Source organism: Cupressus sempervirens, chromosome 3 (genome assembly GCF_028749045.1).
Source record: "Cupressus sempervirens isolate cs-2001-9-10 chromosome 3, ASM2874904v1, whole genome shotgun sequence".
Lineage (NCBI taxonomy): Eukaryota > Viridiplantae > Streptophyta > Pinopsida > Cupressales > Cupressaceae > Cupressus > Cupressus sempervirens.
In genome coordinates, this window is record NC_143120.1 from 541671046 (window position 1) to 541815224 (window position 144179).

At 34.7% G+C, this 144179-nt stretch overlaps 1 protein-coding gene across 1 annotated transcript; it reads right to left on the bottom strand.

Annotated features, from left to right (window-relative positions):
- Positions 1–31170: 31170 nt before the first annotated feature.
- Positions 31171–99481, bottom strand: OVA6 (Class II aaRS and biotin synthetases superfamily protein). The gene is made up of 11 exons (XM_089820771.1): positions 99155–99481; positions 98989–99045; positions 97719–97829; positions 97461–97547; positions 97263–97376; positions 96956–97162; positions 75378–75515; positions 40194–40355; positions 39781–39980; positions 31796–31879; positions 31171–31627 (listed from the first exon to the last, which is right to left on the bottom strand). Exons 1-11 carry the CDS (start codon positions 99440–99442, stop codon positions 31486–31488), a joined length of 1590 nt encoding a protein of 529 aa, XP_089676897.1. The 5' UTR covers positions 99443–99481; the 3' UTR covers positions 31171–31485.
- Between the last annotated feature and the right edge of the window lie 44698 nt (positions 99482–144179).

Here is a 144179-nt window from a genome sequence, read left to right on the forward strand (position 1 = left end):
AATAATATTCATTAACAATATTCATTAACACAATATTCATTAACAATATTTAAGAGTAAGTCATTCATGAATAATCATATCTTTTTTTCTTTCTTGTCGTTTCTTTTTTTCATAAAATTTCTAACAGGAATATCAATGTCCTTGTCATCCCCCTCCTCTACTGGTTCTAGCACATGTCTCCTCCTCATCCGTTCAGGAACATCATGAGGTCGTTGCACCAAAGGGGGGTCCACTGCAATAACAAGTACTCCATGAGTTAAATTAGCACCATTTTATATTAGTGAATTATGAGTTTTTATTTAAGTAAAAGAACTATAAATCAAAAAATTAATTTAAAAGAACAAAACATAGATTTTCTTTACCTGAATGTGCAACATGATCTACCTAATGATCAGTCTGAACATCCTTCGGCACTCGTTCAGTATGACATGATTCTATATCCTCAACACAAAAAAGTTACACCAAGTTCAATTAAAGATGTTAAATTGTATTAATAATTATATAATTAGTTTTAAATAACAAATGAGCACCTCCATTGATACTACAATGCACATCAGGGGCTTCATGATGCTGTGTATGATTTGTGTCACGATTAACAGGCTGCATTGCAATGTCATGCACATTGTTATCAAATAAATTGTTGCTCAAGTATTCAATTTCTAATATATATGTTGGCATATTTACCTGTGCACATGATGCAGGAGACTGTTCGGTTGGGGCAATGGAAGTTTGCCGTAGGCATTCAGCCACCGTTGCATAGCCTTGCTTGAAGGCAATTTTTTTGTGTTCTTCTGTGGCTTCCAGATTAAAATCAGTGCCCTACATTTTTTTATTAATTAACAAAATTATTTGCATTTTATAAATAGTTTTTCTTTGCAATTCATTTATTTCTACTTACAATGTGTGCTTTGATTTTCAAATATCCCCTAGAGCCAAGTCTGTGTTGCCCAACCTTTTCCAGCCTCACCTTTGTTGCTTTTGATGTGTCCTACAACCTATGAAAAGTTTGAAATATGTTAGATGATATAGATATAAATATCAGTACTAAATAGTGGATTATTATATATTGGTATGAAGGTTTTACCATAAAGTAGCATGTTCCACCAAAAATATGAAAAAAGGGAAGAAATTATAGCATCATACCTTTAATTGACATGTGTAATCATGCTATTTATCCATGGAGTTCATGGTAAGTATTTATTCATATTCTGACATGCCTCTCCATAAAATTACACATCAATTTCGACAGTTTATATTATCCATTGTCACACAAAGTAAACGATAAGCTAAAAGTTCAAATAGCTAGTAGATTTTATAGATTAATTTTTGTTTCCATCAAAGATAAGTCAATTTAGTTGAATGGGATGTGAACATATTTGGTAAATTGGGGGGGGGCGGGCGGGCTTCATGGAGGAACCACTAGTTCAAACTACAGTTTAGATTCTATACACTTAGTGGAAAGGCATGAGTTTGGTAGCATTACCTTGGTATCATTATCTGCTAGTTCTTGATGTCCTACAAAGTATCCATAGGTTCCACACTCAAAGTTTTTTTATCCCCAAGGTTGCAACAAGTATAAACTTGAGGGTGAATGTCAGATTTCATATTGTTTTAGTAGCATTCCTTTTTACCCGTAACTAAAAAGTAAGTTTTTTTTGTTTTCAATTTAAAAGGCATCACCTTTGTGCATCAAGTGCTTCTTTAGCCTCCACACTGCATGGAACTGATTTTATAAATGGTGGTTGTAACTGAAACCAAATCCCCACTGATTTGCTAAGATAACTAGCAACTAATAGGAACTACCTAGCATTGTTCCAGCAGAAGACTTGCGACTTAAGACTTGTCTTAATCTATGTTTATTTTGATTGCTTCTAGCAGTGGAGCACCATTCGGAATGTTTGAGAAGATTAGAAATGTTACATCATAGTTTGGAGGATGTTTCATATAGTCTACATCCACAACAAATGATTTCAACGCTGACAGTTGGATAGAAAACTATTTAGATAAGCTTCAACTATTCTTAAAAGTCACACAATAAAAGAAGAATTAAGGATAGAAAAAAATAAAAAGTCAACTTTAACACTTTTACTGTAGAAATTAAGAAAATTATTATGTGATCCTGCTTAAACCATTCACTTTAATAATGCCACATAATTTTGATCCTATAAATAAGGTATAAGAGTTTAAGAAACAATAAATTTCATAGAATGGAAATAAATAGCAAAAATTATCAGCATTATTTATAAGAATGAAATTTGGGTTAGAGTTTTTCAAAAAAAAATTCATAACTTTAAATGCTTGCAAACAAATGCTTTCATGCAGATTAAAATAACATAAATGCTTACACTTGTAGGGGACACGACCAATAATGGAGAATGCATGCACAACTCCTTCAAATAAGGAAAGCATTTTAGAACTTTGACATTGGCAAAATCTTCATCATTAGAACAGGTGATTTTCCTGATCGGTTTCACTTTTGCAAAATGTTCCAGAAGTTGAGTGTCAGTTTCCAAATACAGACATTTAGGTAAATAGAAGCTCACCATTATCTTACTAGGCAAACTGCAATCAATAATTCTAATGCTTTCTAAAAGTGGACAATTCACATCCAGTGTCATATATATATATATATATATATATATATATATATATATATATATATATCATTGACATGTTAGAGGGGTGATACAATCAAAAGATCAAAACTAAGTGCTAATTAGAGCACTATCAATATCTCAAGTCTCAAAATGATACATCAAATATACAATGAATCTCATGATCAATATAAAGATACAAAAAGGAAAAAAAGATAGCATGGACTTAACTATAGTCTTCCCCCCTCATCACTAAGAGGAGGAGAGGGAGTAGCATCTGCACATGCAGGAGGCACTACACCATCAAAATCTCAAGCATAATCAAAGAACCTTGAGACATGTTGAGCTAGAGATACTGCATTTTCATATACTACATAATAATGAGCAGCCTGAGAGGTTTGATGACAGGTCTCATCTTGCTCTAACTCTATCTATCTCTTTAGCTCTATGATCTCAGACCATAGATCTACTATCTCATAGTTCCCCTCTTCTAGCTAGTCATCCATCTCTCACTATAACTTGCACCTATAACTTTCCCACCTACCTCTGAGAAGTCCTCAATCTCTACCTCACATATCATAGAGAATCTTGAGTCTGTGCTAATACATCTCCTATGGGTGAAACCTGTGGAGGCTAATTTGGCATGTCATCATCCCCTCCTCCACCCACATCCTATTGTGGTGGCTCCTCTACCCTATGTCTCCTAGAATCACCTCCTACTACACCCATGGTGCTCATCTCTCTGTGAGTTCTCACATGAGTAGGCCTATGTACCTATTCATTGTTGCTCGATCTAAGATCTAATCTAATAGTATAAGAAGGAATTGTAACAAGAACTACTAGTGGCCATTATAATGGTCTCTCCTCCCTCAAAGGATGTTCTTGTGGTTGCTGAACATCAGGGTGTGGTGCTTGAATAACTACCCCTATAGGATTAGTTATATGAGGAAATGAATGTGTGGCCAAATGCTCTATGTATTAGGGAGTGACACCATCATTCACTACATCTAGAAAGTAGTCCCACCTATAAATGGTAATGCCACTAACATCTTACATACATCTAATTGGGTCCAATCTAGGAGAACAACCTTTCTTTACCTCCTTGATGAAGCAGGTGTAACTACAGTACTCCTGTGATATACTGTATTGATAGTCGAACTATCTCTAGATATGGGTTAGCAGAAATCTCTCTATCTTCAATGAAGAATGGCCATTCAATGGCTAAGATACCAACATGAATTCTAGCTAGGAGAAGACATCATCTTATGGCTCTATGCCTAGCCATGGTCTATAGGTAACATACATCATATCATCCAAATGAAGTCTCAAATAGTTTGTCTTACCTAGTGTAGGTTGGATCATCTCTCCACAATACCAATAAATATAAATCTACAAGGGTTGTTGTCAGTCCTTAAAGATAGGAACGTGATTGTTGTCATTAACTTGTGTTTCTAGCATTGAACGTGATGCTTATTACTTTTAGGAGACTGACCATTAGTACAATTCTTGCAAAGTTTTTCAAAAAAATTGTACTTTTCATTACAATTATTGAATATCATTTATCACCTATACTGCTAACACATACAACTATGGTACATGTAGTTGAGCATTACTATATTTTCAAGACATAATATAGCTATATGTGAAGTTATAAGCGCACTATTTATATCTTATGTAGGATTTATGCCCAAATTGAGATATATATAGTTGTGTCAGCATTGAGATTGAGATTTATAAGCAATTGTGTCAGCATATGAATTTAGGATTTATAAGCAGTTGTGTCAGTTATATCTTATGTAGGATTTATGTCCAAATTGAGATTGAGATTTATAAGCAATTGTGTTAGCATATGAATTACATACCTTTCATCAATAGATAGATTAAATCGAGCTAGTTGATATTGTTGATACTAAAGTTGAACCCTAAATTTGCTCATTAATGTACTAGTAGTTAATAATATTGCATACCTTTTCAAATTTTTTGGTGTACTTTCTTTTGGATGTTCCCTTTTCTCCTTTGCATCCAAAATGAACTCATTCCAATCCCTCACTGAAACAAAGAAGGACGCTCGTACTTCAGGTTTAGGATGAGGTTCTTTCTATATGTGTCCCTCACAACCTTAAGATGTCTAGAAGCTTTTTGTAACAATTTCTTATGATAAAAAATTTTACTACCAAACTTATGCTCTATATCTTTGATGAGCTCATCTTTTAATTTTTGATCTTGGTAGTTCCACCTTTTAAGAAAAAATTAGAAAATTGTTAGATATAGCTACTATAAGAAAAGACCCGAATGAAAGGAAAAATGTTGCACCAATTAATGATATGACAAAAAATAGTGGGATAAAATTAGTTCAATTATGATGTTCCACCTTTTACATATGGTGGGCCCGAATCTTTGCAGCGTGAGGTCATAAAGCCTCCTATAAAATGTATCGTTTCCTACAAAAAATGTCATGGGATAATTAATAGTAAGAACCATTAAAATGAATCATGTGAAGAATACTTTTCATAGTGAATAAAAAATACATAAAATGAGATACATTTCATCTTTTTAGTGATCTATTTCAGGGTTGGAGGATCAACTTGACCAAAATTGACCAAAAAAGAAGTTTGGAAAAAAATTTAAAATGTCTAAAACCAGTCAAACTCTACCAAGGTTCTGTTGTTGATGTTCTGAAACTTTAAAATGTACTGTGACTATATTAATCAGTATACCTTGAAAAAAAATATAGTGCATAATACATATAACTTTCCATGACCTTCATTTTTTGTCATTCTTAATTGATGTTGTCACTGATCATACCTAAGATATTATGGAAACAAATATTGCTAAAATAGACAGTGAATCTGAAAGTAAGCACTCTAAAACTCTAACAGGCAATAGTAATGATGTGGGAAATTATTGAAAGCTGAAAATTGAATATGAAAGAAGACTCTCACTTTTGGTTCTCTATATAAAAATTGTTAGTATCTTCTACTGAAAGCATGAAATTGCAATGTACCGAATTACTAAACTAGAGAATTACTAGTATAGACAAAAGGTCATTGATAATTCAGATGATCCTACCAAACCCCTAATAAAAAGAAATTATAGAATAATTAAACAACTTGCACAATACGACATACTGAAGAAGGTCATGAGGCATCACTCCACATCAAAAGCCCTAGCATTCACCACTTCCTATCATGTTTACATCTTGCAAAAAAATCCTTATTACAATATAAAACAATATTATTTAAAGTACCTGGAATCTTAGGACATTTCAAAGGCATTAATTCATTATCATCAATCAACAACGATGTATGCATAGCTCCCGTGCTAGAAATACGGGTAGCTCCAAGAAATGACAGTGAATTATCACCAATACATGCACTATGATCCGCATTTGGCAGCGTACCAGATGGTGCATCTCCTACCACACAAAAAATAATACACTATCTGATGCACCCAAGATTAAAGTACATATTATCAACTCATAATTAACACAAAACCAAATATAGCAAAACAAGGATTTACCAGCTAGACTTCCCCTTGTTGCCGACATTGCAGTTGGCAATCTCGTACGGGCGTCCATCAACCTCTTAGGAGTCTTCTGCACTGGATGACTCGAACAATATATTGTTAGCAAAGACATTCTAAAATAATAAAAGTAAGAGTTAAGAAGTTTTGAATTTTCGAAATAAAAAATTCCTTCTAACTTGTCAACTAAAATATTATTTTACCAGTGGCAGTCAGAGCTCTGCTACTACTGGCCTCACCGCATTGTCCTTGACCAAGTTGTGGATCAGTTGCCAAAAATTCTTGTATAACAAGAATTTAGTAGTTAAAGTTTCTTACAACTCTTTAAAAAAATTGCATCAATAAAGTATTTTTGCACATATTACATATTTTACTTCACAACATAAAAGATTATAAAATATAAATCTTTATTGAACTTTTCTTATAACTAAATATTCATTGGAGCTTACTTCATAACGACAAGCTTGCGCTCTTGAATCTGATAGCCTCTTCATCATCTCCTCGGATTCCATATTTGCCTCATCCAAAATTTTCATTGCTTCTAAATTAATTTTTTTAAATTTTTTCTTCCACATTTTTATGAAATTGGGAGTTTCAGCAATATCCTCATTAGAATGCGTAGCTAGTGGCTCGGCACTTACTGATGTTGCTTTACCCTTATCCTAAACATCAAATTGTGAGAGGAATATTAGTAAAACTATCATAAAAACTAAAAAACTGTAAACAAAATAACGTAATAATATAACATTTTTCAACTATCTAATTTGTACAATTTCAAAAAGGTTTACCCTCGCTGAAGAAGTGGTGGGAGTAGCATCCTGGTGACCTCTATCATCCGATGGATCCATATCGTCCTGTCACAAAGATTAAACATAAAAAATTCAGCTAACTGAAAGCAATAGATAGCAAAAAAAAAATTATTAACAAAATGGTAAATAGTACTTACACTGTAAATAAAATAACGTAATAATATAACATTTTTCAACTATCTAATTTGTACAATTTCAAAAAGGTTTACCCTCGCTGAAGAAGGGGTGGGAGTAGCATCCTGGTGACCTCTATCATCTGTTGGATCCATATCGTCCTATCACAAAGATTAAACATAAAAAATTTAGCTAACTAAAAGCAATAGACAACAAAAAAAAAACTTATTAACAAAATGGTAAATAGTACTTACAGCCCTCATGATAGTAAATTTGTTTGTATCTATGTGATTTAAATGGTAATCGATTAGCAGTTCTTCCCTTGCACTTATTGATTTTATTGCACAAACAAAAACTTCATTCCCCTCACGCACCTCAAATATGCAATTGGGTTGCTTACTAGTTGAAGAAGGTCCTATACTATTTATAAAACCTGCAATATTACCTATTGTTTTTGGTCTCCCATCAATGTACATAGAAAATCTTTTACTTTGATCATTTTCTTTCTATTGTATATAATTAGCCGATACCCCATACCTATGCATATTTTTTTTATATCAAACAATCTGCATCCAATCATTGTAATTGTAACATGGACCGACATATTTGAACAATTCGACAACTTTTTTGTAACATACCTTTATCCCATCCATGGAAAATAGGCCCAAAACATGTAATGAGGATGGAGCAATGCAATATATCCTCTCATTAACACAAAAAATTTTGTTAATTGGAGGTAGCTCATTGGGTACCCATTCTTTCTTAATGTGTGAGTACCAAAAGGGCACCTTGATGTCGCCTTTGGTCTCATCATCATAAGAACATGACCCCCCATTAGCAAGGAAAAATTGCATGCATTTATCAAAATGTTTTCTATTCTTTTGACCTCTAGTTGATCTCCCTATTTTAGTCGTACTACATGTAGAGCTTTCATCTACCAGTTCCTCATTTCCCTCATTCAATGTAGATAGATCTGACAAGTACCTATTTGGTGGGTCTTGCAATCCATCAAATGGAAAGTGAAAGTGACAAATATAAAATGTAGTAAGTTGAAAGTGATTATACAATTATATTTCTATACGGACCTTCTTTGTCTATATATACGTTATATGATTATATAATATGTCTATTTATAACATACGTGCTCAATGATAAACAAGAAGAATATAAGAAAATTATGTCCATTTATTGACTTATACTTGCTGATCCATGTCACTGTGCACAATCCACGCCAAACGGGTCAAATTTCTTGTAGTCAATTGACTGTTTAAAAAAGGGTGACAATCAGACACAATATAAACATTGGTAATTATAAATAACATATGTTGTAATCATTAGAAATGAACACAATAAATATGTAATCAAATTTTTTGAATATGTTAATCATTTACTTTAAGTTAGCTAAAAATTACATGATACACGTTTGCTACAAATAACTTAAAAGACAACATGAACAATAGGCAACATCACAAACATGAACAAATTTCCCTTATATATGGAATGCAAGATCATCAACAGAAGGGGTGACGATTTACCTATAGTCAATTGACTGTTTGCAAAAAGGGTCATTATTAGACAAAACATAAACATTGGTAACTATAAATAACATATGTTGTAATCATTAGAAATGAACACAATAAATATACAATCAAATTTCCTGCATATGTTAATCATTTATCTTAAGCTAGCTAAAAATTTACATGATACATTTATGCTACAAATAACTTAGAAGACAACATGAACAATATGCAACATCATAAACATGAACAAATTTACCTTATATATGGAATGCAAGATCATCAATAGAAGGGGTGACGATGTTTGTAGTCATTGATTATCTTCATCATCATCATCATCATCATCACCATCATCATCGCCATCATCATCGCCATCATCACCATCATCATCGCCATCATCATCGCCATCATCACCATCATCATCGTCATCATCATCACCATCATCACCATCATCATCACCATCATCACCATCACCATCATCATCATCATCATCACCATCATCATCATCATCATCATCACCAACACCATCATCATCATCCTCATCATCTTGATCTTCATCATCTGCTTCTTCATCATCTTCAATATCTTCTTCTTCCATAACATTATACTTTATTGGCCTTCCTCTTGGATCATGTCTAACAACAAATGAACAACCCTATTTATGTGGAACCTCTGAGTAAAAAACTTGCTCACATTGTCTTGGAAGAACATAGGGCTCATCTCCAATTGGCTTAAATGACCTTGTATTGATCATTGTAAATCCATTATCATGCTGAATAACCATTCTATCTAGATCATTTTGATTTAGTCGTAACCTGTACCATTTGATGATGAATAGAACTACTTTGAAGATATTAAATTCACACTCAATTATATCATCCAAGATGCCATAGTATTGATTTTGAGATTGTTGAGGATGTATGTCATTTCTAGATGATATATTGGTGACCTCGAAAACTGTAGTTATCCCAAAATCACAAGTTTTCTTTGTGTCATCCAACCTTTTTATGCAAAATTTGTGGCCATGATAGTACATAGCTTTGTGGTGCTTGACCTACAATTTTTGAAGTGTGTGTAAATTATTTACAACGTGAGTTGATACGAAAATATGTCAAGTTATGATCATTAATAAATTTCTACGTACCTCTCCACCTCTTAAACCCTTTATTAGATCAACTACCATAGGCATAACATTGGAACCTCCATTATGATGAGCTTCTGTAACCGATGAAGCAACACCTTCCCATGTTAATGAACAACCATTTTGTTGACATCGTTCAATCCATTCCATTATCTAATCAAGATTGTTCACAATATACAAGTGTTTTGCATCCCACTCTCGACCACCTGTTTCAAAAAAATACACCAATTAAAAATAACTTATATTGAAGATTTATAAGAATTAATTAACTACAATAACATCTTAGATTTACCTCTCACTTTCCTCGATATACCTTTGCCCATCAAGTACTCCCCTTCGAATTTGTTAATTGAGTTGGGATCCCAAATATGATCTACATGGATCTTTGCTACAAACTTAGGAAGATATTCACTAATGTACACCATGGTCTGGTATACCATATATCTCTCCACCATAGAACCCTTGGGATGTGCTCTCTATCGAACCAAGTCTTTCAAAAATTTCAAGTGCCTCTCAACCATCCACATTAACCTAGTTGGTACATGTCCACACAATTCAATCTCCTCAACTTGATGTATGAGGTAGTGTTCTTGTGCATTGAAAAAACTTGGAGGTAGACACTTTTTCATTTCACACATCAGAAGAGGAATTTTTCTCTTCCAATATTTTATATCTTCTTTATTGATTTCTTTAGATGACAACCACCTCATGTATTTTTCAAGATCACATATAACCTATTTGACATTGTTGGTGAAGTGGCGTGGGAGAGATAGAGGTAGAACGTACTGCAATATTTGTAAAATGATCTTGTCAATATGTTATAAAAGAATGCAATTGAAACTACATGCAGTATATAAATATATAGTGAATACAAAATAACATGAATTACCTTAATAAATGTATGCCAATCGTGTGTTTTCAACCCTAGCCCAAATTCACTTTTATTTGATATGACATTGTTTATGTTCGCAACAAATCCTGTGGGAAATCATATTTTTTTATGACTTTTTTTATAGCATTTCTCTGTTGCTCTAATGATAACCAACTAAGGGCACTTGTATCAATCTGGTCTCCATTGTTATTTGATCGAATGCCATTTTTCATTGCATGGTTGGATTCTTCAATGTCACTACAAGTTTTGACAATTTGATCTTTGTCACGTCTTCCATCCAAGATTTTCCATAATGTCTTTGCTACATTCTTTCCAATATGCATACGATCAAACAAATGCACAATTAGGAGTTGCTCGTAGTATGGCAACCTAGTAAATTGCATAGGATAAATTTTTAATCCTTGTGGAATTTGGTCATTGATGTCTTAACGACCTTCATAAGCATCAATCACATCATCAGTAAACAAAACACAATATCGAAATATAAATTTGAAACAAAAACCATCAAATGGAATGACATTACCATGACGATTTATTTTATTGTATGCCAACTTCCATAGGCAAGGTGTCATTCTCTGTGGCTTTGATGTAGTCTCTTCTAGACCATTGAAAAGATGTTTTTCGAAAATTCGGTACTTATGATTTTTGTGCAAAAAGTGTCTATTCTCATCAAACACCTGCTTTCTTAAACGTTTTGGATGACGAGATTTCGTCTTTGGACCACAAACTAGACATGCAAATTTACCCTTTGTCTGAAGACCTACAAGATCGTGTATAATTGGATTAAATGTGTTAACTTTGACATACCAAAAAAGAGGTGTCAAGAAGAGAACATACCACAAAAATGGGTTAGCCCAAGGGCATCATGTATTGTCCATACAAGCATTGCATGAAAATGAAATTGTCTTTGTCCTATTGGTCTACAAATATCATACATAGTAACCTCATTCCATAACACCACCAACTCGTTGATAAGGGGTTCAATATATATGTTGATATCTTTAACTTGGTACTTACCTAGTTGAATGAGCAAAAACATTACATAATTATTTTGACCATTTGATGGATTAGTAATAATAAATTAATTTAGATGACCACTAAATAAAAAAATACCTGGAACAATTAGTGTCAACATTATGTGCTCTCTCTTTATGGACAACCAAAGAGGTATGTTATTGTTGATAACAAAAATAGGCCACACCGAGTAAGTAGATCTCATCTCTCCATAAGGATTGACACCATCTGCTGTCAATGAAAGCTTGAGATTATGAGGTTCTTCTTTAAAGTGTGCCATTTTTTCTCTATATTCTTAAATGCCGAACCATTTGTAGGCATTCGCATAATGTCATCTTGACTTCTATTGCGTGCATGGTAATCCATAAATTGTGCCAAGCTATTGCACTTGAATAATCATTGCAGACGTGGAATAATGTGAATATGCCAAAGAACCTTGTGAGACACCTTTTTTGTTAATCGATCTTATTGATATCTATTGATATGACAAGTAGGGCATTGTGTTGCAAATTTATGTTGTTTATGATATATAATATGATCGTTCGGACATGCATGTATTGTTTGATACTCCATTCCATTATCTTTCATAATGGCAGATAATTCTCGATACGAGCGAGGTAGAATGTTTGATGGTGGTAAAAAACACTCACCTATCAACCTACGACCAAAAATATAATTTCTTAATTTAAAAAATATTAATTGCTACATGAACCCAATGTTAATTGTAAGGGAACTACAAGTAAAATAATGAAAGAAGATGGCATACCTTAACATACATGTCATTGCTACATTGGATAAACCATTCATAACCTTCAAGTTCACCAATAGCAATACAGCGGCAAGAAGAGTTGTTTTGGAGCCTTCATATAGGGACTGGTGTGCCTTCTCAAGTAAAGGTACATCAAGCTCTACATCATCATCATCGTCATCATCATCTTGATCATCATGATCATTTTGATCATCATGATCTTCATCATCCTGGTCTTCTTCCATGGTATCATTACCTTCTACTTCAATATTCACACCTCTATGTTCCCTCGTTTGGAAATTTGCATTCTCCAAATTGTCATGGTCCATAACATGAAATTCAAGGATGTTGACCTATATGAAAATGATGACCTTATATTAACCATGACCTCATCATCAAATCATGTCTTATGTAATTTATAAACTATGAAAATAAATACCAATGGGCGATGCTCGTTTCCCCCTTCAATGTGACCATGTTGCCTACAATGTTGCTCAGTTGTTGTGATTAGATATCTTCGAGTCTTTAAGCCCTTACACATTTTGCAAGGACAATAACATTTTCCATCACCTTTTCTTTTTAAGTTAGACCACAGTCTAGCAATTGTCTCCCTATTTCTTTGTGCATTGATATCGTCAAACATGGTCTTTCTTGAATGGAATGACTCGTTGGTGGAAAAAGGATGATTTGTTTGCAACTTGCAGATGGAGTAGTAAGAGGAAGACACGTATAAAAAGGAGTTAGGTCTCTAAACTAAGTAGGAGTTAGGACATGCTGGAGTGGGGTTAGCCCAAGATATTTTGGAATCTTGAAGAACCTGGTAAAGGGTATTTGGAAAGGTAAAAATAAACAAGTATTTTTATAGCTACAAAGGAGGAATCAAGAGCATTATAAATAATGAAGAAGAAACTTAAATCCATACAAGTTCACCTCTATTTACAATTTGACCTTTCTGCAAGTGAAATATGACAATATACAAAATTTTCAATCACATTTTCACTTTAAAAAGAACACCAAATATACCTTTGCTACAATATCTTCTTCAAATTCTTCGCTATTAGATTCTTCAGAACTACAAGCTCCTATGCAAAAAAAAGATGAGATGTACTAAGTAATTTTTGATGGGCAATATTTAAACAAATCAACCATCAAAAAAATAATTTATGAAATTTAGTTGCTTTATTATGTACTAAAGACTTGGCAAGATGTTCCCAAGTCTATCTATAGAATGCCTATCTACATGGTTGTTTGCAAATAGTCCAGTATGGTGCCACTTTTGAACAACAACAAATGTCACTGGGGCTGGTAATTTGGCTCAAGAGATGCACAAGCCTATTGACACCACAGAACTTTTAGTTCATATAGCATTCAGCTATCTTCTTTAACAAAATCCAAAGAGAATACAAACAAACTAATGAGCCATGTCTATCTCAATTGAATAGCAAGTACTATAGTGAGTATTAGGAAACTGACCTTGTGAATAGCATCTAGTTCATAAAGTATTAGGAAACTAACCTTGCTGATTAGTTTAACATAGATTGGTGAATAGAAAATTCGTAATAAAAATTTGATTTTTTTCCACACTTGTTCAAACCGTATAATGAAATGACAAAAAATGAATTGTATACGAGTCACTCCAAATCCTTAGCTTTTAATATGCTTCATAGATGAGATTGCATTATATGATTTGAACAAGATGTGGAAAAAAATAAAATAACATAGATATAAGCATTCTCACACCATGAGTGAAGCAACAATTGCATAAAGCTTTATTGCAAAAAAAATTGTCAATATTATTTACATTGTACATACTTGTTTATATAATGCTTCAATTCCTAAACTAAGAAACTATAGCTAGTGTTCTAACTATGCATAAAAATAAAATTGCAATGCAGATGTATGAAATTATATGCATAACTACTCCTATACTAGTTTATAATACTAGATTATAATACAAAAAATCCTCATCTGAGATTTAGAATACTACTTTGATGATAAGCCCGAGGCTTTTGTGACCTAGACCAACACACAAGATGATGGAATAAGATGGTCACATAATAAGGAGAAGAAAGAGGATCAAAAGTTCAGAGTTACTAACTCAAAAAACTTTAAAATGATCCTCTTGAGGTCTTGTATGAGAGACTCTCATGCACATTAAAAGCTACACATGCACCCATATAGGTAAAACTTCAAAAGATGAAAATAAAAAGCCTGCATGCAATTTGGCAGGCACTCCATGTGGGAACTGTTAGTTAAATGGCACAATTCCCATCAAAACATGAAAAATTACCTACTAATTATTAAGAAGCAACACTTTGAAAACAAAACTCAAGGGGCATATGGGAAAGTGATGAGAGGATTGCCATTACTAAGGGAAGCCGACTCTTTTTTCTCATCCATATTGGATGTAGCGGATGTGATCCAACTTTAGGATATGTCTTAAGGATTTATACTTCTCATCCACTAAAGAAAAGTATGTCTAATAGTAACAACATATGTCATTTGGTAAGCCAATAGAATTGCTAGAAGTCTTCATAATCTACTCCTTCCATGCTACAAGGCTTTTGAATGATCTCTTTCAATGCCTTATCAATGGATTCTCTTGCCTATTTGCCCTTGGATAGTTAAAAGCCTGATGGTGAGTGGAAGATAGAAAACTCTACTATTGCTACTCTAATAACAAGGTTAAGAAATGATGCCCACAACCATTTGTTTTCTATTTCATAATCCTAAATATAATTAAAATTGGTTCATACAAACTTCCATTGTATTTATCTATTTTCAATGGTCCAATTTTGAAAAAGTTGCTCTTGGTTCGATTGAGAAGTTCAAGAGGGCATAAAGTGTTTTAAGCACTTTCTAACTCTCCAGCACACATCACAACCTGTCAGGCACTATTTGACACCGTACTATACTAATGCCCACCAAGATCTTGCTTGCAATACTTTATGTTGCATCATGTCTATATATATTCCATCTACACATATTGAAATATAAAAACAAAAACAATGACAATGAAAATAATTAGATGACACATAGCAGAAAAAGGCCTAATTTGGGGAAGACTCTCTGACAGTAGACAACTGAATACAATAGGGCTTTATTAGCTCCTGCCCAACCAAGGAAGAATGCCTTATAAATAGTCTATACAAAAGCATGAGCAGAGAGTTAAAGAAGATTTTCTAGGCAAGCAAAACAACATCCTTCCATTTTAAGATGATATATAAAAGCATTCTTCTAGAGAAGGGCCAACTCGATTCATTTTGAGTTTGCTAGGTTTAACCCATAGGCATTACTACACCAAACTAGATCTCAAATAACCTTTATATCAGACCCAAATCCAAGGACTATGAGTGCCAAACTGATAACTTAGCTTTTTGTACAATCAAATCAACATATTAAAGACATAAAGCTATTTGTACAAGGGTGATATTTCCTCAAGTTTTCTTTGTTGCCAAATTCCTTTAGATAAAGATAGCTACTGTAAATAAGTGGATAGATTCACCCAAGAATATCTCCTGTAAATGGAATTCTTCTCAATTTTGGAAGGATAATTTCAAAAATATTGTAATGTAAACTTCTAAAATTAGTTCATCCAAACACAAAACCAACAAATGTCTGCCAAATCTTATGAGAGAGAGAAAAAAAAATGATCAAGAAATTGAAGTGGGTTATAGGATCAGACATTTCACATACATTTCCATGTAATTATTGGTCTAAAAGTTTGAGCCCTATCTTCCTTATGGGAGTAGTTTTGGTTTGGATAATAGTTTATAGAGCAAAAAAGCTATGTTGTGGACTGAATCCTTTGGTAGATACATATCCGAATTGGAGAAGATTATAGTGTGAGGTTTTATTATAAATGTTTTTTTTGTCATTTAACTTCCATATCCTTGAATCTTGATCTTAATGTTTTGTTTTAATTTGTATTTTGATTATGTAGATATAATGGGAGAGAATTGGGTTATGTATAATTTCTTTTGTTCCTTGTAAAATTGAGCTTCAAATGAGGTTCAGGGGTGGACCCAATATCCATTTGCATTTGATTTTTTGTAAGGTTTACAATTTTGGTAGGTTCAAATTGCATTTTGAAAGGGTGTCATGGGTGGTGGCGGCATTGCTCTATTCCAGCATTGCTTCAAAAATCTAAAGGTGAGTCATTTTATCCAATTAGATTGGATTTGCTGAAAGTTTTTAACATTCTAGCTGATTGGAAAATTATTTTATTCTTTTAGTTGTCATCTTTTCTTAGTTTTCAATCTTATCCTTATTAGACATGGTTTGTTACTCTTGTTAATTGAGACTTCACTCCTTTATTAATATTGAATCTCTAGGTAATCATTTTGTGTGTCATTACATTTTGCAATACCCTTCTCCCTGAGATGTTTTGGATATCCAGGCATTATATCAATCCTAGCCATGCATCCACATGGAATTTCATTTTAAGCCACTAAAATCTATATATTCAATGATATACTCCTCTCTAATTAGTTTCTGAGAAAATAGATACTAACAATATAATTACACCGTGGGATTTATCCTTCTATGAAATACATAAATTCTGAAATCTTTGAACTTAGGAAAATTTGACATATCTATCTATGAAGTCTTCAAAGATAACTGAAACTATCATGACTTTATTTTTGATGCCTTCATAGATCACACAAAGTGAATTTTTTTTTGAAGCCCTTGAAGATTACTGAAAATATTGTAAATTAATCTATGAATCCTTCAAAGATCAGTCAAAAATAATTGTAAATTTTGATATATGAAGCCTCCAAACATGATCGGGATCTCAATGTCGAAGAACAATGTGGCTGCATCACAGATCATCTGTTGTAAAGAAAAAAACATGTTAACAAGGTTATAGTAGTATATTAGTTCATATTAAGGGTTCCAATATCTATCTTCATAAGTCACACAATATGATCATAACCCCCTTATTTAATTAATTTTCCATATCCATTAGGAATGATTTTTGAATTTTTATGTGCATTGATGAATTTTTGTGTGCATTGACTCTTTTCTAACAAAATGAATATGTTGAGAAATCTTTTCTAACAGTGCCTTATCAACCATGAACATGGTTGTGAGGTAATATGTTTGGTGTCCAACCTCAACAAAAATTGGTTCCATAGAATAAGAGCATAGCATAATTTCATAAGCTATGTCAACTTCTTCCCCTGCATGCTCCAAGAGGCTTGAAAATTATATTTGGAAAATAAATGTTGATGACAGTCCTCGTTAATTATAATCCACCTTTTCCTATTCTATTTAGAATAATATTTACTCTGTTAGATCTAATCTATTAGTATATCAAATAAGATTTGGGGACATTACATTGTGACAGAGGAGTGAATCTAAGTAAGCAAAAGACTAAAACTACACTAGCAACCAAAGTAGGTCATTGAGTTACAAGCTCAATCACAATCACAATCACAAGAAATAGCTCATGGATAGATGAATGAAAGGGGGTATATTTTTTGGATGATAATAGCTCACAGAGACCGCAAATTAGACTTCACAGTCCATCAAGCTTGAGTTCCCTTCTAACATCTCAAATTATCATACCTTGAATACATAGGATTAGCAACACATAGATCAGCAAAATGGCGCAATTCCAATTAACAGATGAATAAGTTTAAGTTCATTTCCATTATCTTGTTGTATTAGACCCTTGATGTACAACATTATCAACTCATTGATCATGACATATGCTTGCAGTTTTGCGAATTGACTATTTAATATTTATTCAATATTTTTAGGCGTCTATCCCAATTGATTTTTTAGTTCCAATATCTCTATTCTTCTGCATTACTATTTTCTATCTTATTTTTCATTCTATGATTTGTTTCAATACATACATAGACTATTGTCTTAAGATTTCTTCCTTTTGTCTATTTCTTACAGGTAGCCCAGAAGTGGGTATTATAATGGGCTCAAATTTTAATCTGCCAGTCATGATAGCTGTTGCAGAAATTTTCAAATCATTTAGTGTCTCATTTGAGGTTGGTTTGTGAAGCCTATTTGAATTGCACACAATTTCCTAAAGAATAATTTTAAGAAATGCTTAAGTGAATGGAATGCAACAATATTTGGTACCGCACATTTTGATAAGATATTTGAATTCTGGTTGTGTTGTAGATAACCATTGAATCTTCTCATTGAACACCTAATGGAATGGCAGAATATGCTAAAGAGGCCCATGGAAAAGGAATCAAAGTCATAAAAGCAAGTGCAGGTGGAGCATCACCCCTGCCTAGTGAGTGAACCTCTAATGAATGAAATAATAATGTATAAAGTCATTTGTGGTTCACATCTCTAAAAAGAAAAAAAATGTTTGATAGGTTCTTGAATCTTTATTAATGAAACAATTAAGTTATAACACAGGTATGATAGCTTCGATGACTAAACTTACTGTTCTTGGTGTCCCAATTAAAGGTTCATCACTCGATGAAATGGACTCCCTACTATCAATATTTTAGGTGTTTGAAATGCTAATTCATCTTTCATGTACCCAATTTTTTAATTTCATTATTTCTTTAAAAACTTCATATTCATTGAGTTGATGCTATGGAGCCTAAGTAGTGCTAAAGCAAAACATAGCAAAAAGATTTAACTTTTGAAATTTGAGTTTTTGGATTTAACAGTGTACAAAAATTAATCTTTACAGTAGAATAGTGTACCCACCTAAGAATTGAACACTACAAACATAATCATCAAATCTAGCTATTTCCATTCATGCAATGCATCAACAATCAAAGCATTGATGCCAAGGAGGCTCGTTGTTGGATGGAATAGACTCCTTGCCATCAATTGTTTAGGCGTTTGAAATGCCATTTCATTTTTCATGTAACAAATTTTCTATTTTAAAAATTTCTCATAATATTTCATATTCATTGAGTTGATGCTATGTGGCCTATGTGGCGCTAAAGCAAAACATACCTAAAAGATTTGATACAAGAGTTTCTGGACTTAGTTGTATAGGGAAACTCATCCCTTCACTTGAATAGTTTATTCCATCTAACAATTAAATACTGAAAACATAACCTTCAAATATAACTACTATCATGTGTTCCATATATCAACTATCAAAATATTAATGCCCAATGGCGTCTCAATTGTTCAGGCCAGAAACCCAAATGATTGAAAAAGTGACTCGATGGGTTTCAAACCTTTCCTTTTTAGCTAGAATCAGTGCCCATTCATAGAAATATCTAGGAAACAAAAGGATTTATGTGTTTTATGAAGAATTTTGTAGATACTGTAGTCATGACTCCAAGACTCCATAAATGTCCAAAATGATATAGGAGATATTTTTGTTCTTCTCAACCATACATGAGGCTAGAAGAGTTAGCAAAGTTTATGCAGCAGGTTGATTAAGCGAGTTGGGTGCTCATACATAGGAAAGCATCAATTGGCAATGAAGCGTGATATACATGTGGCAAAAATTGCTAAAGAGATTGCAGAGAAAAACTTTGTTCAAAATGACCTAATGGGTGTCATGGCTAAGATTGAGCAAAAAATGGCAGAAAAATGTGATAAGCACCTTGATTCCTTGCCTCTTCCTCGATTTCTGCCTCTTCTCCTAAATTGCTTGTGCAGCTCCCCTGTTCACGCTCCATAGAATCTTTGAAACCAGCAGAGATGAGAAAGATTTGGTTGACCTCGTTGCCCAAGTGTATTCACATCCAAATCAAGATGCACATGCCCTACAAGTGATATACCTCCCACCCTCTGCGCTAATCTACCGCCTCTCAATTTAACAAAACAATGAAATGGGCAGGCAAAACCCTTATTTAACAAAACAATAAAATGGGCGGGCGCAACCCTTTTTCATTTTGACATGTTCAACTAAGTGTTGGTCAAAATTTTGACCAACACGGGCATGGATTTTTAAAAAAAGACATTTTTCCTTCCATATTTTGACCAATCTAAAACATTTTAATAGATGGTTGCAAATTTTGGTCGAAAAATGACCTCAAATGTACTAGTGATATATCTCATATTATACTTCTCCCTAATACTGTAATTCATATATACGATCATCTTATATTATACTTCTCCCCTTTTTGACATAAATGCCAAAGGTGTATACTACAAGTTAATGCCAAAATGTGACAAGAAATCAAAATGTACCTTTAAAATCAATGCCATTGTCTTGTCCCAATTTTCATGTAGCACCTTGCTTGCATGTAATGCAATCTGCACTTCTGCTCATAACTCCATCATGTGATCATCTATGGAGATGTTAAAATCATGGATGAGTGTCTTGGCACGTGCAATGTGTTTCTACAATGGATCCATGTTTGGAAGAATCATGCCTTGGATGTCTATAAGTGTGGCCCTAATCCTGACTTCTTCCCTTAATAATTATGCTTGCAAATTTGTCAGAAATCTAATCTTTGAATAGTGAGCAAAGTTATAGTTTGGGTCAAGTGACAACTAGTGTGCACTTTCCTTGAAGTCTTCATCTATCTTAGATAATTTTTCCTTGATTCCTTGGGTGAAGATAGATGTATTACACAACTTACTAAATAATGAAGACATTATTTGCAATTGTTTTCAATGAACTAAGAATAGTAGACAATTCTACTTGATTTATTGCAATTTTTTGTCCCACTTGTTCCAATACCTTGTTTTCAAATTTTCTCTCTACTCTTTGTAGCAACTTTTCTTGTCCATTTAGATCTTCATTGAATTTCTAGACAACTTCTGCTAATTGATTCAAAACAAGTTGTGTACTATCAAACTCAATACTTAGTGCACTTACAAATATGTCCTTTTCATCTTCTAGTACTTGGGTTTCCTTCTTTTTCTGATCTCTAAGCATCTGTTGCTTAGCTCTCTTTTGTAATAATTTCCCTAGGATGTTCATCTTATCAGTAGTGACGGTAGTGATATCCTAGTTTGGAATAACAATATCCTCATCTAAATATATTTCCTCTTCTTCATATTTTGCTTTCAAAATAGGAGAAACAATTTTCTTATCCTTGTCTGATACTTCAGTACTCTGTTAAGACTAGTTCTCAATTGTCATTGTACTTGCTATTAACATATTTGGAATTGTAATAATTGTAGAAATTGAGGGGCTAGCAACAAAAGTAGATATGTTACTAACAGTAGAAATACCTTGTTGCTACATTGTCAAATATAATGATGATGGAGGCACTTGTTGCTCAATAGATGAAGTGTTGATCACTTCAGTCAATGTAGTACTCAGTTGAACAGAAGCAAAGATTAGTTGGGTGCTTGGTGTTGCAATTGTTGCCACAACCAACTTGGCAGAAGCTTTCTCAAAGCTTGATGTCATTAATGCTTTGCTTGGAGAGTGAGAAAATGAGGTCATTGTTATTTCTACAATCTTTTCAGGGTCAATTTCCTCAGTACTCTAAATCTCAGGGAGATTCTCCTCTATAGCTTCATGTTCATTCTCCTTATCATCAAGATTTACATTGCCGGTTTCCACATTTTTTTCATCATCATTGTCATCATCTTCCTTGTCATCTTCATCATCTTTGTCACTAACATGAATAAAAACATTACTCGGTTGATGCAGGTTGTAAATGTTTTTCCATGTATTTGTGATTTCCTTTACTACATATTCAATATGTGTTATCAATATCATGCATGTGCTGAATTTAAGAGTGAGCTTTTCTTCATTTGTCTTCAAAGATTCTTTCACCTCTTTTTCACTCAGACTCAACATGAGTTGCCTCAAAGTCTATTCAAATATATCTTTTGTAGTTTGTTTTGCATTCTCCCATCTAGGTTTGATTACTTACATAAGCTCATTAGGAATTTGTTGTACAAGTTGATCAGGTGAGTATTTCCATTTTCCCAATTTTGTCATTATCATGTCCTCAATCTATTTTTTCTCATATGTATTCCTAGTTTCATATCTAAGAGATTTGAAAGTTTCCATTCCAACTCCTCCTTCTATTTCCTTTAATTTTTCTTGAAATGTAGGTGGAGGATTTTTGAGAATAATTTGCTCGGCATCCTCTTCAGCTAACTTCAATTTCTTCTTGGATTTTGATGCTCTTCTTGTGAACACAGCAATGGATGAATTGGTAGGTTTGGTTATGATAACCTTACATTTCTTCCTTATAGGTTCTTCTTCCTCAAACTTAGTTTATTCTGTTTCATCCTCTGCTTCATCTTCTGCCACATTATACATTTTCCCTCTATTAGCAAGAGAGTAGAACTTTCTTGCTTCAATTTTGCTATCCTCTTTCTTCCTTTGTTAACTGCTTGAGGAAGCTTAATTTCGAGTTCTATCCTCGCTTTGGCTTCTTTATAAGTTCCAAAGTATGGTGCCTTGGGATCCATAGGCTCATTCAATAGAGCCTCAATGATATCTTTTGTATCATCAATTTTAACCTCATATTCAAGAGGCTCAACACTTGCACCCTCAATTTGACTACCTTAATGTACACTCTATCACAATCTACCATGAAATAGATATCATCTTTGTAGTCTTCTACAAATTTCTTTGGTATCCTATATCTATTATTCATCTTTTCCTTGAATGTATCAAGTAGTTATCCATTATACTGTCAAAATTTTCACCCATCTCTGCTATGTATTCATTAATGTGATATAAAATAGGTAAATCTTTTCTCCATACAATTGTGCCTTTAGAAGGGAAGAACTTTTATACAAAAAAAAAAACAAGTTATTAGTGAAACAAAATTGCATGGATTGTTCTTGGAACCTTTAATGTTTTCCATGTTATTATTGAACTAATTCAATAACAACTTGACAAGGTCAAGTGACATGTTGTTCTTCACTACCTTGAGAGCCAAATCTACTACCTCACATGACACACAGTTGCAACGACTAGAGCTATAGATTTTGTTTGCAATCACATGAATCCCAAATTTCAATTCTATGTCTATGATTCCACTTATCTTCATTCCTCTGCCATCCCACTCAGCAAGAGTCTTCTTCGCTAGTTCAGCTCGACCTAGGGTTTTGGTTACCTTTGCTTTGTTTAACATCAAAAGACAAGTGATTATGTAGATCATTTTCCTTGTGATCAAAATGGGTTGGTCCAACCATAACTTCCCATTGTGAACTTGGCTCAATATGAATCTTATCCATTTTTCCTAAAAATCCCTTGGCATATGTGAAATATGTGTCGAGCCTTTTTCTTTCAAATGTCAATGCTCAGGTTTTAAAGTGCCATTCACACTTAACTCATTCAATGTCTCATGCATTTCTTGTGTTCCTAGCTCTTGAAATACCTTGGAAGGAATTTGAGATCATGCACCTGTAGGGTCCAATGATTCGGCAATTGTTGGACTGATTTTGAATGCTGGAAGCTCGCATTTTGCTCCTCGAATCAACATTTCTGATCTTTTCTTCACTTTGTTGCTAGAAGAAGCCATGCTTGGTAGGGTCTTGAAGGGTTTTGAAATACTTCAAGAATTCTTCCAACAACAAACACATAGATCGCTTGGAAGCATAGAAATTGTTCTTCGAAAATAGCTCTCAAAAATTCACAGTGAAAAATGAATTCAATTTTCTCCCTTTTAACAAATTTTCACTTTTCAATTGCCATAAATGCTTTGGTATGACCACTCTCTCGATGACAAAACATCTTCCACTTGGCAAACATTAGTAGCTCAGTAGTCTCAACATTACTCGATAGAGTCTTCACCAAATTGATGTCCACACACAATACTTCAGTGTAACCCAACCTTGCTCGGCAGGGTATTGCAACCCAACTTATGTTGATAAAGGTCTTGAATTTTACAACCACTCGGTGATCCTTGTGCATCTTGGATGCTGATATGGATTTTCATTCTTACTGGCTGGAACTGATGAGAGATGTTTGCTTCAGAGTCTCAGTTCTAGATATTCCTATGGGAATTCAAGTTGAGATGTTTAAGTCACCCAATTCTTGGGTGACATTTGCTTCATGACTCAGACTTGCATTCTCAGAAGATTTTGGTATCCATTGCTGCTATAATAGCTTTCTGATATTGTCAGCTTTAACTTTCTTTTTATCTTCAATTATTCCAGTGTTCATACAGTTCTTGGCAAGGTGTCCAAGTTCTATACAAATCAAACATCTTCTAGTGGTGTCTCTCATCCTCGTGATGTTTCACACAATTTGCTCCAATGTGCCCAAATTCTCCAAAGCAATTGCATCTACACCATGTGTTGTAATCTCATCCAAATATTGCTTTCACAAATTATTCTGCTGGATTCAATATCTTGGTTTTGCATTCAGAAGATTTGTGTCCTTATTTCTTGCAATTGTGGCATTTACCTTCAAATTTAAGTTTCTCCTTGCATGCATTTTCTTTATGACCATGCTTATTGCAATTGTAACACTTTCCATTGAATTTTGCTTTACCATTACTCCAACATTTGTTTGAAGTATGACCTAACTTACCACAATGATTGCAAGTAGGCCTTTGATTCTTTTGACCTCTTTGCTTGGATGATTCACCTTCTTCTGTGTATCATATTCCAACTTTGCTTTGTGTCTGTACTGACTTTTCTCATTCAACTTATTCATGTTTTCTTGAGTTTTCAACATTCTTTCATTGGTTTGTTTTTCAGTGCTTAAATCATTCTATAGTCTTTCATTCTCTGATCTTAGATTCATGAGTTCTTCATTTGCATTAGTGAGATGATCAATGAAGTCTACTTGTTGAAGGGATAGATGGTGAATTTCATTATTATTTTCTTCTATCTCTTCTCTGTCTTTGTCTTTTTCTTCCATGACTTCACATAATCTTACTGATTGGATTTCTTATTATCTTTTCAGCTTTCTAACTTCTTCTTGAAGATTGGAATTCTTTTCTAATAGGTCTTTGATTGCTTCATCAGCTTCATCTAGGTTTCTTTCCCGACAGATATCTTCAATTCTTTCTTCAGTGTACAAATTATCACTCATTTGTACTGCAAGATCTTTTCTTCTTTTCAATGATTGAGAGAGTTGCTCATTTGCTTTTTGGAGATGCCCAATAGCCAATTCAAGATTCAAATTTTCAATGTCAATTGCCTTATCTAGCATATATACCTCCATTGCCTTTGATCTTTGCTTAAGCTACTAAACTTCTTCTTTGAGAACCACAAACCTCTGATACCAATTGTTGGAAATATGAGGTAGGCAAAGGTTACTGAGAGGGGAGGGTTGAATCAGGAACCAATAAAACTTTAATCTTATTCCACCAATTAATCTTTCATTAATATTATGATCTAATTGCATGCAAGAAAGAATGAAAGCAAATAAACATTCATAGCAATTTGACACAAGATATGGTGTCTTAGAAACCTTCCAAATAGAAAGTAAAATTGAGGTGGGGATGATATCCACAAGCTTTAGTACCGCAGTATAAAGTTGGCCTGTTAAGGCTTATAATTGATCACTTCTGATGATCTACCTTGTTAGGACCAATATGGATTGCTAGGTCGACCTTGTGAAAGGATTTACAAAACATACAATGAAGTATGCACCTAGTAAAGAGATTTGTCAATGATTTTTATGTCTACCCTATTAAAGGATTTAACTGATACACCTATTAGGACGAACCAGTGGTTGATCTCTGATCTGCAACTTTGATTTGCTGGTTAAGATTCCTTTGAAATGTAAAGATCACCTTGTTGTGATAGAGAAATCTTTGTTGCACCTTATACTACATGTAACCTTCTTAATTCACACTTCTTGTCTTTATAATCGCTTCATACTTACTTATTTGGATATGATACAATTCGTTATATATATATATATATATATATATATATATATATACCAATCCAAATCATAATTCAACAAAGTCGGCTACAACATAGGTTTCCATTAAGATCAAAAAGTTGGCCCAACTACTAACACTCGGGTTCAAAAGACAAACTCGGTGACATTCTAATACTCAGCAACCATAGTCAACACTCAACATTGTCATGCACTTGGAAGACATAGAAGCTCGGTTCGTACTAATCACTTCCAAGTAACCTAAACTCGGTTAGCACTTGTGACTCGGTGAACACTACGAAACTCAACATATAAACTGAATCACTTGGTTAACACTGCATGGCTCAGTCAACACTAACACTACGAGCTTGGTATAAACTAAATCATTTGGTTGACACTTCTTGGCTCAGTCGACACTACATTCTCATCACTAATATTGCAAGCTCGGTAGACACTGGAGACTATGGTTGACACTGTGCAACTCAGTTAATATTGTGAAGCTCGGTTAGCATTGTCACTGAACAGCTCAATAGATACTACTCGTCATGAATTGTATAGGGATTCTAAAACTCGGTAGCAACTATAGAACTCCATAATAACTATATTACTCGGTAGTAACTGGAACACTTGGTTAACACTACAAATTGAAAGATAAGCTCGGTAGCAGCTTTAAGCAATTGAGCTAAGTGTGAGTCACTAATAAGAAAACTTTGACCTTAATGTCAACAGTTGATAACATGTACCATCCCCACCCTCTATAAGAAAAGTATGGCCTCTCCATTATTAAATCACTCCAATGGTCGTTTGTGGACAAAATGTTATATAAAATGAAGATTTTAACTTCTATAGTGCCTTGGTTTGAAACTTAATAATATATGGCATTTTCTTTTTTAAATACATGATAGAGCCTTAGATTCATGGAATCTTAGCATTGAAATTAAGATCAATCTCTTCCCTTGTGGTAGGGGTTTCTTCAACATGTCATTTGACTAATCAAAGGACAAGGATTTGGTGCTTTACAACAATTTATAGATGTGTAGAGAATGGTCTCTTAATCAAGCAGTGTGTTACTTCCTTCAATCCCCTTCTTGAATCGCTCAATGGCATGTATGTTTGGGTTCACTTTCTAAATCTCCCCCCAAACTCCCTTCCACCTCCACCCCCCCCCCCCCCAACCATTCGAAGAATATTCTTGCAATGGGGCCATAAACAATTCTACTCACCATTTTTTAAATCTCTATGTATGCGCGCGCGCGTGTAAGGGTGTGACAACACAATGGAACCAAATATCTAGGTCTTTGACAATCTAACAAGGGTTGCAAGGCTCTCTCTGTGTGTGCGCGCGCGCGCGTGCGTGTGCGTGTGCATGTGCACATGCGCGTGTGTGTGCATGTGTGTGTGCGCGCGTGTGTGTGTGAGACAGTGGAACCAAATATCTAGGCCTTTGACACTCTAACTAGGGCTTCCCCTCAAGAAGTTGTGTGTCCTTAACATGATGGATGTGTGTGTGTGGGTAGGTGGGTGTGTGTAGATGTGTGTGTGCATGTGTGCGTGGTTGCGTGTGTGCGCATGTGTGTGTGTGTGTGTGCGCGCGTGCTTGTGCGTGTGTGTATGTATCTGTGTGTGTGTGCATGTGTGTTTGACACTCTAACTATTGCTTCCCCTCAAGAAGTTATGTGCCCTTAACATGATGGATGTCACACAATCGATGCAACTCTAGTAGGTCTTGCACCTGCTCCATTATCTCCTATTTGTGTTCCAACCTCTCACTTCTTTAGTTTTCAACATACAATTCCCATTGACTTAGATTTTCTTCAACCTACTCTTAAGGTGGTCATTAACTGTTTAGATTCTCCAGCTCAAGATTCATCTACTATTATAGATGGGCTCTTAGTGGAGGAATCCACCCCCACTTTTTGTAAGGATTTGGAAAATGATATTTTCTAGATGGTAGAAGAAAGGTCTTGCAAATCTCATACTAGAATGAAGGGTGTGAATTGAGCAAGTTTGGACGTGACATTGTCCAGTTTGAATCCCTAGTTTCCCAATTGTCTTTTTGGTTTTGGTTGGGTTTGCTAATTGAGTTGTAGTTCTGCCTCCACTTTCCTTTAATGGGTTATTTGGTTTGTCTCGTACGATACTCATTCCATTCGCTTGTTGGTTTCTTTGTTGTACAAGGGTTCAACTCTTTCAAAACTCATTTTTATATATTGGAAAAAAAACTATCAAGTATAATATGTAAACTCAAAAACAATTAAAAAGGTAAACATGAGAAAATAAAGATGAACACATAAAGAAATCATAACAATGACTACACATAGTTACTCTAGAGAAAGCCTAAAAGGGAGAAAAATTTGACAGGAGTGAGTGCAAACCTTTCATTTCTACTATACGTCAATCATTTTTACATTGTTGCAGATGGCAATATGCTAGAACCAAGCTTTCAACATACTGCTAAGCTTATAGAAACTATAAGAAATCTTATAACCCCTAGCTCAATGTTAAATCCTTAGAAGTTATTAGGAACATTAAGGAACCAAGAAGCCAACAATTTTGCAACATCAACAACAATGTAGCATTGATCTCCCAAGTCGTAAAGGTGCCAAATACACTTACATGCTTGGAAGCACATTCTTTGACCAGTCTTTATTATAGCAACTTTGTCACATCTTCTGAGAGGCATTTATACTTGTGCCAAGTGGCAATTATTTTGTCGCATTCATAAAAAATAATAGTTAATCATGTTTTGTCATGCTGATGCCAAATTCATCATAGTCGTAAGACTTCCATTGCAATCAATGACACTTTTGTCAATTTTGGAGTAGTGCAAATGCCAAAAAGGAAAAAACAATCTACTCTAATGCTTGTGCTCCTATCCTTTAAGGGATGATCAAAACCATCCCTAGCCCATAGCTTGCTTGTACACAAGCTCCTTAATCTCTAAAGCCAATGGAAATTAGTCCCATGTAAAGGTGAGTTTTGAAATGTTTTTCTCCTACTAATGTCATATAATTTATTTCTTAATCATGAACATGGCAATTTCTAATAGTTCACAGGGCCTAAAATGACAAAGTGTAACAAGGAGAGATTGTCTTTTTAAGATCTAGATCTCCTGGCTCCTCGTAAAGATCAATGCAAATGTTATACACCTAAGTCCCAGATCCATTCAATGGAGATCTAGGCACCAACAAAATTGATCAAAGACCTAGCAATCCTCACTATTTATGCCATTATCTAGCAAAAAGAAACATCAAGAGTAAAATCATTTATAATGCAATACTTGTAACCATCAATTTTACCTAGCCTTTGGAATGATCTACCATCTTGATCATATGATGTGTGGAACTTGAATCAATAACAAATTTACATTTGGATGCCAACATAAAAAGTATGATGAGTATTAGTCACTCTTCCCATATTTATAACATTTATTTGAGTTCGTATACCTCTACTTTTTTTTCATAAGGGCTATGGAAGGAGGAGTAATGGGGTTGGGTCTTGTGTCTATCCATAGTAGGTGGTTGCCTTCCCTAGGTTGACATCGATGCAATAGCTAACCTTTCCTTCAATCGATGCTCCTGAGGGCTCCAGGTCGTTTAAGCTTGTAGGATCCCCAGTGCGTGCAGAGGTGGGGCTAGGGAGAGTGGCTTGGGTTTCCTGCGATAGGCCCTATCCATAGTTTCAACTTACCACCAAAAGTAGATTCCTTATGTTATTCCTATCCTTATGACTTCCACCAAAAGTAGAATCCTTATCTTTTTTCTTGTTCTGTTGACTTCCCTTAAACAAACTCTAGAAAAACATATCTATACCCATTATCAATGTCTAGTGGGTCTACACTCAATTGTACATTTTTTGTTGGATCACCTTAAAGCAACACAAGTGCACACATTTTGGTAATCTTCCCTTGTTTATAGAATCAATAAGGAACACAACCCAATATTTAATCTTTCCTTCCCCATAATAACTGTAGCAAAGAAAATTGATATTTAATCTTTCCTTCCCCATAATAACTGTAGCAAAGAAAATTGATATTTAATCTTTCCTTCCCCATAATAACTGTAGCAAAGAAAATTGAGAAGATAAACAAATCGTACAAAACAAAGCCCTCAAGTACAATACCAAGGATTTCAATATCCTTCTTGGTATGCTCTTCGTAAGATTCCAATTGCAACATAAGATCCTTCCCAAAAGTGACAATATTCCTCATCCTTATCCAACATTAAGAATAGATGCACAATTCATGATTCAATCCAGAAACTTCTTATTTCTACCAAATGTTTACGTATCTATTGAGACAAACTCAATTATTCCCTTCCTTTTTCTTTGATGCCAGAGATTTCGCAACAAAAGTTCCTCTTGTATTTTCCATTTAACACTCTACGTCTTTATAAATGTTTCTAGCTCTCTAACTGCCTATTACGCTGCTGCTCCTCATACATTTAATAAATCTAAAATTCAAAACCTACTTTAACAAGAAAGAGTGCCTTGCTTTGAAAAACTAAAACAAAGTTTAGGCGTGCTCCCTATACAAGGAAGAAACTCTCACAAATAGCACCTTTGCTGGTTTACTCCCACCAAGATAATAGAACTACACACTATTAGACAACGGCAAACAAGACTTTTTGGTGCAGATCCATCTGGAGTGATCTTTTGCATAATATAATAATGTACCATTCCAACATATCAGAGATCTTCAAGCCATTTTTCCTGTTATGCATTTTATATTGGAAGCCATGAAAAACTGGTACTAGAAAAGCATGTAAAATGGTAAAACTCCTTCAAAGCCTTCAATCATTAGAATCAATGCAGGAATATCAGTAGATTTTTTGCAGACTTACAGCTGGGAATTTTAATCTGGGGAGTTTACCAGGTCTTCAACAAAAATCCATTCATATTTTCTCAAAATGCAAAAGCAAATAATTGGTGGCCCCCTCTAAATTGCTTCAACAGAAGTAATTTTATGAGCTCGATGATTATTTTCCATCACAAATACAAAACAAATGAAGGAAATAGAACTCTAAATATTTGTGGTAATAAACCGATAACAAGAACTCTCTTCTCAACTTCTATGAATGAATACATTCCAGAGCACATGAGAAATCGTAGGAACCAAAACAATGAATTTCATATTCATAAATACCAAATGTTAGATCTCCTTTACTCTTGCAAATGGATAGAGCACTCCCAAATTTGGCATTACCACCATATAGCCAGAGCAAAGGGATACCAATCGGATGACTTCCTTATAATTATAGTACCTTGGTACTAATTTGACAGGAAATCACAATGCCCAAAACCATGAAGAGATAGACAAAAACATATATTGTCAAATGACGTGTGCATCCCTTGATGATGTTTAGCTGATTTACAGATGTATAAAAATTGGGAACAAATAAATCCACTTTATAAAAAAGAATATGTTAGTAAGATTTTGCAAAGATAGCAACTTCATTTGTGCGGTTTCCTGTCATGAAACAAATCTTCTCTCCAGGAGGTTGGTCAAAAGGAAAACATCTTATTGTTGCTCCTGTTTCTTCTTTCAACTTCAATTCTTCAAAATCACTGAAATTGAGAAATAAGTTTGTTCTTAGAAACTGAAAAGGCTAAAGTCCTACAAAAAACAGCATATCCACATATAAAAATAAATCACAAGATGAATTTATCGACATTGTTTCACTTTGGTGGCTTAGCCTCAATTATGTGATTTAAGTAAGATGGTTGAGTGAATACCCTGCAGCCCAAGGACCTCGTGCCCATTTTCCTTCAGAAATAACCGTTTTGAGTTCTTCATAAGACTTTACATCCACAATGTTGCTATACAATTACAAAAAATTAAGATTAGGTGGCCCTGGCTAGCCAAACATAGTAATTAATTTGACATCAATTTTGCATCCTCTCTCTCTTGCACAGAAGTATTGAACAAGACATGCATAAGAGACAAAAATTGGGTGAACCATTTAACATATATATATATAAAGAGAATGAAAAGAGAGAACATCAAGGTTAGTAAATCTAGAAAGAAAATCAATAGACATATAAATCTAAATTTTTGCACACCACTGCCCTTTATATCATCTTATTAGCATGCAAAGGCAAGAGACTTCTATATATAGGGTTAACGTGTAGGGAAATTATATGCCACACCATCAAGGAAATGTTAATTTATCTAAAAACTAACTAAAAAGTTAGGTGCAAGTAATATGCATAAGATGTCATAAGATTTAATCAACGTTCTACTGAGTTGTGGGATTGGGATGACAAGGGGCAGCGGGGCATGTTTCTAGTACAAGGATACTTTGGGGCCATTTTTCTAGGGATGGTGAGGGACAACTTTTTTTTAAATAGGAAGATTTCAAAAAAAAATAGAGCAATTCAAATATGCATATCATAACATTGATAGAGCATTCATCATACAGACATTGTAGAAGATACATATACAGAAGTAGACATGAATTGAGATTTAATATGAGAATCAATGAACAAATCAACAAAATTCAAATTATAACAAAAGAATCACATGTTATCATAAATTATTTTACTTACAACTTAATGATTAATTAAAATCTACTTATTTAAATCTCCCAAATTCAAGAAAAAGAATCACTAAATTAAAATTTTGCATTATAATGTCATATAATTAAAATAGAACAAATGCAAATCAAAAAATATATAATATTATGTTATTCATTATGTTAAAACATAGTATACTATTGACTATAAGAAATTACGATTTATTATTTTAAACCTTAATATTAAATTTATTAAAAATAAAAAAATTAAGTTATAATATTTGAACATTTCAATAACAATAAATGTGTATATAAGAAATCAAATTAATAAATATTTCATTAATTAATTCCTAAGTCCTGCATGAAATGTTTCTGGGAAAACGCACATATTGGGGAGGTGTGGGGTATGCTTCAATGTTGTACCAATGTCCCATACCATCCCCGGTACGGGGATGAGAGTACCAGAAGAGGAACATGTCCCCTTGGAGCACAAGATATAATAAATATCTTGAAAATCCCAGTGAACTACATCTCTATCCCTGCTGTAGAATTTAAGTGCCTTTTGAAAACCTTAACATATTACCATGAGTCAATGCATCTTAAGAGCTTCCTATATATATATATATATATAATTTTTAATTTTTTTTTAATTTTTTTTTTCTTGACAACCAAATGACAGCCAACTTGCATTTAGTAATCTGAAGCATTTTTTACTACTTTTTGTCATCTTTTGGAGTTGATTAAGTTGATAAGAGACAAGTATTGGAAAAATAGAATAGCAGTAAAAAAGAAGAGAAGAAAGAACTTTCAGCTTGTTGTTCTATTGAATAATAGATGTAAATTTATACAATAGTTGACCCAACAACATTCCTAAATGACTGATAATTAGATTGACAAAAAACTACTTCATGATTTGACAACACACACAAACTTGACAGCTAACTGAAACTTATGGACACCTAACTCAAACACATCTACAATAAGAACTTGATTCAAACTAGAACTCTTTGACTCACACCTAAACTAAACTTATGTTGCCAGCAACTCAACAAGTTTTGCCACCTGTGCAACAATTATTTATTGACTAGTTGGAACATTAACTATAACAACAAGTACCATACAAATTATCTTATTGAACATTTGAAATTTATCACACGTAGGTTGTCCTTATATTAAGTTGCGAGCATATTTTTCATGTTTAGCAAGACATCTGTACCATCTCTAGACGACAAAAGAAAACAAACAGTAGCTTAAACAATTGACACTTCTATTAAGTTTACCAAGTGAATAGTCATCAAAGAGATGTCATGTTGAAAGATAAGGGTATGATTACTTCTTTTATTTTGCAAGTTTGCGTTTTGCCTCTAGGCTCAATGAATTCAAAATAGCAGCATTTGTTTTTCCTAACTAATCCTTCTTTTTGACTTAGAAATCACCATTAATGGAGATGATTATTGTCACTGTGAAGCTTGATCTCCTTTACTGTAAGAGTTTCAGGCCAATCAGATCCAACCATACCGCCCAGTAAATGCTTGCGGCATTTTATGACCAGGCCGAGGAACTACTACTATTGAAATATCATACTCACAAATCTACATACAACCAAGGATAAGACCAAACCAGCTTTACATTAGTAGAATTACATTTCATATATGATACATAGGCATCTGAATATTAAGATTCTAGAATGTTTATGACTTTGACTTCCTAAGTTTCAGTGGTTAAAAAAACTAGATTTACGTTATTGGAAATTTGGATATGATCAGGACGTTTCAAAAAGTTTCTAAAGGACAAAAATGAACAAACAGTGGCTTAAACAATAGATACTTCCAGTCAATATACCATGTGAAAAATATTCATAGAGATTCTGCATTGAATAATCAGGGTTTGAATTGTTCTTCTATTTGTAGGTTTTACTTTTTCCCCTGGCTTCAAAATAGCGGTATTTATTCTTCCTTACTGGCCTTTTGACTTGATATGAAAGATCAACATTGAATGGGAAAAAATATTGGCACCATAAAGTTTGATCTTTTACCCCCATTTGAGTTGATAAACATTTTCTCCAGGATGCATAAAAATATCATTCTCAGAAATCCATATACAACCATCACACTAAACCAACCTTATTTCATAAGAGAAAACTCTAGATGATTAATATATTCTTTGAATTGTGTTTTTACATTCAGTGCATATGTATCCAAATGTTAAAGACAGAATTTATGTTACTGTGACATCATTTAACTGTACGTATAAAAATTCCCAATATGAAACTTTGGGTGCAACCTGAGTCTGCTAGAATTTAGGATTCAATATCATTGACTTGCGATCTAATGATTCAAAGTTCGATTGCTTTTATTTCTCGGAAAAGTTTCTTATAGAATTTTTATCTTTTGATTCCCTAGGCTTTCTTGTCCTTTGCTGATAGTTTCACAACCCAGGTCTACTAGAATTCTGGATTCTATATGATTGACTGGTGCTCAATGGATGCAGAGTTCAATTGCTTTGAACATCTCAAAGGAGTCTCTTAGTAGAATTTTAATGTATTCATTCCCTCGGTTTTCCTGTCCTTTATCGATAGGTTCGCTTGTCTTGGTTCTTCGCTTGCATCTTAAGCAGAATCATCCATAGGTAAGGCATTGTTTCCTAGGTTATTGGTGGCATTATTGTTTTCCTTGTGGAAGTGTTCCCAAAAAAGCGATCTCATTGACATGTTGGCTGAATCCGTTTGTATTTATAATTTGTTTTGGAATTTTTCTATTTTGAATGTTGATATGGCTTGCTTTTAAATGCTTGGACAATATAGAATTACTCAGATCTTAGGACATGGGTTAGCTTTCAACATGTCTTAACTTTTATCTGTTCATCTGGAATATTTACGATTTTAGCGGCCAAGTTTTTAATTGTGTCCTTATAACCACCTTTTCTTTGTATGTTTCTGAAGTTATCATGTACATGAACTGTCTGCCTTAGTGTTAGCGTTCCAATAGAGGTCATTTTATAGTGAAAATCTTGTGTCCAGAACTTGTTCATGTTATTCCAAGTGTCTATTAGATTTTTACTATACTATTTTGGTTTGGACTTTTTATAGAGATGTTTGATAGCATGTATGGGCAGCTGAAGTAAACAATCTATAATAGGGATCCTGATTTGGGATTACACAAAAAGGCAAATCAAGACTACTGTTAAGTCCAAATATATCTATAACTTTCTCTCATATAGCCTTGACATTATCACCCACCTGAATTCTAAATGGCTGTTGGACCTTTCTCTGCCACTTTGGAGCGATTTTCTTCTAAGGTTCTGGAGCAGACCATTGGAACCCAAAATTACCTGCTTTCTATGGAAACTCTTTCTGCACAGGCTGCCATTCAAGAAACCTGGAGGTGAACCATATATTTGTACTGTATGCAAAACAGCCAGGATCAGTTTTGCATGTGTTTTTTTATTGCACTTTTGCCTCAGATATGGAAGATGTTTGGCTTTTCCTTCAAAAAAGACTTTACTGCTTTCAATACTATCTATGGTCAGATAAATGGCAGCAAATACTGTAACATTTTCTGGTCTATTTTTACTTCTGTTTTATAGTGGAACATTTGGAAGACTAGAAACAATGATGTATTTGCACGGAAGACCAGGTATCTTACTGAGTCTCTTTGGAGACTCATATTTTTTGGTGTTACTCTGCAGGTCACCACCATTATCAAAATGAAAGATAGCAAATTCTTGCAGGTATTGTGAGAGGGCAAAACCACCGTTGAGAAGAAAGACATTGCGAATGGCTACACCAAAATGAAGGTCAAAGAAGGATTTGAGGTCACTATAGCAGAATTTATTCAGCAATTAGAACAGAGTGGACAGTGGAACCAGAGGCAAATGGAGACACCACAGAAAGAGAACCAATGGTCCAGAGACTCAGGAATCATAGGTTACACAGAAGTCTCTCCCGATGCTATTGACTCTGATTCAGATCAGAATCTACCTCCCGGGTATGATGAAGGAAGAATTGATGATGTTATTTTTAAATAAGATTCTTATATAGTAACAGCCCTCTGTTATTTTTTGTATCTGATGTGAACTCTATACAGTCATAAACTCTCATATAACCAGTTTTTGGTAAGTAAGATCTAATGTAAAAACTCTTGGTATTTTAAATGATTTTGAATAGACAAAAAAAATGACCACCGTGGCATGGCAATGGAACACAATGAACACCCCATTCCATATGACACCTTTCACTACAAATCCCAAACCAAGGGCTAGGATTATGCCTCCTAATGATGAACAGGAGAAGAAAGGTTAATAAAGGCTCTTCAAAAGATATATACAACTAATGAGTCAATTATACTTTGGAAACAATGGCTTGCCTTTGTTAAACTTTTCAAAATTCAAACTAGAGGGAAAAGTAGATAGAGCTACATTATAGCTCACACAAACCATATGAATGGTGGCCATAGCATGTGTTAACTCTCGTGCCAATGTGTGTATTAAATTCTTCATCCTATCTCTCCATTTCAGGGAATGGACATTATTTCTAATAGCTTACAGTTTCTGTTTATATCCTCCAATAGTGGGTTTAACAATTTAGAAATGAAACTTCTTAAATATTTATCAAGAAATACAGATATAACAATATCAAGTATTATTTTGTAATGTTCAGAAACTGAGAATGTAGAACAGTAAAATATATTGCAGTCAATAACAGATTTGTCATTAATTAAAAGGAAGGTTAAATAATGACATTTGCTTATCTTTATAAGCAAATTACACTCATGAATTTACTGTGCAAAGTTTGTAGCATATGACACTATATTTTGAAGTGTATTGCTTCTGGTGACTCTTACTTCAACACCTGAGATTATCCTCCTTGGATAGCGAGCAGAGACTGAGATCCAACTAAAAATCCTGGCTAAAGTGAGGTTGAGACACCTTCCAGAAACATGTTCCGCTTTTCAGCTTGAAGATTCACATGCCAGAAAACAAAAGATAAATACACCCATGCTCAGAAGCCAGTCTCACCCAGCTAGCAATGGTCACCCTTCAATAGAAGTATTCTTCAATCAAACGACTAAAGAAATGGAAGGTTTTCACTGAAGTCAATCATTCCTCAAACCCATGCCTGTAAACCCTTATCTGACATATAAACTGATTCCAGATTCAAATGGAATCGCCCAGCAATGCACATAAATAATAGTTGCTCATAAATGAAAGTATCCTTCATTGTTTCATGGTGTCTACCTTGCCTGTGACTCCACAAACTCAGCAAACAGAAAAGGTTCCAATAATAGCATAATAAGGTCTCAATCCTACACCAAAATTAACAATAAAGCTGTCTCATTATTTATAGCTTTAGTTCTGTCATTCTTCTATATAACATTTATACTTTCTTTCTAAAGAAGACTATTAAATATTCAAACCCTGAAATTTGTCTTGACAACAAGACATTATAAATTCAACAAGCTCCTCCAATGATTCCCAAAATCTAAATCGTTGTTCCAAATGACCAGCTAGGGAAGGTAAACTGATAGCCCTTAGGGTTTTTGTCCTTGGGTTCTTACTCCTCAAGCTCCTCTCTGAATCTAGAAATGATAATATATACCAAGCATTGTGAAAATGAGTTTCACATCATTCTTTTATAAGCAACCGAGGAACTTTATGAAAAGTTCTTTCAAGTTCCTGCCAAATAAGTTATCCATAAGATGATACTTTATTTGACAGCTTGAAATAATTGCTTTAATTTATTTCCCGAGTGTCATACTTAGCCTATGGAACTGAATAGATGATACTTTATTTGACAGCTTGAAATAATTACTTTAATTTATTTCCTCACTGTCATACTTAGCCTACCTAACTAAATAGGCTAAGTGGTCGCCTCCGACTACTCCTCGAAATGGGACATCAGCGTGGAAAAGATAAACCAAAGTGAAGGATACTTGCAATTTGCCTCCTTTCATAAGTTTTCAGTTCCTTTCCATAGAGATAAATTAGTTGACATACAACTTAATGTCCTATAAGGAGAAATAAACTTACCTCTCAATGAAAAAAGAAATGGTAGCTGTGCATAGTGCCTTGTGACTTCAATATTGATAAACTTTTGAGAGTTGATGGATTCTAGCTCTATGGTAGGATGTTGATCCTAAAGACACCACACAAATTGATGAGGAGGCACAAGAGGAATTGGTAGGTGTTCTATTGGATAAGGCAGACTCTGATGTTGGCAATGAATTAGATTTAGAATTATTATTTTGATATCAGTCAATATGATGAAAAAGAAAAGCAGAAGAAGATCCTAGATTGTCTACATTTAGTCATTCTATACTTGTAGCCTTCCTGCCTTATCATTTTGTTGTATTACTATTACATATATGCACACTGGCAATGAGAAGTCAATTCCAAATAATTACACATTGAAAGTTTGTTAATTTGTATGTCAACTCATGTGAATTATCAATTCACCTCTAATGTTTCCTGATATGGTTCTATAATGTTATATGAACAATGCCTTAGATCTGATTAACAAAAAGTGTATTTTTTAATTGCCATTACCTTTAAAAGGGACTCCTATTCCCTACAATCCCATAAATTTGGTGTAACATAGATTATAATGTTTCTAAATAGTTACAGCTGCAAAATTCTAGTATACAATCCAGAGCAACTGCTACAAACTACAGAAAAAAGACCTCCAGATGGCTAAAAATTAAAAAGACAAACCAACCAAAAGTGAGTAGTCACCATTGGGCCAACAAAGGGCCCAAGAGACAAAATTAGCACAAATGTTGTGCCATCTTAAAATTCTAAAAGTCAGGATAGACGTTTAGGGTGGGAGTGAGCTTAGGTTAATGATACTAGAGAGTAAAGAACACTCTAGTGGTTCATTTTGATAAGGTCAACCTCTTTCTTCAAGAGCTCCTATTGCCAGTTGGAGGTGCCTAGAAGCCTGTGAGAATGGAACCTTGGTCAGTTGTGTAAAACTCATCATTTTCTAGGTTTACTCCATGCTCGTTTGGACTCTCTTATTTTAAATATCACTTAATATAAAAACAATTATTTTTGTACACATTGATTGGTTGTAGAGATGCTTCAGCTCATTCTATTTGCACCAACCAACATGAGAAGCCTATCCACCATCTGTTAAGAATGAAAAATATGTTGTACACACTACCCAGCTTTACTATTGTACATGAATACCTATCACAAATCAGTGAGTACCTGTCACGGAATGCAATAGCCCTTGCCAATAGAGCTGATTGTATTTCTTCCAATTTTTCTTCCACATATGCTTTTATAAATGATGAATCCATGGATATTCCATAAGCTTTGCCATGTTTCCCTGGAACATCTCGCCTGGAAACAACCACCGTCTTGTTTAAGAGGTCACGTGGACCAATTTCAATCCTTAAGGGCACCCCCTGCAAGCCAATGAAAAATATGGCATGGAATGGAATAAAAAAATTACTAGAAGAAATAGCGTAAATTTGCAGATTTAAACATACAGATAAACTCATACTTACCTCCTGTAATATGAAATTAGTAATTACTCTAGCATACGAATATATAAGTCCCTAACATGGACATACTTCTACATAGAACAACATGCTAATGCGTGAAAACAAACAACACACCTTCATTTCCCAGAAGTTGAATTTCCATCCTGGAGTCTTTTGGTCAGAGTCATCTAATTTGACCCGAATGCTAGCTTCCTTAAGAATCTTTTCTAGGTTAGATGCTACCTCTAATACTCCTCTCTTCTCATCTGACATTTTCCATATTGGAACAATCACTACCTGTAGTAATAACAAAGAAAATCAAAAGAATTGCCAATCAGTTACTAATTATGGGTTCTCCAAACTTCTTATATGTAGCCATAAATCATCTTATCTTTGCCACTGATAAGCAATCTATTAAAATATGAAAAGGTGCTCCAAGTTTTCATTAGGGTAAGCATTGTAGGGTGAAGCAGACTCCACAAGTCACTTAGGCTTTTGGCCATTAGTCAACAGATTGGCCAAGGTTGGGAATCATAAACATATATTTTAAGCCCAAGGAGAAGCCTTTACTAGAGATTCAGAAGTCAAAGCATTTAGGGGGATTCATCATGGCATGTTTTTAAATCAATAAATTAAGACTGCCAAGCATATTCATGAGATCATAGGCTCATTTGGATTGCATGATATCATGAGTAATGCTAGGGCATGTTACTCTCTTAAGATCTCCAAATTCTAAGAGTATGGTCCATGTGGCAGCTCTTGTCACCTTTCTTCAAAGGTTTTTTAAGTGCTCACAAAATGCTTGAGATTTCACTGCTAAGCTGATTTCTATTTAGTATTGTCACACTATTATTAGTAGATCTGGCAAAAAGGCTCAAATATGGTGTAATAGGCTCATTTCAATTAAATAGAGAAGGGAAAGTGTATCAAGACCTTTGTAGGCTAATATCTGAATATTGCCCCTTTCAAATGTAACCACAAAGTGATAAGACGCAACTGTTAGAATATTGTGTGCCTAAGAACAAGATTCTATAATGGGTAGCCAACTTGTGGTAAATGTAATCATTTGTAGATAGGATGGACCTAATAGATAGCTTTTGTGATGAACCCAATAATAATTTTTGAAACAAGTTATATTGGTCATATGCTGCCCTAATGTGTAAGTTTACCTTCCCCTACTTTAAAGAGTGGTTACATAAACAGGCATTGACCATTATAAATCATGGATCATAGATCATAGATCTGTTCTATTTTGTAGTAGAGTTAAAGTAGGGAAGAAGTTTTGGATCTCATAGAGAAAAATAATCTGGAGTGATTCCTTCCTTAAAGAACAATGTATCGTATAGCCCCTCAAAAATTAGGGCAATTCATCCTGATATATCATGTGCATGTGATTTACATTAATATTTTGCAATATTTATCTGTAGAGGATATTCAGATCCGCACAAGGGACATAACCCATTTCAAGAGACTAGAACAGAAACTCCAAAAAAGGCCGTCAACAATATGTTACAAAGGGTTTTCATGAACTAGTGATACCAACAAGAAGCTTGCACCTAGGTCGAACAAAAGCTGGGAAAAGAAGGGCCTTCAAGTGTGAATCGCTAAATATTAATTTTTAAATAAGGATAGTTCAACAAAACAACTACCCTGGTTCAATTCTGCTTGTGTACTACTGTAAGAAATATGTAATATTGAATTACTAAGAAGTAGCCATAAACGAATATAAGGAAAAATAAACACAAAACAGAAATCAAACTTGCAGCCCTGAGCATTGAGTTGCAATGAAGTTTTGAGTAAGCTGGAAATGAAGGCCAGTAACATTGTTTGTGATTTTGTGGTGTTAGTTTTTCAAATTTAAAAGTGTACTTAGATACATACACTTAGTGTGAGTTCAAACAGATAAAATTCTACTTTTTGATTTTATGTTTTTTGTTTACAATTTTTTGTTTTGTTTTGGACATGGGTTTTGCCCAAATACATCTTGAACAAACCAACAATGTACCTTGACAGGGCCCACAATCCTTGGACAGCTTATGCAGCTACCAAAGGTATACCTGTACTTAGTACAAGTACCATCTGTTAAAATTCAATACATTATATGCAGATTCTGTACTCTAGGGTTTGAAACAAATCGACTAACTTAACCTTCAACCAAACCTACAATTATGAGTGCACCTGCCGGCAAATAAAAACTTCTGCAAGTACAAAATAATAAAACAATAAAATGCAAATCTGAACTCTTCAGTTTCTGGGAAAATGATTTTTATTATTCTGGAAAATTTCTGAATGCAAAAGATGGACATCACAGGGTCATAAACAACCCGTGAACTTGGTGCTTCAGACTAGAAAAAGGCAACCCTACTTTTTTATTGTCATATATTACCAAAGAAACATCTAAATATAAACAAGCCATCCAAAATAATATAATAAAAGCAGTGTTCAAAACTTAAAAGTTTAAAACAAATTAGAGCCTATGCATCCTCTGCTCTGTCACCCATGGTTGTGGATAGTGGCACGGAGGACCCCCAAAACCAGGTGATCCACCTGATAAGGCTCCACCCATTATGGGCATGAAAAACTGTGAAAATAGTTGGAAATGTGCGCTGGTGGGACAGAACCAGACATTGCCTGACAAAAAGCTTATGCTGAACTTCCTGCAAACTAAACTCGTGCTCCAAGACACATTGTTGGATGGTGTGGTAGAGTCGTGGAATGAGGCCCTAATGGAGAGATTATTTTCATTCAGACCGTTAATACAGATGATCAGTAAATGGATCGCTTCTACTTAGATCCTGAAAGGCAATGTTGCTCCTAGTGCAATGCAGGGAGCTCTGTTTCTCTTTAAATTTACCTCCATGGAGGGCTTGAAAACAATCCTCTCCAAACCATGGAAATATGGAAAGTGTCACCTTTCCTTGTCCAAATGGAAGTCAGATTTTGACCCAAATGCGTATTTGAACAAGATAGTGTCGACATGGGTGAGAATGTTGGGTCTGCCATTAGAATTCTGGGATGAACAAGTATTTCAGTGGGTAGGGAAGTCTTTTGGGCAATACTTGCGAACTGATGAGATAAGAAAGTCAAAAACCAAGTTAATTTTTGCACATTTCTGTGTTTATGTTTCTATTCTCAAAACTCTCCTAAATTGTATTGTTATGCAGTCTACAGTGGAGAATAGGACTCAAGCACTCATTTACGAGAATGCTACCATCCACTGTCAAACCTGTGCCAAACCTGGTCATTTGTGTTCTGACAGCAGGGCCCATTAAGGCAAACCCCCTGCTAGGGCCAAAAAGTTGACAAAGCTCCCCTCGACCCCAGTAATTGCAAAAGGCACCTCTGATATCCTTTTGGGAGGTACCCTTGCATGGTCTATTTGCCTTTGAGACTTGTTGAGCATATCTCCTTCATCAAGGATGCAGGAGTTGAAAATCACTACCACTTGAGTGGGAAGATTTCTGACATCATACTACAAATGCTGGTATGTATAGGAGCAGAGAATGGATTGACAGCCATGACTGGGAGAATATTGATGACCTCACCACTGTGGAGAAAAAGGTTGAGATAATCCTATAGCAGGTGAACATGACTTGATAATATATCAATATTGTCATGGATTACATTTGGTCAGGCTCCCCCTATCTCATTAGTAATGCCCATGGTGCCTCAAGAGAGCTCATTATTATGTGGGATCGTAGGAAGACTAATGCCAACCTAATAAGCTTCATGTCCAACTTCCTGGTGGTCACCATGGCTGCTACTGATGTTGCTTGGAACTTGGTTAATATCTATGTACCAGACACCCTCTTGGGCAAACAAGTTGTTCGGGAAGAAATTTCAGAGATAATCACGAAAATCTGTGATGCTCATTGGATGATGGCTGGTGATTTCAACACACCATTATCTCCCTTGGAGATCCGGAGGTGTGATGAACCATTCAGAGCATGGCCAATCTAGCAGATTTAATCACCAAGGCGGGCCTCCTAGATATTGATTTATATAGATTAAGTACACCTGGTCAAATCATATGAAAGGAAGCAGCCTTATTCAAGTGAAGTGGGATAGGTTTCACACAAGGATGTGGGATTTAATGCTACTTTGGTGGCCCTCCCAAGAACTGTTTCAGATCATAATGCAGTTCTCTTCAGTTGGAAGGAGAAACATTTATAAGGACCAGTCCCTTTCAAGTACAAAACAATGTGGTCTTTGCATAATGACTTTGCTAACTACACTAAAAAATGGTGGAATACCCCTATACAGATCTCTGCATTGTTTAGATTTTGTAGGAAACTGGAGATTGTGAGGACGATTGTAAAGGGGTGCAGCAAATGGACCTTTGGGAACATCTTTACCCAAAGGAAGGATATTGGCCTAAGCTTGAAGACTATACAAGAAAAAATGTAAAACACAGAGGATTCTCAGGAAATTTGCAAAGAAGAAGAATCTCTATGCGAAAAATGGAAAGAAATTTAAAGAAGGAAGAGATCTTTTGGAAGCAAAGATGGGGGATACAGTGGTTAAAAAAGAGGACAGGAACTCAACCTTCTTTCACAAATCTACAAGCAGACACGGGAGGAGAAATGGGATACAAAGTCGAAAAGATGATTTCAACCAAGATGTCACAGTGAGCAGCAGCTTGGCGTTTTGGCTACTGACTACTTCAGCAATGCTTTTAGGGGAGATAGATATAATGATGGTGTCAACGAAGACCAGCTTCTTCAAAGCATGCAACCAACTCTCACTCTAGAGGATGATGCTCTAAACTTGGCCCCTTTCACTGAGGATGAAATGAAATTTGTCATCTTTTCAATAGGGGTCTATAAAGCCCTGTTGGGTGGATATTTTGCAACCGACAATTTTGTGAAAATCCAGTCACCAAATAGATAGACCAGCCACAGCATGTGAGACAAAATTTCTTCAATATTAAAGGGAAGGCTCCCCCTTCTCACCATTCCTTGGATCAACTCAAGGTAAGCAAGAAGTTGAAAAATTTGTGAGAGGTGTTACCAATAGTCTTTCTTCTTAACTTTTAGGAAAGAATCCACTTACACGCGGAGTGAGTAAAGGGCAAGATGAAATCTCTAACTACACTTCTATCTAGTAGTTGGAAACTGTGATACCAATAAACCAACACCAACTCAAAGGCTGATTGAAAGCATACCAATTTGGCTCTAAATCCTATTTGTCTAGCTTATAAGAAAAATCACTACCATTGGGGCACAAAGACTTCCAGAAGTAGATGATCTCTATTCTATAAGAAAAACCTCTATCATTGCATAGACTTCCAAAAGTAGAGAAATTCTAACTATTTTTCGTGAATTTGAGATGGCAACACCAGCTACAAGCAAAGCTTCTAGTCTATGTATTAACACAACCTCTCCCAATCAAAGCTTTGGCTCCAATTGCTTCTTAACTCACTATGCTTTATTATTGAACACAAAATAATAACATGAATAAAAAACAATAGACATAAATTGCAGTCAAAGCTTCTAATTTTCTCTATCACAATTGCTTCCAATCAAAGCTTTGAATCCAGTTGCTTCTTTCATTCACTTTTCTTCCAAATTTGTACTACACTATCAAAGTTATGCTTGCACAAGTGTGGTAAATGTTGAAGTAACATGGATTGTTTTCTACAAATATACTAACATGACCATTGTGATTGATCTTTTCAAATGTAGATTTGGATCTCATATAAATATGAGAGAAGAGACATGTCTCTATTGTGTAATCATCATTTAATAGTATTATAATAACATAAATAATAATATGTATAACAATATATATAGATGTAATATATATATAACATAATATATAAATAATAATTTATATAGATTATATACAATTATTTAACATGAATAAGTATATATCGAAAATGATGATTTACCAATAATAATAATGTATCTCGGGTCAAATCAATCCGACTGAAGCTACAACCTTAGCACTCCCTCTTAGCTAAGGAGGATTTGTAGAATACATTATGCTCTCAAGTATATGAAGAGATATCATCTCGATATGATATTCTTGGAATGGCATATTTAAGGATATAAACATAAATCCATCAACTTAGATGTTATATTTTAATATAATCTAAAGTATGATTCAACAAGTAATATCAATCATATGATATTCATCATACGCATATTCTTTTGGTATGTGCATTGGCATCAAATCCTTGACGCCTACCAAAAGAATATAATATATCCTCTAAGGATATGAGTTATCTAATTTCCAAGACAACTTAACAAGAAATCACAAAGTCATGGTCTCTATCATGACAAGTATCATGATTTCCGCCACTCCAGGACAACAACTTAATGAAGTCTAATCATGACACATTTGTTATCATGACTTTTAGCACTCTAGGGCAATAGCTTAATGAAGTCTATCATGATAACAAGTCTACCATTTATAAGATAGCCACCTTACAATGGTTACCTTCTGTATGATACGTTCGTTATCATGACTTCCAACACACTGGGACAACAACTTAAAGAAGTTTGTCATGATAATAGACCTACAATTTATAAGATCATACCTTACAATGGTTACCTTCTATTTATATATGTCAATGAAAGATCATCACCTTTCATTACATATCATATGTGAAATAGTAACCACCATGAACTAAGTGAGAGGTGGTACAAAGGCTTTCACCTGAATTTTCTCTCACAAAGAAGAATGCATTACAAGGAGTTTCACTTAGAACTTCTCCTCATAGAGAAGATATCATTCACAAAGGATTGCACTTCAAAAATTCTCCCTCGGAATGATGATCCTAGGAAGTTAGGTCCAGTACTTACTCTCTTAGAGGTTCTCTTCCCCCAAGGAATCTTCTCAGACTAGATCTGAATACTTCCTCATGATGCACTCAAGAGTAGGCCCATCAAAATCATGCAATCACACATGTATTTCTAGACTCCCTCTGAGTTTCAATTTTCTAAGCTCCTGTGTTGCCTTCGAAGAAGTGTCATACTCCCTCTTAATGTAGAAGGATACTCATAATCTCAATCATCAAGGATATATTTAATATTCTTTAAGAGCCTCACTTTTTCCAGCCTAATCACAACTTCTTTTAAGCTATTGTCATAAGCTGCCTAATGTGTCATTCTTCTTTTCCTACAAGATCAACTTCAGATACAAAGGAAAAGATCAAGACAAAATAACTCTTATAGTATGTGTAACATTACAAATAAGAGAGAGAAAACAGTGAGAAGATAAATTTAATATTCAAGGCTAATGAATACTTATCTGTACATCATAAAAGTTTCTCAATGAAGGTCCATATGCATCAAAAACTATCTCCATATAGGCATTGGTCAAATAATGGGAATAAACCATTGTTTATTATTTCCCCCTTCAATGTAAAATTCCCACTTATTCCATTTTATAGAGTTTTCAGTCCCTATCAACATCTATATCATTGTCTTTTAAACTTTAATATGGTGAATGTACTTTCAATTCAACTTTCTTAGTGATGAGTCTCATACAATAAAACTTGTAGATTGAATATCAAATAATGGCTAGTAAGTATATTCATACTTCCCTCCAAATTGATCTATGACCATACAACAAAATTGATAGAAGGAAATTTGATGTCGAAACCTCCAAGCCTCTGCATTGAGAAGATGTGATTATCTCCTATAAATTTGAGTTTAAGGATATTTGATACACCATGCACCATAGACCAAGCTCTTTACAATATGTTTTTCTTTATATATACATACCCTATCCATTTCTGAAGGTTTCTCATCACAATAGAATTCAGTAGCTTCCTCTATGTCTACCCTTTGTGACGGTCTATTTATATCATTGACAACATGACACACTTTTAATGTTTTCTCGATTTAATCATTTCCAAGTCTTTTGTCTTATCTCACATTTGATGATGTACGGCGAACACAATATGTCTACCCTATTTTGTAACATGCGATTTCATCTCCTTTCATTCTACATTCATGGTGTACATCACTTCCTTGTGATATACACAAGGGTAGGCCCATTAAAATCACTTAGTTAAAAGGCATATTCATGAATCAAAGTCCTCTTGACTACTACAATTTATTGATAACTGGAGAATCCCTCTCAACGCGGTTTACTCCCTTGGAATCAATATGATCATGATCACCGAAACTCGGCTGAATCACAATCTTATAAATGGTAGACCTATTATCATGACAAACTTCATTAAGTTGTTGTCCTAAAGTGTTGGAAGTCATGATAACGAACGTGTCATACAGAAGGTAACCATTGTAAGGTGGCGATCTTATAAATGGTAGACCTATTATCGTGACAGACTTCATTAAGTTGTTGCCCTAGAGTGCTAGTAGTCATGATAACGAACACATCATGATTAGACTTCATTAAGTTGTTGTCCAGAAGTGTCGAAGATCGTGATACTTGTCATGATAGAGACCATGGTCCATGACTTTCTGATTTCTTGTTAAGTTGTCCCAAAAATTAGATAACTCATATCTTTCTAGGATATATCATTTTCTTTGTTAATCTCTAGCCAAGATTTATTTTATCTTGACCTAAATTTTGGATGCCCCCACTATCCTTGTTCTTTCACGTTAATGGTTTATCCATATCTAAGTATTATCAAAAGTTCTTTCTATTTGCTTATTAAAAGTTCTTTCTATCGATGAGGTCTCCATGCACTATCAATGGTGGCATTCCCTCCTTTCAGTAGATTGATCTTTAACTATCATGATTTGACCGCTCCACTATTGCCAATGGTGAGCAGTGCCAAATTGTTTCATCATATTTTAATTTGTGTTCATTTGCAGCCTTGCTCCGATACCATGTTGAAGTAACATGGATCGTTTTCTGCAAATGTACTAACATGACCATTATGATTAATCTTTTCAAATGCAGATTTGGATCTCATATAAATATGAGAGAGGAGACATGTCTCTATGGTGTAATCATCATTTAATAATATTATATTAACATAAATAATTATATGTATAACAATATATATAAAGATATAATATATATAGTATAATATATATATGTATATATATATATATAGAAAATGATTATTTACTAATAGTAATAATGTATCTCAAATCAAATCAATCCAACTGAAGCTACAACCTTAACAGCAGAACTTTCTTGCATACAACAAAAGGTGATTTTTACAATGAGGGGGCACTCCTTTATATAGGCAAATGAGTTGAGAACAAGGACGAAAAAGTGGGAGCAACTCAACCAACTTTGACCCAGTCAAACTAACAAGAGAAATTATTGGATTACATGTCATTACACATGTAAGTCCTATTGCATGTAATTACACATTTTCATATAATACATCCTCTTCAATTACAAACATGAAACAAGATGAAGAAGAAGAAAGACGGAAGAGAAATGAAACAATCCTAGGGATTGTTCTGAAGGGCCTTGTACGTGGCGATACAATTCCAGATGACCACAGGATCGGGAGTTCTTCTATTTTGTACCACTACATTAACCTTGATAACCATGGTGTTGCATCTTTTGATAGCCTCTAACTCTCTTTGATGAATTATTCGTTGTCATTTGAAAACTCGATGTGATCAAGCTTTTTTCGCTCAAGTTGTCGTGAATTCTCCTTTGTAGATTGGCACATTCTGATGTTAAATTTGTAACTTTGATCACCATACTAATCTAACTATGTAGATCGCACAAATCTTATCTTTCATGTAATACCTTTTATATATATATATAGCTCCTTGTCTAGGCATAATCGGTGACTTCTTGAGATGATTGTGTTTTAGTATTAACCTTAACTAATCTTAGTTAAATCTATTTACTAACCAATACCTTCTTTGAGCACCGATTATGAGAATGTAGTTGTGGGCTGACCTAGATAGGGTCATGTCCCTTTAAGGGACATGTCCTTTAGTTACGGTATTTATATAGGGTGTGGTTGTAGTTAAAGGACACACAAATTATATACACTCTGCTCCTTTAAGCAATTTCGCCTTATACGAATACTTGCAGAGACAAAAACATTTCAGAATAATATTTATATTACTGACATTACTTCATACAAGTTTGAATCACAAAGATCATCTTCAGCGAGCATCATAGTAGTTATTATCTCAGTCCGATCACACAGAATTTGTAAAAACTTTACATGGTATTAGAGCTCTGGTAGTCGACCTAGGCTCTACAAATTGACAGTTAGACTTTGAATATCTAGCAACTTCCTTCTATCTTCAATGGCAAGCACAATCAAACCCGAGGACATGTTTTATGGGAAAGAAGATTTTTTCAATTGGAAATTCAGAATCATGATGATTCTCGAAGACAATGTTGTGAAACAGTTTGTTAACTCAGCATCCAAGCAACCTAATAGAACTATCAGGAGTAAAGGAAATAGGAAAGTCATGCAGATCATATTAGATGGAGTGAAAAATGAAATAGTACCTATGCTAATGAAACATCAAATAGCATTTGATATGATGAATGCATTATTAAATGCATATGAGGTTAACAATGCAACTAGAACCCTTGCACTAAAAAGGCAGCTAAATCATATACACATAAAGAAGGGAGAATCTATGAACTAAAAAGGCAGCTAAATCATATATAGATAAAGAAGGGAGAATCTATGAATTTGAGATGACCCTAACTATTAAGGTCACTTAAAAACAAATGCTTAAATGTGACAGTGCGTTAGACACTTGTTTTGTAATCTGAAACTGAACTGTAAAGATAATGTTCTATAAATTTGCCAAAAATAGTAAATGGAAAAGATATCTCAATCAATTCACTGAATGTGCTAGAAATAACAATTGCAATGGTAATTCTGACAGTATTTACTTATTTCCGTTACTGGTCTTACAATCTTCGTAACAAATGCATAATAATGTACTTAATTTTCAAATAATGGTAACAACATCAAGAACCTAAGTTTTATTACTTCCATGGATTCCGCCAGATTGGTAATGCTGCTAACAGATTTCGTATCAGCCCTTTACATTCTGAAAATTCGTTCCAACCTACTGCACGGGTCTCTGCTCCGACTGTCCTGGGTTCACTACCGCCTTGCGATTAGAATCCCTCAAATTAGAATCGACCCGATAACTGCTGTAGTTTGTGTGATTTATTTATCATAATTCGTAGCCTTTCAATGATGCCCAGACTGAAGGAAATTTTATTGTTCCGCTACCGAATTCACCCACATCCAAATTTTCCCAATGCGTGTTTTTGCTGACGAATTTGCCCTATGAGACGTGCAGTATATAACTCGGGTTTAAATGCCTGTCTGGAGCGCTTGAGGACTGTGAGTTTCTGCTACCCGCTCTTGGATGTCCGCTGCGATTGGGTTTCCAAATTGAGTCGAAGAAGGGCCTGGAGTAGCTGCCGGCTCATGCAAGTAAAACACCCGACCTCTAATGTAGCTGTGCGGCAAATAACCCTAGCTCTGGCCCGAATTTCACCTGGTTTTGCAATAATTTGTGGATGGCAATTGATTATTTTCCGACAATCAAAAATGCAAGAGTTCCCAATTTGGTCTTAGGCCACAAATTTCCGTCCTGATGAAATGACTGAAATGTCACCTCCTGTTTTGCAATAATTCAGGTGGTATTCCACACCCTCAAAATTGCTTATCAATGGGAATTTTCGTTCCCAAAGATAACTTGAGGAATTTGCAGACCAAAAGACTACAAATTGCTCCGACTGATAATAGAAGTCAAATCCACAAAACCGCTTGCTTCAAATGGGTACCCACTGCCCTCTATTTATTTACTTTTTGAGAAGTCGCTGGAAGCTTCTAGAACATCTTGTTATAATAACTTATTATAATGCACTTTATTATTAATTAACTTTATAAAATTAAATAAATAACTTTATAAAGTTAAAAGTACAATCTCAATTCGACATTAGAACAAGTAGGCCCCACTTACTGGATTATAACTCTCCGAGAGCAAGAATGTAATCATCTGGCAACAGAATGACTCTCTTTCTCCAAAATCATTTGCCTATGAGAGTCAATGATAGGCAAATCTTCGGTAGAAGTTATGTCACTAGAAAGGGGACATGACAGAATTCTCACTTCCTAACAGTTACTAAGAGATAATCTTGCAAGTATAGGGACCATAATTGAAGACAAGGAACTAACACTTATGGCTATAGATGGGTTACCAGATTCATGGAAAACATTCGCACAAGGAGTAAGTGCTAGAGACAATCTTCCTGACTTCAATAGACTTAAGCGAGATTGCCTTCAAGAGGAATCTAGAAAACTTAAGAAAGGAGAAAAGTTGAAAACTGAAGATGAAGAACTTCATGTTCTCAACACAAATTCCTATAAAAGTAAGAAGAAGCACTTCAAGAAGAAGGGTAATCAAAAAGAATGACAAACCTAAGAAAGATCTATCCAAAATAAAATGCTTCAAATATGAAAAATTTGGACACTACAGATCTAATTGCCCTAAGAATACAAAACAGCACGTAAGTTGTACAAACATTACTAGGAAAGAAGATAACTATGATCCTGAGAATTGTGTATTGTATTCTGCACTACCAAATGAAGTATCTAGCAAAGCATGGGTGATTGATAGTGGATCATCTCGACACATTATAGGATACAAAGAAGCACTAGACTCTATATCAAAAGAAGTTGATGGCGAAGTTACCATCGGTGATAATTCAGCTCATTCTGTCAAAGGAATTGGGAATTGCACCTTGAAACTGAAGTCGGGTAGTGATCTACAACTCAAACGAGTACTCTATGTACCAAGAATAAAAAGGAATCTAATCTTTGTTACAGCACTTGAAGATGATGGACATAATGTTAAATTCATGGACGGTAAAGTAATGACCTGGTCCAAGAACTCCTCATTTAAGAAATCAAAATTAATTAATCAAAGAAAAGGATACTTCTATAAATTAAATATAGAATCTAGTAAACATATTCAAGCCTTAATTCATGAAGCTGCTAATATAAACGAAATATGGCATAGAAGGTTAGGACATCTAGATTTCAAAACCTTATAGACTATGGAGAAGATGGTTACTGGTTTACCTAAGCTGAATAAAGATCATTCAAGTATTTGCAAAGAATGCGCTCTGAGTAAGAACACTAAAAGGCCATTTCAAGAGAGCACTAGAAAAAATAACAATGTTTTGGAATTAGTGCACTCAGATTTATGTGAACCTATGTCTGTTCCTTCTCTTAGAGGATTCTAGTACTGTATACTTTTTATAGATGAGTTCTTTAGGAAACCTTGGATTTAATTCTCAAAAGGTAAAGAATCAAAAGAAATCCTTAAGAGATTTTAAGAATTCAAAACCTTAATTGAAAAATAATCAGAACACAAAATTAAAACTCTTAGGTCTGATAATGGAGGGGAATATACTTCAGATTTGTTTAAAGAGTTTTGTAAAGAAGTAGGAAATAAGAGAGAATATATTGTTCCTTATAACCTGCAACAAAACGAGGTAGTAGAAAGGAAAAATAGAACAATTATAGAAGCGACAAGAGCTATGATATTAGATCAAAATTTAGAATATTATCTTTAGGCAGAAGCCTCTTGTACTACAGTCTACATTCAAAATAGGACTCCTCATTCCTATCTTAAAGAAAAAAACTCCCGAAGAAGCCTTTACTAAGGTTAAACCTAATATAAGTCACCTTAGGATATTTTGATGCCTAGTATATATACATGTTCCAAAGGAAAAGAGAACTAAGTTAGAACCTTCCGAGAAGAAAGGTATTTTTGTTGGGTATAGTGAAACATCTAAAGCATATAGGATTTGCATGCCTGGTCAAAAAAATATTGAACTTAGTAAGGATGTAATATTTGAAGAAGATTTAGCATTCAAAAGAGCCCTAAGTTCTAAAGATCCCTCTCCTCTAACTAGTTCTAAATAATATATTGAATCTGAGTTTCAGAGGGCGAACATTGAAGAAATTGAAGATGAAATTCAAAATCTTAATCTTAAGGAAACTCAAAATTCTAAGAAAAGACCACTTTGGACCATTAATACTGTAGAGAAAGCACAAGACTACATTGCACCATCTGAAACTTTCAGAGAAAGCAAAAGACCCAAAAGATTTTCTAGTTATGCAGCAAACATGAGTGATTTATCTAAATCAAAACCTACCAATGTTTCAAATGCGAAACTTACAGCTTGGAAGGATGCTATGATGAAAGAATACCAATCCATTATTAAGAATGATGTTTGAGAAATTGTTCCAAGGCCTGAAGGAAAATCTGTTGTTTCTTCTAAATGGATATTTAAAATCAAGCATGTTGTTGATGGTAGCATTGAAAAATATATAGCCAGATTTGTAGCCAAGGGATTCTCTCAAAAAGAGGGAATTGATTATGAAGAAACCTTTGCTCCTATTGCCAGATACACCTCTGTAAGAGCAGTCCTAGCTATTACAGCATCTAAGGGATTGAAAGTACATCAGATGGATGTAAAAATAGCATTTTTGAATGAAAAGATTACAGAAAAGATATATTTGGAGCAACCTGAAGGATTTGAAACTCATAACCCTAAATTTTTTGTTTGCAAGCTCAAGAAAGCTCTCCATGGGCTTAAACAAGCTCTAAGGGCTTGGTATGAAAGAATTGATAAGTATCTCTCTCGCTTAGGATTCTCCAAGAATGAAGTTGATCCCAATCTATATTATAAAAGGGACAAAGATAATATGGTAATTTTGATACTGTATGTTGATGATTTACTAATAACAAGTGATGATCATCTTATAGATCAATGCAAAAAAGATCTAATCAAAAAATTTGAGATGAAAGAGTTGGGACTCCTTCACTACTTCCTAGGACTAGAAGTATGGTAGAATTCTGACAGCATAATACTTAATCAAGGAAAGTATGCATTAGACGTCTTGAAGAGATTTGGAATGTGGAACTGTAGGCCCATGTCTTCTCCAATGGAGACTAATCTACATAAACTTAAGGAAGCAGCAGTAGAATCACCTTTCATAGATTCTACTCTTTACAAACAAATGATTGGGTCTCTTATGTACTTGGTAAATACAAGACCTGATATTTGCTATGTTGTTAATGCCTTAAGTCAGTTTATGTGTGAGCCAAAGGAGATTCACCCAGTTGCACTTAAACACATTATGAGATACTTACAAGGAACTCTTAACCTTAGTCTCAAATATGAGAAAGTTGACTTATCCTTACATGGATTCACAGACTCAGATTGGGGTGGAAGTGTTAATGATAGAAAAAGCACTTCAAGATGTTGTTTTAGTTTAGGATTGGCAATGATATCATAGATATACAAAAAGAAGTCATCGATAGCTGAAAGTTTCACAGAAGCTGAATACATTGCTGCAACAATAGCCTCTCAGGAAGCAATTCGTCTTAGAAAGTTATTTGTGCGGTTATTTTAGTCAAGCCATGAATCCTACAATTATTCATTGTGATAAGCAGAGTTCCATCAAGCTTTTTGTGAATCCATTTTTTCATGACAAGTCCAAGCATATAGAAATTCCTTGCAATTATGTATGAGATATGGTAGACAAGAATACTGTAAAATTAGAGTACATGTGCACTGCAGATCAGACAGCAGATATTCTTACCAAACCTCTCTCTCGAGGGAAGATAGATCACTTCAGGAAAAGACTTGGTATGGTTGAATTATAAAACATTTGTCTTCTTTAAATTATTAATAAAATATTTTTTATTGTCAGGCTATCGACTGTTATGGGCTTCACCATTTGTATTCATTATCTAAGAGGTGACGATCTCTAAGATAATAAACACTTGTATAAAAGACTTTATGAGAGATGATGATCTCTTAGATAATGTGTTGAACAGTAGAGATCTACTATCAAGACCTAGATGAATTCAAGATCACATTGTGACGTAGACATCTCTATGCCTATGAGTCACAACTTGAATAAATGAAGAATTTAGTTATTCTCCAAGCGTTTATCCTATGTTCTAGTAGATCTTAACTCAGGATGATATTGTGATATAAGTCTGTCAGTACCTATGAGTCACAACTTAGATAAAGGAAGAATTTTCCAGTTTTATCATGTATATTGCATCCCATGCAAAATTATTATCACTAGTATGAGTGATATGTCATATCATAAGTTTAGTAATATGACTTAGTATCATGTGTTCAATGATACCACATGCTTAGAAGATTCAAATAGATATAGAGTATCAATCTATGCTTATTCATCGTAATTGATGATGCTAGATATGTTCTCTCAATATGATTATCAAGAGGGGGTGTTAAGACTGTAACTTTGATCACCATATTGATCTGACTGTGCCGATTGAACAGATCTTATCTTTCATGTAATACCTTATGAAGGCTTATATATATATATATATATATATATATATATATATATATATATATATATATATATATATATATATATATATATATATTGCTCCTTGTCTAGGTATGATCAGTGACTTCTTGAGATGATTGTGTTTTAGCATTAACCTTAACTAATCTTAGTTAAATCTATTTACTAACCATAACTCCTTTGAATGTCGATTATGAGAATGCAGTTGTGGGCCGACCTAGATAGGGTCATGTCCCTTCAAGGGACATGAATTATATAGGGTGTGGTTGTAGTTAAAGGACACACAAATTATATACACTCTGGTCCTTTAAGAAATTCTGCCTTATATGAATACTTGCAGAGACAAAAACATTTCAGAATAATATTTATATTATTGACATTACTTCATACAAGTCTGAATCACAAAGATCATCTTCAGCAAGCATCATAGAAGTTATTATCTCAGTCCGATCACACAAAATTTGTAGAAACTTTACATCTGAAATCTCTGACACTTTGAAAACCTTCTTGACGGTGTTAGGATGTAAACTTGGAATAACTTTCCATCAGCACCTTTAACTTTTCTTTTTTCTTTTTTTTTGAAGCAAAGCGTTTGGCACACTCCCACAGGAACTCAAGTTCTCAGACAACCATCGGGAAAATGGATACCAAATGAATCACCACTTCTTTGATTTGACGCACGCCTTCTTTTCTAGATGTCTTCATTCTTTATAAAAATTCTGGCATATCTTGACTTGCTACAACATGAAAGTTTCAATGGGATTGAATCCATCATTAGAAGATATGGATTCTGACTCCATGAGAATATTGACAAAATGGATCTCAGAGGAACAGTATACTTGGAGTATTGATTAGATACTCATATATGCAATAAATTGGATGTGATATGAAAAGTAAATGCGGAGGGCTAAAATGGGACTTAGGAAGATGGATGGCATGTAAATGCATATGGAAAAAGGATGGGTTTGTAGGCACACTAAAAGTACCCCAATTTTTAAAACTTTTAAGTCGCCACCCATGATAAATTCCGCTAATATATTCCTTGATTCTAAGAAAGTTTCTATGAAGGATTGAATTGTTTCTAAGTCCAGATATACAGATGTGGAAGCAAAATGGTGAAAATCCAACAAAGTTTTAAAGAAGCGGATAATTCATTTTTCACTATGCTTTTCGAAGTCAAAGTTCATTTTTCCGCCATGGAGAAGTGCTTGAATTTTCCACAATGGAATAGTCGACTCAGGATTTTCCACCCAAAGAAAAATGCATAGCAAAAAACTCATTTTCCGCTACGCTTTTCGCAGTCATTTTCAAATTTTCCATTGGAGAAGCAAATGTTTCATTTTCCACCAAAGGAAAAATGCGTAGCGGAAAACTCATTTTCCGCTACGCCATTCACAATCATTTTCAGATTTTCCATTGGAGAAGCAAATGTTTCATTTTCCACCAAAGGGAAAAGCGTAGTGGAAAACTCGTATTCCACTATGCCTTTTGTAGTCAAAGTTCAATTTTCCACATAAGGAAAGAAAAGGCAAATCTCAATCCAAAATGAAGATATATGGGATCTAGTATCAAGATCACTTCAGAAAAGTAATTTATGAATCAATCTACATCAAAATTGTGCCCACTACATGGAGGTGGAAAATTGAAGATTGGGTGCACTTTTTGCACTCAAAAATGGAATTTCCACCAAGTATCAAATCAACAATAGAAAGATGGAAAAGAGCTCTTAATTGATTAAACAAATAATGATAATCTAGTAATGATATATCTCTTGAAGATTTGGACATCAACATGACATTAAATATGAAGTGGAAAAATCATTTTATGCTATGCCTTTCGCAATCAAGTTGGAGTTTTCCACAAAAGGGAGAAGACAAACATCAGATTTCCGCCAAGAATGAATTTGAGTGTTATGTAACCAATGACACGATAACAAAGAAGAAGTATTACTTGTTAATTATTTTCAAAGTGTAGCTATTACTAGAATGTGTGAATTTCACCTACAACGAAGAAGCAGAAAACTAAGAACTTGGTATGCTTTTTGACCTCCATTTGAGATTTTCCGCCACAAGCATTCCACAGAATCACTCCTAACATTCAGCAGGGAATCAACATGGTAAGCATGGAAGAACATACTGGAAAATTGAAGATATCTAGGTTACAAAGCATGTGAAAGAAGAATGGCTGGAAACTTTATTTTATCAATTCTGATTTTGTAAGTCATATAGACCAGCATTCAATAGCTCACATCTTTTGACTCGGTGATTATTTTTCCGATCGCTTCGGTCATAGTGCAGAAAATTAGGTTTGAAAAAATATATACAAAAATGAGCTTGATCCAATGGTGGAAGAAAAAGATATGCCCCCCGAAACATGACCCATTTTTACTGTCAGCAGTATTTATTTTTCTGTCTGTCCAACAAAGGAAAGATTTTGATTTAACATATTTAAATGTCAATGTTAAAATATAATTTAAATATGATAAGATATATCATTATTAACTTTAAAGTTAATAAGAATATCAGTTTTCAAAAGGAAAAAGATGAGAAGTCAAAGAGACAAGAGTCAGTTACAAAACTGAAAAGTCACTGGAAGAAACCAAATGGTTGCTGGAGAATGTATTTATTGTAAAACCTTTTCATTTGCAAAGGGTTCTTCTTTTCTACGAGAGACAGAGAGCAAGAGTAGGGGGAAGGAACTTAGTTTAGTTTTCTGCATTTTCATAATGCATGTTAAGAGTTCGAGTTTTATAATAGATTTAGCATAAGTTGTGAGCAAATAAAATCTAAGCATTCTTATTTGTGATGTTCAAGGCAACAGGGGTTTTATTCTAAATCGGAGCATTTAGTTATTTCTCCTTTGATTATAATCAATCAGAGTATTTTTATTTTCAATTTTGGGCATCATCTTGCATCTCATGTTGAATAATGAATGGGTTGCAGATCGGAGTATTTGCAGACATTCCTATTACAAGAATTGGGATTATTTAACTTTCTTTTTCATTTCATTTTGCACTGCATTTGCATACATAGCATTCACATTGCATTGCCAATGTCGGGGAGTCATAGGAAGTGTGAATTCTTAGGGTTGGCTAGGTGTAGAACTGAATTCTCTGCCTGAGTTAGTTTTGTCTAGGGCTAGCTTGGTTTTCCTCTTTCGTTCTCAAGTTAAGAACGTACCCAGTTAGTTTAGGAATAAAACAAGATTCATTGAATATCATTGATAAGGGAGTTGTACCTTTTAATTTAGAGGAAATCTATCAACCTCATGATAGATTATCCAACTGTTGGTATCAAAGTGTTTCTCACAGGTTTGGGCATTTAAGAGTTACATTGGAAAGAACAATCTGTTTACCAACAGGGTTCTTATAGAGATGCCTTGAGGAATGAAGGCTAGGCGCATGGGAATGCGTGCAAATGATTAACTTTTGACTTTTAAAGAATAACCTTTAGTCAAAAATGGATTCTCTAGATGTCATTACACGTAAAGTGAATTATATGTAAAACAAACATGCATTTAGGTTCAAAAGATGGAAATGTGTGTAAATGGGAATGAATGAGGAGATTGCATGCAAATGAGGATGGAGGGTGAGATATCATGTAATCGCATGTGGAGAATGAGATGCAATGTGCTATGGCATGTAATGATAGAGGTGAAATGAAACAATACACTTACACGAGGAGGTAGAAGGTGGAGTGAAGTGAAATGTGTTCAAGTTCTTGGGAAAGAATTTACCGTTTCTTCCAAAAGAAGAAAAACAAGAAAGCAAGCAAACAAACAACGAAAACAAGCACAAAAGAAACATGTACCTTTGCTCTTAGACTCAAACATGTCAACAAGCAAGTTACTTCCAAATGTGAATTCGAATTTGAAATTTGGGAAAAAAAACAAAAGTATGAAAATTCTCATCATTTTTAAAGAAAAAATGCACTTTTCATGGCATCTATATCAACAAGCGTGTAACATCAAGTTAAAAATGCATCAAAATAGCAAGATAAGCATGAATTGATTAGCAAAATGGAAAATGTCCATTCACTTGAAAATTAATGAATCAAAAATGAAGGAGAAAGAAGCTCCAACTTTGAAGAATTCTCAAAACAAACTTCAACCTCTTCAACCTTGCAATGATGAATTTGAATGAGCAATGAAGAGACGTTTTTTGATGGATATGCCCAAAAACATGGTCTTTAATCACCAATGCATGGGTTGTTTTTAGCAGAAGGTTCAAGGAAAACTTGTTTTTGACAAAAACGTGGTCTCTTGGACCTTGAACATGAATGGTTTTCACTCTAGAATGCAAAAACTGACCCAGTGCAAGGCAAGAGAATCCCAAAAGGAGATGTCCTAGCCCCCAACAAATAACCACATAGTGGAAGAATAAAAATAACATAGAGATTTAGATCCAAATAATGCCAACTCTTATAATATAATCATAAGATTTACATCCAACATGCCCGGCTATAAGGCCTTCTGGGTTACGGCCAAATATATAAGCAATTAAAATAGTAATTCTACAAAATCTCACAAGATCTAAACCCTAGCTAGCCCAAATCCACAATCTAGTAGAAAACCCTAAAAAGAATCTAAACTTGTGCTCGCAAGCCACCAAGCAATCTTCTTATTTTCCAAGCCATACCTACTAGCTCTTCTCAAATGTCGCTCCTCTCAGCTACTCCTATCTAGCTGACTTCCTCCATGTTGGATCATGAATAATGACAAGACAAGAACCTCTACTTATACCAAACAAAGCCATAAGTCGGCCCCTAGCAAGTTGCATTAAATAAACCAGCAAAGTTATAAGTTACATTTAATATTTTTTTGTTATTTGTTTTCGTATTTTATTTATTTATTTATTTTTTCCTCTAATTTTCATCACTTTCTCTCTCCTTTTTAAAAAAAATATATTTTCTCTTTTTTTAATCTCTTTTAATTATAAACTATGCCCCATTTTATTTTGAGATGCAAGATGCTTGTGCATAAAAAACATGCTTCTCAACAGCAAGAATATGGATGAAAGCTCCAAAACGACCTCTCCTTGAACAAAAACGTGAGTTTTATCACTCCAAAACTGGGTTTTTTTTGCTAAAACATGCCCTCAAAATCCAATGCATAAAATGCAAGATGCTCGTGCATAAAAAACGTGCTTCTCAACAGCAAGAATATGGATGAAAGCTCCAAAACGACCTCTCCTTGAACAAAAATGTGAGTTTTATCACTCCAAAACTAGGTGTTTTTTGCTAAAACGTGCCCTCAAAATCCAATGCATGAAGATGCAAAAACGACCCTAGTTGGAGAGATTTCACACCATGGAAAGGGTAAATCTAGAGTTTTCAAAAAAAAAAACATGTTCTTCAAGGGCATGTGCATGGAGTTTTCTCTTCATTCTTCAAAATCGGGTTCTATGAAGACGTATGCATGTATTTCAAAGCAAATCACACCTTTGGGAAGAGATTACATGTTTCAAAAACATGTAATAGAGTCTCCTCGTTCAAATCACATTTTTGAAGTGCATATGCATGTTTTAAAAACATGTAATAGAAGACCAAATGCAAATCGCACTTTTGGGAGTGCATTACATATTTTAAAATATGTTCACAAATGACCTTTAGTGCAAAGTCGCACTTTTGAGGGGTTACTGCATGTTTTGAAAACACTTAAATATGCATGTCTCTCTTGGGGAGTCATTGCATATTCTAAAACACATGTATTTACATGTTTTATGTGTTTTCAAATTGCCTTTTTGTTCAAAATCGTGGTCTTTAGAGGCAATTACATGTTTTCATGTAAATGTGCTTGTAGACATACTATGCACAACCTAAGTGACGAATTCAGCACAAATCAATTTAATTTTTGAAGAAATATTACTTAAATGGGTCATAAATAATATTTACACTATATAGATAAATATATGATGCGCAAATATCATTCAAAAAGTAATATTTAAATTTATTAATATGTTTGAATTAAAATTCAAAAATTAAATCAAACTATATAGTAATATAGTCACTTAAGTGAAAAATTAAAAAGCAACTCAACTTGAAAATATAACATAAAATGCTCTATAGTTACTTTAAGTGAAAAATTAAAATGATAAAATTACTTAAAAACATAACATAAAGTGAATTTATGTTTATATTTTTCAAAAAGTGAACGTCAACTTCAAAATATAACCTGATATTTTAATTCGTGCAGTTGCACCTGGAGTGTCCACTTTTTGGGCACTAAAATTGTCATATCTTTTGATTGCCAACTCCGATTAAGCCCTAAGATAGACCTAATCGAAGGGGAAACTGAAAGCAATGACTTGAGGAAAACCAAAGGACCAAAAGCAAACAAACACACTAAAAAAATGAGAAAAAATGATGTTGAAGACTTCAAAAATCAAGCATAGGCTCAACAAACAGAAAAACTAAAAAGACTTGACAAAAGCTTTTAGTAAAAGGATTCCTTATATCAATTAAAATCAACTGGTTGATCAATGTTAGCCAATTAAATAATGAACTAACTCAGAGAAATGCAAAACTAAGTTGAAAAAGTTTTGTATTGTTACCTACATTTTGTGGTGACAAAATGCAAGACAACAAGCCCCAGACCCTGATATTTTCCTTTTGGCTTTCTTTCAGGAATTCTAATAAATTGCAAAATTTGATGTCACAAAGGCCACTATGGATTTCCTGGGAACCCGGAAGCTGCTGAAAAAACTACATAATACCTTCATTGCTTTAGTACCTAAGGTTTTGGATCCAATAAGGATTGAGGACTCTAGACCAATATGCTTAAGTAACACCATTTATAAGACCTCCAAAGTATTGGTCAACAAAATCAAATTGTTCTTTGACAAAATGATTAATGTTAACCAAAAAGGATTTGTGTCAAGCAGACAAATACTTGATGTTGTAATCATAGCTTTAGTTACCTTGGTTTGCATAAACCCCCTCCAGACCAGGCCTGGTCTCGAACTGATACCTAGACCAGATACGGTTCACCCGGTAGTGCGGTAAGGGTTCACAAATTATCCCCGCCCCCTCCCAATGTGAAGTTGTCTCTTCTGTTCCAACCCGGGCAAATTTGGCTTATCCCATATCGAAGTACGTTCGAACTTGGTCGAATTGGGCCTCGCAGATGGACAAAAAGTGTAGCAAACCGCCAAAAAGTGTTTTTTCTTTTGCAGATTTTACAATGTTTTCACATCCTTAACCCTAAAAAGTGTGAGTGAAAGGATTATGTGGCTTTTAACTCTCATTTGTGGTGTGCAAGTAGGTTATTTAGTCTTGAGCAAGAGAAAATAGGTGGTTGAGCAAGAGTTTGCTTGTGCAAGTGGGAGTTGGAAGATTGGTTTGTGAGCTATCTTTAAGTGCTTGTGCCTCATTCCTACACTTTTGCAAGCTTACAATGAGTGGAAGAGGCAAGTCCTTTTTCTTTTTTGTTTTGTTTAAGTTTTTTATTTTTTTCATTTATCTTTAATTGCCAATAAGATCCAACCATTGTTTTCCCTAAAATTTCATTCTCAATATGTATACAATTTCTTTCCCTATAAAAAGGAACTACAATGGAATCTACCTCTTCCTCAGTAGGCAATACCCAACAAAGAATAGAACCCCATTTTGATTCTCCTTTGTGGAAGTATATGGATATTGTATGTCCTCTACCAAGAGGTGATACTTTCTATCGGAAATGTCGGGATTGTGATGTAGAAAGTAGTAGTTCATATTTTGGTGTCAAGGGCCATTTGTGTGGATACCCTGGAAGAGGAGTCAAGAAATGTCCTAGGAGAAAAAATGCACTCATGACAAATTCAACACTATTAAAACATATTCAAGAGCATGAGGAAGCAGAAGAGAGAAAACCAAAGGCAAAATACCATTGATTGCAGTAGCAATAAAATTATAAAAGGTAATGAAATTCACCACAAATGTTGTGATAGAAGATCACCCCTTCTATACTGGCTCATTTGCCCCAAATTCTCAAAATGAAGCACCCCTTACACACAAAAGAAAGGGACCACTAGAAAGTACATTTCAAAATCTAAGTAGGGAAATTGCCGACATTGATGCTGCAAGATGCTTGTATGCAAATGGGTTGTCCTTTAATCTTGTTATCTCTCCATATTGGAAGAGGATGTTGAGAACTGCCAATGAAGCTCCTACTAGGTATTCATGTCTTGATTTTGAGAGAGTACGAACCACCTTCTTGGATCAAGAGGTCAAGTTAATTGATGGGCAATTGAATCCCATAAATGATTCATGGATTGAGACAAGGGCAACAATTGTTTCAGACAGGTGGAAAGATGCTAGAAATCGTCCATTGATCAATGTTTTGGTGGTGTCCCCTAAAGAGGCAATGTTTTTGAAAGTAGTGGATTGTGAGAGGCAAGTAAAAGATGGGTCATTTATAGCTAATATTCTCATCTTTTCCATTGAAGAAGTGGGTGCTATAAACATTGTCCAAGGTGTGACAAACAACGCAAACAATTGTAAAGCTGTTGGTTTGTCTATTTTTAACTTGTGCTGAGATGATCAATTACTCTATTTGTTAATTCCCTCTAACTTTGACAAGACAAGTGTTCTGATTTTCAAATCAGTCTAATCTGGATGAATGAGTTCCCTTAAGTATTGGTCACTAGAACATATTGTCCCCTCTAGATAGATTGGCATCTTCCTTGTGGCTTTTATAAGCCTTCTTATTTACTAGTGTGGTTAATTAGTTACTAACCATTAGTAACTCTCGGAATGGGCACCAATCTTGAGGAAACAATCATGTTTTGAAGTAGGGCGACCTAGAGAGGGACTTGTCCATGTCCATTCAATGAACATGCCCCTTGAGTTAGGTATAAGGGAGGGCTAGATTGTAGATTAGAAGACACATCAAAATCAATAAGTCTGCTCTTCTAGCAATCTGCCCAAATAGGATCATCTATAGGAATGTAAACATTTGCAGAAGATCTATGGATATTAACATGGTATCAGAGCCAAACTATAAATGTAAGGAAACAACTTACAAGAAGAAGAAAACATGTAATGTTTATATTAAAACCTTTGCATAAAAGCCTGATAAGGAAAAGATAGAATCATCATCTACTAAGGTAGTGGTGCAAGGAAGTAATATTGATTGCATATGAATGATATAAATGGTGATCTTTATAAGGCAACTCCAAACACAAATTCATCTCTAATCAAAACAATACAAATAATTACTAAAATGAAAGAAAAATACCAAGCCTAAGCAAGGAAAATTCTCGACAGGCAGCGATAGTGTTTAGGTAAGCCAACACTTATTTGGACAATAAAAAATGACTAGAAGGCCTTCCTGTACGAACCACTCCAGAGCCATCTTCTTTAACAAAGAGTTTGGTTGGAAATAGAAGACACTGATGGAGAGACTTCAAACCCGAATGAAGACCAATGATCTCTGCAGCCATAGTTTGACGGAACCACTGAAAAGCCATATTAACGTCAATAGAATCAATATTATGGTATGAAGAAAAGAAACAAAGAGAAGGGTGTGACTTCAATATGTGTAAAGATGGTTGAGAAACTAATACACATAAAGTTGCACGTCATAAATTACTTAAGCATGCAGACAAACTGAAGACAAAACGTTTTTGTCTCATATTCAAATCAAAAGGAGAGATAAGGAATGTATTGGGACACTAAAAAGGTATAACATTGCCCTTAATTAACATATATGTTAAGTGACGTTGTTATGGTTAATATATGTTGTGACACCATTGTGTCTCAAGTAGTAGGAATGACATGTATAAGGTTGGGAATGATGGAGGAACATGGGATATATATAGAAGAGAATCAATAAAAGATATAATGTCAACTGCAACTGTATAGACAGCATACATAGCCGGTATCAGCAAACGACTACTGCATAGCAACATGGAGGGATTATCATACATTAAATATTCTTTAGTATATTCTGAGACCATATTGATCCCATCCAATTGAAGAAAGAAGATTAATATCTACAATATATTACTGCGAGGCATACCCAGCCAACGATATCTAAAACAAATTACTATATTGCTACAAGACTAAGCAGGATTAATGTTACCGCGGGAACAATGTGGTCTATAAGATGGAAAATCAAGGTGAAGGAAGCAGATGATGTAGAAAGGAAACCATAAGAGTTGAATTACATATCATGCACTCAGACATTTACGAAGGCAATGTAATCACCATATATCTATTATGCCTTACAACGTGACCCTCCCTTGATAGATCGTACATGATGCATAAGAAAATAAAGATAAGCTCTTTCATGGCTCATATTATATATGATGAAGCCATTTGAAACACTTTGCATTAAACAAAATTTTGGGATACAACTGCATGCAGGAAAAGACCTTGTTTAAATTATGAGCTATAATTTAAAAGGGAGAGCAAAATTATTCGATATGCATGTGTACCGGTTGAATGCCTATTTGACTTGTAATAACATTTGGTAAAATCTGAAGTATCGATGTGCACAATGGATTTGACTTTTGTCCTACCTATAGATTGCCTTTATACAGATTTCTTCAAAACAATAATATCTCCATTATCAATATTAGCTGTAGGCAGATTTGAGATGATCATCGACAGGTGTAAAACAAAATAAGTAGTTTATAAGGTACCATAAATTCTTCAAAAGTAACATATGGGTCTCACATGAAATGGTGAAAAGTTTTTCAAAAGTAAATATTATTCTGAAAAATATTGAATGCCATATGTTGGGTTAAACTAGCAAAGAAGAGAACCACTTTTGATATGTGAAATGACGAGACTTGTGGGAATGGTCTCATTTAATTGACACCAATAGCAAAACCAACAAAACACAACCAGATTAAGAGGATGATTGAAGATAAGTGGTAATGTGAATGATGATTAATTGACGTATTGGGTTGATTGATGAATTCCATTCTGTGATCAGTAGTATATGGAATTGTTTGTCAGTTCCTGGCAATTGCTTACGTGTTCTTCCAGAAGAGGAGATGGCATCAAGTTAGAAATTTTTCTTGGAACCCATCAAGACTCAGAATCAGAGAGTCTAATTTTTTAATCATAGGATATGGAGGCATTTGGAGAATATACAGTGAGTAAGCCGAATGCCGCTCTACTAAAAGGAAACTCCCATTCAGAATAAGTTTGATCCACTATAAAATGGAACCTTGGAATAAGAACAAATGATTCTATTATCTTAGACAAACTTGATTATTTTGTTTGAGAGGGAGTTCATCAATGAAGATCACTCGTGGATAGAATCACTGATGAGATGCACATGGATAAAGATTACATCGTGAGACTACAAATCATTAAGATAAACGTTTTACTCAAGGCATTTCTGATCTTCCCTCAAGTCCAAGAGGGAGTGTTAATGATTGTGGACATAGAAAAGATGCATTCTATATAACCTTATGACTATTCAGATTATTAGTATTGGTTCTCTTAGAAAGGAGGGAATAAAGTGATGTTGTGACACTAAGATTATGGATATTAGCATGGTATGCCTTCCTGACAAAAGGAGAAGGTAAATGATCTGCAATGGTGAATCTTGACTCAAGAGGGAGTAGACCATGCTTTATTGATTCCCAAGTAATAAAGAATTTGTAGCAGAGAATCATAAGTATCATCTTATAAGAAGGTTATATGTCAGAGAGAGTACCTAGAAGATTGAGTTGACTCCCCAGGATCTAGGTTATACAAACTCAGACTGAGTGTACCATGTCAAGATGGTGTATAATCATAAAGTACAAAAGCTTTCATCAAGGTTATGATGGAAAGATAAGTATCTATTGTACTTGAGCTCTTCTTTTACCTTATGTCTATAATATCTTTCATTTGTATTTTTTATAAGAAGAGTATATGCCTTGATTTTTTTCCTGAAAAATGTTCTTGTAAGAAAAAATTTTGGATTCAGATGGAGTCTGACATCTCATCAAGGAAACCTTGAATAAGGAGCTTGGAAGATTTGATATCCAGTAGGAGTTTGGAAAATCTAAAGTGAGCAACCATCTAATGGGCTTGCCTTTATAAACATCATGGTATGGAAGCATTTCTCAGCAAACAGTCTTGCAGCATCAGTTTGCAGTAATAGAAACCAATCCTCCAGGACGAATTTGCAGTGATAGCAAATGATCTTATGGTGTTTTAAATCAGTAGAGGACTACTGGCAAATCTTGAATACATTCAAGATTGTGTTGTGAAAGAGACATTTCAATGTCTATGAATCACACCTTGGATAATGAGAGAATTTAATTATTCTCTAGACTTTATCCTTAAGTACTGGAAATTATAAAGAAGGTATTCTTATCAAACCTCTCTGAGAGTGATCATCTCAGGAAAGATCCAGGTATGATTGAATTTTTTTGTATTCTTATGATAATTTATATTATTGTTAGGATATTGACTGTTATGGGGCTTCACCATTTGTGTTTGTTATTTAAGAAGTGACGATCTCTGAAATAATGAACACTTGTATAAAGACATTATAAGAGGTGACAATCTCTAAGATAATGCTCTAACCAGTAGAGAACTACTGGCAGATTTCGATGAATTTAAGATCATGTTGTGATGGAGGCATTTCTATGTCTATGAATCACAACTTGGATAAAGGAAGAATTTAATTATTCTCCGGATTTTATCCAGTGTATTGGCAGATCTTAATTCAGGATCATGTTGTGTGCCTATGAGTCACAACTTGGATAAAGGAAGAATTTAATTATTCTCCAGATTTTATCTTGTGTAAGGCTTTCTAGTAATGGATTGCTGGTAGAATCTAGATCTTGGATGAAATCAAGATCATGTTGTGACAGTGACATTTCTAAAACTCCAGACGTCACAACTTGGGTAAATGGAGAATTTGATTATTTTCTAGTCTTTATCATATGAGTATTGCATTCTATGCAATATTGTGATCACTAGCTCAGGTAATACTTCATATCACAAGCCTTGTCAAACACCCTGTGTTACAAGCCTAGGTGATTTCATAGTTTTTATTACGAACGATGCTTAATGATTTGATAACAAGCTCTGGTGATAACTCATATTACAAGATTTGTAATATGATGTGTTTCCAGGCATCATTTGTATAATGATACATCATGTTTGAAATTCAAAAAGGTATAGAGTGTATATTTATGCTTAGTCATCTCTACTGATGTTGCTAGATATGTTTCTATCACTTATCAAGTTAAGAGAGTGTGTTAATTCCTTGTAACTTTGACAAGACAAGTGTTCTGATTTTCAAATCAGTCTGATTTGGATGCATGAGTTCTCTTAAGTATTGGTCACTAGAACCTATTGTCCTCTCTAGACAGATCGGCATCTTCCTTGTGGCTTTTATAAGCCTTCTTATTTAGTAGTGTGGTTAGTTAGTTACTAACCATTAGTAACTCTTGGAATGGGCACCAATCTTGAGGAAACAATCATGTTTTGAAGTAGGCCGACCTAGAGAGGGACCTGTCCATGTCCATTGAATGAACATGCCCCTTGAGTTAGGTATTTGGGAGGGCTAGATTGCAGATTAGAAGACACACCGAAATCAATAAGTCTGCTCTTCTAGCAATCTGCCCAAATAGAATCATCTATAGGAGTGTAAACATTTGTAGGAGATCCATGGATATTAACACTATTATGACTAATAGCATTCCTAGAGGACAGCTCAGAGCTGAAAAGGGGTTAATCCAGCAGTTTGTGGATGACACTATCCTTTTTGGGAAAGCCTAAGCTGCTGAAGCAAGAGCCTAGAAGGCTTTCCTCAACAAGTATGCCACTGTATTTGGACAATATATCAATTATCCAAAAAGCAACATCTATTTCATTAACAATAAAGAGGAGCTACAAGGCAAGATACATCGCATTCTTGGATGTCAAACTGCTGACCTCCTGTGACATTATTCAAGTCTCCCCCGCACCATCAAAGAGGTCTCTTTGACCTTCTGGAATTCTATCATAGAATGAATTCAAAGAAAGCTTGCGGACTGGAAAGGAAAACTCCTACGTAATGTTGGGAAGCTCCAAATGCTGGCCTCTTCCTTGCAAGGTAAACAGATTTACTTCCTATACTCTTCAAAGTAAAGGTTTCTGTGGCTGACAAGATAGAGAAAATTCAGAGAACATTCCTATGGACAAGCATGGAGGAAAGGAAAAGAATGGCTTTGGTAAACTGGAATATGGTGTGTAAACCCAAAAAAGAAAGTGGATTAGGTATAAGGAGGATTATCCCTATGAATAAAGCTCTTACAAAATAAGTGGGGTGGGAATTGGCTCTACACCAAGCAAACTGGTGTGAGATTATTAGTGCAAAATATCTGAGTTCTAAAAGATTATTCTACAATCTCTCTAATCAAGCTTATCCTAGAGGCTCCAAATTTTGGAATAACAGTTTCAAAGGGAGAAGCATAATTCAAACAGGTTTGAAATGGATGCTTGGAAATAGCAGACTATTTTTTTTTTTTTGAAGATATGTGGGTGAAAGAAACTCTGTTGTTAGCTAATTTGAATCTCAGATGCCTAAGGAATCTGGCAAGTAACTACTTTGGCTTAAAGGTAGCTGAGTATATCTCATATACAGGACATTGGAAAGATCTATCACTTTTCTGTCACTCACAGCTGCACATTCTCAACATTGCCCAACAACTTCAAAATGAACTTCAAAAAATCAGGATCCCCCTGTTTTGAAGGGATGATCATTTCTTCTAGTGCATGCACCCCAACAAAGACTACTTTGTTAAATCAGCTTATTATATGTTGGTAACTAAGGAAAGCCCTCCTATCTGGGGTGATGTGGTTTGGAGCCCCCATCTAATAAACAAAATCAACATCTTTTGGTGGACTGTTATGCATGCAAAATTCTAACCCAGGACAAACTGGTTAGGAGGGGCAACTACCTAATTGATGCTCCCTCTAGAAAAAGGAGGAATCCATTCCTCATATTTTATTGCAATATTTGTTCACTCAAGACTTAAGGGCCAAGGTTTTAAACAGACTTGACATGTCATGGGTCACTAAAAGCAACATGTAACAACTCCTCTTTGAATTGAGAGGACCAGTTCACAACCCCTTGATCAAACAATCCGGAAGCTTATTCCTCCTCGCCTAGCTTGGAGCCTCTGAAGGAAAGGAATAATAGGATATTCGGAGAAACTGAAAATTCAGTGTATACGGTATTTCAGTCATTTTGCAAATTGATTCTAGAAAACGTGAAGGTGGCAAACTTGAAAGTTAAAACATGTTGTCTACTCCCTACCCCCTATGAGGTGAAAGTAGCCAAGAATTGGAGTTTACCAAGAGATTTTGCTACTTATCATAACTGTGAGATTCTCAAAAGGAAAGCTACAAGATGGAAAACACCAAGAAAAGGATGGTACAAATTGAATTTTAATCGCATTGCTCAAGGCGGGCACTTTTGATGCCTTAGGCCTAGACTCTAAGGGCCTTAGATGTTGGCAAACATTGGAAAGTATTCCTTCACAAATCATCATCTAATTAAAGAGGAAAGTCAGAATTATTCCTAGTTTCTAATGAACTTGTGGCAGGTTTGGTCTCTATTCATTACCACCTATGGCAATGACAAAAATGGAATCACTTAATATGTTTATCTTTAATTTTGCCAATATGGTATTATGGTCTACTAAAAGTGCCTTTGACTACACTTTCTTTGTTATATTGGGGATGCTTAGTGTAATGTCCCCTTTTTTTGTTGACATCGGAGTTTGAGAGATTAGCCTATTATTGTGATCCTCGTAGGCTAATTATTGTGGATAGAAGGTCTTTTATGGTGGTAGCTTGGCTTGGGAGGGTCTTATCTTCTCCACAATTCAGTAAGCTATAGGTTGGTCTTCATTTGGGCTTTGTTTTATGTACTTACTATTTGTGGTAAGTTGGTATCGAGATGGACCCTTTCTATTTTTGGAAAGTGCATTTGGTCACATGGAGAAATAATAGGTATGACTCCTATTTCAAATGACATATTTAAATTATGAGTATTTTGGGAGTTATTATAGTTTTAGTGGCCAGATTATTATTAAATAATTAAATGGCTTATTATAAACTTATAATTTAACTTTATAATATCACTTAAGTTGAAAGTTGAGTTATCAGCATTTATTAATTAGTTATGCCAAGTCAAGTGAGAGAATCTAATGGAAGTTTCTAATTAATGTTGTGTGGTGAAGCTTCTTGAGTGAAGTTACATTTTGGCAACAAAGGGAATCTGAAGGTTAGCCCATTTGTTGAGAAAAGCGCGCTTGAATATTTATATACTTTTGTTGCCTTTGTGGCTTTTCTGAATTCTGATTTTGTGTGCCCTTGCTGAAGTATAAGGGTTATTCTAAGAATTACTCTTGCAAATTGTAATGATGTATACAATTTGCCATTCTCCTACTGTTCAATTGTGTCTAAGGAGAATTTGCTGCTGTGATTTATCTTTTGATTATCTCTTGTGAGGGTTTTTGAGTTGTGAGTTTCCATCCATTGCTGATGTATAATGGATTGGATCTGAGATTGTGGCATCTCCTTATTGTGTTCATCTATGGCTGGGAGAAGCATTTGTTAGCTAAGAATTTTGGGATCAATTCTGAAAAATCTGGGAGCAACGTATATATATTACTGACCTGTGTATGCTGGTTAGAGTTTGTTGTGCATTCTTGAAGGCTGCCATATTCTCCTGTAGCAGCAACTGGTGCTATTTTTCATGCCTGCGATCACTTTTGACGGGTCAGCAAACACCAATTAGGGCCTGCATATCTTCAGACATGCTGCAATTGTATTGGGAGAACTTGCATTGACTTTGGTGACTTGCATTGCAAGTTGGGAGCCCATGTTGTGCTGAAGTGGGGTTGCGTTCAACACCTAGATGTTTGAAATTTGATTTTGGAACTCCACTATCCTATGAGGCTCATGTAGCAGACACTGGAGGCCATAATTTGGTTCAGAATTTAATTGGATGCTCTATAACAAGTTCTATGTTTTCAATTGATATAAATAAATGAATCTACAGTTTATTACTGTGCAAAGACACTGAATGAGAAAATTGTTCTTTGTTTATTACTAAATTAGTATCATAATGAGAAAATTATTCTTTGTTCATTACTAAATTAGTATCATAATTCAGCCAGTAGAACTTTTACAAATGAGTTGGAACTAAATTGACAAGATTGCTACTTGGGAATTTGTAGTTTGTGGACTAGTTCAGCCCATAGCAATTTAAATCATATGCTAGTATTGGAGAATGCTTGCCAAGTGTTTGACAAAATACTAGATTGTTGATTAATGAAAAAAATTGATGTTTTGTTTAAGCTATAACTAGACAGGGTTATTACACTCAAGGTCCCATTTTACTAAGTTCGGGCAGATCACTTCAAATCAGCCCTAGAGAGTTTGGTATACTGCCATTCTAGCAGACTATCCATGTACAGTCTCGCTCGGACAAAGTTTAAACATTAGGCTTGTTGCCCAAGTTTCTCAAATTGATAAGGGAAAAGGGGGAAAGAACAGCTACTATCGGCTGATCTACAGGTGAATTTTCAAGCAAGGAAGAGAGACTATTGAAAGTGAAGTGTTGGAGGAGATAGACAAAGAGGCGAAAGAAGTGCCAATTGAACCTAGTGCTGAAAGTGACAGAGTTGTTGAAGGCCAGTAGGATGGTAATGTCAAAGTTGTGGTGCAGGGAAGTCAGACAAACTGCCTTGTTTCAACCAAGGACTTTGCTAGGGATTATGCCAGTTGGAGGGTGAAATAGAGAAATGGTGAACCCAAGTCATAGAAACAAGGTCCCCATCAGATTGAGGAAGATTCCACAACAAAGGTTGTTGTCAGTGTTGTTGTTAAAGCCGAGGCAAAGAAGGCGAAATGGATGGATGAACTCTAAAAGGAGTCTGGCAGAGGTAAGAGCTTCTCACATGTCTCTGACAGCTTCAAGTCTGCCCGTGAGACTATGTTCCAGGCCAATAATGCTTGTTCTCCCTTCAAGGATTGTTTGGGCTGTCTAACACTCTCAACCAAGCTTGAAGCTTTGAACAATTTGGAGAGAGGTATGCAGAGCACTAACAGCAAATTTGAGCACATGTTGAGAAAGTTCTTGGAGATGGAGAATGGAATGCTGAACATCACTAAGTTTGGATGTGGGATCATGTCTTGTGCAGTAACCACTTTCTGCCTTCTACAGCTGGACTAGCAAGACAATGATAGGGTAGATAAAGAGAGCTCCTCAATTTCTTAAGGGAGGACTGGCTCAAGACTCTAAGGAGTGGAAGCTATGGTCCAAGCGCATAATTGGACTCCTCTGTTTTCTTAATGTTTCCTCTTTCTACTATTTGTCCTTGGTTTAGTGTCTGTCTACTGATCATTCTCCATTTGTAAGCTCACTGGCCTGCCCAATTGCACAGTTGTTCAGCTGTTGTTTGTAAGGGACAGCACCCTTGTTTTGTAGCTTTTTATTTCGAAAACAAAATCAGAGCCTGCTCAGAATATAGATGAAAACAAAATTGTGTAGTCTGCCAGCAGTAAATCAGAAAATAAAACACTGCTGCGCGCACCCGAAATAAATCTGCAGTCCAACTAAAGATAGCACCTGAAATTGGCAGCTTGGACTTCTTATGATAGCACTCCACATTACGAAAAAATCTGCACCTAAGATAGCCCTTAACCTGGTAGCTAAAATAGCAACTCCAATATCCAAAATTAAAAATAGTCAAATTTTCCAGCATACAACAGAGGAAAAAACAGTGAAAAGACTAGTTTTTCTAATGTAGTGTGACTGTGACCAGCATCAACCAAGAGATGAAAACCTAAAACCACTTGGGTACATAAAGAAACTGATATTCCAGGTTTGTATCAAGGTTTGGCAAATAACCATTGTGTAGTTTCTCTACAGTTCCTCAGTGTAGTTCCTATACGCAACTCCTTTCTTGGAAAGAAGGCAACTTGAAATAAATAAAAGAAAAAGCAGCACATGATAGAATAGAAAATCAATATTCCAAAACTCAAAACACAAACATATTAAGCCAACTCGTTAAAAAGGTAAAGAACCTGTATTGGAGCCATCCTAGGTGGAAGCCTTAATCCTGTATCATCACCGTGAGTCATGATAATGCCACCAACCATACGTGTGCTCACTGCCCAGGAAGTTTGCCATACATGTTGTTGTTGTCCATTTTCATCAGTGAACTGTAGAAGACATAGAATTTGTTGGATGAGGTAAATATTTGATAGTGGTAACTCACATGGGTGTTACAAACTAAAAAGGAAGATGCAGCATAAAATAATTAAATTAAGTATGAGCAATATAGGATTAAGCTTACTATATTCGACTCTTCTAAACTGCAGCAACCAATATGAAGAAATCCATTTCCCACCATAAGTCATGAAGACATGTTTCTTATACAAAAAATACTCATTTAAATTTGTCACATGGCAGATCAGGGCAATATTTGAAAAACTGCCAAAAAATAGTAGCTAATGCCGAGCAGCTTGGGTATATGCATATTGGATGTATTTGCTTGGATATTTGATTCTTTAGGAATCTTAGTATCTAAAGGATGTTTAGCTCCTTGAAGCTCGAATAAAAGTCTAGTCCTAGTGTTTATCTTAGTTGAAATCAATCTTTGAGAAATTGACACTCTATGTATGTGTGCTACTGAAGCAATTAATGAAATGTAGACAATGTGATTATCTCTACTCTTGGCCTCAACTCTAATTGTGCATGGTTAGCTTATTCATTACAATAATGATTCCAACCCTTTATATTTTGGGTAGTTGTGCTTCTCTTATGTGGTTTGCAGAATACAGTATATTTTTGTGCTTTCCCTTCATTCATTTTGATTAATGATCTACTATCTGTTGAGAATGTAGCTGCAATAGAGATCCTGTTACCTATTATAAGTGTGATTCCAAAATCAGTTTTGCTTCAATTTTGCTGTGCTTCTGAGATAATCCTCTGCAGTATTATCACTTGGATACGTTGCCTCGTCTCTGGTGGCCTTCATTCATTTTGCATACTCTGCGATCTCCTCTTCGTGTTCATGCTTATTAATTGAAGTCCTCTATCATTTATCTGTTTGTTTCTGCCAGATATATCATTCTGTCTCCTCCAAAGCCGTTTTTTAGTAAGGTCGTGGAATATGACTGTTCTTTTCTTTATGACATGCCATTCATGTGTCCACCTCAAGTCAGCTATCACATATCTATTCGTTTCTGCCAGACATTCATTCTGTCTCCTCTGAAGCCGTTTTTTAGTAAGGTCGTGGAAGATGACTGTTCTTTTACTTACGACATATCATTCATGTGTCCACCTCATCATTCTTCTCAGCTCCTTAATATTCTAATGTGTCATCGGCATTTATTTTGAAGTGCATATTACATCCATTAAACAGCAGGTTGATATTGTAACTGCAGTCGATTGGTGTTTCCATTCACCACTAAGGAGATGGTTATGGACAAGTCGATTTCATGGTATCTTCACCATCGTCAAATATCAAAAAGGCACAACATTTTTTTTTGGTCGATTCTTTTGTATGATACATTTGAGAAAAAGAGGTATTGTTATGTAGTTGAACACAGTTCTGAACTTCTGATTATCATGTCCTCCTAAGGTTGATAGTAGTGTATCGTGCTCACATTCTGAGTAAGAAGAATTCTGATCTGATAGAGACCACTGAGCTTTTGAATTTTATAAAAAAAGTGAAGCTCTTGAAATCGTGTTTTGAGAAAAATAATAAAATATCTATTTCTGGTGGGCTGGGTTGTTTCCCTTGCTGAGGAGGGTTTTTCCCAGGATGTACTGTTCTATGTTGTTGCAAATTTATTTATGTATTTCAATTTTGTTGTATTTCTTGTTCAAACTTAACATGGTATCAGATCGATCTTGAACCAGAAGTTTTTTCAACTTGAGTTCTCTACTTGATTATTCTTATTTCCTCATTATCAATCTGTATAGATGGGAATGTTCTGAAAGTTGAGGATAAGTAGAGGGGTCATTAGACTTAGCTTGTTGGAAACCAAGAGTCCTGATTGCTCTCGAGGAAAATGATCATTTAGATTATGTAAATTCTGATGTTGCAGAGCCATCCGATGATGCTAGAAAAGCTCAGTGGAAGAAGAATAAAGTTTTGGCCAAAAAGACCATGATTGACTCTGTCAAAGATCATTCAATTTCAGTGATTTCAAAATTGGAATCAGCTAAGGAGACGTTCAACACTCGAAAGGATTTATATGAATTTAATATTGTAGAGCTCTTGCACTGAGGCATCAGTTGTTGCACATAAAGATATCAAGAGGAGAATATGTGGTCTCTTATTACATGAAAATTACAGAATTAAAAGATCAACTTGCTGCTATTGGTGAATCTTTTGCTGATAAAGATTTTTTTATGTTGCCAATGAATAGTCTTCCTCATTCGTAGGAGTCATTCATTCAAGGCATTAGTAGAAGAGATGAACTTCCAAAGTTTAATCGTTTAAGGGCAGATTGCATTCAAGAAGAATGTAGATTGGAAGTGAGAGGAATTGACCAAAGAAGTCATCATGAAGATGATCACAAGAATCTAGATTGGAAGCAAGAGGAGTTGACCGAAGATGTCATCATGAAGATGATCACATTCTTGCAGCTCATATCTCTAAAGGCAAAGGGAAGAAAGAAAATTTCAAAAGATTCAGAGACAACAGCTTTGAATCGGCTCCAGATTTTAAGAAAAAGAAAAGAGATATCTCAAGTTCAGTGCTTTAGGTGAGGTAAATTTGGTCATTTTAAAAGAGATTGCAGTATGAGACCAAAAATTCATCATGTTGTTGCTATTGCAGATGTGGAAAATTCTTCTCCTCAAAAGGAGCAGCGATAATTCTGAAGGTTGTATTTTTATTTCTGTACTTTCCAGTAATGTTCCTACATATAGTGATACATAGTTGATTGACACTGGAGCATCTCATCACACTACTGGATTCAAAAAACATCTATCTGATTTGAAGGAAAGGGATTCTCATTTACAAGTTATCATTGGTGATGATGCTAGTTATTTGGTAAAAGGTGTTGGCTCTACATCTTTAAATTGGATTCTAGCATTCCTCTTCACTTAAGTGATGTACTTGTTTCAGGTATAAAAAGAAATCTTATTCCCATATCAGACTTAGAAGATAAAGAATATCATGTGACTTCTATTGATGGTAAAGTTTTGGCGTGAAAAAAGAAAATTCGATTTTAAATCAGCTCATGAAATTGGAGCTCATTGTGATAACCTCTACAAACTTTCACCTCATCCACTTCATGCACTTGCTCTCAATTCATCCAATTCAAGTGAATTATGGCACAAGATGTTTGGACATTTAAATTTCAGAACTCTAGCCTCTATGGAAAAAGTTGTTGGTCTTCCTAAACTGAATCAAAATCACGGAGTATGCAAGGGATGCGCTTCAGGTAAAAATATTAAGAGAAAATTTCATAGAGTGAGTCTAGAACCAAAGAAAAACATGTTGTTGATGGTAGTATAGAGAAGTAGGCTAAATTTGTTGCTAGAGGTTTTTCACAAAAAGAAGGCATAGATTATGAGGAAACGTTTGCACCTGAAGCTCGTTATTCTTTTATTAGGAGAACCGAAGCTATTGTAGTAGTGAAGGGCTGGACACCTCACCAAATGGATGTTGAAACAACATTTTTAAATAGAGACATTGAAGAGAAAGTCTACATTGAACAACCTGAAGGTTTTGTAATCCATTATAAAAAATCTAATGTATGCAAGCTGAAAAAGGCATTTAATGGCCTCAAGCAAGCTCCTCAAGCTTGGTATGAGAGAATTGATTACTATCTCCTAAGTTTGGGTTTTCAAAAGAATGATGCAGATCCAAATTTGTACTTTCAATTAAATGGTAACAAAGTGCTGATCCTTGTGTTTTAGTTGATGATTTATTTCTAACTGGTGATGATGATCTTATCAAGTGTAAAAGTGAACTCACTTCAGAATTTGAAATGAAAAATCTTGGATCATTGCATTATTTCCTTGGGCTTGAGGTGTGGCAAAATACAAATGAAATTATTTTAAGTCGTAATATGCAATAGATATCTTGAAAAGATTGGGTATGTTGGATTGCAAATCAATGGTTAGTCCCATGGAAGAAAATCTGAAAAAATTACAATAGGATGCAACGGTCTCAGATTTGGTTGATCCTAGTATGTATAAGTGGCTTAAAGGTTCCTTCATGTATTTAGTTAATACAAGGCATAATATTTGTTACGCAGTAAATATATTGAGTCCATTTATGGATGAACCAAGGCAGATTCATCTTGTAGCGGCCAAACATATTCTGAGATATGTTCGTGGAACAGTAGGATATGAATTAAAATTTTCATCAAATGTTGCGCTGATCCTACTAGGCTTCTCTGATTCAGATTGGGCAGGGTGTGTCCTTGATGGAAAGAGTACTTCAGTTTGTTGTTTCAGCTTGGGTTTAGCGATGGTCTCCTGGTGCAGCAGGAAACAAACTTGTGTGACTCAAAGCATTGTTGAAACACAATATGTTGCAGCCTGTATAACTTTCAGTTAATCCAGTTTTTCATGACAAGACAAAACATGTAGAAATTAAATACCATTATTTGAGAGATATGGTTCAGAGAAGGGCTATTGAGCTTGAGTATATTTCTACAGAAAAGTGGGTTGTTGATATTCTCACCAAGACACTTCAAGAGTGAGGTTTTGCTACTTCCAAATAAGTTGGCATTGTGGAGAAAGATGTTCTTGCCGAGAGAGAGTCTCAGCTCCAATGATTCATTTCATACTTACTGAGTTCTTCGCTGCGAGAGAAGTTCCAGGTGAAATCACATGTTCCACCCTCTGCGAGTAGGTATGGTGGCAATTCATTCTTCTCTAGGAGAAGTTTGAGGTGTAAACCCTGCTACGAGTAGGCATGGTGCAAGTGCGATTCTTCTCTAGGAGAAGATTGAGGTGCAAGCCCTCATTTCACCCTCTACGAATAGGCATGGTGGAAGTCATATATGTGTGACTCCTTGTCTTATCTTTATTTTTTCACCCTTTACAGGTAGCTATGGTGAATCTTTTTTATGAGATAAAATTTGTTTATTGTTATGATGAGATAACAATTGTTAATTGTTATGCTGAGATAACAATTCTATTAAATCTATCATTTTTTGACATTTTTCTTTGGTTGCAGTCATGTGCACTTGTCATGAGAAGGTATTTTGAAGATCTCTCTCTTGCTAAGAGGGAACATTGAGGATGTAGCTGCACTAGAGATCTTGTTATTTATTACTATTGTGATTCCAAAATCAATTTTGTTGTGCTTCTGAGAAAATCCTCTACAATAGTATCACTTGGATATGTTACCTCGTCTCTAGTAGCCTTCATTCATTTTGCATACTCTGCAGTCTCCTCTATTCATGTTTGTGCTCATTCATCGAAGTCGGCTTTCATATATCTATTCGTGCTTTCCTACCAGTTATATCATTTTGTCTCCTCCGAAGCCATGTTTTAGTAAGGTCGTGGAAGATGATTGTTCGTTTATTTATGACATCATTCATGTGTCCACCTCATCATTCTTCGGCAGCTCCTTAATATTCTAATGTGTCATCAACGCATATTTTAAAGTGCATATTATATCAATTAAATGGCAAGTTGATTTTGTAACTATAGTCGATTGGTTGGTCCATTCACCGCTAAGGAGATGGTTATGGACAAGTTAGTTTCATGGTATCTTTACCATCATCAAATATAAAAAAGGCATGACGTTTTGTTTTGGTGGATTCTTTTGTATGATACATTTGATAAAAAGAGGTTTTGTTAGAAAGCTGAAGACAGTTATGATCATCGTGTCTTCCTAAGGTTGATAGTAGTGTATTGTGCTCACATTCTGAGTATGAAGAATAATGTTTGGTCTATGTTTTATTCAGAGACAATAGTGTAGTTATTTATTAATGGAAATATCATGAGTGGATATTGAAATTCTTTGTTTTTGAATTCTGATATGATAGAGATCAATGAGCTTTTGAATATTATAAAAGAAGTGAGACTCTTGTAGTCATGATTTGAGAATCATAATAAAATATCTCTTTTTGGTGGGTTAGGATTGTTTCCCTCGCTAAGAAAGGGGTTTTCAAGGATATATTGTTCTATGTTGTAGCAAATTTACTTTTGTATGTTCAAGTTTGTTATATTTCAAGTTCAAACTTAACACTGTCATTGTCATGCTACTCCTTTTCTTCCCTGTTTGATTTAATCTCCTATTATTTTCTCTATATGTAAGTAGAACATTAGTGTGTTAAGATGAGGGAATTCAGACCCATGTGGAGATTGCTCAAGCTTAAGAAAGCTACACTTGGACTTCTGAGATTTCAATTTGAATTGATGGGAAAGATAATAGAAGTCTAGTTCACTTGATCAATGGTATCCAGACCACATGCAGAAAAGAGAGTTGTTTAAAGTTAGAAATTGTTAAGAACCATTGCGGGTGATTTCTACACCCCTCAAGCTACAAAAATCGAGGCAAACATATATGATGAGATTATCAAAATGTTGAGGCAGGTGGCTCTATAAGTAGTGCCATATTTCACAGAATAGATATTTCACAGAATCAAATTAATTCCTAAGTTGTTGTTGGATGGGAAAGCAAACAGAAATGAAAATGTGGAAATCCTAGTATAGTTGTTGTTGTCCTACATTTTGTCACCACAAGATATAGGTAATAGTACGAAACTTTTTCAAGCTCAGTTTCGCATTTCTCTGAGTTTAATTTGTTATTTAATTAGTTAGTATTGATCAACCAATCAATACCAATTGATATAACGAATCCTTTTTACTGAAGGCCTTCGTCAAGCCTTTTCCCTTTTTTGTTTGTTGAACCTATGCTTGATTTTTGAGGCCTTCATCGTCCTTTTCTTTGCTTTTGAGTTTGCGTTTGCTTGATTTTAATCTTTTGGTTTTGCTCATGTCATGCTTTTCATTTTTCCCTTTGATTCGGTCTAACCTAGAGGTCAATCGGAGTTGTCAGTCAAGAAATATGGTCATTTTAGAGCCCAAAAAGTGGACATTTTAGATGCAACAGCATGAATTAAAAATATGATGTTATATTTTAAATTTGGCATTGACTTTTTTAAAAATATAACATTATACTCACTTTTTGTTATGTTTTTAAGTTACTTTTGCTTTAAATTTATAACTTAAAGTGACTATAGTGCACTTTATGTTATAATTTTAAGTTGAGTTACTTTTTAATTTTTCACTTAAAGTAACTATATAACTATATAGTTTCATTTTAAATTTTTGATTTTAAAAATCAAATACTTATTTAAATGTTACTTTAAAATGATATTTATGTATTATATTTCATAATATGATAAATAAATATTGTTTTTGACCCATTTTGTACATTTTTATAATTTTAAGTGAATTAAATGACTTAAAGGCTTCATAAGTGGACATTTTATATGCAATTACATGTAAAATCCATCAAAAGTGGACTTTTTACATGCTATTGCATATAAAGTTTACTTTGGTGGACCTTTTTTATGTCATTACATCAAAAGTTCACCATAAGTGGACCTTTTTGATGCTATGACATGAAAAGTGAAGTTTTTATGCTTATGCATAAAAAAAGTGAGATGCATTTTAAAATATGCTTTCCCCTCCAACAGGTCTGATTTTCACTTGGAAGCACATTTTAAAATATGCATTGCACCCAACAAGGTCCTATTTTCACTTGATGCATATTTCAAAACATGCATTGCACCTAAAAGGTCCAATTTGGAAGGAAAAACATGTTTTAAAATATGCTATGCATCCCAAAAAGTCTGATTTTGAGAGGAAAGCATGCATTTGGCCTCCAAGAACCCGATTTTGCCCATCACTTGAGATTTTCTTGGTGGAATTGCATGAAATCTTCTCCATTTAAGACTTTTTCCTTGGCAACGATTTTCTTTGCATCAAGAATAGATTTGGCATGTTGAAAATTGTTTTAAGAGATCAAACCTAGGGCACGTTTTTGAAGAAAAACTCCAAATTCTTTCATTTTTGCTCATAACTTGAGTTTTACTCAATGGATTTGCATGGGATTTGTTTCATTTGAAACGTTTTTGCATGGCAATGAGTTTCCTTGCTTCTAAAATGGATTCATTTGCCTCAAAAACGTTTTTGAAACTTTCATGATGGATCATGTTTTTGAAGAAATATGTAAAAAAAATCCATTTTTAGTGCATATTTTCCCTCCCAACCAAATCGTCCTAACATCTTTTGGAGATTACATGGCATTGGAGTTCACATTTTAAAGTTTAATGATCAAAATCTTTTGATCTTGCAACATGAAGAAGAATGTTTTTTTACCAAAAACATGTTGCAAGCATAAATCTTCAAAAACGTTGGAATATGTAGAGTTTTTAGGGCACGTTTTGGCATCTTCCAACAATCTCTCCTTGTTTGCTACCCTCTCCCATTCGAATTTGCAAAGTTGGAAAAGCTCTTACCATTTTTGAAGAATTTTTCAACATTGGAGCATCTTTTTCCTTCATATTTGGCACTTAATCATCGTGTAAGTGGACTTCTTCCTTGCTATTTAATTCATGCTTATCTTGCTGATTTTATGCATGGAATTACTTGATGGTTGCCATTTGTGAAAATCTTTGCCATGAAAAGTGCATTTTGCCTTTAAAAATGATAAAAACTCTCATTTTCACACTTTTTGGAATTTTTCCAAACTCCAAATTTGAATTTAAGTGTTGAAGTGCATTGCATCTTGACATGTTTGAGTCTTTTGCTAAAGGCATGTGTTTGTTTTGTGCTTGTTTCTGTGTTTTGTGCTTGCTTGCTGGTTTTCTCCACTTTGGAGAAATTGCAATTTCATTCCCAAGAACTTGTTGTTTCACTTCATGCGAAAGCATCATCATGTTCCATCTCCATCTTTCTATGTCACAACGCATCGCATCTCCTCTAACAAATGTGATTGCATGTTTTCCATCTCATTCACCACCTGCACATGCATGTAATCCCATTTTCCGCTTCCATTTTCATTCTCGCTTCTCCATAAGCATTCACGCCTCCATGAGTAAATACATGTTTTTCCGCTTCCCATGTCATTACATGCTTTGCATCTCTTCTATTTGCACTTGCATGTAAAACGCATCTTTCATCCACGTTCACATGTCATATAACTTCCCATTCCTCATTACATGTAATCCATTTTCCGTGCAATGACATCTTGAAAGCCCAAGTCACATTTTGGAAATAAGCAATCTCCATTTGCACACATTCCCATGCGCCAAGCACATTATGTCAAAAAAAAGAGGTAAACGTGCTAGTGGAATGTTGTTCCAAGTTTACATCTGGACATTGTCAAGAAGGTTTTCAAAGTGTCAAAAACTCCAGTTTGTGCTAATCTACAAAGGATAATTCACAATAACTTGAGCGAGAAAAGCTAGATCACATCAAGTTTCCACATGACAACGGACAATTCATCAAAGTCAGAGGTTATCAAAAGACGCAACATCATGGTTATCAAGATGAATGCAGCAATACAAAGTACAGGAACTTCCGATCCTGTGATCATCCAGGATTGCATCACCAAGTACAAGGCCCTTCAAAACAATCACTACGATTGTTTCAATTCTCTTATGTCTTTCTTCTTGTTTCATGTTTTGAAGAGGATGTATTACATGAAGATGTGTAATTACATGTAATGCGAGTTGCATGTGCAGTTGCATGTAACCCTATATTTTCTCTTCTAGTTAGACCATGTCAAAGTTGGTTGAGTTGCTCCCACTTTTTCCTCTACCTTTTTTTCAACTCCTGTGCCTATATATAAAGGAGTGCCCCCTTATTGTAAAAATCATCTTTTGTTGTATGCAAAAAAACTTTGCCACATTTGTGCAAGCATAACTTTGATTGTCTAGTACGAATTTGGGAGAAAAGTGAATAAAAGAAGCAATTGGATTCGAAGCTTTGACTGGAAACAATTGTGATAGAGAAAATTAAAAGCTTTGACTGGGAGCAGTTGTCGAAATATATAGCTAGAAGCTTTGTCTGCAGCTTATACTTCTTTCTAAATTCGCAAAATAGTTGAGTATTCTTACTTTTAGGAGTCTTTGTGCCCTAGTTGTAAAGCTTTTCATATAGAAATACAACCGAACTTAGAGCCAAAATGGTACATTTTAGCTAGCCTTTGAGTTAGTGAAGGTTTATCGGTATCACTGTTTCCAGCTTTTGATAGAAGTGTAGTTAGAGATTCACCCTGCCCATTACTCACTCCACGAGTAAGTGGATTCTTTCTTGAAAGATAAGAATGAAGGATATTGATAACACCCATTTTATAAAATCTCTCAACTTCTTGTTTACCTTGAGTTGATCCAAGGAACGGCGAGAATGGGGAGCCTTCCTTTCAAGGTAGGAGAGACTTTGTCTCACATGCTGTGGCTAGTCATCCTATTTCACAGTTGGATTTTTACCCAAAATTGTCGGTTGTAAAATATCCACCCAACAATTGTTACCTCAAGTAATGGGAGGTATATATCAAGATGGATTTGGTGATGGATAAATATAAAATTCTACATACAATCTTCAATTTCAACAACACTATGGACATGATGCCCACATCTACTTGGTAAGCCATCAAAAAATCTTGAACTCTAACCCTGAAGATTATGGTAGGAGGCTAGACAATATGGATATACAAGTAGGAAACTAGGTCTTGGAACATGACTTTGAGACAACCAAAACAAAGAAAGAAACTCATTGCCTGCTGTTGTTGGACCAACGAAAGCAACAAACCAAAACTATCAACTGCTATCTCTTGTGCGGCTAGAGAGATGAGATAATTTATTAATGTCCAACAAGAGTCCACAAAGAGGGCCTAAGGAGCTGAAAACATGCAACAAATGAACAACCAAAGCGGGAACACCAAACAGTGCCCACAGAAAGAGCAAACAAAGCAAGAACAAAACAAAAGACTAGGAGCAAAAGCTAGGAATAAACTAATCGCTCCTCATCGTCAAGAAGTAGTCCAAAACTGAAGGATACAATCGGGCTATCATTGAGAATCGCTAGAAGTGGAGGTTTGCTGTCATGTGTAACCCCTGCAAGGTCTCACTAACCTAGTAAGTCTCGAAGTAGTTAGGCCAAGCGACTGCTTGATGCCCTGAGCCGAAGAGACTAACCTGAAGAAGGAGGTGATGAGCTGATCAATAGCTTGTCTTGAAGGAAACTAAAGCTGCAAGGTGTGGCCTTGAAGCTGCATAGCCTCCTCGAGAAGAGCGCAAGACACCATTGATTAGAGTATCTGAGGAAGGATGGAAGAGACTGAAACCTCTGAATAGGTAGTATAACCTCCCTCTAATCTCAGAGTATATGGGACAATAGAAAATAAAGTGTCTTTGCCTCCCCTATGTCACAGAGGCAGCACATCATGTCCTCCCTGTCAATTTGGTGATTTGTCTAGATATAGAACTGATGGTAGCCCACCTTGAAAGAGCCCAAAGAGATGTGGAGAGTGTGTGTCCAACATCAGGCAAGGTACAGACATATGATGACCCCATCCTATATGTCAATATAGTGCTCTACATAGAAGTCCATTTTCGAACAAAGCCCCTCTGAGGGGTTAATCCATGTCGTAAGAATATATAGCCTGTAAATGTCCATCCTGACGTGCCCATTCAACTCCTATTAGGGAGGAAGGAGATGAATAACGGCATCCAAAGAGATGCCAAAAGGGGGGAAGGCAATCAATCTCAATCCCTACCAAGCTCAACAGAGCAAAGGCTTGAGCATAACAACAACGGGCCCAACCAGTGGAGTCGGCTCCTACAAAGCAAAGGCTTGAGTATATCACCAACAGGCTTGAACATTAGAGTCAATACCCGCAAAGCAGAGGCCTGAGCATACTAACAACAAGCCCAACCAGTGGAATCAACACCAGCAATCACCTCTGAGGAGCTATAGGCCAAGTAAGAGTATCAATGACTTCCCTCAACCAAATCTGTGAAGCACCGTCAATGGAAGAACCAAACTAAATCGAAGATGGCCCTGAATCGAAAAGGATGGGCCCCAAAATCAGCCAAAATGATATTGAGAGGAGTGGATTGGTGGTACCTGATGATGCGCCGAAGGAGGGTCTAGACTCTCTCCATAGAAGCCCAAACTAACTCCAAAAGAGAGGGCCCCCAAACCACTAAACCGTAAAGCACAATCAGCCAAGGAGTCCAAGAGAGACATCTTGGACATGGTGTCCTGAAAGTGATGCTAGAAACTCTATCTCTCAAGAGCAAGGGAGCAATACCCCTTGTTGACATGGGGTTGCATGACAGGTCTCATACTAAAACGGGGACCAGAGAGCTTGACCCCAGTTACATATAAGAAGAAAAAATCTCAACCTCTGCACCCTAGTAAAAGAAATGGAGATGAGAGGCCTTCAACCAATTGAAGACCATCACTTAGGTCTTTCTAGGTTAACAACCAGCTATTGTGAATCACAAAAAGATGCCATACCATCTAGAAGTTGTTGAAGACCCTTTAAGGAGGAGGCTAGGAGAACCACATTGTCTGCAAAAACTAATATGGAGATGAGGACTTGATACATGGAACAACCATCACTCGGAAGAAAGTATTCATGAAGGAAAGCCTCAAGCTCATCAATGTAGATCCCAAATAACGTAGAAGAGAATGGGCAACCCTACTTCACCCTAATGGTGCTTTGGATAGGGTCTGAAAAACCTTGCAGGGTTCTAATTCACCACACTCTTACACAATCTCATGGTGGTCATGAGTAGAGTCTTCGAAATCTCGATGACTCCAAGTCTCTAGAAAAGAGTTGCATGAGGGACAAAATCAAAAGCTTTGTGAAAGTCCACAAAGCAACAATAGACTTCAGTAGAACAGTGTCAAGCCTCCTCAATAATAGCCCATAGAGTCAAAATGCAATCCATGGTCTAAAAGTCATTTGGGAAAGCAACCTACCCCTTGTACGATAATGACATCTATCAAGCCCTCTGGAAAGAATAGTGTGTAACACAGTGGCATAAAGTTTGGCAAAAATGTGCCCAAACATAATAGTCTTGTAGTTGTCAAGATTTGAAGCCGACACCCAACCTTATTGATTGAATGGATGATATGCCATGAACAAGAAGGGGGGAAACCGATGCAAACCACCTTGTTGAAGAGCACTGTGAAGGAGTCTGAAATAGTGATACCAAGCTTGAAGAGTTCCTCTTAGAACCCTTCCACATCTGCAGCCTTGCTACTGTTCATGGATCTAACCACCTCACAGATGTTGGAGAAGGTGAAGGGATAGTAATGGAGTGGCGAGGTGAGGTGGGGGGCCTGATTGGGGATATCATAAAGGGTGGAGGTGTGCAAGACCAAGGAGTTGTGATCCATGGTGGAGGTGGCAGGGGAAAAGGTTGTGCCAGAAGGACATAGGGGGCTTCAAGAGTTGTCCCTTTGTTACACATCTCATGAGTTGACATCAATGACAACATATTGCAACAATATTTGATATTTAGAAGAGATGCTAGATTAAAATCAAATCCTACATTAAATCGTGATTGGCTCCTTGGTTGCAAAAAGTGGAAGACTCTTTCAACTTGTGAAACTTTCATTAAGATGAATTGGGAGATGAGGGTTCTAAACTACTTCAAGTGTCAAGAGGTAAGAAATGAAATGTTAATATGAACTCTCAAGAAAAAAAAAAAGACGACGAATACAACTCTTGCTAGTAATAGTACCAAATCTTGGAAGCCCCAAAAAAATTTAAAATTTGATAATGTGTCAAGAGATCATCCAAGGGCTATGGGGTCAGTTCTTCATGTAGAGGATGACAATTTCCTCAAATGTGGCTTCCTATTTCAAAGATTTAAATGAATAATGAATATATGTAGGGCCGTGTAGTAGCAAGTGTGATGTTAGCCTTGTCTAATGGGGTGCAACGTTTGGAAGGAGATTGAAAAATAACAATCAATAATTTTTAAAAAGGGTAATGCCATAAGTGGAAGTTATGGAGATGCTTCGAGAAGCCTTGATCTTTAAGTTCAAGGTTCAAGGAGATCACAGCCTTGGATAACTATAATATTGACCACAGTTCTTTGACAGCTATATATAGAAGTCACCCTTCCTATTAAGTGGGTTGAATAAGCATTTACCTTGTACGTCTCCTTAAAAACTTATAACTTTTGTCTCCAAGGACGTCATGGCCCCTTGTTCAAAATGTCGGAAGTAATTTAATGAAGGTTTTAGATTTGGGGGGGAGTTAACTTTGATGTTTGTTGGTTCATGCGTTGATTTGTCTGTCTTCATTACCCTATTCAAGCTATATTTGGAAACCTTGTTAAATAAGACAAGGTCGCTGTACCAATTGCCATTATTTTTCTTAACTACTCTTGTTTGGCAACTAGCTTTGATTTGGGGATTTGGGTTGCAAGTTTTAGACTTGGCTTTTTAAATTCATGGTGAGGAAGAAAACTTCTGGCCATGAGTGGTGTCCCAGACATGCACTTTAGGGGCCACTTTAGGGGCCATCTTTTCCAACTCTAATAAGGTTATACTAAGGTTTGTCAAAGCAATCTTGGGAGAGCATGACATGCGTTTAAATGATGCTCCACAATGAGAGCCTCAATTCGCAAGGACTTCATTTTGAAATTGGTGGTCCCACCATGGATGAGAATCTAAGGGCTTGCTTTCTACTCATTTTTTTGCCTATGAAATTTGGAGATACAATGCAACCATTAGTTACTAAGGAAATAGGGGTTCAAAATGGAGGCTCAAGCAATATCTAAAGGGAAGGCTCTAAATGGAAAAAATGAGCAATAGGAATGAAATTTTGATCAATGAGAACTGCCTTTTTTATGGGCCTACAATAATAGCTTTGCCAAAGTCTCAGAGACCATCGTTATCACCCATAATATGGGCCACCTGGAGGTCTCCAACAATTTCACAATTCCAACGTTCTAGGAAAGATCATTCATCAAGATCAAAATTGCAAGGAGGTTTTCCATCATATCTACTTCCCCTTGTTAGACATGACCATATAGAGAACTTGAGAGGTATCAAGTGAGCAAGGCGATGGGGTACACATAGAGAGAATATATTTCTTGTTACATCCCTGTTTTTGCCTAATTTAAAAGTTCTCATATAGTTGTTGAGTTTTCATGTGAATTCAGATGACCGGTAAAATTAGTTATGATCATGTGAAATGATAAGATGGTTAATCATTATAATGTCATGTGAAGATGACATGTTAGTTAATCGTTATAATGTTATTATATTATTATCTAAAATATTGGAAAGTTAATTATTCATTCATGGGAAGTGAGATGGCGGATAGCTATTATGACATTTTATGAAAAATAACTTATTATAGTAATTATGATTATTTGAGGAATATGATATTATCTTGGAGAATTTTTCTTACAGGAGTACGTCAAAGGGGGCGAAGCATTGCTAGAGAGGAATTGGGCAGGGGACACCACTTCACTTATAAGTCGATAGTTATGAATTATAACCACCAACGCTAAGGAGTAAACGGCCAGGCAAGCAAGAGTAAACTAGGGGCTACCATGAGCTACCAAGTCAATAAATATGCATTATTAAAAAGATCATTGAACATTAAAATTAAAATGTGTTACCTTAAGAATTTGATGATCTCAAAGCTTCATGTGATATTGCCATGCCTTAATACAGTACTACCATATTATCTATGTATGCTGGCATAAATATATATATAAATATATATATATATATATATATATATAGAGAGAGAGAGAGAGAGATATGTAGCAATGCATGAATTAGAATAAGACGTATGTATACATCCACATAATATAAGACGTATACATTAAATACATTGTTATAATATCATGCATATATGTGTGTGTACATACATACACAAGTATAGGTAGGTGGTGTATGATATTATTATATTAAGGTAATTAGCATGGGTTAATATTATTCTTGGCAATGATTTAACATTCATCTTGAGTGGCTATATTTCATTTCATCAGCCTTATATTATTTTTTGGCAGCCACGTTAATATTTTTGCCACATTGAACCGATGACCTTGTATCTTGTAACTCCTTGCCACCTTTACAATCTTGCTCGTAATTGAGTATGCAGTCTAGAAGGCAAAGTTTATGGTGCAAAAGCTCATTGAGAATACAACATTCTTACCTCTGACGGAAAACATACCATCACGATCGAAATAACCTCTCTTTCTCGCTCTTATTCTTGCTTCACAATTATCTCTACGAACTCTATACACACTTTCTACAGGCACTGAGCCAATCATAGACAATATTTCGATGCCTAATCAAAATGGCAATAGTCGATTGTTGCTCCCTTGCTTCCATAGCCTTCGGTGATTGGGCATTCCAAGCATTATTCAATAATTATTCAGGCCAAAGCAAGGATGACCTTCAATCAGGTCATAATATCACCACTATTTAGCTTATGTTTTATTTTTCAAATGATATAGTGAGGCATAGTTGAAGCATGCACGGAAAGTTTGAGTGATGCTGATTAGAATCAATCAAGATATGAACCAATGTTCTCTCTTTATGCATACACCGTATGAATGCTCTAGAACTATGGCATTTCTCATTTAAGAAATTCTCTTTTAAGAATCATGAATAACTAGAGTGCAACTTATACAAGGATATTTGAAATATGCTCCCTAAGATAAGAAAACCGCACCTTGAGAATCAAGAATAGTTTCTTTTTGAATTCAAAATTTCCTTTTATAGTGCCAAGGCCACAACAGCAGATGTGTTGGCTATGATTATAAATGTTTAGACATTCAAAAATATTTTGCCTTCTTTGCTTGCCCATGCGTAATGGCTAGTGTTTCCTCATCACATGTTTCGATGCTTAACAAGTTCACCCCCTGCTTCGAGCATTTCAAATTTTCGTGGTCTCCCGGACCACACCATTTGCATAACAGCTGCGACGTCTCCTTCATGGTACAATCTCTGGCGAAGTAACCCCAAGGTTGCATGCACAACATTGTATCATCGGCCGTCCACTCGAGTCATACTGCATCTGACTCCGGCCTCCATTGTTATTGTTATTACCACCCCTTCTGTTTCGGTTATAGTTGTGATATCTTCCTGAGGTTGCGTCGTTATTGTTTGTGCTCGTTCCTGCTCCAACAGAGACTTCCTGCATTAGTAGCACCTGTTAATGTCCTTTTGTATTCATATTGAACAGGCATTCCTTCGTAGAATGTCCCGCAATCTAGCAGATATCGCAAAATTGTTTTTTCGACAAGAGCTCTTTGTGTGGCCCTCCTTACAATCCGTACACCACAATTCCCCCTTCACTGAGTCAGCATTCTATTTCATATTCTTAAATTCCTTCATCATCTATAGCATATCCTTTTGCAATGCTCGAACTTTCTTGATTCTTTATCGCTGCTGCTACTTTCGGACGATGAATCATCTAAGTCTACGATTTATGTTTCTTTTTCTTGCTTTTTTTTCGCTCACTCTCCAAATCCATCGCCCGATTATACGCATCTGCGTATGATGCTAGAGGTACAATCTTCATTTTCTTCTTCAGAGCCAATCGTAGCCCTTCAACAAACCATCGTTTCTTTAATCCGTTAGCTGATGGGTTCTCCATCTTCCCCACCAACTCTTTCAACCTTCTTGTGTATACACGAATCGTTTCATTCTTTCCCTACTTTGTACTGTATATTTCTGCTACAATTTCATTATCGTCCCTTAGCAGTTGAAACTCTGCTTTGAACTCCTTCCTAACGTCTACCCATGAAGTTAATTTATGGGGATCAGCATCCGCAAACCAATTGATTGCTACACCCCGTAGGGTCGCTAGGAATTTTCGGACCCAATCATCCTCGTCCGTTACACCATTTGCCATCCATATTGTTTCACATGTCTTGCAGTGTCTAACTGGATCTATCATCCCATCACTGTTGAACTTCGACAATTTTTCCTTTGGTCCTACCATTGATACTTTCTTTTGATTTTGTTGTACTTGCTGTGTACCCGCGTTGTTCTGAGCACCCACATTGTTCTGAATACCCGCATTGTTATGAGTACCTGCGTTGTTCTACACAGTCGTGCTACTTCAAACAACCGTCCTACTTTCAACAATTGCATTACCTAGTGAAAAAAGATCTTCCTCAAGCGAAGTTCAATTATCTGCCTGTATCCATTCGTCGGGTGTATCGAGATCAAAGAGTTCACTCCACGCTCGTGCTCCTTCGACACTTCAAGTCGTGCAAATTAGTTCCCTTCCATTCAGATTCTCTACCCTTGGCGTATACAAGTTAAGGAACTCCTCCCTTGTCTCTTCCACCAAATTCAATCGCTGTCAAGTCTCTTCTAGCAATTCCTTGGCACTCCTCGGTCTGCTAGGTCAATGCACTCCCTCCGTCTATGCTCCTTCACCCCCTCGATGTTTGTCGATAAGCTGCTGAAGCTTCTGTCTACACTCTGCCTGTTGTGCTAAAATTAAAACTTCTTGTGTTGTGTGTATTTCATCCTCCTCTTTTATCTTATTCCTATCCTTGTTAAGCAGATTCGGCATTAATCTTTATAACACTTCCTTCGTTCTAGGTTCGACTGGCAACAGCGCCAAATGTTTACCATACAGGGTAAAAAGGTACCTATCGCATGTAGTACAGTAAGATATAACACAGAATAGATACTTTATTCATATACGCAATATGCACTTCAATGCTTACAATATGATTATGCTCATTACAATGATCATTATGGTGATGCCCCAAAGTCTCTTTCGGATAGTGTACATATACTTTCCCGAAGGGGTAACTCAACTGTCACGCACCCCTTTCGGATACAATTCCACCCGTTCTACAATATAGAATTTACCGACAACATGCATCTCAATCCTTCTGTAATGACCCTTACTATAAAGGCCACTGAAACCCTCAAACTGAACTTAGAAATTTTGACAAACAGTTGGCATGTAACCGAATAAGGCTGCAATATTACTAATTGTTGTACAACAAAACCTCAATATATGATGCCAATAATGTATGAACAACAATTCCAGATTATAACACTACCAATCTAAGAGATAGATGACAATATGAAACTCAAATATGAAGTCCAATGCAATTTTGATTTTATGACAGCAAATAGAACTGATTACAATGAGAGACTGTCACAACTATGCACTTCTAACACATCAAGCTCTTGACAATGCAATGTTATGACATGAACAATAACCCAGTTCAGATTTGGAATGCAAATGACGAAACTTTTACAACAGTTATTAATGACTGGAAATAACTATTTATGCAATGACAGTGCTGACTGTTCTAATCCAGAACATGCAATATTTTGGCAATCAAAACTTCAGTTTGTGCACCTGGAATAGCTCTAATTTTGCCAGATATGAATGCTGAATTAATGCCACACGAAGACCTCACAATCTTGCCCAAACCGACTCACAAAATTGCTGCTGCTACCCAACTGACAGGGCCGTACAGGTATGGCCTGGTACGGCTGCTAGATAAAAATACTGCAGCGTTTTTTGTCACTCCAAAAGCAATAAATCTGGGTGCCTAGGGTTGCTGAATAACCCCCTAAAATATGAAATTCATCCGTCAAGCCAATTAGGAGTTATGAGCAAAAACGTGGGTCCAAACCCTGGACTGGCAGTCTGAAAATAATGCACAACTGTGTCTTCAAACCCTGTTAATCAATCCACAAATGCTAGGGCACAACTGAAACCCTTATTCCAACCAAAGTAAACCCTTATAACTGAATCTCAATGAAGTCCAAATGAGATGGCTGAATTACCAACTCCTCAAATGCAACAATTCAGGTGATATTTCACACCCTCAAAGTCGCCAATCCAAGGGAGTGATTCGTTCCCAAAGATCAAATAATAATTTGCAGACCCAAGAGACTACAAATTTGCTCCACAATGGAAGAAGTAGAAGAAATCTCAAATCCAAGCATGTCCAAAATGAGAGGCCCAGCCCTCTATTTATTCACTTTTCTAAGAAGTTGCTAGAACTTCTAGAAACATCCTTTATAAAATCTCATTATAATGCACTTTTTCTAGAACTTCTAGAAACATCCTTTATAAAATCTCATTATAATGCACTTTTTCTAGAACTTCTAGAAACATCCTTTATAAAATCTCATTATAATGCACTTTTTATAATAAAGTAATTTTATAAAATAAAAAGTGCAACTCAACTTAAAATTATAACATGTAGGCCCCAATAACACATAATAATAAAATATAACCTCTTAACACTTCTTCAAGAGCAAGATATGACCATCTGATCCGCAGAATTGACTCTCTCTCCACACCATTTGCCTACGAGAGTCTGGAATAGGCAAAATCCATGATCAATGTCATGTCGAACTAAAGAGGGGACATTACACCTTCATGAGTTAATAACTGAACATTGATTTGACTAGTTGTTGACTCATAAAATCATCTCCTAAATCGGTGCCCCCTGTTTACACTTCATAATCAAATGGAATTGTTGCCAAAAAGTTGACCATTTCTAAAAAATCATTAATTTTGTAATAAGTCAAGTCTTGATGAATCAATGATAGTCTATAGCCAATACCTATGCTTGTCTCCTTTCCAAAAAATGAAAATCTTACATTGCTTGCATGCTTGAACAATGACATTCAGATGTTGGCCATTTTCACGCATTGCTCACATGCATGATCAATATGTATATATTTTATGGTGCTGTCTCAGTGTGATAAGCATCCGATTAATAAAACTAAATAACAATTGGACCAAGTGCATGTTTAGATGCAACAATTTTGAATCTAAAATCACTATTGCAAATAAGCCAAGTGCTTGCCTTGGATGGAGTACACCTCAACTTGCGAAACACTTTGATTGTAGATCAGCCCAGGTGTTGCCATGATACCACCATTTGAGAATCTACTTTAATAACATGCAATGTGAGAAAAATCAGATGCATATATCCTATAAAAAATTAATGTCCTCAAGAAGCTATGAAGTTTTAGAAGGCTCTGTGGAATTGGTCAATCTGATCTTGAATGAGTTGTCTTTTAAGAGTCTGATAAACTAAAGAATTATACACTCATCAACTATATACCCCAAGTCAGGTTTTTTTTTCACACAAACATTTAACAAAACAGTTCCCTAAGTTGACAAATCGAGAGGACTCACCATACATATGCAAGTGTTCCTATAATGTTCTCCTGCAAATCAGTATGTCATCCAATCAGACAAGAACAAACAAGTCTATAAGGGGATGTAAGATATCATTAATCATCGTCGTGAACAACTACCCATACAAGAATCAAATTAGTTTACTTGCCTACATATGCAAAATTCGTTGGAAGTCAGATCTATTGTGTTTTACATGCTTCAAACTTGACTTATATATTTCTTGATTATTTCTACAATTTCTCACTCACATAAGATGTGATTTCCAATAGTTGATACCCAGCCCAGGGATGTTGGAATTGTAATGGTACCCAGATGCACAATTTAAGAGAAAGACATTATTAATGATTCTATGCAATTATAGGTTATTTTATTTAACAACTAGAACCATTATACCATAAGCCCAACACAAGGAAACATATATAGCTAAATCTTTCAATCTTTGAATTTGTAATGAAACTACTAGAAAATGAGGCGGACCTGAGTACCAAATGCAACAGAAAAATTTTGCCCAAGACTGTGACTAGTTCCAGCCTGCAATGCTTTGCAGTCACCCATCATAGCTTCAATTGTATAAGTGCGAAGAGCACCAGCAAATGTCTCTGTCCTGGACTTACAGCCAGCTATAACAGGTATAGCTGCTTGTTCGTAGGCAAATTTACGATACACTTCAATCATCTGCAGAGCCTGAAGTGTTTTTGAACCAGAACATGTTATATCTCAAGCAAACATAAAATCTGTTCATTGCAAGATGCCTCCATGGTTCTTCAAGGAAACATGAACAAACCTCTTTTTCTGCTTCTTCCTCTGTGGCATGAGCTGTATGACCTTCTTGCCACAAGAACTCCAGGGTTCGCACAAATGGTTTAGTACGCATTTCCCACCTTGTGACATTTGCCCACTATCATATAACAGAAATATCAAGTGCTCAGAGATAATATTTGATCCAGCTACTAAAACTCTTAAGGAAAGGTGTAAAAATCACCTGGTTAATCATTAGAGGAAGATCCCGATAGCTATGCACCCATTTGGTAAACATGTGATTTACTATAGTTTCACTTGTTGGTCGCACCTAAACATGCCTCAAGATCAAGCACAGAACAATTATTGTTCAATATAGAGTAGATTCCTCAGAAAAAGAGCTAAACAGAAAGCCTTATTCAGACATCTGTGATGTTCCCACAAGTGACTTAAGTCATAAGCAATACGTTTGTCCATTAGTTCAATAAAACATATATCGTACCACAAGCTTCTCTTCCAGTTCCTTCCCACCTCCAATAGTGACTAGAGCAAGCTCGGGACTGAAACCCTCCACATGGCTGGCTTCTTTTTCGATAAAGGAATAAGGAATAAACTGTTCAAAAGAATGGCCAAGAAATGATTTTGAGAGAACTAATACAGTGTAGAAATGGATTGAAAAGTGGAAACTTAAAAAGAAATCATATATTATATGACCTTAGTGCTATATTTTTCATCCTCTATTTAATGCATAGAACCACTTGCAACTTAACATAATAAAATTTCCACGATCCATTTGAAATGTGTGCACTATATTTCCACGATCCATCATCAGGAATCCAGAAATATAATGCACATACATACAACTTCTTCAAATCAGAAAAAAAAATCTTGGTAAAGGTAGGAATTGGTTTTTCCCATCAAAACGATAAATACGTAATATACAATACAGCAACACATCGCCTTGAATTATCTGTATCTGCGTCAGATTTCAAACACTCGCACAAAAATGAAGTGGCAGCCATGGCTACAAGAAACGCAAGCATTAAAACAATTCAAAAGTTAAAGCCAAGCGAGTACTAAAATGCCAATTGTCACGCTCAAGTAGCGCATTTCATGATTCAATCCTAAACTTTGGCAGTTGGTTAGATGAGTGTGTTTCTGATATATTGAAATAAATAAAAGAAACGATTTCTACCAACTTAAAAAATGCATAACCCTCCCTAATAAAAAGTTCAATTCCTAAACAGGGATGGTGTAAAACAACAATGTGGAAGTTGAACTTTGATGGGACTAGCAGAAGCAAGAAGAGAGTGGCTGTCAAGACACCTGCAGCGATTTTAGTCATAATGCAACGTGCTTCTGTTTGCACTTAGAGTCTATGTCGACAGATTTGTCACAATACATTTCTTAGAAATGTAGTTACTCTAAATATTTAATATCCATATACGAGACTTGAACATGAAAAGATTATCAATAATATTTATTTTAATTTTCCTTCCAAAAGGAAGCGGATACGTAATTATGCTGCTCTGTGATCTCAATTTATAAGTGCAGCTTTGATCAATATAGAAAAAAGGTCTGAATTTTAGGTAACTGTGTAAATTAAGTTCTCAGAAGCGCAATGAGAAAATTCTTCATTTTTTTCATAGTTAAACATCAACTCTATAACATAAGAACAAACTAGCTGATACAGGTTGTGAGAATCCCGCCACAACATAAAATTGACACAATTGAATGAAATAATGATGGTGGAAAATATTTAGCGTTGTTACCTGGGGGAAATACATGTTGGAGTGACCTGTTTCCTTGAATTTAGCGTCCAAATAATTCTGGCAATGTAAGGAAAGACAAGGCAATGAAACGAGAAAGAATGTAATGAAAGAGAAGAGAAGAGAAGAGAAGGGATGAGGAAAACAAAAGGGGAGGCAGAGCAGGCACCTGGATGAATTCCCAAATGGCATAACCGTAGGGTCGTATGACCATGGTGCCCCTCACAGGACCGTAGTCAGCGAGCTCTGCTCTTGCTACCACGTCCAAATACCACATATTGAAATCTTTGGAAAGTGGGGTTATGGTCTCTGCATCAGTGTGTCTCAGAGGAAGAGAGGATGGGCGGAGGGGGATGATGGCACTGCTCCTTGACCGTGGCCCTGCAACTTCCCCTCTCCTGTCTCCATGAGTACAATGTGTGAAATGGAGTGGCGATAGCAAGCGCAGAGCTCCCATACCTCACCTCTGCTCTCTGCTCTATCCACACCGGATCATTCTTCAGGTGCACTTTAAAAACCTTTAAATACCAAAATTTGCCAATAAAAACCCATGGAGACTTCATATATCTCCCCATCCACAATATTGGCGACATAAAAGAACAATCAAGTATTTCAAATCTTTAACAATCAATACAATATAATATAATAACTAGCACTTGCACATGCACATGCACCAGAAGAAGGTGCAAGGGGTATGCCAATAAGTCCTAGATGTAAAAGTAATATTCACCAAATGATGTCTTGGAAAGGCAACTTTTACTATTTCAATTAATTCCACCACATTAGAAAATGTTGCATCTATAAAGGCAAGTGGAACATGTCCAAAAGAAACAAAGTCGGAAAACAAGGTTGTTATTTGAACAATAATAGATAGAGACTGACTTGAATCTTGCTCAAAGAAAGCATAATTGGTGGCATGTCATTGAGTTTAAATAGTTACATACTATATGCATTGTAGTTTTATATAATCCATCACATCTATTATCATCTTCACATGTAACATCTTACACCTGCCAGGTATTATAGATTTGTGAATTCAAGTGCTTCCAATTAATAATGAGTTTTTTTTGGTTAGGCCAATTTATCAATCTATTGCTTGAAAATGTTTCTACAATAGAAATTCGCTCCATCAAGAAGTCTCAAAATGTTCAAAGTTTTCTTCTAGAATAGAAGAAATCTTTCCACAGAAAGAGTTGGATCATTGTTTGTCCCTTCCTTGCTTGTGCTTGTGTGCTTCAGGTGGTGCCAAATCATTTTACCAACATTGAGTGATATAAATTGGCTATTGCAAATAATAAGAGGCAATTTTGGCAAGTTTCTTGTGCATCATTTCATGGTGATGATAGATCATTGAACATGATCTGAAACATTGATGAAAAAAAAATTGGAACACAATCACATAGAGACATACATATATCATGGATTGTTGAAATCTTCTTACATTAAGTGTCTTGTGTACTAATGTCTCTCTAGTGACAAGTTAGGCTATGAACTTTTTGTCTGCTTTCATTATTTGAGATTATTAGTCCCGCATATATAGGCGGAGACTTATGTTTTCACCTCAAGTTCTTACTATTTATTTTCTTACACTTCACAATATTAAACCACAATTGTAATGTATGGTTCTATTTTTATTGTTATTTTGAATTTTTTTTCAAATATATCTCTTTTGTCATTGGCTACTCATATTTTTTCCAATAGTTTTTTAATTTTCATTCACTCAAAAAAATGTATTATACGATCAATAAGAAATAAGCAAAACTTAAAAATCTTTGTAGATTTCTAATTTTTTTTAATTATCTTAAAATGTTCCACAATTTGATTTGAAAAAATAATAATAAGAAATATGCAAACAGAATAAAATTTTAATTTTTCTACAAATTTATATCTATACATTTCTATATTTTTAAATATTTTATAGATTTATGCAGTTATAACTAAATGAGCCTATAGTTATGTGAAATATCAAGAATATTTAGATTTTTTATTAAAAAAAAATTTAATAATTATTTTAACAATAACTTAACTTTTTTTTTATGGTACAATTTTTAATGTATCACTTTATCGTTTTAGATATGGAATGTAATGTGTAAAAACTCATTTCATAATAAATTATCTTTACTTACATTTGACATTAAGCGGGACTGCCCTTGTTAGAATTATTATCTTTCTTCTAAAATCAAGTAGTATAATTTTTATAATTAGAATAGGAAAAAATAATAATAATAACAATTATAAAATGTTATGTTTTGAACATATTTTTAAATTTAATTATAATAAAAATGTAATACCTCATTCATATTAAATAGTACCAAATATTATTAAATTATTAAAAATCATTAAATTTATAATATCTAAATGATTTCACCCATCTTATTTTTAATTACTGGTACAATCATCTTAACATAATAGGAAAAAATATAATAAACTCATAGACGTCTATACAAGTTAAATTGGTTTTATTTGAATGCTAATTACTTGTATTATACAAAATAAAATTTTATGTCTACTTGTTTATATTTGAAAACAAATATAAATTTTATTTTTTATTTTATTTTTAAAAAAAAAAACATTAGATAAAATAATAAATATATTTAGTCAGAAAATTTTAAGAAATGCTAAGAGTTTTTTTTGGTAAATTGGAGGAATATAGTTGATTTAAATGAATGTGTTATTATTATCAAATCATTTATATTTTTTAAGATTATATATTGAGGTGGAAATTAGGATAAAAGATTAAATTTTTATTTAAGAACAATATTAATATAGAAAAATAAAGATAAGAAAGTTTCATAACTAGCTTAAAATATGTTTCAAAATTGTTGAATAAGATACATATGAAATTATATAATTTTTGAAAAAATTATATACAACAAAGAAAATTAAATTTTCATAATTAAAAAAATTATATCATGCCTAAAAATAACTTCAAACATTTGATATAACCAAACTTAAAAATCAAAAAGAATAAATTTAAATATTTTTAAATTGAAATAATAACAAATTATAAAATAACTTTTGCAATAGTAAATTTGAAGAATTTAACTTCTAAACCCTTTTCAATAAATTGTGCATGCCCTTCAATCATAAAATTTCATAAGATCATATCATTGTTCCTCTCAATGTCATTAATAAATCCATACTACATACTATTGTGTGTGTGTATAAAATAAACCGAGAGATATACTATTGTGTGTGTATAAAATAAACGGAGAGATATTCTTATTGTTGTACCGAGATAATTTATGACAATAGATGCTTCGAGAAAGATATCTTTGCCCAAAATATGCAATGAAATTTGTTATAGAGCTGAATAATACACTCCAGTCATCTCTTTCAAAGGCACTGGTTATGAATAAACTTAATTTACTACTACATTCACTATCCTCCATTCTCATTAAATATTAACAAAAATTCTTAAAGCATGGGGGTTACTGTTTGCAGCAGATGACTCTTATCCTTGCTATTACATTTTGATTGCATGCATTATTATTAGTTACATTTACAATGAACAAATGTAAAAATAATTATAAAATATATGACACTTAAATGAACGTCATTTTTTTTAAGTAGCAAGTCTCTCAGCTTAATGACAATATAAAATGAAAATAACCCAGCACTAAAACAATTTAGTTTGAAAAAAGAAGAAATTCCAACATTACATAATCATCCTATCAACAAAAACAAGTTATGACAATCCAGATAAAGTGACCCGATGCATTCTAAACAAAATAATAAAAAATAGTTATAATTAGTTGGATAGCTGTGATGCGCGCTAATTAGCCATATGAAAACTTACCAAGGGTAGTCAATATTATCACTTCATTTTTTTCAAACTAAAACTTATATTTTATAGTTTAGTTTTTCGGATAGTCGTGCATTAAAAATTGTTGTAATTTTGATTGTCCAGTTGATTACTAAATCCCAGAAGTGATGCATTAACATGTGGAGGAGGATTGCAGTTAATGATGTACAGATTGAATATTATATTTTATTTGAGATTTTTAGAAAGTCATCTGAAACCAACATCAGTAAACCAAACCAAGATTGGAAATGGTTTACCGCTAGTTATTTTTCAGTGTGAGACAAATTCCGGTTGAAGGCAACTTCAACAGGAAAGCCTATCAGCTAAATATAATTGAAAAAGAAGTCAATCAAGACTTCAAATATTCCCTGACCACAATGTAAAAAGTTAATTAGGAGTTCAAATTTTCATTAAAAAAAAAGACAATTATGACTTTAAATATTTTATCAAACCACAATGTTGGTTTATAATAATTTGTTTCAATGGTAAATGGAGTTTTCATGTGGAGCACATATTTTGTCTCTTATTTTATTTTTTTTGGAAAAAATATTGAAATTTATATTTTATTTTTATCTAATTTTCTTGAAAAAGATTTGAAATATATACTATATCAAAGACAGCAAGAAGGCATAAAGAAGTTAAAAATTCCTTACATTCATTTGCATATGAATGAATGAACGATTTTAATAATGTCTGCAAAGCCAAAGCGGCCTATGGGACCCACACGCAAGCCAAAAAAAAAAATTAGGCCTTTTGGAGTTGCTTCTCTAAGTCTACCCTTTGACAGTGAATATTGACCAGTAAATTTGTTGTCTTGTCCAACTGCTCTTCCTCAAAAAGAGTATCTAACTTGGCTTTTACTAGAATATCCTAATAGTTGTAGCAAATTTCATTATATGTTGGACATTCCATGAGGAAGTGTCGCTCGGTCTCAAGCTCTCACGTGTTACAAAATAGACATATTCTCTCTTCCCATTCTTCCTTGGGTATCGTCCATCTACCTGTTTCGCATCTCAAATGATGGGAGCGCATCCTAAGTTGTGTAATGAGCATCTTAGCTCTCCATTTGATATTTGCTCCTATGTATGATTTCTCCTCATGGGCCCTTGTTGGGTTAAATTCTTTAATATAGTAGTCTTTTTTGTGCTCATTTTGCTTTGACCATATGCGGCTCCTAAATTTTTCCTTCACAAATTTATTTATCCTAGCATTGCTATTCAGACATTCATGTATGCCAATATTCCATTTTTGCATCCATTTAACATTTTGTTGCATCCACGTGTTCTTTCTTCTATCCAACCTCTCTTCCATGATCAGCCTAGGCCAACAATGGCTTTCCATATTTTGGGCTTTCTATAAATAGCATAATAATCAAATCATTGTTGACGCCTCTAATGGAAAGATGCATGTTTCAGCCAATAGGATCTAATAGGAAACTATGGTTTTAATTTTGAGACTACTGGTGATTAAATGCTTTTGGATTATGTTTGCATGTCTCCATTTTGGATCCGACATGTTGTTGCCCCAAATATTACAACCATAGAGGATCATTGGGGTAACTAACAAACCAAAGAGCATTTTTTTGGTTTTCCAATCCCATAATTTCACGTTCCTACATCTATTCTGCAAGAATTATAGCACTCTCCATCCTCCTTGTATTTTTTTTCTCTACAAGTTTCCCAGCTAAGCTTATCGTTGAAATCAACCCCAAGGTACTTGTACTCATCTACCATCTCTAATGGGTTGTCATTGAAAAGAAAAATGTTTTGTTGCCTCTTATTTCTTTTCAAAGAGAAAATCATCACCTTGGTTTTGCTAGTGTTCACCTCCATCCCTACCATCTGACAAAAGGCCTCAAGTGCTTTCAAGTGTTCCCTCAAATCATCCATAATTTTAGCAATCAAAATGAGATCATCCAAATAAAGAAGCAACTTAATCACATACTTAGCTAGGTGGACCCCATCACCATTGTTCTTGTCTAGACATTCTTCTAACTTATCAATATATAACCCAAACAAGGTAGGTGAAAGGGGGTATCCCTGTTTGACCCCTATATCGTTGCTAAAGCTATCTAACATCCCTTCCATAGTTTTGATTTTAGCAATGACCTACTCATATAATCTATTTCACAGCTCTAAGTTCAATGGGAATTTTTAGCTCTTAAGCTAGAGTATGTCCTGTGACACCACGTCAAAAGCCTTTTTTAAGTCGAGAAAGCAGCAAAAGGCCTCTTTGTTTGATGCGTTCCAAATCTTTTCAACCAAGAATCTTAGTGTTACCCCATGATCAATAGTGGAGTGTTTTCGTCTGAAACTTGCATGTCCCTTGGCTCTTTTACCTATTGATTCCACCCATTTGTTGATCTTGTGTTCTACCATGCTACCAAAGAGCTTGCCTAGGAGGGGGTTAATCAGAATAGTTCGATAGTTTGACGGATTATTTATGTCCCCGCTTTTATGGAGAGGGATAACCATGCGAGTAGTCCAATTTTTAGGAAATCCCTTCTTAATAACATCATTAAAGATGTGGTAAATATGAGGGACCAAGATATCATTGCCCCATTTTAGATGTTCAGCTTGCAGACCGTCAATGTCTTGGGCCTTTCCTCCTACCAATTTCTTTATGCCTTTGAAGATGTCCTCCATAGTATAAAGCTCATTTGTAGCCTTAATTATTGAAGGTGTATTCTTGTCTTTTTTGCACTCATATAATGTCCTTGCATATTCAAGCCACTGGGTCCCTATGATATTGTTAACTATTTATTTTCTCTTTTGTTGTAATTCCTTCCATAATTTCTTGGGGTTTTGTTTGCCTAAGGTGATCAACTCCAATCTTGTCATTCTTACATAAGCCTCTTTTATCTCTCTTAACAACTCCTCATAGTTCTTTTTGTTCTCTTTATTCATGTTATTTCTCAACTTTCTCTTAGCCAACTTGCATTCTTTGTCAAACCATGGATTTGTTGGGAAAGTATTTTTTGCCTCTTTCTTGGGTTTGGTTCTTTTACACTTCTCTAATTCCTTGAAAATTATGGGAACTAAGGCATATGTGCTAACCTTTTGCTAATATGTAATCGTATCTCCTCTTTTGGGGCTCCAAATCATGCCTCTAAGGGCATCATTAAATAATTTCTGATTTTCTTGATTCATTAAAATAATTTCCCTATGAGAACCCTTTCTTTTGCTTAAATTGTTTTTCTTCTCCTTGCCACTCCTTCAAAAAAGCCAGTTTTATGAAAATTGGATTTTTGGTCTGATCTTAGCTCAAAAGGGCACTGTCTTATTTCCATCACTTTGACTCTTTTGGTGTGATCTTGAGAGCAAATAACATAGTCCACAACACTTTGCCCATTATAAGTTTTGCATGTGATGCCTCCTGAGTTTGGTCACCCTTTCATACCATTGCATATTGCCAAATTACATAGGTTGCATAAGCTCAGTTGTTATGCCCCATGATGATTGACTTTTCCCTCGCTGTTCCCTGAGGCTCTTTTCCAAAGCTAGTCATGTTCCTCTTCTGACCATAGAGGGTCACTTCTTTGTCACTACTTTTCATATTGAGGGATTGATTGTTTATTGTCCTAGCATTGAAGTCTCTGATAATTAGGACTTCCCCGAGATCATTAAAAATGGAGATATCATTTTTCAGCAATGTTTATGGGTCATCTCGATCTAGGTTCTTCTTCTCGTATGTTTTTTGTCCCTTTGGTGCAAAGTAGCAAGCTATCACCCTCATCTCAATAGGCCTCTCTATGACTTTCAGCCATATGTATTGTTTGTGTAGGTCTTCTTTCTCTATATTGGTGTATCTATCTCAAGCCTCTTTGAACAAAATGGTAAAACCACTATGCCCTTTTCCACTATCAATTCTTTCGTTCCAGACTAAAATATTTTTGTAACCTTCAAACTCCAGCACTCTACACCCATCATGTTCATGAGTTTCCATGAGCAAGATAGTGTCTTTACCTCTCACTATGGGCCCTAAACTATGTCCTCTTCTCCATGGTAACCTCTACAGTTCCAACTAATTATATCTAGGTCATCCTAGGGGGGGTGAGTTCCTATCTCTTATGTATAATTCTTTCATTGATATGGGCTTTACCATTTTTCAACAATGTCAAATAAAAATAAACACTGCCATGTACCTTCCATGACATTAATTAAAATAGACATTAATTATAGATAAAAATCTTTAAGCAAATATTAAAAAAATTTAAAATGGTTTAAATGAGAAAAAAAATTGAAATCGTTAATTTATTTACTTTTCAAATTTTTAAAAAGTAAAATTTTGTTTCCTTTACTTTTATAGAATTTTGATCTATTATTTAAAGTGATTAGGAAAATATAAAGAAATTACGCATGCTCAGAAAATAAATTTTAGTGAAATAAAATAAAAGATTTTATATTCTATTTTTTTGTATATTTTTATTTTAATATTATAAAATTTATGATAAATTTATTAATAATCAATAGGTTCAGACTTCATATCTTTTTTACCAAATCTCTATTTATTGTTTACCTTGAATTTTCAAATAAGATTTAGAATTTGATTCAAAAACTCTTTTTATTATAAAATCAATGTCTTCAATCTCAAAATTAGGTTTGGATTTTAAAAAACATCTTTCTATAGCATGTCCACTTATAAGGTTTAAAAAGAGTTAATTCCAATCTAAAATAGATATTTGTTGAATAATTTTTTAGCCATAACCTTCAAAAGTGTTGAAGAGGTGGGGCCCCTTGCATTGTATAAATAGTATTTTTAATTTTTTTTGGAGACTATGAGAAATATATAATAGTATTTTTTAATATTTATTTTGGAATATGTGTAAGAAATGTATAAATAACATTTAATATTTGTTTTGGAGACGGGTACTTTAGGTAGTCACATATCCAAAAATGCTTGTGATTATTGGTACATGGCAGTTTTCACGTATTGGTTCGATAAGATGGAAGCATTAGATTTGTTTAAGCATCCTCAACACTATACATTTGCATCATATTGGTGATAGTCTAGCATAATTGCAGCAACAATATTCTATTGTTGGGCCCTTACTAACAAGTCGTCGAAAAATAGCAAACAAATTATGACAACAACATTAATTACCTTCTTATTGTTTGCATTTTGTGCACATGTTTCAATTCAAAAAAATAGGATTTATGCTAAGGAAATAATCCTTGGCCAATCTGAAAAAATAATTTGGGTTCTCATGAATTTATTTTAAAATATATAGTGTAAAACTTTAGGAATCTGATGCTTGCTAGAAAAAAGAAATGGACTGGGGGGTCAAACAAAGACATTAGTTCCCTACCCTATATAAGGTAGGGACTAATAATGGATTAACATTAATAGTTGATATATAGTCAAAATACAATTATTGATACACTTGACCAAAAACACAAAGACATACCTTGGAAATAGAGGCAACAAACACAAAGAAACCCTAGTTTTCAACCCTTGGGTCACATCTTACCCCTTTCCATGATCTATGCCAAACACTCATGAGGAATTTGAGTAATTCTTGTTCCTCTCTTCATCAACATCCTATGGACACTATTGAAGAAGGCATAGGGTTATTGCAACACTATACATCACTCTACTGCAAAACTTGGTCACTCACTTCATTTTATCATCTTCCACTATAGGGATCACTCAATCAAAAAATTAACTTTTTTGTTGAGGGTGTGAACCTATTGAATAAGCACCAAGCATCTCAGGCAGCCATTAAAAGTTTAAATGACCTCATGTAGGTCATCCCTATCCTCTTCATCCTCGTGTTGTTAGAGATGTGGGATAGATTGTTACCACTGCATAAAAGCTTTTCCCAATTTACAACTCATTTAACCTTCTTTCAACATTATTGAACAACAACATTTGAGGCCAAGTTTATTGCAAAACCATCGATCAACCTCATTGACTCCTTGTCCTCTCAGGTGAGCCATTTCTTCTCCCAATCCTTCCTTTAGCTAGCAAAACCGCTAATCCATTTTTGTGTGTATCTTAGAGGTCTTTTCCTTTCTCAACCCAAATCATCTTTCCACCATTCTCATTATGCCCTTGTCTGATAGTTTGCATGTGTTCTCATGAGTGCAATTTTCCTCTCTTGAGTTTGTCCATGCTAATGTCCCTCTCACTTTTTTGTATATTGTTCAAACCACTCCTTTCCCTATCAAAGTCATTTCCCTTCCTAGCAAGACTATTATTTTGGGACATATTTGGGCCACAAAGGAGAAAACTAAATTTTGCCTAGTCAAGATTGATGAGAGCTAATTGCATCCTATTTTATACCATATTTTGGATAATTTCTTATACATTTGTACCCATTTCCAAATGCCATTTATGTTCCATGTTAAACCCTTTTGCTCTTTTATGTTACATATGATTAAATATTAATAAGTCATATTTAATTTAGTTTTGAGGTAGAAAATGAAAAGTAAGTATAGATTCTTTTTGCTAATAAGCATTTCTATCCCAAACCTTGAAATGTACAACTTGTAGCATACAAAATTTCCTACCACCTTCTTTATAAGAACTATTATGTCATTCATCATTCCTATGAAAGTTCATGGCACATTATCTCAACACCATGACTATGTTTACTAAGGCTACATGATTGCATACATATTGGATATTCCTTATGTTGTTAGTTACCTCAATATTCAATGTTGCTAAAAGAATATTATTCCAATTGTGCATGGTCCTCTTTCCCAATCATTTAATTATTGTTGCCTCATAAATATTGAGTTCAAATAAGGAGAACCTATTATCCATTCCCAGTTATCTTATTTTCATTTTCTACCATAAGAGAATTGTTTCTTTATCTCTGGCCAATAGATAAGGTTTCATAGGGGAGACTTGTGGCGACAATATTGTCCACATGTAAAAAGACTCATGATTGTCATATACTTTTAAACCATGTAAGAGATAGTTTGAAGCTTCTCATCTTCCATTTTCAGTTGCTATTATAGTGAAGTCTATTGTCAATGACTAAGGATGAATAAGACATTATTTTGTTGACTCGACAAAACCAAATTGCCCATTCTTTATGGATAAAATTTTTTTGTTATGGATTTGTTATTATGGTGGACATGAAGTTGAATGGATACTTTGATCTTAACTTGGAAATGGGATCATTTGACTCAATTTTAAGGGTGTTTTTCTATTAACATTGGATAGAATCATTAGAAATAATTAGATGATTTTGCAATGATAATGACCCACCTCAATAGGGAAGACATATCTAGAATCTTTTCTAGTTTTATAATATTTTTCTACCTCAACAACTTGACATACTTCAATTAACACATACCTATACAAACAAGACCTTAGTAGTTTAAATGATTTCCCTTGAAACCCTCTAATCCCTTATTCTAGTAAGAAGCTTATTAAAGGTATGGGTTTCTTTTCTTTTCGCAACTTAGGGCATGTGGTAGCCATGAAAATGTGTGGGTTTTATCTTGCAAGACTAAATAGGCTACATAAAGAAATCGGGTGAGATTTAAAATGATGAAAGAAAACAAAAACATAGGATTTGGATAAGAAATGCAAACTCGGCATGGTTGATTCAATAAAAATCCTCTAACGCAAACACTATTTTCTATTCACTTTCAACTTCAAGTAGACACATTAGGCTTACTTATTTCAAAAAATTATGGCACTAACTAAAAAAGGGATTATTTGACAACTTGGCTTGAATGACATGCATGCTGAAAGATAGGGGAAGGTATTGATCTGATAGGATTTCAAAATCTCTTAATGGGGATATTGCATTTGCATGTACCAGATCTCCTTTTGTTGCCACCCTTTCTAATGATCATTAAACAAACATATTTTCATCTTTACTAGGAGGAATAAAGCATTTCCATATGTCACGTGTCTATGGGAAACAAGCCATAATCTTGCAAGCTTTGAACTGTTGAACCATGGAATAGTTGGTTCAAAGTTCAAGCTCTAACTGTCAACAATATTAGGACATAGCACTGAAGAGACCCAACCCACAACCTTTAATATAGATAAACTTTATTGAACTTCGAACTTTGAACTAACAAAAACCTAGGATACAAGTTCAATCATATTCAAGAGTGCAATACCTTCCAACAAACACAAGGCTTCATGTCGATCATTCAAAGCATGTGACCTTGAACCTTTGAACCTTGAACCTTGAACTTTGAGGTTTATTATTCAAGTTAAATACTTGGGAATATTACAAAATGAAAACAACACAATAATACTTGACATGAAGCATTGGTGGCTTTGAACCTTTGAACTATTGAACCACTTAGTTCAAGTTCAATGTTCAAAACTCACTTAGGGGGTTGCTTGTGTTAAGTAAAAATGATTAAACAAGGCCAGAGTAAAAATGTGGGTAGCAATTGGCTCTAATTGGGGATTAGGACTTTGAAGGACTAAAGAGAGACTTAAAATCTTTGGCTTGGTAACTAACCTATCAACTAAAGACTAAACACTAAAGCAACTAGAGAAACAGACTAGACTGTGACACACCAAAAGGTTATATACATCATATACACAGAGAGGGAAGAATGTATTACACCTAGTAAAATTTAAGATCCTACCATTTGTAGGACAAGGGCATCTTTATACCATTTTGATATTTAAACCTGAAGGAATTGGGCTTGAGCACTTTGCTGATTTTAAAGGGGCCTTTCTAGAGTGATTCAAACTTTCTGTGGGCTCCTCATAGCTCCCTTTGCTTATCCTAAAGAAGCACCTTTTTTTCTCCATGAATTTCCTGGGTCTAGCCTTGTGAAAACAAATCTACTTAACCTATTCTTGGTGATTGGTAGTATGATCTACTACACTTTCCCTTTCCTCCTCAATTTTTGCAAGGTAGAAGATCCTCTTCTCTAGAACATTTTGAGAAGTTTGATCCTCTATCACCTTTGAAGTTTAGTTGCATCCAACTCAAGGGGTAAGGATAGCTAAGCTTCAACACCATAAACTAGTTCAAAAGGAGTCATTCCTATAGCCCTTTTAGGAGATGTCCTGTCAACCCATAATGCTTCAAATAATTTCTTATGCCAATCTTGAGAATCCTCATTAACCATCTTTTTCATGATTGAAACAAGGTTTTTGTTGGTAGACTTTGTTTGACCATTCCCTTCCAAAAAATAGTCTGAATATTGTGAAAGTTATATGCCATTATCATAAAAAAAGACTTGTCACTCACTAGAGGAGAAATTTTGAGCATTATCAACTACTATCTTCGCTAGCACTATGAACCTGACCAGAATGTTCTCCTTCAAAAAATTACATACTATTTCAAAAGTGGTTTTCTTCACTAGGACAACTTCAACCCATTTAGTAAAATAGTCGGTACCTATTAGAATTTGAGTATGTGCTACCTTGGAGGGCAACTGAAGAGGTCCTATAAATTCCAAACGCCATTGTTTGAAAGGTTCTTCTTTGACTTCCTAGCCTTAATGGATGTGCTTCTAGCTAAGGCTTCCAAACAAGCTTCTTGCATTTTTCGCACTGGCCTACCCATTTGTAACCATCTTTGAACATACCATACCAGTAATAGTCACTCCCAAGGATTTTGAATGTTGTGACTATGGATGAGTAATGTCCTCTACACACTTCATTGCAAAACACATGCAACAACTTTTTCTACTAATCACTGTCAACACACCTGAGGAACATCATGTTTAACCCCTTTTTATAAAGCACATCATCAACTATCATGCATTTTGCTAATTTCAATCTCAAGGTTCCCTTCTCTTTTCTTGTAAGATGTTCTAGACACTCACCATAGGTAAGGTAATATGCAATGTCTGAGAAGCATTGTATCTTTCAACCCTAGTAGTAATGAAAATATGTCTTTCTCTTTAGCAACCTCTTGATTATGCGTCATTAATTTGCATAGACCTTTTCCCCTTACTAGTTTAGTTGGTTTGATCTTAAGGTCAAATTCTTGACCTTGTGCCACCCAAGTTTCCTTGTTATTCATAGCTACTTCATGCTGAGTAAGAATACTCTTAACCATGACATTAGGAACAACCACTATTGAATAATAGTCTAGGATATAGTAGTGAAACTGCTTCATTGCTTTCACCATTAAGAATGCCTATTTTTTTTAATCTCAATTCATGATTCTCCAATGACACAATCATGAATGAAATGGGGAATTCCTCACCTTTGTCATTCTATTGAAATAATACAACTAACATGGTGTGCTCATAGCATTGCAATAAATTAAAAAATCCTTCTTATAATTCAGATGGACCAGAATTGGGGCTTGCGTGATAGCACTATATACCTCTTCAAAAGCCTTAGTAGTTGTTGGAAATCTAATAGGGAAAGTAAGATATTGAAAGGGCAGGTGAATCAGGATCTTCAAAACTTTTTGTACTTCAAAACATAAAGCATGTTAATATATAGTTCACCACAAACATCTCTTCCTTAACCTTGAAATTTTGTATACAGCATCATACATCAACATGTAATATTAGATCTAATATATAATAACATGAATAAATCATGTAAACAATAAATCAACACATAACACAAATATTTGGTAACACAAATAGGGAAAGTAAGATGTTGAGAGCAGGGGGGAGGGTGAATCAAGATCTTCAAAACTTTTTCTACTTCAAAATATAAACCATATTCATATATAATTCACCACACATGCCTCTTCCTTAACCTTGAACTTTTGCATACAACATCATATATCAACATGTAATATCATATCTAACATATAATAACATGAATAAAACATGTAAATAATAAATCAACACATAACACAAAGATTTGGTAACGCATAAAGCCTCTAAGGTGAAGGTAAAACTATGATTGGGATGAAATCCACAAAATCTTCAGTGCTATAGCAATAAAGTATACATGTTAGGGAAACAAAGTTTGATCACTTATGATGATCTACCTTATGAGGGGTCTACCCTATTAAGAGCTTAAAAGACTTATTTAGTCTACCTTGATTAAAGGATTTTAACTACACGATTAAGTGAGCATTTTGTCAAGAGATTTACATAGGCCTGTTAGGACCACTCTGTTAAAAGATTTACCTTGAAACACCTGTTAAAATGTATTAGTACCTTGATCTTTTGATTTGCACTTGAAATTTGATGACAGATCTTCTCTTCGCAATTTGATATCACCTCTCTACGATAAATCTTCAATAAATTTTCTTTGCACTAAGTTGGTCACCTTATTACTCCTTAACACTTAACTCCACTAGATTCACCTTCAACTTCGCATCCAAACTTATAACTCACAACCAAAAAGAATTAGGTCTAAAACCCTCATTAAATAGTTGTTGGATGAAGCTTCTAGATCTAATCTAGACTCATCCTTATTGTCACATAGTCCTAATTTTTTGATTGGTTGATCAACTCTCGTAGGGATTATTGATCCTCAATTACACACATAATTAACCCCTTGATTAACTACTCAATCTTAATAGCATGCTTCTAGCTCAACAAAAATAGTTTACATCAATGCTTATACTATTCTAAACATTTATACAAAATTGTGTTAATTGACACTTATATCTTATTGATGCTCAACACATACTAGTTCTTCATTTTGTCCCTTAGCCTTAACTATACTTGACTTTAATTAAACTGTTTAGCCTCTGTATCACTTAGCTCATATGTTGCTTCCTGAACAACTTGGTAACTAATGGAATACTCAACAACACTTGGTTTGCTCGATAGTAACTATTGCTCGGTACCAAATGATATATACATCTTCTCCTTTACATAGCTTGGCCTGTATAGAATGGCTTAGTTGTAGTGATGACCAACCAACTTTTCCTTGTGAATAACATAGTGTTTTGCACTAAATGACAATACTAGATTGTCTTTAGGGTCAACAATCCCCCCTTTGGCATTAGTGGAAAAACCACTTTGTCATGATCAAAACTTGACATTCCAAAACTTCAAAATATTTACTCCCCCTTAAGATGTACATCATACATGTAGCTTGGTCCATACATATATATTGTTGTACCTATATTTTACATAAATTGTTTATTTTTCTCATCTGAGCATCAGAATAACTGATTCCTTTCAAAAAAATTCAATATATACCAAAGTTTCAAATCAAAATTTGATAACATACATACATTATCATAAATTTTCATTTCATACACTTTCTTACTTGATCATGCATCATTTCCCCCTTATTTTTGTCACTTATGACTTTGAATGAATTTTCAATGAGGATTGTGGAAGGATCCCAAATGCATTAAGAAATGGATGGTGTAATTTGATAATGAGTGACATTGTGTTGTCCTAATTGGCCTTCAAAGTGTGAAGTACTTGTTTTTCCATTTCTATCTTGGCCACCAGATTCACCATATTGTCAGCAATGGATAAGTGTTGGTCCTTCACAACATCCTTAACAATTTGTATGTGCCTTTGCATTACTTCCATATGAGGTAGAAATCTTGCTTGAATTTAGTTCACCTCATTTCTTATATGGCACTCTTCTTGTAAAAGTTTTGACTACTTCCCTTGTAAGAATTTGATCTATGAATAGTAAACTAAGCTAGCGATAGGATCCATGCTCAACTGTTTTCTATCTTTATGTAAGTCTACATCCATATTATCTATTATGTCCCTTATAGACTTGTAATAAGAGGGAATATCAGCACACAAATTTTTAAACAAAGTATTTACATTTGTGACTAATTGTTCTAGCTCAGTGACAAGAGTGGAAGGCTCAACTTGCTTTATCATTATCTCACGAGATACTTTCTCCATAGTTATCATAACTCATATCTTCTTTTTGCACTAGCTTCTCTTGTATATCAACATCAGGACATTAACTTTCTCCACAATTTTAATCAATCTTTCAATAATTGGAGCATTGTCATCCAAATCATTAATAAAAATAGTGTCATGAAATATGTCTTTGATATCATACAATACTTGTCTCTTTTGATGTTCTCTTCTCAACTTGGATTGCTTAGCCTTCCTTGCAAATAATTCACTTAATATTATCATCTTCTCCTCACTCAAGTTAGACTTATCCCAATCATGAATAATAATTTCTTCATCTAGAGTGACAAGCTTGCTTCATATTGATTGTGGTGAGTGCTTCACCATTTATTTTTTTGCCCTTGGAGTCTAGTGTGCTAAATCTCGACACAATTAGTTGTAAACTTTGTGTTGAAACCTCCAAACTTGGCTTCTATGCATCTTGATTCACCTTGACTTTCTTTGTTACATCTTCTATCTTTGTTTTCTCCTCCTAGCTCTTAACTCTATCTTTCTGCTACACAAACACATTATATATGTCCTTGACTTCAACTAGTTGGAGCTAACTAGTTGAGCTCAGATGTCTTGCCTCCTTATTTCCCTCAATATAAGGTTCTAATTAACTTGGTCTTATACCTATAGAAAACTAATCTTCTTGATCATAGTGACTCTTATCTTATTTCTCATTTTCATCTTTACCCTCAGTGGCTTCATTTGTCTGTGTAGGAACATGTGTAATTTCTCTTGTATTGACCAACACAATTTGTTGCTTGGCATCACCCACTTGTACATTACCTTAGATATCAATTGGGCTTAATATAATAACAGGAATAGATGAAGATTCTATCACTTGAGTAGTTAATTGTGTGTCAATATTTGGGTAATATACTAATACAAGATTAGGGTCCATCAACTTAACATGAACTAGCAACTACATAGAGTCGGTCTAAACTAGACCTTCACTTTATTGTATTGGACCAATCATGACATTCTTAACAGGACGAGTTTCAAGTTCATCATAGATAACTACAATTTTTTTTTCCCTTCACTTAGCTCTACCAAATTGATGAATGTGTGAACAAGATTATCTTGACCATCATCAAAATATTTGATGTTATCTAGTTCAACATTTTCCTGTTCATCTTTTTTCTTCCTCATTATTTTGTTTATCATCAAGCATCAGACCATAAATATTTCTCCATGTAATTTTGGTCTCTTCAACAACATTTTCTATTTTATTTATCAGAATCAAGAATTATCTCCTCTTAGGTATAAACCTATTAGTGTAATCTCTTAAAGCTAAACAAATCTTACCCTTATCCAATTCTGACATAACCCAAGGCCAATGTTGTTTCTCTTATTTGTCTTTCAGTGGTTAGTGCAAAATTCCACTTTGCATCAATATTTTTGTACAATTCCTTATGAATCACTCTACCTAACTTTGTAGGTGCATACTTAAAATTCACCATCATACTAATTACTACATGTTTTACTTTATTTGTATCCTCCTTACTCAATCTATCATATTTTATATACTAAAAACAAGACAATCATGTAGTGCTTCTAAAATATTCTCACATACCTCATCAATGCTTTGGGGCTTCTTATATGTAGCCACTCTTAGTTAAGTCCTCTTACTTGGTCCTTTCTACTTCATCTTTGTTATCATCCTTCTACACGATGAACTTTTGTTGAGATAATGGGCGTTGCACACATTGCATAATATTGCTTAAATTTTATTATTTTATTTTATTATGTAATGTTGTATCTAGGAGCACCTAGATGGATGTGAAACATGTAAAGATTCCCATAAAATATTCTTGATGAGTTGTATTGTGTCATTGTGATAATATTTTATGTAATTATTTAATATTGGGGAAAAGAATTAAATGCCCAATATCAAATGTGGGGTCAATGGATTAGGTAGCACATGGTTTATGTAATACCACTTGGTGGTTTTGTGGGACTTACTACTGTATAAGTAGCCACAAGGGTAGTTGTTGGTGTGTGTGAGAAGTGAGAAGGAAAAAAGAAAAGAGTCGAGCAAGAAAAGGCTTGATAGGTTAGCCAAGGGAGCATTTGTGAAGGTTGGAAGCATGGCATGGGATGTGTGGATTCATGCTTGTTCACATGGATTTCTTGGTGGTGGCTATGGCTTTGAAGGCTTCCATGGTTGTATTGTAATGGTACTTTTTGTTGAATAATACATGGTGATGGATGCTTTTGGAGGCTGGGTTTTTCCCTCAATGAGGGTTTTCCAGGGTATATCTTGTGTCACAATTTTTGTGGGTATGTTGTCTATTCTCTTGCATGTGGATTTTAATTGCATATTTCTTTCAGATCTATTAAGGGTTATGTGGAAATGGTTATATTCTTTATTGCAAGTTTCCTTATAGCTTTCTCCTTGGTTTCTTTTCATATTGGGTCAACTTAGCTTCCTTAGTGGTTTCCTTTCTCTTTGTTGAGCTCTTAACTCTATCAGGCTTGATTATCTTAACAATACCTTTCTTCTAAGGCTTGACAACTGCAGTAGTAGTTGCCCTTCTTCTTTGTCTTGTAACTCTTTGTGGTGTACGTGTAGGTTTTGCTACAACCTTCTTAAGACCTTTCTTCACATCAGGCTCAACAATGACAATTTTCTTTCCTCTTTTAGCCTGTGACTTGATAGCCACTATCTCCTTGCCTCTTTCCTTTGCATCCTCTTCTTCATCATCATCACTACTTTCTCTATCCTCTCCTTTACCTTCAATAATCTACAAAGGTATCTCTTGCTTGGCTCCTTCTCCCAAGATATTCTCTAAGTTGTCAATCATAGATTTCCTTTTCTTGTTCAATTCAAGTCCATTAATTTAAACAATGATCTTCACCTTTGTTGTCTCATACCTTTTGAATGACTCAACATTTTTATTAACTTCTTCTTCCAATAGACCTATGATAGCTATCGTTACTTCATCAATATTAAACTCATAAGTCAAAGGTCTCAACAATGCAACTCTAGGTAGAAATGTTTGTGCATATGTAAAATTAGTGTCGACTAAGAAAAATACATCATCATAGTATTTGTCTACTATGGATTGTGGTATCCTAGACCTATTCTTCATTTTCCTTATGAATTCTTCAAAGTAACTATCCATAATGGTCACAAAGTTGTCTCACATTTGACTTATGAATTCATTAATATGTTGAGTCACTAGTTTCTTCTTATCCTAGACTATGTTTCCAATGGTAGGAAACAAGTTTTGTACATAAAAAGAAAATAAAAACTATCAGAGATCTAAACTTGCACAAATTGTTCTTGGCTTTTCTTATACTTTCCAAATTCTCTACAAGTTGGGTAAGTTGAAGGTATGCTAGGTCATAACTATGATCTTTCTTAACAAATTTCCATCCCAAATCCACTACAACACATGGCATGCTATCAGGTTGGCTTGACTGATAAAATTTATGGGAAATAACTTTGACAGTGAATTCTATCTCTACATCTTCAATGGTAGATATTTTCATTCGCCTATTATTCCACTTAGTTAGTGTGTTGGCTTCAATCACATCCCTTCCTTGGAAGTGAATGATCTCAACCCTTTCTATGATAGGGTATCTTGTAACATGGTGAATAATCTTCTTTGTTATGTTTATAGGTCCATTCTCCAACCATAGTTTCATGTCGTGAATTCTACTCAAAATAACCTTAGTCCATTCTATCTTGAAATTCCTTGGGAAATTCAGGGCATGAGTCAACCCTTTCTTAGAAACCTTCTTATGTTCTTCCTTCAATTGGTCATTCTCACATAGCTTATCATATGTTTCTCTCAACTGAAAGTCTCCAACCTCTCCTATCTTGCACATGTAAAATGATCTAACATCATGAATCATGATTACCCTCTGTGGAATAGATGACAGGGCACCCAAAGCATCACCCTTCATCATATATTTAGGATAATCTTTGAATTTAAGTGGAGGAAGGGCATCATTTTTGACTAATTAAGCATTACTAACTTGTAATTAAATCTTCTTCTTAGATACAAAAAACTTGATTCCATCGCATCAATCTAGGATTTGATCAAAAACTTTGGTGTAGCTCAGCCTTTACAATCTACTCACAAGTCACTTCAACTATTGATGGCATACCTTTAGATCCTTTACAAGATTGCTCAAACTACTTTGGATTCACTTAGTCTCTTCTTCTCTTGGAATATCAAATGTTGTAAGATAAAAAATGACTCATAAAATTCATTGTATAGTGCAGAAACTCAAATTTAGGGCCTCATAAATGCTTCATACATATAGTGGGTGAGTTATAGTTGTCTCAACTATCTCTGTAAAACTTGACAAACATGCTTGCAAAATCCATTTACTTAGTCAATGTGGCAGCTCGGTCACACTTGACATTTTGGCTTGGTCTCTTTAAGACTCCAAAATTGACACTTCGTGATTTCCAAATTTTCAACTTAGCACCAAAATACATTACCCAATTTAAATCTCCTAACTATCCTTATGCATCTTGATTTGGACCTCTATCCAAACAATCTTAGGAACTGATGTATGATGCAAAAATTTGAAGTACAATTACATACATACCTCTTTGCTTCATTTCAGGTGGGGCAATCACCTAATCCATTAGATTGGGTGATCACAACTTCATCCTTTGATATATTTTCTCCTTTATTTTTATTTTTCCAAATATGATTCATCTAGGTTCTCACTTCTTTAGTATTGACCTTTGCTTTACCACTATTCTCTTCAACATTAGGTGCTAGCATTTGGTGCATACAATCTCTTATTAGGTTACTGATCTTTTAACAATTAAAACATACTGGTCCAAAATTTCTCCAGTTTCGTGATCTTCCTATAAGATGTACCCTTGCACAATTTGTTGCGATGTGTCTATACTTTCCATAAACTTAATAATTGACCCAAGTATTGTAATCCCAATTTATGGTATTACCTTGCCTAGGTGTTTTTCCTTGACCTTTAAGTGTCCAATTTTTCTTTGCTTTGGATATACAATCTTGTGCCTTATGACCATAATTCTAACATGTGTAACACTATCCTTCAAATCTAGATGTATCTTGTGTCTTACTAGCCTTTGACCTACATTCATGTGCTTGACATCCATGCTTGTTACAATTGAAACAATTACCATTGAGTTTAGGTTTAGCATTTGACTACCAATTTTGCCCCTAAAAATGTTTATTGTATGACCTGGTTTTCCAAAGTGATAACATGTTGGTTTCTTATTCCTAGCATTCCTTTTCTCTACATTCTTTGATGACTCTCCTTGCCTAGTAGATGACATGAACGTGGTATAGCCTAGCCCAATAGTGTCATGAAGTCTTATTTGTGCTCTCGCCTATTCATCCAGTTGTCTCATAGCCTCTCCAAATATGTTCATTCTCTCCATGATTTCTTTCTCATCTTTGAATTAATTTTTCTATTGATTATTCTCAGATCCCAAATTTGCAATCCCTTTCACCTTCCTATCAATCTCATAATTGGCACTTAATAACTGATTGACCATGTCAAATTGACTGTGAGTCAACCTTTGTACCTCATTGATCTTTTCATCAATATTTTTAGCCATTTGCATTTTGTGTTCTTCAACCATTACCTTATCTTCTTCAACCTTTTTCTTTTGTTCAGTCACTTCACATAGCCTCACTGACTTTATTTCATGTTCTCTTTTCAGTTCTCTTACTTCTTCATTTATAATATTGTTCTTCTCTAATAGATATGTCGTTGATGCATTAGTTTCACTGGATCTACCTTCATTACATAAGTCCTCAATGCTTTCTTCTTTGTATTGGGTGTCATTTTATTGTATCTCCATTCCTTCCTTCTCTTTAGGGATTTCTTCAATTCCTCCATTTCAACCTTGATGTGTTCAAATGCAAGCTGGAAATCAATATTTTGATTCTCAATAACCTTTCCCAACTTATAGGCTTCCATGTCCAAGATCTTTGACTCTCAAGTGGTTTGACTTCTATGTAGAGAAGTCAACTTTGATACCAATTATTGGAAATTTAATAGGGAATAAGATGTTGAGAGGTGGGGGGGGTGAATTAGGATCTTCAAAACTTTTTCTACTTCAAAACTTAAACTATGTTCATATATAATTCACCACACACATCTATGCCTTAACCTTGAACTTTTGCATACAACATCATATATCAACATGTAATATCAAATCTAACATCTAGTAACATGAATAAAACATGTAAAAAATAAATCAAAACATAACACAAAGATTTGGTAACCCATAAACCGTTCAAGGTGAAGGTAAAACTGCAGTGGGGATGACACCCACAAAATCTTCACTACTACAACAATAAAGTGTACATGTTAGGGCTACAAAGTTTGATCACTTATGATGATCTACCCTATGAGGGGTTTTCCCTATTAAGAGCTTACAAGACTTATTCAGTCTACCTTGATTAAAGGATTTTAACTACACAATTATGAGAGCACTTTGTCAAGAGATTTGCATAGGCTTGTTAGGAAACCTCTAATAAGAGATTTACCTTGAAGCACCTGTTAAAATGCATCAGTACCTTGATCTTTAGTTTGCACTTGAATGTTAATGACAAATCTTCACTTTGCAATATGATATCACCTCTCTATGAGAAATCTTCAATAAATGCTAGTTGCAATGCTTAGTCGCCTTACTACTCCTTAAAATTTAAATCTAGTAAATTCACTTTCAACTTCACATCCAAACTTCTAACTTGCAACCAACAAGAATTAGGTCTAAAACCCTCCTTACATAGTTGGTGGATGAAGATTCTAGATCTCAACCAACAATCTAGATTCATCCTTTTTGTCGCATGGTCCTTTTAATTTTCTGATTGGTTGATCACCTCTCATAGAGACTAATGATCCTCAATTACACACGTAACTAACTCCTTGATTAACAACTTGATCTTAATAACATGTTTCTAGCTTGGAAAAAATGGTTTACATCAATATTTGTGACATTCCAAACATTTACACAAAACTGTATTACTCAAAACTAATACCGTATTAATGCTTAGTGCATACTAGTTCTTCCTACTACACCTTGGCCTTAACTGAACTGTTTAGCCTTTGTATCACTCAGATCATATGTTATTTCCTGAATGACTTGAAAACTATTGGAATACTCAGTGATACTTGGTTTTCTTAACAGTAACTACTGCTCGGAAATAACTAATATATACATCTTCTCCTTTACATAGCTCAGCTTGTATAAAGTGGTTCGGTTGCCATGATGACCAACCATTTCTACCTTGTGAATGACTAAGTGTTTTGCATTAACTGACTATACTAGATTTCCTTTAAGGTCAATATTATATTCATTGTTCCACTTGAAGGTAAGATTTTTACTAAGAAATTTTGCAAAAGGCCTATCTTTTCTAAAAATTAGGTACAAACCTTCTTAGAAAGTTGATCTGACCAAAGAAGGAATGCAGTCCTTTGCAATTTGAGGGTAAGAATAATTGTTGAATTTCTCACTCTTTCACAATCAATACGAAAACCATCTTTTGACACTAGATGTCCTAGTAGCTTACCTTATGTGATACAAAACATAAACTTCTTTGGATTTAAAGATTTTTTGTGTTCCCTACACCTTTATTATACCAATCTTAAATCATGAAGATGTTTCTTCCTTCTCCTATAAATATAGTCATATCATACAAATAAATAAACATCACTTGGTTTAGTAGGTGTCCAAAGGATGAGTTCATTGCCCTCTAAAAAGTGACACCTGTATTTATAAGCCTGAAAGGCATATGGCTATAAGCAAAGCTGCCCCAAGAAGTGGTGAAGGAATTTTCTATGTTGATCTTCAAGGGCCACACTAATTTGATTGCATCTTGAAAATCCATCAAGTATGGACATAGTTTTAGAGCCCACAATAATCTGCAAGATATGATCCATATTTGGCAATCTGAAATCCTTCAAACTGGCTTGATTCAAATTTCTATATTCTACACAAATTCTAATCTCCCTACTCTTTTTGTGAACTAGTATAATCTTGGAAAGACATATAGATTCATGTATAGGATATATTATGTGAACCTTTAACATTTTATCTAGCTCCTTGAAAATTGCATCTACCACCCTAGAATTATAATTCCTTAATTTCTGCCTGAATGGGGTTTCTCTAGCCTTTACAAGAATTTGATGTTTGAATTGCCCTTGCCTGAAATCCTTCAAGTATTCATAATAAATTGTGAGAACATCTTTGAACTCCTTCAATAACTTAGAAAACCTCATCTTCTCAATCTTGTTGCAATATGTTCCTAAATTGATCGACTTAGGATTATCCTTTGTGCCAATATTAATTTTTTGTATTTATTGGATAGGCTATCTTTTCCCTTTGTAGTCCAACCAAAATAGTGTTGTTTTCTATGAGAAAGGATCTTTAATTCTACCAACACTTTAGGAACATGATTACCCTTCATCTTGATGATCCCATCGTCACCTTATCTTGCAGATTAAGGACAAAATTTCTAACACTCTAAATGTGAACCTTCAAAGAAAATAGTACCAAAGTTCTTGATTCCTTCTAGGAATGAATTTATGTGAGTGCCATCATTGAATACTTCCAAGAGAAAAAATTGTAAGGTACACTAGATCAATGTATTGGCCCAATGGTGTAAAGGTCTTCTTCGAAATCAAGATGAGGTATCATCAAGGATGTTAATCCCGCTAATGTCTACTCTAGCATTGAACTCTCCAGGCACTACTTCTATCAAGAATGCATCAAATCTTTCTAACTCATCCCACACTCTATTTCTATATTTCTTTAATCTCCCATTCTTCATAGAAAATATTTTCTTGAGTTGCTTTACCACTAATTTTGCATCTCGATGAGCCTTTAAGAACTTAACTCCTCTCTTTTTTAGCTTTTTTGATGTCAAGCAATAGGGCTTCATATTTAGCAATATTGTTGGTATTTTTGAACTCTAGTTTTAAAGAATGAGGGATCATCTTCCTAGAAGGAGGCGCTAGCACTACTCAAGCTCCTAAACTAGTCAAAGAATCACTACCATCAAATTCTAGCAACCACAACCTTTTATCTATCAATTCTCGTGTACATGTTACATCTTCTTCAGGAAAGATAACATACTTAGAAAAATTAATCTCATGATAGAATATGTGGGATATGGGGTCTTCAAAAGGGAAAATTGTGTATTTAGACTTAGTCTAAGGCCATAGAATGACTTTCTTGTTACCAATTGGTTTGGTAGCTTGAGACCTATATGCTAGAAAACTAGACTTGTTGGGAGCAAGGGTTAACAAACAAATGTTAGTTGATGTTCATGCATTAAAGATTCAAAAATGAAAGAAAACTAACATTTTATTAATTTTTTCAACTCAAAACAACCAACAACTCAATTCCTCAAGCAACCTCAAACAACTCAACAAACACACCCATGAGAGGCCTTGTTGGTGTGTTGGATTGGAGAGATGTTTGGTGTGCTTTCCCCAAACACAATATGGTGAATCTCTTGATGTGAAGGTGCAAGTGTGATTGATGAAACTATGAAACTATGCTATATGAGATGAAGAACATCTCAGACAATGGCTATGGAGGCAGTCATGTTTGAAAGCATTCAAGGATATGGAGATGCAATGTAATAAAGAAACTAAGCTAATATGCAAGCTAAACTAGTATGCAAGTGAAATGAAGATCTAAATACATGAACAAGCTAAATGTAACAATGCAAATGCAATCTAAAATTAGCTACTAGGGGTTAGTATGCAACATTAATATCACTATGAAAACTCCAAAACTCAAACTAGCATGATAACACGATGGAAGCTCAAAAGTCAAACTAACATGATAACAATGCATGTGGGGGAGATGAAAATGATTGAGACAAGGGCTCTATTTATAGGTTTGACAGAGGCCTTGGTGAGGTGGCATCTATGTGGCATCCACATAGTGCCACAAGGAGACACATAGGCAAGCCATGCAAGTGGTCAACATTCAAAGTTTGCTCACACAACTTGGAGAGAAGAGTGGGGGACAAATCTCGCAAGAGGGAGTGGTCTCACACATGTGTGAGCACACACTTAGGCTTAAGGAGGGATTATCAAGATGATTAAGGGTAATTAAGTGGGACTAAAGGGTGGATAGGCTTAGAAGGATAAAAGTGATGGGTGTAGGCTAGGCTTTAGGCTAGGTTTAAGATTAAATGAAACAAGATTTAATTTAATCATGGGTTTAAAGGAATTAGTGAGACTGGGGGATTTAAATAAATAGAATTTATTTAAAAGGGGGATTTCTGGGGAATCATGTATTAAATAAATTTAACACATCAAGGCTGGAGGTATTTAAATTAAATTTAAATACCTTAGGAAAGTGAACGTACTTAATTAAATAAATTTAATTAAATGGGTAGAAGAATATGACAAATATAATTAATTAATTATAATGTCAAGGGAAATATTAAATAAATTAATATAGTCTTTTGGGATGATTTTAAGCGTCTACAAGACCAATCTAGTTTGATTTCTCCACCTAAGTCTTTACAAAATGTCCTACTCAAAAACATTTTGTAACTAGATAGAATGTCTATGACTAGGATGGTCAACTTGACTCTCTTATAAGGTAACTTAGCTAAGGATACTTTTTCATCCTTAATTTGACCAATCAAAAGGACTTGTTGGAGTCCATGGAATAACACTTGGTAGAAGTCTTTGTCATGGGTAAATCTAGGGCTTTAGCCACAAAGGATGGCATGATATTAGCAGATACTATAGAGTCTATGATACAATTTCTTAGTTTATGAACATGGATAAACAAACACATGTCAAAGGGATTTGGCTTCTCAATTGTAGGGGAACTCTTTGAAGTTCCTATGTATACAACTATTTCTTCTACCAAAGAGCTTGTTTTTGGTTCAATAAGAGTTTTAGTGGATGACAAAGATTTCAATTATTGAGTTACATTAGGAGGAGCATAACCTTTTATATATTCAATCAACCTATCTAATTCAATAAGATTGGATCTTGAATAATCAATAGAAGAAATGTGCACCTTTGTAGACTTACAACACTCAACAATGTCAGAAGCAAGCTTTAGATCAAGTCTCTTCATAATATTCACCTTTGGTACTGAGGCTTTTTTGTTCTTTGAATCTTCGTTGAACTGGTCCCTTCCCTTTAGTGAATGATATGGAAGAAGAAGGGTGAATTAGAGAGTTAACCCCCCCCCCCCCAACCATTGATTTCTAGTAAGTATACAGAAAGAGGGCTCCTCAAGAGTGAAAAGAATATCACCACCATGCTCAGAATCATATTCATATTCAAGGTAGTAGCTAAAAAAGTTCACCATTTCCTCTCTAGGTTCCTTCATCAGTGAGAATTACTTATATTGCATCCTTGTTTGCTTCCATCTCTCTATATCACACCATCTTCGGACAAGAAATCCCATCATGATCGTCAATCAAATGAAAGGTACACATGTTTCCTCTATTAGTAGAGGGGCCTTCAATCAATGGTTCCTGTGTACCAGGCAACATGTTAGGTTGGTTCTCAAATATTTCCCTTTAATTAGAGTATCACCTAGGAATGTCTTGATATGGAGTAGCTACTTTAGGTAATTGTCTTTTAACCATGATCATATCATTGACTAATCTATGTACCAAAGGATCAGTTGAACCGGTGGTGGATGGCTAAGTGTTTATGACTTGAACTTCTTTCTTCCATTTTCCAATTGATATAAGATCATCTTCCAACTCTATAGAAATTATTTGAGTTGTATCAATGTCTTCCACTCTTCCCCTTCTCAAATGAAAGCTAATCTTAGGTGGTATAGCATTCACAAAGAATTATTTTCTATTTTCAGTGTTTGGCCTATGTGTTACAAGAATCTTTCATATGGTTTTATTAAATTTTGCCACAAAGTCCCTCATGGGGTCGTGGGGTTCCTTTTTAAGTTGTGATAAATACTAAAGGAAAGAATGCTCATCATTTGATGCATCAAATCTTGCTTCAAAAGTATCTCACAAAGAAGCCCAATTAGTGTTTGAACTATTGGATAGATGATGAAACAAGTCAACAGTTGCATTAGTCAAGGTTTGTACGAATAGCCAAATCGCCACATTTTAGTTGGAACAACAAGAACACCACACATTGCATTAAAAGTGTTAAAATGTTCATATGTATACTTCTTTCCTTCCCCACTAAATTTAGGAAGAATACCCTTGACTCCTTTTGAGAGAGGATCAAGATTATTTCCCAAATTTAAGGGGCCAAACTAAGCACCCCCAAGGTTGATTTGAAGCCATCGAAGGTAATATGATATTAAGAGGTTGGGCATTGAAGTGAGATGGGACTAAGGCTTTAAGCATTATTAAGGATTATAAAAAAACATTAGTAGGGGCTAGTTTAGGATGTAAAGAAGGTTTACTAGTAGATTTAACTGTTTTCTTCCTTTAGTGAGTGCGATCAAGCATGAAGTTTAATTGCTTCAAGGCTTCATAATCATCATCAACAAACCCTTTGAACTTATCACTATGAGTATACTTCTTCCCAACCAATTTATTTTAGTTAGGGTTTTTAAGACTGGGTTGTTGAAGAGGGTTAGGGGCTTCAACCTTGGGTTGTTGGACTAATCTGTCTACAACAACTACTTCTTATAAGATGAGAAATCCCTTGATGAGTTCTCCTTGTTCCTTCTCATATTCTAGGACTTTATTGACCTGAAGATATTGTTGAAGGATCATTCTAGAGTTCCAAGCTAGGGTGTTCAAGTCATAAATGATGTATTCTTGCATATTTTCACACCCTAGGTTTGGTTGAAGAACATAAAATACATCTTGATGAGGTAACACCATTCTAAATCATGTTATGTTAAATCAATGTCTTTTAAACACTGGCAACTTCCCCAATAGAGCTGCCAAAAACTACTAGTGAACAATTTTTCCCTTTGAATGTTTTAATTAGCTCTTGACTATATTGCCAATCTGAGGAAGAACCACAACACCAACAAATGAATTTCTTTGATAGAAAACTCTTTACATTCAATAGGTGTAGCTTGCTAACTTGAAAGGTTTCACTATTATATCTTATTTTAAAAGAATAATTTTTGAAGATACTTTAACCATAAATAATAAGGTAAAAATATCCAATTCATAACTATGAAAAGAATGTGAAAGTTCAAGATTAACTCAAATCTCATAATAATAATTAGCCACATGACTAATTATTATAATGAAATAATCTAAGCCTAAATAATAAAAATGAAGGCTACTCTTTTTTTTTAGCTACAAGAACAATATATATTGCAATAGATGAATTGACTTCACATAACAACCATTCCCACAAGATAATGAACAATATTCTTTAATAAAACATAAGATTTACCAGCCAAACATTCATATATAAAACCTTAAGATTCCATATATTTATTGCATCATATGTTTAAGTACCATGGATCCAAAAATAGATAATCAAAACAAAAGTTCCTAATATTTAGAGTCTCGATCCTCTCAAAATCATAAACACATAGTCATATAGCCGTGCAGGGCTTCCAGATTCAATTTTTAAACTAACTCCCATCATAGTTCATAAACTAACAAGTTTAAACATAGTTTTTAAAATAACTAACTAAAAAAGGAAAGATGCTATTGGCTACCAGCCCCTAAATCCTATCTAATTCCCAACTGTGGTGATAGGATCAACTTGCCAAACTATTTTTTCTAGAAGTTCACCACCTACTTTCTTCCACCTTCTATAAGTGATAGAAAACTCGATCAATTCTTTCTATTGTGGTACCCCGATGTGCTCAAATCTTAATTTCCACATGCTCTTGATTCTATGAACATGATCCAAATTTTTTCATGCATGTCTAGGTGGTCTCTGCAAATGATCATCATGGAATCTTCTCTAGCAATGGTGGTGAAATCCTTAACTATCATTTCCCTGATTTTCTTCATAATCTTCATCTTTTTTTGAAAGGATGCTAGTACTTCTTGTGTTCCTTTATCAGACTTGTCTTCATTCTCCATAATTTTGACATCAATACATTTGATTTCACTATCCAAAAATTTTTTTAAGGCATTCCATCTCCCTCAAGACTTCAAATGTTTCATCTAGCCCCTATTCAGCAAATATGTTCCTCCATTCTATATTAGACCTTTCTGCAAATAAGAAGTCAACATTGATGACTACATTGGGCATATCTATTAATAATTTAATGACACTGTAGGTCTGAACCTCAGTATTTGGATGATATACTCATACTATTTAACCTTTTCTACCTCTCATGCATTTAATTTATATTCCAACTCGTCCATTACTTTGTTTTCTCATGTTTAAACTTTAATGAACTCAGAAATATAGTTTATCCCACTAGCTATCACTATAACTACACAATCATTAAAACTTTTAGCAACAGACTTGTCCCTTTTTACCTGATCTAGAAACTTCTGGTTTGTAGGACATAATTAATTTACTACAAAGGCATTACTTAGTACAACTAGTGCATCAGGATTTTGGAGAGCATGAATGTATTTAATCATCAATTATATGGTCTTGATCAAGTTTCTTTTGTCTTTCTAATCTTTCCAAATCCTATATTCAATCTTCTTATTGCTATCATTGAAATATTCTCATGTTTGCTGCTTTGGTAGCCATTTCAAGATTAGTTCTTTCCATTGTTAAATCCTATGGTAGGACTTCGTCTTGATTTTTATCATTGATAGGATTATAAATGGTTGCCACCTAGTGTCTTGTTTTATCATCCAATTCAAGCATGGATTCAACTTTTGGCTTCTTTCTTTTTGGTGTTTTACCAAGGTATTTACCAACCTAGTCCTATACTACAATAACTATAGGTATTATACTTATCTTTTAATTGATGAAAATGTAAAACTAGATTGGGACAAAGGGATTACTTTGAGTTTGAGGAGTTTGGGATCATACATGATTCACAATAGCTAATGTATCTGAACTCACACTATTGGTGCCACTGACTACTTACTTATTTACGTGATTCATTACTTCTGTAAGGCTTTCTACTACTATTTTTCCTTCTTAGTTCCTTATCTAAAAGCACTACAACCTCTCCGTAATTATATCTCCTCTGGCTCTGAGAATGAGTATTCCACTATGATGATTGACTCTGAACCTGAACTAGTTTGTTTTTAGGAGGTTCAACTTCTTATTTAGGACCTTGATCACCTATAGATGAACATGGTGCAACATTATAAGTATAAGGGGAAGGAAACACTAAACTAGAACTAGTTTAAGCTATTTTTGGGGGATGTTCTATTCCTTTTGACATCAAATGCCTCTTCTTTTTAAGCCGTTCTTTAGTTTTGTTAATGACAGAGACAATCCTTCCATGAATATCATCCTTTTCTAACATTTCCCAATCTAATATGGGAAAATCTTCAACTTATTCAACAAACATTGGGTCTAAAACCTTTTCATTCTCAACTTCTACAATTTTGGAAGTTTTCATGGGAAGTATGAAGTCTATAATTTGCTTCACGATAAACTAGGATCGCAACCTCTTTCTCACTTGAAAATAATCTTCATAGTTTCTCCAATAATATTCTACATGAGTTTCATGGACAAATGAAGGGTCAAATTCAAATTTGGATTTGGCAATGTCTTTCCAATCAAATTTGGGCCTAGCAAAGTGAGGTTGCAGATTCATAGTATTTAATTACTCTTTCAGATTGAAAGCATCTTGGATGCTTTTACAATGATAATGACCCAACTCAATAGGGGAGACATATCCTAAACCATTTTTAGTTTTACAATTTTTGTCTACCTTAGCCACTTGGCGACATACTTCAATTAACACATACCTGTCCAGACAGTACCATGGTAGTTCAAATGGTTTTCGTTGAAACCATCTAACTCTTAGGTAAGTGAATTTAGGAAATTGTATGAAGAAGCTACCTTAAATCATAATAAACTGCATTGCCTCTTCAAACAATCTTTTGTTATCCCTCCCCTACAACTCAAATACTAACTTAGCCAAACATGTATCTTTCACCTTTAGAAGCTTTCAAGGTTTCTCTTCTTTAGCAATAATGGGTAATAATCATATATAGCCATATTATCAACCCAAATTTGGTGGGGTAAGCCTTCCCATCATCTACAACAAGCTAGGACATAAAATAAATAAGACGACATGTAGAAAATTGCAATTCCTAATACCTATAAGAGCTCTTCATGAAGCATGTCTACGATAAGTTCAGCCCAATCAATGAATTTACTCTCATCAAGCATAGCTTGGGTGAAGAAAAACCATCCAGTTCTCCCACAAGAAGGCATGTTGGTTCCCCTTTATTCTATTCAAGAAGATGATGACATCCCTAATTTTTGGTATCATGTGCTCCCTAGTTACGGGTCTTGTCAAGAAAGAGCCACCCTTCTTCAACTTTAGCAACCAATTCTTAACAATGTTTCCATTGTGATGTAGGAGTAGCCAGTGGTGTAAGGGCAATCCTATATCACCCAAAAATATGCTTAGAAATATTTTCTATTTAATGTTTTTTCATTTCTAGATATCAATTTAGGTCAAATAAAGGTTCCAACTCTCACAGTTCCATTATTAGTGTTCTGGGTTAGAGTTTTTAATCACCTTGGGATACGTGTGAATGCCAAAGAAAATAGGACTATGTAATTGAGCCATAATTATGGTGAGTTAGAGGGTGTAAATTGGAGGGATGGTTATATTTGTAATTTAGAACACTCCAAAAAAAGAATCAGGTCAAAAGACTTCATGGTTAGAAAGTTATTGCAATTTTTCTGTTCCTGGAGACCTCCTAAGAGCACTTCAAAGTCAAATATGGGGTACTAAATGGCCTCATATAGGGCTGAAAATGGAGGATGAGTGAAGCTGGTCCATAGAGCTATAGAGAACTTTGAGAGCTTTCCTAAAATGTAAATGGTTCATCAATCGAAGCTACGGTTCAAAAGTTATGCCTCTTGGAAGTTTGACTACCATTTCTGGATTCTTCTAATTTTACACTGACTTCTAAAGTGAATTCTGGAACCTTCCATTTTTGTGGTGGATGCCAACTAGCATATTCTAGAATGTATTCTTAACCCTAAACCATTTGGGGTTTATTTAAGAACATTTATGGCATTGTAAAGGCAACACTTAGTGGAGTTAGAGAGAAGGTACTGTGTGGAGGATTTCTTTCTCCAAAATCATATTGTTGTAAGCCCATAGGGCATTTTTCATTGATAATAATATTTTATCTTTTCCTATGTGTTCATTCTGGTCTTGGTTGTGTCTCCATCACATTGAAACCTTTAGAATTGGTTGTAAATTGGGAATATGATAGACTAATGGTCCAATATTTGTACACTTATTTGGGTGGAATACGAAGGGATCCCATGACATTGATATGGTCTGTATACACTAATACTTCACCATTATGATCTTGGAAACATCTTTCAACAACATCATACTTATCCCTACATTCTAACACTAGTTTAGGGAAAGGGATGACTTTAGGAAAATCAATAGCTTGAACTAGGCCACTCCCAGACACTCTTTTTGGCTATGGACCTAGTTTAGACATTCTTGAATCTAGACACCACCTATTCAATTTCCTCGTCTACAATATTTGTATCGCCTAATTCTAGTAAGAATCTCATTAAAGGTCTGGGTTTCTTTTCTTTTGGAAACTTAGGGCATGGGGTAGCCATGGAAATGTGCAGTTTTTATCTTCTAGAACTAAATAGGGTACAGAAATAAACTAGACAAGCTTTAAAAATGTTGAAAGAAAAAAAAAAGATTTGTTTAAGAAATGCAAAGTCAACGTGGTTAATTTCATGAAAATCCTCTTATGCAAGCACTATTTTTTATTCACTTTTGACTCTGAGAAGACACATTAAGCTTACTTATTTCATATAATTATGGCACTTACTAAAGGAAGGGATTATATGAAAACTTGGGTTGAATGACATCCATGTTAAAAGATAGGGGAAGGTACCGATCTAACAAAATGTCATAATCCCTTAATGAGGAAATTACCTTTTCACGTACCAAATCTCATTCTACCTCCACCTTTTCTAACGATCATTAAATGCTCATCTTTTCATCTTTAACAGAAGGAATAAAGCATTTTCCTACACTACATGTCTATGATAGTAAGCCATAAGCCTGCGAGATTTGAACCGTTGAACCATGAAATAGTTGGTTCAAAGTTCAATTTCTAATAGCTAGCAATATTGGGAGATAACACTCAAAAAACCCAACCCACTATCTTTAATAGAAATAAACTTTATTAAACTTTGAACTTTGAACTAAAAAAACCTTAGGTACAAGTTCAATTATATTCAAAAGCATCAATGTCCACCAAAAAACACAAGTCTTCCTATCGATCATACCAATTATGTGACCTTGAACCTTGAAATTTGAGGTTCACGATTCAAGTTCAAGACTTGGGAGTTTTCTAAAATGAAAACAACACAAAATACCCAACATGAAACATAGATGGCTTTAAACCTTAACACGTCTTCTTGAAATTTTCTTTGTACTTCCTTGGCTTATCATTCCTATCATTCTTAGGACATCTAGAGAAAATATGACTGGTCCTATTGCATGAAAGACATTTCAAAAGAAATTTACCCATGAACTTACCATTTCCTCTAGGCAACATCCTAGAAAGAAATTCTTCCATCTCTTCATGTTCCGTTATTTCAGCCATAATGCAATCATCATCATTAGATTAATATGATAAGTATGAATAAATCATAAATATTTTCCTTTCCTTGATGGAGCAAGAGTCAAGGATGACTTAAATGCATACTATTTTCAAATTTTCTCAAATCAAATGTAGTCAAATTTCCTATTAAAGCATCAAGTGTAATAGCTCCTATTCCTAAAGATCTTACTTCTTTAATAGTTGATAACCTAATAGAATACTAAGGCAATAAAGTTCTCGAAATATTTCTTACCACATCTTCTTGTTAAAGAGTACCTCCATCTCCTCTGATAAAAGAAACTACATCTTTGACCCTTTGACTATACTACTCAATGTTCTCATTTTCCATCATCCTCATGTCATGAAACTTTCATTTGAAGCTATCTACTTTTTCCTTCTACGCATATGAATCAACACCGTAGATAGTCTTTAATTTCTCCCACATTTCATGAGCAATTTATGATCTTAGACACTAATGAGTTTTCAATAAGAAAGAGTGCTTACAATAGCCTCCATATTAGTTGCATGCTTTTTTTATATCCTCAAATGATCTACATTGAGAGTTCATATAAGGGAAACATGTCTTCTAACCACATGATTCCAATATTGTTCACTCATATCTTTGGGATAGAGCATCATTCTTCCACACCACATTGATAGTTCCCCCTTGTAAATTTAGAACCTTCCTTCTACACCATCTTTGGATATTTAGCTCAATTTTTTAGGCTTCACCACCACAAAGTATATTGTCGTTGATACCAATTATTAGTCCTAATGGATGAAATTACTAATAGGGGGAGTGAATAAATAATCAACTAATTATGCAATTTTTTAACCACTAAAAGTCTTATCACAATATAAGCCTAATAACAAAAAATGAAAGCATTAAACGTGCAAACACATCCAAAAAAAATGCAACACTTAACATAGATATTTTGGTCTAATGGAAAGCCGACTTAGGTGAAAACCATGGTGAGAAATAGTACCCACAAATTGTACATTTTTATGAAGTACGACATGTTAGGAGCTTAACCTTTTTAGGAGTTTACAAAGAAATTTTTAATTGCCATCCAATCAAGGGATTTACCCCTAGACCTGTTAGAAGCTTTACCCTACCAAGAATAGCCTTGTTAGAGGACTCAGAACACCAATTAAATTTCCACCTTGTTAAAAGATTTACAATAAAGGACATGTTAGGACCCACTAGGTTACAAGACTTTACTGGTGCAACTTGGGAACAACAAGTAGAATAATATGCTAATTAACACATCCTTTTCTTGATCAAATCTAATGTAGCATACACAAACACTTCACTTCATTATACACTAACAAATGGCTTGATCACACCTTCACACTTCAACTACACCATGATCAACACACCAATTTTTTGCCTTCATCAAATATATACAATTTTGTGAAACCCTAAACATTCCACCACATTAAAATTTCTCTAACACATTTGCCTTTTAATTTCAAATGCATCGATTACACACCACTTTCCCAAACACACATCTTGATGCACATAATAAATTTCATATATTGTTTCATCCCATTATTAATTTTATATTTGAATTCATGAAGAGCAGTCAAACACATTTTGACCAAATAAATCCTTCTTCTAGAATCTTAATGGCATGCTTGACTCAATCCTTGGAATGCTAGAAACCAAAAATTTATGGCACTAAACCTATTAATGAGTATTAATTCAATATTTTTTTCTAAAGAAGGAAACCACCAATTGAAAGGATGAAAAGTAGGGAGCTCATGTCATATGGCGGTTGATTTGGCCAGTTAATTGCTTGATTATCATTTTGTTTTGAAACAATTGTGATTTTAATGGTTTATGTTGAGATTATTGTTCCTTATGGTTTGAACCCATGAGGAACTAAAATTAGCTACTCTAATTTGTTTTTTTTTTTTTTTGAAATATTGATCTCTATATACACCAATTGTGTCGTGTTATGAACACCTTGCAATTTTTTTTAATCTTAATTTGAATTCACAACTGCTAGAAACATATTGGGTATAGTGATTAAAAACTGAAACCAATCAATTTTTGGTAGGAGAAAGGGTCGGTCCCCTCTGCCAATGATTAGCGTATGTGTGTGCAATTCTATTTTCTATAAGTGGATTACATATTTAGTTAATCTATGAGTTTAGTATTGCATTTTATATGTGTGATCAGTAAGTTAAATATTTCATTTTCTATGTCTGTATTGAGTATTAAATTAAATCCATGAGTAAAGTTTTATCAAAATTTCAAAGATCTGTGTGCCCTCATTTTGTGTTTATATTAAGATTAGGAGAATTATTAAACTGCATATGAATATTATAGGGTGTGATTGATTAAAATCTAATCAAAGGACTAAGCATTCTATTTTGTCCTATTACTAGTATAAAGTGACTATTGTCTTATTAACCAAGTTTACTATTATTTTCATAAGAATTCTTTTAAAGGGGTTTGGATTACTTTATAAGATTATATCATCTTAAAATGGACCCACCCATTGTTTAAGACCTCTTTATACATATCTCATAGTGGCTTCCTGGACCTTGGATACATCTATGCTTGATGCCCTCTTTCTCCTATTTTCTTCCACCTTTCCTTGAGTCTATTTGCATTCCGCTTAAGCTTTCTAAGGAATTTCCCTTCCCTTCTCTTGGAATAGGTTGACCCTAGGTCAACCTAGTCCAACCTCTTTCCTGGTGAATGTGAAGAATGAGGCCAAAAAAGTCTTAGGGTTCTAAATGATTAACTCTCACTCTTTAGTCAGCCTATGTTGTTTTCCTTCTTGAAAACTTGTACAAAAGGAGGCTTGGGGACTTTATTTTCATATCACATTAGAAGACATCAATAAATCCTCAAGACATCAAGTAAGCAAGTTTCTTCAAAGCAGTCAATGATTCTTTGTGAGCATTTCCTCTTGAAGATCTAGCATTTTGTTTGCCATCAAGGGAGGATATCTACATTGAGGCATTCATTATCTTCTTCATTGATGCACATTTACATCCATGGCTCCATGATGTCTTTTTCATATATTTCCATTCTAATTGTGGAGATATCCTACATTCTACATGTTGAATTCAACACATACAACATTCAACAACATAAATCCTAATTGATAAGGCTTTTTACAAGCAAGGAAATCATTATTGTACCATCTTAAATTGGAAGCACTTCAATTTAATATTGGTTTAGAACTTATTTAATGTGAGATCACCATCTCCTTGCATCTCCATCTCTCTCTCTCTCTCTCTTTCTTCCCTTTTCTTCTCCTTTCTCCTAGGTGGAATTGGGGCAAGGCCTAATTTATCCTCTTTAAAGATCCTATTTTCATGGAATAATGCTCAAGGTAGGATCTTACCACCTAGGTTCCCCCTTTCCACCATCCAATCACTCAAAATCTCTTATCTGCACCAAAACAACTATATCTTGTGTTATGCACTTGATTTTTTAGATCCAATTTTGGGACCCCAAAATAATTGTAAGGGTTATGGGCCCTAGTTGGCAAGGCCATAATGTGCCCCTACTAATCTAGGATGTAGCGCACACTTGCTAGGCCAATCAAGGATGTAGTGTGCCCCTACTTAGGCCTTATTTTAGGTTCATTGCCCAAGTCTCTTGCTTGGATTATTCTACGGTGTTAACTTCTAGGTGGATCAAATTGTGGGAGTTAGTAAGTTCTAAGTCCTTTATAATCCCATCCATTTTATCCATTTTTGCATCTAAGGTCACACACAAGCATTCACACTCTCAAACATTCAAGCTTTCAAGCATTCAAGCCTTGAAGCATCCTTGAAGTAATTCCTCCATTAAAGATCAAGGATTCAAGCATTCAAGAAATTGAAGGAGTTTTTTTAAAAAGATCTTCTTCAATCCATTTAAGGTCCTTTGTTACACCTTTTACATCTATTCATCTTCATTATTGATCCAAGTCAATTGGTAAAGATATCTCATTGCATTCAATTCGAGATATCCTACTATTGTAAGGTGAATTCATACATTTACTTTATATTTTCATCAATTTGATTATTTCAATAGAAGGTTAATTCCTAAGTTGGGGTTATCAACAAAAAAAACTTTTTTTAATTGTAGGTTTTGGATCCTGGATCGAAAAACAAGTTACAGATTTGGATACCCTTTTCAATTTTATTGGAACTATGAAATTTGAATCAATGTCAAATACATTGTAGCAAGGTCATCAAGGTTACCTTTGTGGATGGAAGTCACCATTGCCAAATCATCGACCAATTTATAGGTTTTGTAGATTTTAACATTTCAAGGTCAAATTTGGTATTATTTATCAGTTTTGAGTAACACAAAAAGCATAAAATCAAGTTTAAAAGGTGTTTCTTCTATCTTGTTTGTATATCTCATTATTTTATAGGATTTTCAAGGACATTTACATCTTATCCCCCAATTCTACCCCACTAGATATAACTTGCATTGGTGCTCCTTTCTTACTTGGCTAGCACTAATCTTTCTAGATCTAGTTCTCTAGAACTGGGATTGAAAGGATCAATTTCTTTCACTCCCTCTTTGAGTTGTGTAAGCATGGTTATGTGATGAAATTCAAGTTTTATAGCATTGATTAAAATTTCCCCCTTAACACTTACCTTTATCTTGTTTCCTTTATATACATTTACATTTCAATTTCAAGGCTAATTCCTCAATCTAGGGCTTAACCAAGGTAATATCTCCCTCATCCAAAAGCATAAATCTAGTTTTTATGTGTGCAGGTGAAGCATAGTGAAATGTGATTAAAGATATGGAAATAACTCCTTGAAAGCTTTTCAACGAATCTAGGTTGACCTTTTTACAGTGCCCTAGGAACATAGTGACATCGTGGGAATTATTTCAGAATAATTACCACCAATTCGACCTAATGTCAGCTCCTCGATCAGAAAAATGATTTATAGGTTTTTTTGATTTTTAATTTTATTTAGGGATGGGTAGAAAAAACTTCATAATTCAACCTAAATCCACACTTTTCAAAGAAAAAAAGTTGATCTTAGATTGTTTGACAAAGTAGTGACAAAGCACTTAGTCATTATTCAACAAAGTAAAGTGCATGCTAAGCATAATTTTTTGATAGTACATGTTGAGTAATATGATAGTTAGTGCCAAGAACTAGTAGGTGTCAAGCAGTCAATGCATGCTGATTCATTTTGATTATAAGAGATAAGTATGGAGTTATATTACGAATCCCTATCCAATACATGCAACCAATTAGATTGAGGGAAACATTAGGTGCAATAAGGGTTAACCTTAGCCTTTGATTCTTACGTAATCCATCATCACCAATGTTTATTTAAGAAAGGAAAACCCTAAAAGGTTATGTATGTTCAAGGAGATAAATGGTAAGAGTTTAGAAGGCATTCATGTTGGTTTGGATGGCTATGACATAGTTATACATTGTAGAATCAATTTGAGAAGAATAGAGTAAAGAAGTGAAAGGACAAAGGAGACATATCTGATGAAGAGGATCAAGGTTTAAATATTAAGTAGGAGTTTTGACATCAAGCAACAAGGTGCTAACCAAAGCATCACGGTGTTGAATCATTCTAACAGATGATACAGAGTAAATCTCTTAACCAAATAGTCCTAATAGACTATTGTAAATCTCTTCACCAAGTGCTTACTTTACTATAAGTTTAAATCCTATAACAAGGTGAGACCTAACAGTCTTTGTAAGCATTTAATAGGGTAGACCTTTCATAGAGTAGATCATAGATTATGATCAAACACATTATAGCCATATTTATCCACACTTTACAACTACAGTAGTGAAGATTTGTGAGTGTCATCTCACTCCAATTTTACCTTCTCATTGGAGGGTTTCTGGGTAACCAAATTTATTATGTGTTATTTATGCTATGGACATGATGCATGTTAATATATTTCAGTTTATATGTTAAGTTATGAGATGGATGTTGGTGATATGTTTTAGAGGAAAAAGTTTTAAGTGTTAATTCACCCCAACTCCTCTCAGAACATACTTTCCCATTGTTATTTCCAACAATTGGTATCAGAGATTTGTTCTCGAGAAAGGAAATTTTTACAACTTTGGAGGTACGATCTTGAAGATGGAAGTCTACAAGTTGGGAAAGACTATTGAGAACCAGAAGATTGAAATAAAACTTTCCCTACATCAACTCAAGGAGGCAAGAGATGAATTGCATCATTCATTAAAGAGAAGAAAGGAATTGGCTATTTAGCTAAATGACACTCAAGACCAAGAAGAAGATACTACTAGATTGTTTGAAGATGGGAACTCAAATTATTTTGATGCAACTATTGTAGATCTGATGGAAAAGAATGGTGCCCTAACTGAAGAAGTCAGAAATCTCAAAAGAGAACAAGAAATACAATCAATATTGTTGTGTGAGATGACTGAAATGAAAAAGAAAGTTGAGGAAGAAAAATTCATGATTGAAGAGGAAAAACTAATACTGACTAACAAACTTGAAGAGAAGACATCAGATGTGCAAAAGATTGATGACATGCAATTGAATACAATGAATTAGTTGATGCTTGCAAATCATGAATTGAATGAAAAGGACATTGAGATCTCAACCCTAAAGTCATGGAATGATCTACTGCAAAATGAATTAAGAGTAGAAAAGGAATTCATTGAAAGATTCAACAAACCAAGTGAAGCCATAAAATACTTTGAGAAATTAATGGAATCACCAAGATCTAATAATGATACTATTGGATTGGGATACACTAATACTGAAGAAGGAGAATCATCAAAAAATGGTGAGCAAAGGAATAACAAAGGTTAGAACTACAAAACCACTTGTCATAATTGTGAAAAATTGGATCATATAAAAAATGTTTGCAGGAGAAAAACTATCAATCAGAACCCCAAGAAAAAATATAGAGGATACTACTACAACTACGACAAACAAGGACACTATGCAAATGAATGTAGGACCAAGACTGTGAGCACTCAAAGATTTGAAGGATACCATTACAATTGTTAGAAGTATGGACACAAAGCATATGAATGTAGATCTAAGATGAAGTGGACATCAAACAAACAGGAAAAGGTACATCATAATGGAAACTCCTATGATTAGGATTACAACACAAGGTACAGTTATCACTATTGTCAAGAACGTGGATATATTCTTGAAAATTGTACAAGGAAACATTTTAGAGGGAACTACAATAGATGGTTGAGTGAGATTACATGCTTTAGTTGTCTTAATACTGGTCATGTCAGCAAAAACTATCCAACTAGGTCATCAATGCCAAGCAATGAATTTAGTAAAGGTAAAGAAAAGGTCAATGTTGAGAAAGTGAAGGTGTAGATGAACAAGATGTGTAGAAAGAAGGAAGATTGTGATACACCAAGTTTAGATGAGGTCACTTCATCTAATGGATCAGATGATCACATCACCCCCAACTAGGCAATATAAGGTATGTGTGGAACTGAGATTTGAAAAGCTATATTATACATTAGTTCCAAATATCTAAGATCTAAAAAGAATAAATATGCATGAATCAAGATGTAATGAAGAAGTTAAGAGTAAGAGTTATTCTATAGATATATTGTTTTCTATTTTTTTGTCAAGCATGGAAGAAATTGTAGTTATTTCTGAGTGATGGAGTCAAGGCTAGTATGATTCAAGCTCGCTATGTTAGCCAAGCATGTTGAAAATTCTATGATAGTTGAGCTTACAATTGTGTAAGCACTAAACAATTAATGTCAAATTTGAAGGGTTATATAGTCAATTTTTGACTCATTTACACTGACCAGAGTTTGAAGAGCATGAAGAGCATGAAGGAGAATTGCAAAAGGAGATTTTAGTGTTTGCAAACTAGATCTAACTATTGTGTGACACCATTCTATGGATTCAAGAGGTATTTAGCTTGTGTCAAGTTATGTTGTTTTGTTTATCACAAACCCTAGGAAATTAAAAGGGTAGCTAGTTCTTCATCTATTGTTAGGAAAGAGGGAAAGGAAGTTTTCAATGTTTAGTTGATTAGAAATGATGTTAGGAAACCCCCTTTCTAAGCAATTCCTGAGATTTCATACAAGGGAGATCCATCTGGTATGCCATCTATGATACCACCAAAGGTTCTCATAATTCAGGATGTGAGATGTTGCTGTACTAGAAATATTGGAGAGGTAGGAGACATGGAGATTAAAGATATCTACAGTAAGCTTTCTGACAATGGATTTTTGAGGGAAAAGAATAAGGTTATCGAGTGAAAAGGGTTAATGCGTGCCCTAGACTTTCCTCAGATGTTTAAAACTGAATGGATTCAAATTGTTCTAATCCATATACATGACAACTAGATTTGGTTAGAGGGTGGACCAATATGGATTTCTAAGAGAATCGTGCATAGGGTAATAGGGCACCCTACCCTTGACCAACTGAAGAGCATGCAAAGTGATGCAAAGGAGGTTATTAAAAAATATATAAGTGTTGTTTGGAACAAGCAAGGGATGTCGATTAACACTATTTTATATTCCATTGTTGCCTTTGTAGTCAAAGTCATTTCCCATAACTTCTTTTAGTCAATCTTACTAAACAATGTTTCATCTATGGCAGTGGACTTAGATTACAAAATTGTGAAGAGAGATCATTCCTATGACCTTGCAGAGTTACAACTATAGTAGTTATCAAAAAACTGTTAGGATAAACCACGGACATAAATAAAAACTACATGCAAATATAACCAATAACAAAAAATAATAGATCACATAAAAATGAACACAAGGCACCAAGATTTAACGTGGTTCACCCAATCCCTAGCCTACGTCCACCAAACAACAAGTTCGATCTTATTACAATCCAGTGATTACAACCTGATTACAATCCGTAATCCCTTACAGCTCAATACCGCCACAAGAACCAATTTTGCATGACAACATAATGAAAAATACCCAACCCTAAACCCTTTTATACAAGTATTAAACCGCTTTAGGGTTATAACATGTCGGCCATAATTAGCCATGACTTTAGTGGCGAATGGTGAATAGTACCAAAATGATTGGCAAATAGTACCAAAAAAAAATTTTTGCGAACCCCACTAATTATGAAGTATGTACAGTACTTTCCTGATCAGTCACCACAATCTAACAATCTCCCACTTGGAGACTGATCCTGTAGCAATACCACTACCACATGGGGCTCCCACTGGATCAAACCACCCAGGACTCTATTGTTCTTTTATTCATGTTTAGTCTAAAAGACCAACCGAAGCTAAAGAGAAGTTCAGCTTCTCCCTTGTTACAACCTTTGTCAACATATCTGCTGGATTGTCATTAGTATGTATCTTCTCCAGCTTTAACTGTCCATCCTCCAAAATTGACCGAATGAAATGGTACCGCAACTGTATGTGTTTGGTCTTAGAATGCAAAGCTAAATTCTTAGCAAGATGAATGGCACTTTGACTATTTGTGAACAAATAATTATCCTTCTAAGGATGTCCCAATTCTTCCAAGAAGAACTGAAGCCATATCATCTCCTTGGCTGCCTCTGTAGCAGCAACATACTCTGCCTCTATAGTGGATAGAGCATTAATCTTTTGTAACCTAGAAACTCAGCTCATAGCTGCCCCACCAACAGTAAAGACATAACTTGTAGTACTCTGCCTGGTATCAATATCCCCTGCCAAATCTAAGTCAACATAGCCCTATAAATCAGTAGTAGAGCCCCCAAAGTGTAAAAACTTATTGGATGTTCCTCTCAAATATCGAAGAATCCACTTGACAGCATTCCAATGCTCAAATCCTGGATGAATCATATACCTGCTAACGACTCCCACAGCATGTGCAATATCTAGCCTAGTGCATACCATAACATACATCAAGCTTCCTACAGCTAAAGCATAGGGTACCTTGGACATCTTATCCTCCTCTTCTTGTGTCTTGGGACACATCTCCTTAGTCAATTTCAAATGACCAGGTAAAGGTGTGCTAATAGCTTTAGCATTCTCCATAGAGAAACGTTGCAACACCTTCTCAA

What these genes read in the sequence shown, in the direction of transcription:
- OVA6 (XM_089820771.1), bottom strand. Translation starts at nt 99,442, where the DNA reads ATGGGAGCTCTGCGCTTGCTATCGCCACTCCATTTCACACATTGTACT. An exon ending in CCATTTGGGAATTCATCCAG is followed by an intron (nt 99,046 to 99,154) that starts GTGCCTGCTCTG and finishes TTACATTGCCAG; the next exon opens with AATTATTTGGACGCTAAATT. An exon ending in GCTATTGCATTCCGTGACAG is followed by an intron (nt 31,880 to 39,780) that starts GTACTCACTGAT and finishes GTAATTGTATAG; the next exon opens with CAACATTGTGGATGTAAAGT.